This window comes from Microcaecilia unicolor, chromosome 11, assembly GCF_901765095.1.
Source record: "Microcaecilia unicolor chromosome 11, aMicUni1.1, whole genome shotgun sequence".
NCBI lineage: Eukaryota > Metazoa > Chordata > Amphibia > Gymnophiona > Siphonopidae > Microcaecilia > Microcaecilia unicolor.
The window spans coordinates 110,619,473-110,763,651 of record NC_044041.1 but is presented as its reverse complement, the minus strand read 5'-3'; the positions used below and the strand labels follow the sequence as shown (position 1 = coordinate 110,763,651).

General features: G+C 46.3%; 2 protein-coding genes and 1 pseudogene across 2 annotated transcripts; 2 read left to right on the top strand and 1 right to left on the bottom strand.

The window, feature by feature from the left end:
• Positions 1-28,708: 28,708 nt before the first annotated feature.
• On the top strand, positions 28,709-89,503 carry B3GAT3 (beta-1,3-glucuronyltransferase 3). The gene is given in 6 exon segments (XM_030217538.1): positions 28,709-29,087; positions 32,127-32,310; positions 74,924-75,089; positions 75,091-75,255; positions 88,441-88,731; positions 88,870-89,503. Coding segments are annotated over 6 exon segments (1,074 nt in total). The 5' UTR covers positions 28,709-28,918; the 3' UTR covers positions 88,969-89,503.
• On the top strand, positions 70,511-72,984 carry LOC115479565 (annotated as a pseudogene).
• Positions 89,504-89,616: 113 nt separating the features above from the next.
• LOC115479564 (transcriptional-regulating factor 1-like) lies at positions 89,617-112,003 on the bottom strand. Its single transcript, XM_030217537.1, has 11 exons — positions 111,870-112,003; positions 110,802-110,957; positions 110,266-110,488; positions 110,116-110,173; positions 109,649-109,791; positions 108,735-108,838; positions 107,714-107,789; positions 97,605-97,693; positions 97,160-97,273; positions 91,121-91,224; positions 89,617-90,337 (listed from the first exon to the last, which is right to left on the bottom strand). The coding sequence occupies exons 2-11, from the start codon at positions 110,904-110,906 to the stop codon at positions 90,064-90,066; spliced, it is 1,290 nt and encodes a 429-aa protein (XP_030073397.1). The 5' UTR covers positions 110,907-110,957; positions 111,870-112,003; the 3' UTR covers positions 89,617-90,063.
• Positions 112,004-144,179: the final 32,176 nt, after the last annotated feature.

The window sequence follows — 144,179 nt, the reverse complement described above, 5'->3', positions numbered from 1 at the left end:
CGCAAAATGGAGGAAGCGTTGATGCCCCGGACAAATCTGAATGTGTAGGTAGGCCTCTGTCAAAGCCAGAGCCGTCAAAAACTCTGCAGGTCTGACTGCTATGATCACGGAGCGAAGGGTTTCCATTTGAAAACTGGAGACTTTGAGTGTGCGATTGACCACCTTGAGGTCAAGAATCCGGTGAAATGAGCCTTCCTTCTTGGGAACCACGAAGTAAATGGAATAACGGCCTTGTCTGAGCTCTGACGGACGAACCGGAGAAATAGCCTAAAGCTGAAGAAGTCTTAATAGTGTCCCGAATCACACCTGCCTTGAGACGGGAGCGGCAGGGATTCTCTAGAAAGGCGTCGGAGAGAGGCCGAGCAAACTCTAAAGAATACCCATCTCGAATAACCTCCAATACCCACTGATCTTTGGTAATCTGGAGAATGGAAAGAAGAGCTGGGGTCTCTACCCCCTCGAAAGGACTGGTTCCTCTGAAAAAAATGAGACTTCTGCGTCTGGACGCCCCTGCACGATCGAAATAGGTGGAAAGCTCACCCTCGTCCCCGGCCAAGAACGGAAGCTCACAGAGGGAGTCTAGGACGGTCTTCTGGAAGACAAGGAACCTTAGTATCACCCAAACTACGGACCAACTTGTCCAACTCATCCCCAAACAAAAAAGAACCTCTAAAGAGAAATTTACTCAGACTTAGAAGCCACATCCGCTGACCAACCTCTCAACCAGAGAGAACGGCGAGCTGCCACACCATTCCACAAAACAAAAAGAGAAAGGTCCTATAAATCAGCTTTCTTTTTGGATCTAGGCAGAGGAAAAAAAGACTTTAAATGCTCCCAGGTTTCAACCTAATTCATGTACGAATACAACACATGCTAGGGTGTCCCTATAACCAGCCCCTGCTAATGACACACTGATTACGATTTATAGCAAATTATTACTCTACCTATGAAAAGTTATTCCTTTATTATACTTCCTCTGTGTACATCCGTATGCTGCACAAGCTGGAATGTTTGAAAATATATGTGAGATTAAATAAAAATGCTACCAACAATAAAGAATGACAACGTAGATGCAGCAGCTCACAGGTTTGTTTGCTTTGTTGTGAGTGTACACAGAATGACGGCTGCGCAGTGAAGGGGAAACAGAGAGTAACCATAAGTTTACAGTCTTAGTTTGTTTCCTCCCTTTTTGTTATTCAACAGTTTGAAGTCATGCTGTCTCCTCTTCTTCAATCAAACTTCCTTGGGCGAACCCAAGGAGGTTTCATAGACAGGAGATGAAGTGACATCAAAACGCTGGAACCAATTAGGTCAGTCTGAGTTTTCTCTTCCCCACGCAGCTGTCATCCTGTATACTCAAAACAAAGCAAGCAAACCTATGAGCTGCTGCATCTGCGTTGTTGTTTATTGTTGGTAGCATTTTTATTTAATCTCACTTGTATTTTCAAACATGCCAGCTTGTGCAGATGTACACAGAGGAAGTATAAAAACGGGATAACTTGTCATAAATCTTAATCAGTGGTCAGTTGGAGGGGCTGGTTACAGGGACACCCTAGCACGTGTTATATTCGTGCAGATATTTTTTTCTCCTGGTAATAGGCCATTAAAACAGACATCATGTTATGAGAATCAGGTGCTTAATGTTCAGAGTTTCTATTTATTTATGACATTCATATCACACATTTAACATGTAATAGGTTGAAACCGGGGAGCATTTGAAAGCTTTTTTTTTTTGTTACCTGTACCTAGATGGTTTGTGGGAACTTGCTCCTTCTGTTTTGAAGAATGTAGTGGTATATTATAAAAATGCACTTAATATTGTTTATTATCATTTATTTATTTACTGTACTGTTACTTATTGCATTGGCAAAGCACAACGGTTTACATTGTAAAAGTATACATTTAGAACACAACATACAAACTAAGAAATTCAGTAATTGACAGGAAAGCACAGCAAAACAGAAACATCCATACTAAAGAAGTGAGTGGACAAAATACAATACCATTCATACTAAAAACCAAGATTATAATGCTGCTCATTGAAATAGCACATCCATTATGTCTGTTTTTTCCCTTTATCATGCAATGTTTTCAAAACATACTCTGGAAAAAGTACGTTTTTAAGGCTTTACGGAAGCGGGTACATGATTCTTCTAATTACTTTTGGGAGGCAGTTCCAGAGTGTGGGGGATAAGAAAAAGAAAGCTGACGCTTGCGTAGATTCCCATCTAGCCCTCAAGGTTGACGGAATTACTAATCTTTTATCTGTAAGCGACTGGAGTGTACATGTCTGTGAGTACGGTATGGTGAGATTGGCTAAATATGATGGAGTTGATAAGTGTAACGCTTTATATGTCAGAATAAGGAACTTAAATTTTATTCTGACTTCAACCGGAAGCCAGTGAAGATGGTGTAAGAGGGGTGTAATCTTGTCATACTTTGAGGCCCAGCAGATAACACGGGCAGCCGTGTTTTGAATCATTTGTAAACGTTTTAAATTGACGTTAGTGAGGTCTGCATAAATGACATTGCAGTAGTCAAGACGTGTTATGATATAGGCATATGTTAGGGTACACAAGGAGTCTTTGCCTATCGAGTTTCTGATTGAACGCAATTTCCGTAAATGATAGAAAGATTTTTTTTACTACATCAGCTATTTGTTCGTTAAAGGATAATGCAGAGTCAATAATTACACCTAAGTATTTGAAAGATTGTACCGTAATTGTCTGCTTACCAAACAAAGTAGGTATTAAAGATGGTATTGATCCATGACCTGTTATCCAAGATGCTATTGTCTTATCCAGATTTAATACTAAATGGTGCTTTGTAAGTCAACTGGCCACCTCATCAAGGCAGTTTTGAATTGGTATCAAATCTATGTTCAACGGCTGCACGTAATGAATAAGAAGAAAGTCATCCGCATTTGAATACGAGCTAATACCCAGAGACTGGATAAGTAGTGAAAGCGGACATATAGATTAAACAATATTGGTGATAGAACTAATCCTTGTGGTACCCCACAGGAGATGGGGTGGAATTTTAAAATAGATTGATTTTGAACAATTTTGAATGAACGGTTACTGAGAAAAGATGAAAACCAATTATAGATTGTGCTAGAGATACCAATTTCTTTCAAACAATTGAGTAGTAGATCATGATCTATTAGATCAAACGCCGTGGACAGATCAAGTGAGATAATCAATGCGATGTAACCTTGTTCCAGTTTAGAATGTACTTCACTTAGAAGGGAAGTCAGAACCGTCTCTGTACTATGGCCTTTCCTAAAACCTGATTGTCTCGGATGTAATACGTTTTTCGATTCTACGTAAGATTGTAACTGTGTAAGCACAACCGTTTCCAATATTTTGGATAAGAATGGAAGATTTGAAACCGGACGATAGTTACTTGGGGAGTATGGATTGAGTGAGGATTTCTTAAGATTTGGCTTTACCAGGGACTCTTTAAGAGCTTTTGGGACTACTCCATCTGTAAGGCTTTTATTTATACTTGAGTGTAGATGGGTTAGCAGTCCTAAAGAGCAGAGGTGTAGCCAGGTTTTGATCTCAGGGGAGCAGACTTTTATAAAATAGGCACCATCTAGCCTAGTATCCTGTTTCCAACAGTGGCTAACCCAGGTCACAAGCACCTGGCAGGAAACCCAAATTGTGACAACATTCCATGCTACCAATCTAATACAGAATAGAGAGCAACAACAACAAAAATTGAAATAGAGACCCCCCTCCTCTCTGCCCAAGGAAGCCAGACTATATAAACAGTGCAATCCTGGTAAAAAAAGAAACAGAAATGCATTTTCTCCTGTACTTTGCAAAATAAAAATAGAAAAAAATGTACCTTTTACAAAGCAGGTACATCTCAGTCCTTACAAAGTATTAAATAAAAATAATTTTCTTCTACCTTTGTCTGGGAATTTGGCTGGTCCCAGTCTTTTTTTTTCCATGTTCCATGAGTCAGCCATACAAATTCTTTTCCAGGTTGGCCTTTCCATTTCTTCTTTCGCCTCTTGTCTTCTTCCTTTCCTTCTCTACATCTGTTGGCACTGTCCCCTTCTCTACATCGTTTTATGTCCCCACTATGAAATAGCTGTGCATAGAGCTGCCAAGTGATCGAGCTCCAGAAGGGAGATTTTTCAACCAGACCTAGTATGAACTGACATCCCAAATCCATGTGGGATTTGCAGTCCTTGATTCTACCCATCAAAATCTGTGCTGCAGTACATTCAAAATTACTTAAGAAAATGCACTCGGACCCCTGCAGGGCTGCTAATTTGAAGACATCGGAGATGTGCATTTTTAAATACTGTCATATTCCTAACATCAAATTCAAAATAAAATACCTTTTTTATACTTTTTGAACAATTTAGTTTCTAATTTGCTTTGGTCCCACTGTCTCTTTTCTGTTTTTCTCTGTTTCTTCTACCTTTACAGGGTCTCTTGCCCATCTGACATTTCTTCTGTCTCCAAGTGCACCATCCTTCTTTCCTCTGCACCACTATTTGTCCTGTCTAGTATCTCCCTTCTGTGTCCCTTGTCCCTATCCTACCCCAAAGTTCAGCATCTGCCCTTTCTGTGTCCCCACCTCCCCCCTTTTTCAGCACAAGCCTACCTGGTCTCCTCATCTCCCCCTTTTCTAATATCTGCCCTCCTGGTGTCTCCATCTCTCCCTTTTTCTAACATTGCCCTGTGTCCCCATCTTCTCCCTTTTTCTAACATTGCCCCGTGTCCCCATCTTCCCCCTTTTTCCAGCATTACCTCTTTCTCCCCATCTCACCCCTTTTTCACCCTTCTCCCCATATTCCCAGTCCCCTTTCCAGTGATGCCCTCTCCGTGTCCCTATCTCCTTACCCCCCCCCCTTTCTAGTAGTGCCCCTATCAGTGAACAGTGAAGAAAAATGATCTCAACCTATAGAGTTTATAACTGCGGTTTCTACCGGCTATAATAATTTTTGAAGCTGTTTTAGTGATATTCATTTCTTTTCTCCTCCAGCTTTTAAGGCACTGCCTATCCAACTGAAACTGCTTTAGCCTTGTTACAGATGGGCCAACAATAAAAAATTACAAGTTGTATGCAGTAGCACATAAGTTTGCTTGCTTTGTTTCGAGTGAACGGCAATGACAACTGCGCAGGGGAGTAGAAACAGATTAACCAAACTGGCTTCCTTGCTTACAATGGACTAGATATGCTGAGTTCCACTCCTGTCTATTAAACCTTCTTGGGCAGCTTTCTCCCTTCTTCAGCCCCCCCCCCCCCCCCCCCCCCCCCCGTTCCACAGCGAATGCTACATACCTGTAGAAGGTATTCTCCGAGGACAGCAGGCTGATTGTTCTCACTGATGGGTGACGTCCACGGCAGCCCCTCCAATCGGAACACTTTCTAGCAAAGTCCTTTGCTAGCCCTCGCGCGCCAATGCACACCGCACATGCGCGGCCGTCTTCCCGCCCGAACCGGCTCGTGCCGGCCAGTCTCATATGTAGCAAGACAAAGAGAAGGGAAGACACAACTCCAAAGGGGAGGCGGGCGGGTTTGTGAGAACAATCAGCCTGCTGTCCTCGGAGAATACCTTCTACAGGTATGTAGCATTCGCTTTCTCCGAGGACAAGCAGGCTGCTTGTTCTCACTGATGGGGTATCCCTAGCCCCCAGGCTCACTCAAAACAACAACCATGGTCAATTGGGCCTCGCAACGGCGAGGACATAACTGAGATTGACCTAAAAAATTTACCAACTAACTGAGAGTGCAGCCTGGAACAGAACAAACATGGGCCTAGGGGGGTGGAGTTGGATTCTAAACCCCGAACAGATTCTGAAGCACTGACTGCCCGAACCGACTGTCGCGTCGGGTATCCTGCTGCAGGCAGTAATGAGATGTGAATGTGTGGACAGATGACCACGTCGCAGCTTTGCAAATCTCTTCAATAGTGGCTGACTTCAAGTGGGCTACCGACGCTGCCATGGCTCTAACATTATGAGCCGTGACATGACCCTCAAGAGTCAGCCCAGCCTGGGCGTAAGTGAAGGAAATGCAATCTGCTAGCCAATTGGATATGGTGCGTTTTCCCACAGCCACTCCCCTCCTGTTGGATCAAAAGAAACAAACAATTGGGCGGACTGTCTGTTGGGCTGTGTCCGCTCCAGATAGAAGGCCAATGCTCTCTTGCAGTCCAATGTGTGCAGCTGACGTTCAGCAGGGCAGGAATGAGGACGGGGAAAGAATGTTGGCAAGACAATTGACTGGTTCAGATGGAACTCCGACACAACCTTTGGCAAGAACTTAGGGTGAGTGCGGAGGACTACTCTGTTATGATGAAATTTGGTGTAAGGGGCCTGGGCTACCAGGGCCTGAAGCTCACTGACTCTACGAGCTGAAGTGACTGCCACCAAGAAAATGACCTTCCAGGTCAAGTACTTCAGATGGCAGGAATTCAGTGGCTCAAAAGGAGGTTTCATCAGCTGGGTGAGAACGACATTGAGATCCCATGACACTGTAGGAGGTTTGACAGGGGGCTTTGACAAAAGCAAACCTCTCATGAAGCGAACAACTAAAGGCTGTCCTGAGATCGGCTTACCTTCCACACGGTAATGGTATGCACTGATTGCACTAAGGTGAACCCTTACAGAGTTGGTCTTGAGACCAGACTCAGACAAGTACAGAAGGTATTCAAGCAGGGTCTGTGTAGGACAAGAGCGAGGATCTAGGGCCTTGCTGTCACACCAGATGGCAAACCTCCTCCATAGAAAGAAGTAACTCCTCTTAGTGGAATCTTTCCTGGAAGCAAGCAAGATGCGGGAGACACCCTCTGACAGACCCAAAGAGGCAAAGTCTACGCTCTCAACATCCAGGCCGTGAGAGCCAGGGACCGGAGGTTGGGATGCAGAAGCGCCCCTTCGTCCTGTGTGATGAGGGTCGGAAAACACTCCAATCTCCACGATTCTTCGGAGGACAACTCCAGAAGAAGAGGGAACCAGATCTGACGCGGCCAAAAAGGAGCAATCAGAATCATGGTGCCTCGGTCTTGCTTGAGTTTCAACAAAGTCTTCCCCACCAGAGGTATGGGAGGATAAGCATACAGCAGACCCTCTCCCCAATCCAGGAGGAAGGCATCCGATGCCAGTCTGCCGTGGGGCTGAAGCCTGGAACAGAACTGAGGGACTTTGTGGTTGGCTCGAGACGCGAAGAGATCTACCAAGGGGGTGCCCCACACCTGGAAGATCTGTCGCGCTACATGGGAACTGAGCGACCACTCGTGAGGTTGCATAATCCTGCTCAACCTGTCGGCCAGACTGTTGTTTACGCCTGCCAGATATGTGGCCTGGAGCACCATGCCATGCCGGTGAGCCCAGAGCCACATGCTGACGGCTTCCTGACACAGGGGGCGAGATCCGGTGCCCCCCTGCTTGTTGATGTAATACATGGCAACCTGGTTGTCTGTCTGAATTTGGATAATTTGGTGGGACAGCCAATCTCTGAAAGCCTTCAGAGCGTTCCAGACCACTCGTAACTCCAGAAGATTGATCTGCAGATCGCGTTCCTGGAGGGACCAGCTTCCTTGGGTGTGAAGCCCATCGACATGAGCTCCCCACCCCAGGAGAGACGCATCCGTTGTCAGCACTTTTTGTGGCTGAGGAATTTGGAAAGGGCGTCCCAGAGTCAAATTGGACCAAATCGTCCACCAATACAGGGATTTGAGAAAACTCGTGGACAGGTGGATCACGTCTTCTAGATCCCCAGCAGCCTGAAACCACTGGGAAGCTAGGGTCCATTGAGCAGATCTCATGTGAAGGCGGGCCATGGGAGTCACATGAACTGTGGAGGCCATGTGGCCCAGCAATCTCAACATCTGCCGAGCTGTGATCTGCTGGGACGCTCGCACCCGCGAGACGAGGGACAACAAGTTGTTGGCTCTCGCCTCTGGGAGATAGGTGCGAGCCGTCCGAGAATCCAGCAGAGCTCCTATGAATTCGAGTTTCTGCACTGGGAGAAGGTGGGACTTTGGATAATTTATCACAAACCCCAGTAGCTCCAGGAGGCGAATAGTCATCTGCATGGACTGTAGAGCTCCTGCCTCGGATGTGTTCTTTACCAGCCAATCGTCAAGATATGGGAACATGTGCACCCCCAGTCTGCGAAGTGCCGCTGCTACTACAGCCAAGCACTTTGTGAACACTCTGGGCGCAGAGGCGAGCCCAAAGGGTAGCACACAGTACTGGAAGTGACGTGTGCCCAGCTGAAATCGCAGATACTGTCTGTGAGCTGGCAGTATCGGGATGTGCGTGTAGGCGTCCTTCAAGTCCAGAGAGCATAGCCAATCGTTTTCCTGAATCATGGGGAGAAGGGTGCCTAGGGAAAGCATCCTGAACTTTTCTTTGACCAGCTTCAGAGAGCATTTTCCATCTCACAGATAGGCTGCAGAGAATACCTTCTCCTGCTTTAGACTTAGCCTGGCCTCAGAATGACATCCTATAGTATATCTCCTATCAAACTGAGCTCTCTTTTTCATCAAGCACTGCCATTTCCTCCCCTCACCCTCCCCACTGACAGTTTGAACTTCGTGGGTGTGGCTTGGATCTCTTTCAGGGAGAGAAAACTAACAACTTATAGCAGCAGCTTCAGAGAGCTTTTTCCATCTCACAGATAGGCTGCAGAGAATACCTTCTCCTGCTTTAGACTTAGCCTGGCCTCAGAATGACATCCTATAGTATATCTCCTATCAAACTGAGCTCTCTTTTTCATCAAGCACTGCCATTTCCTCCCCTCACCCTCCCCACTGACAGTTTGAACTTCGTGGGTGTGGCTTGGATCTCTTTCAGGGAGAGAAAACTAACAACTTATAGCAGCAGCTTCAGAGAGCATTTTCCATCTCACAGATAGGCTGCAGAGAATACCTTCTCCTGCTTTAGACTTAGCCTGGCCTCAGAATGACATCCTATAGTATATCTCCTATCACCTTCTCCCACTACTCCAACCAGAGTTACACCTAATCACACTGACCACCCTTCAACATCTTCTGTCCTTCTGTGACTGTTCTCTTGTGCTTGACTGCTTAAATATTTTAAATTTAAATGCTTTACTTTTTGTCTATTAGATTGTAAGCTCTTTGAGCAGGGACTGTCTTTCTTCTGTGTTTGTACAGCGCTGCGTACACTTTGTAGCGCTCTAGAAATGTTAAATAGTAGTAGTAGTGAAACAGGTGGGAAATCAGGAGACGAAAGGCAAATTTTGGTTCCAAACAAGGCAACTTTATTGCTAGCAAGTGAACAGCACCGAGTAGCCTCGGGACACTGTGTGTCATAAATCATCTGACGCTTACATTTATACTTCCCTACTGGGCCTGCGCATTTGGCCCCTTACACGTCATACTTGTCATGCGCAGTAAACATTTGTAGTTCTTACAGTACAAAATTGTAGTCCCAGTACGTACACACGTCATAATACTGAAATGATACTGGCAAGAAAAACGAAACTTAGCAGCTTATTCTGTACACACACAATGCTCCTTTCTAGCACAGGAGATAAGGTGCGGCTCAGGAATGCAGGGGGGTGTCAGCACCCTCCAAGGTCGCCTATTCAGATGGCGTTGCTACGTGCAAGCTGGTCTTGTATAGGCCTTGCAAACTACTGTTACAAGCTATATATCTAATAGCCCTGCATTCTGTCTGTACATTAGTAAACAGCAAACTTGTCTTGTTAGTAAACAGTAAAACTGGATAAGGCACAAATGTCCAGTGCAGTAATAAGGTGTGGCCAAATAGCCAAAAGCAGAGGTAGAGTGCATAAGTAAAAGTCCATCAGTAGGCACAAAACATGAGGTTGTCCTGTTACTCAGTAGCATTCAGGTAGTACCGGCGTTCCACTCCTTCATTCCCCCCTTTTGATACTTGAACATCCATTCTGGTGGAGAGTATCACCTTCATGAACCCTGAAAAGGAAAGAAAGGACAAGGATAGTTAGCGAGGGAGGCAACAAGCGAGCCCTAAGCCCTTGCGCAGCCGTTGGTTGCTTCGCCGGGGTTGAGACGGAGGGCCCCTAGTGGAATCCCCCCCCCTTTGTAGCCGGTCTTTTGCTTGCACAAGGGTGATGGCCCATTGAGTGACTCAGGGGGTGCAAAGTGCATATCAGCCACAAGGTGCTTCATCGTCAGCTTCATCAGACTGGGGAATGGGGTAGTACATCTGGAGAGCCATAAGTTGGGCAGCAGCACGGCGGTCAGCGATGCTTTCCATGGTGGAGCGGAGACACCTGAAAACTAAGGGGAGAGACAAAGGTATTATGAGGCAAGACAGCAAGAACAGGCCACCCATGACGAGGAGGCCTTGCAGGCTCCCGGAGGTTGGGAGCCAGCTGGTGAGGGAGGAAGTCCAATCCCAGGCACTGTTCCAGGTCTGGACGGGGACGTGGGCTAGTTTGACCATCCGGTCAGTTATCTCCCTGATGACATGGCTCTGGTCATCAATCTGTAAGCAGCAATTACTGAGGTTAAACTTGCCACACACCCCACCCTCCTGGGCTAAGAGGTAGTCAAGAGCCAAGCGATTTTGGTAGACGGCGGTAATGAGCTTAGTGTTCTGTCGAGCTAGGATATTGAGGGCCAGGGCAGAATCGTTAGTGAGGATTTCGAGTACGGCCTGTAGGCGAATAATGCGATTCAGCATGTAGATAGGGGTGCGGTACCCGTATGTACCATCTTCAGCCCATGTGGCCGGTCCATAGTAGTGAATGATACGTTCAGGCGGCCACTCGTTGTCCTTCCAGTCTCCAATCTGTACTTTGGGCTTGATGATTGGGAAAGACCGTTTTCGTCGGGTAGGGTTATCAGGCCCCTTTTCCACGTATAGGGGGATTCCCAAAGTTTCGCCGACTTGTATGGGCAGAAGGAAAAAACTAGGTCGGACCGTGCCCAAGAGGCAGGTACCGTACCAGCGGGTCGGGAGTTGTTCATAGGCCCTGCGTCCGCAGATATAGTAGTAGCCCGCCGGGGCTACCCACTTGAGGGAGGCGTTCCCTCCGTATGTCCATGTCGTGTTCAAGGTGGGTTCTGTCCAGATAGGCTCCGGGGCGGGCAGGTTGTCCGTTTGCCACCAGGTCGTCCGGCTGCCATTATACTGAAGAACCCCCGTACAAGCAGAGTCTCCCACTGGTACAGAGTAACGCTTCGATGGCGCTCGACTAGCGCAGAGGGTACCTATGATATTTGTTCTCAGGGCCCATTCGTATGGCTTCGGCCGTTGGGGAAAGGTAATGTTAGTGGTGTTGAGTGCATCCCATGTGTGTTGTCGAATCTCTCTCGCTTCCCAGGGCCATTGTTCACCCATGTCGGTGCCTCCACAGACGAAACAGTTGGCAATTCCGAGGGAGAGGGCGATGTTTTCAGCCAAATTGAGGAACATATTTCGGGCTTCTGGGGAAATGGGGAATTTAGTTTCGGTCTGCTCAGCACGAGCAATTTCATCAAATACGTCTTGGTAGCCGACAACAGTAGTCTGGTAGTGCGTAGGAGGCTTCGTTTCGAGACTCTGATATATGGTAATATATGTCAACGGATCCATTCCTCCGCCGTCAATGCCGAGGCCCCACGTTCCTCTCCAGGGCATGTCGTGTCCTCGGATGGGCCAGTCTAGGGACACATAGTTACCAGAACCTCGACGAAATTCGCCCAGGCCGGCGCATCCGGCATATCCTCCTCCCGTATAAGCACATACTCGGTCCCAGCCCGAGGCTCGAGTATCGCCGGCGCATGGGAGTCACACCCACGGGGAGCAGCATCTCATGTCTGGACTAAAGGGGCAGACATACTTGTGGTCCTTAACGTATGCCTCTCGCCAACTCTGGCTACCACACTTGCGAGACCAAGGGTGCTTGTCCATGGCGGCACAGACGTCGAAGGTGAGGGTTGCTACAGTTTGGATGCCACCGACAAGGATACGAGTAGAATTAATGTAATACAGAATGCCATCTCCCTCGACTCCCGGAGGTCCGGCCACATACGCAGGGAGTCCTACGCTGAGGGTGACATTGTAGTATCTTGGTTTGGTAGGGCTGTGGCAGATAGTGAGATTTCCTTGGAGGCATCTGTGGAACTGTTGGAGGCCATTCGGAGTGATGAGGGCACAAGTCGGGAGAAACTGGCAATCGCCTTCCGGGGGCTGCGTCTGGTGAATGAGGGTAGTGACTAGGTGATATCCTCCCTCTATACGGTGGCGCACGAGGCGCAAACATTCAGTACAGTTCCTGCTCAAGGGGTAATAGTTCGGGACTGAGCAAAGGAGGAGTAGTAGGCTCAGCATCATATATGCGGTGGAAGGTATCCGAGCCTTTGCAGCAAGAAGATGATAAGGCCCACGATTATGGCTGCGATAAAGAGAGAGCCAAAAACGCAGTGGGTCCAGAAACTGAGTTCCTGTTGCTGGGCAGGCATGAATCTGGTGGTCACGTCTTTCTTAGAGTCAGCCGTAATGGAGCGTCAGGATGTTGGTGCGCAGTCCAACGCTTCAGGGAGCTGCTAGTGGGAGCAGCAGGCTTCAATCGGGTCCAATGTATCCACACTGGGCTTCCTGCAATTTTAACAGCGGTGGAGGTCGTTAGGAGAACAAGGGAGGGCCCCTTCCATTTTGGCTTTAGGCAGTCAGATTCATCCCACTCTTTTACCCAGACCCCTGGGCTTCCAGAGTCTTCAAGAGGTAGAGTGTAGCTTCAGCACATTCGGTGTACGTTTCACGGGCCACCAACAGGTCATCCACGTATTGGACGACCGGCCCATACTCGTCCTGATACGTCTTCAGGTCCTGGGCGAGTTGGTCGCCGAAGAGGGTAGGCGAGTTCTTGAACCCCTGGGGAAGACGGGTCCATGTATATTGCTGCTTGGTTCCCGTCTGCAAGTCTTCCCACGTGAAGGCAAACAACTTCTGGCTGTCGACAGCAAGAGGGATGGAAAAGAAGGCGTCCTTCAAATCAATGACACTGTACCACTTGGTCTGAGATGGCACTTGGGCTAGGATGGAGTATGGATTTGGTACGAGGGCAACTATGTCGGCTACCTGGTTGTTGACTTTCCTCAGGTCCTGGACGGGTCTGTACTCGGATGTTCCTGGTTTCTTAACGGGCAACAATGGGGTGTTCCATGCGGATCTGATTGGTTTAAGGACTCCCTGTTGAAGGAGTTTCTGTAGATGTGTATGCATACTATGCCGGGCTGCATAGGGGATGTGGTATTGTCCTTGGTTGACAACTTGAGCATTTGGTTTGAGCTCAATCCAGATGGGGATAGCGTTAACGGCCAGTCCGCCGGGGTTCAATTCTGCCCATACATCAGGCACTTCATCCATTATGGCTCGCCTCTGCTGGGCGAAAGGGGTGTTCTGGTCGTAACGGCAGTCGCCGGGTCCTACAGTTGGGGGAACGTGTAGTCTCCATTCTTCTCTTACTGGACAGATAAGTGTCACTGGCCGATCTTCAAAGCGAGCTTCCACTTCACCCGTAGTCTTGAACTTCAAGGTGGCCTGGAGCTTACAGAGTAGGTCTCGACCAATCAAGGGGACCGGGCATCCAGGGATGTGTATGAACTGATGGGACACCATCGTCCCTCCGATCTGGACTTGGCGCTCTTTGAGGAGGGGGGCCGCAAGGGATTTCCCGGAGGCTCCCACAATTGGTATAGTTTCTTTCGTGGCTGGGGCTATGGCAGTGGTGATAACAGATCGCTGGGCCCCCGTGTCTAGTAGGGCCTTCATAGATTCTGTCCCCACCCGAATTTCCACCAGAGGGTCAGTGGGGACTCTGCCCTCCCGGTTTCTTCATGCTGTGCTGTCTCGGGTAGCGTCCACAGCCATCTGCCATTCCCTCCGGTCATCCCGTCCTCTCTCTCTTCGGCCCCTTCCCCGGCCTCGCCTAGGGGCCCCCGTGCGGTCGCCGGTCTCCTCCTCTCTCTGCCGGTCCCATGATTCCTCTTCTCTCGGGTTGTCCCGTATCTCCTCTGGACAATCAGCCCACCAGTGTCCTTCTTGTCGGCAATTTGCACACTGGTTACGCCCTATGGGGGACCGCGTTCCTCTTGTTCTCCTGCCCCTCCCCTTTGGTCTAGACCTCATTCGTTCTTCCAACACCGTAGCCAATACATCTGCCTTCTCCCGCATCCGTCTGGTCGATTCCTTCCGGGCCTCCACCTTCTCCTCCTGGTCGCGATATCCGAACACGCGATCAGCTATAGCTTTCAGTTGGCTTAGGCTCATCCCTTCGAACCCCTCCGTTCTCTGTAGCTTTCTTCGTATATCCGGTGCTGACTGGCTAACAAAACTCATAACCACGGTTGGGAGGTTCTTAGGGTCCTCGGGATTTATCGGGCTGTGCCTCCTAAATGCTTCCATAAGTCGTTCAAGGAAGTCCCCTGGACTCTCGTCCTTTTGTTGGACTACACTGTGGATTTTTCCCATGTTGGTAACCTTCTGCTTCCCCTTCTTTAAGGCGGCCAGGTACGCCTGTTGGTATCGGCGGATAAAGGTTTGGCCTTCGGCGGTTCGGTAATCCCACGTGGGGGCAGCGATGGGTGCCTCCGTTTCTAGTAGGTTCTGTAAATTGGCATGGGCCGGATTCGCATCCCGGATGGCTTGCTCCATATTTTGTTGTAAAAGGCGGCGTTCTTCAGAGGTCAGGATGTGGGCGCTCAACTGCCTAAGGTCGGCCCAAGTTGGATTGTAGCTGTATATAATGCCTTCCACCAGCTCTATCAGCTGCTCGGGTTTCTGGTCGTAGGACGGCCCATGGAATTTCCAGTTATACAAATCGGCACTTGAGAAGGGAACGTGACTATAGACTGTTGATTCGATGGGCTGGCCCCCCCCCCTCTGCCGGGTTAGGGGTATAGGTGGTGGACTGTCGGACTGGGAATAAGTGAGAGGTTCCCCCTTTTCGGCTGGACGGAAGGGCCTGTTGCGGACTCGATTGGGGGAACCGAGTAATGTTCTTCACAACCCGTGTACTCTTCCGTGTGGTTGCGAGGCCAGGTGACTCAGGTGAGGCTGGGCGGGACGTCTCCCCGGCATCCGACTCTGACCCGGAAGTCTCGGCGTCAGCGGGGCCTTCTGCTAGGCCCGTGAGGTCAGGGTACATAGGAGCATAGGGCGGCGGCGCAATGTCGTCTTCGTATGCCTCCGCCGTAGCAAGTATCGGGGCTTTTGGAGGCTTCTTCTCGGCCGAACCCTGAACTTTCCCTGCGGTTTTCTTCGGGGGTTTTTTCCTAGAAAGTGTGTTGGTAGTACTGGGCGTAGTTCCTGCCTTGACTCTGGTAGCAGGGGGCGTGGTCTCAGTGGCTTCAGTGCTAGGGGCGGTAGGCCGTATGGGGGCGGTCCCTGCGGCCTTCGGGACGGCAGCGGTTGCCGAGCTTTGGAGTGCGAAGGCATGGGTCGGCAGGGTTCTAAGTTTGGTTTTCCGGCCTTTTCTCTGCTTTACCAACATAAGGGCGGCCTTTTCTACCTTCCGTTGGGCCCAAGCCGGCGGATCCCGGACTACATCCAACCACGCTTCTATGTATGGAATGTCCTCGGGACAGCCGGGGTTTCCCTCAATTATAACAATATTCATGACCGCCGCCACTTTTTCATACTCGAATGACCCTTCCGGGGGCCATCCAGCAATTCCTAGCCCTGGCCACATAAATTGACATCTCTGTATCATCCCGGCTCTGCTACATTTATCTAGGTCGAACACTTCGCTAAAGTGTTCCGTCATTAAATCTAACGGTGAAGACCCACCCCCGCCCATCCTAACCTGAGTGCCAAAGGACAGGTGACGGACAAAGGGGGAAAGGGGAGGTGGAGGAGTAAGGGGTCTCGTTCCACCAGACACAGAAGGGTCAACACTCGGCCTGACCAGGACGCGGTCGCCCGGCCTGGAACTGCAAGCCCACTCACACACTTTCATACGCCACAAGAAACCCCCCCGTTCGTTCGCCGCTCGGTTTCGTCGCCGGAGCCTAGTGAGTTTCGGGACCTAGTCGGATACCAATAGTCCGTATTAGTCACTGGCTAAAAGAGGGTGATCACGCCTCTTCTTCGGTCCTTACTGGGCCGGTCACTACGTAGAGTATACTCGCCTGTCCGCCGGGGTCGCAGGCTGCGCCGTCGTGCGCTTCTCCCTGAAATGGAAAAAGGTGCCTTGTCGGAACCACACAGCCCCCCTCTACAGTCAGGCGGAGTGGATCGGCCCTCCTCCGGGAGATGGACGCTGAAATCAGCGGTGGCCACTCACCACCTCCTCGGGTGGGAATCGATGACCCGATCCGACCGCAGTGGGGGAGGGGAAGAATATAATCCGATTCCCCTTTCTACTTCTGTCCCATCTGGGTCGCCAATGAAACAGGTGGGAAATCAGGAGACGAAAGGCAAATTTTGGTTCCAAACAAGGCAACTTTATTGCTAGCAAGTGAACAGCACCGAGTAGCCTCGGGACACTGTGTGTCATAAATCATCTGACGCTTACATTTATACTTCCCTACTGGGCCTGCGCATTTGGCCCCTTACACGTCATACTTGTCATGCGCAGTAAACATTTGTAGTTCTTACAGTACAAAATTGTAGTCCCAGTACGTACACACGTCATAATACTGAAATGATACTGGCAAGAAAAACGAAACTTAGCAGCTTATTCTGTACACACACAATGCTCCTTTCTAGCACAGGAGATAAGGTGCGGCTCAGGAATGCAGGGGGGTGTCAGCACCCTCCAAGGTCGCCTATTCAGATGGCGTTGCTACGTGCAAGCTGGTCTTGTATAGGCCTTGCAAACTACTGTTACAAGCTATATATCTAATAGCCCTGCATTCTGTCTGTACATTAGTAAACAGCAAACTTGTCTTGTTAGTAAACAGTAAAACTGGATAAGGCACAAATGTCCAGTGCAGTAATAAGGTGTGGCCAAATAGCCAAAAGCAGAGGTAGAGTGCATAAGTAAAAGTCCATCAGTAGGCACAAAACATGAGGTTGTCCTGTTACTCAGTAGCATTCAGGTAGTACCGGCGTTCCACTCCTTCAGTAGTAGTAGATATTTGTTCAGGGCCCTTAGGTCTAGGATGGGACGCATCCCCCCTGTTTTCTTTTCCACAAGGAAGTACCTGTAATAGAATCTCAGCCCTTCTTGCCCGGATGGCACGGGCTCGACCGCATTGGCGCTGAGAAGGGCGGAGAGTTCCTCTGCAAGTACCTGCTTGTGTTGGAAGCTGTAAGACTGAGCTCCCAGTGGACAATTTGGAGGTTTTGAGGCCAAATTGAGGGTGTATCCTTGCCGGACTATTTGGAGAACCCACTGATCGGAGGTTATGAGAGGCCACCTTTGGTGAAAAGCTTTCAACCTCCCTCCGACTGGCAGGTCGCCCGGCACTGACACTTGGATGTCGGCTATGCTCTGCTGGAGCTAGTCAAAAGCTCGTCCCTTGCTTTTGCTAGGGAGCCGAGGGGCCTTGCTGAGTCGCACGCTGCTGACGAGAGCGAGCGCAGTGGGGCTTAGCCTGGGCCGCAGGCTGTCGAGAAGGAGGATTGTATCTACGCTTGCCAGAAGAGTAGGGAACAGTCTTCCTTCCCCCAAAAAATCTTCTACCTGTGGAGGTAGAGGCTGAAGGCTGCCGGCGGGAGAACTTGTCGAAAGCGGTGTCCCGCTGGTGGAGCTGCTCTACCACCTGCTCGACTTTCTCTCCAAAAATATTATCCGCACGGCAAGGTGAGTCCGCAATTCGCTGCTGGATTCTATTCTCCAGGTCGGAGGCACGCAGCCATGAGAGTCTGCGCATCACCACACCTTGAGCAGCGGCCCTGGACGCAACATCAAAGGTGTCATACACCCCTCTGGCCGGGAATTTTCTGCACGCCTTCAGCTGCCTGACCACCTCCTGAAATGGCTTGGCTTGCTCAGGGGGGAGCTTATCCACCAAGCCCGCCAACTGTCGCACATTGTTCCGCATGTGTATGCTCGTGTAGAGCTAGTAGGACTGAATTTTGGCCACGAGCATAGAAGAATGGTAGGCCTTCCTCCCAAAGGAGTCCAAGGATCTAGAGTCCTTGCCTGGGGGCGCCGAAGCATGCTCCCTAGAACTCTTGGCCTTCTTTAGGGCCAAATCCACAACTCCAGAGTCGTGAGGCAACTGAGTGCGCTCTGGGTCCCCATGGATCCGGTACTGGGACTCGATCTTCTTGGGAATGTGGGGATTACTTAATGGCTTGGTCCAGTTCGCCAGCAATGTCTTTTTTAGGACATGATGCATGGGTACTGTGGACGCTTCCTTAGGTGGAGAAGGATAGTCCAGGAGCTCAAACATTTCAGCCCTGGGCTCGTCCTCCACAACCACCGGGAAGGGGATGGCCTTAGACATCTCCCGGACAAAGGAAGCGAAAGACAGACTCTCGGGAGGAGAAAGCTGCCTTTCAGGAGAGGGAGTGGGATCAGAAGGAAGACCCTCAGACTCCTCGTCAGAGAAATATCTGGGGTCTTCTTCCTCTTCCCACGAGGCCTCACCATCGGTGTCAGACACAAGTTCACGGACCTGTGTCTGCAGCCGTGCCCGGCTCGACTCCGTGGAACCACGGCCACGGTGGGAGCGTCGAGAGGTAGACTCCCTCGCCCGCACCGGCGAAGCTCCCTCCGCCGACGTAGTCAGGGAGCCTTCCTGGGAGGCTACCGCAGTCGGTATCGCAAGCGGCACCGATGTCGGAGACCTCACTCCGGGCAAGGGGCCAGCCGGCGCCTCGCTCGACGGTACCGGTGGCGCAAGCACCCCCGGTACCGGAGGGGTAGGGCGCAACAGCTCTCCCAGGATCTCTGGGAGAACGGCCCGGAGACTCTCGTGCAGAGCGGCTGTGGAAAAAGACATGGAAGCCGATGCAGGTGTCGATGTCAGAGGCTGTTCCGGGCTGTCCAAAGGGGAGCACACCGACACCTCTTGAACAGAGGGCGAGCGGTCCTCTCGGTGCCGATGCCTACTGGGTGCCGACTCCCTCGGCGACCCAGAGCTCTCGGTGCCGACACGGGAAGGGGACCGGTGACGATGCTTCTTCAATTTTTTGGAACGAAGCATGTCACCGGAGCTTCCCGGCACCGACGAGGAGGACGTAGAATCCAGCCGTCGCTTCCTCGGGGCCGAGGCCGAAGGAGGTCGGTCTCGGGGGGGCTGTACTGCAGGAGCCCTCAGGGTAGGGGGAGACCCACCTGAAGGCTCACCGCCACCAGCAGGGGAATGGACAGCCCTCACCTGCACTCCAGACGAAGCACCACCGTCCGACGACATCAGCAGACGAGGAGGTCTCAGTACCACCGACGCCGATGCAGCCCTCCGATGTCTCGGCCCCGATGCAGAGGGCCGATGCCTCAATGCACTCAATGCAATCGGGGGCGAGGATGAAGGTTCGGGCGCCGACGACGTCGAAGCAGTTGATACTCCCGGTGCCGATGCCGGCGAAGAGCCCGAGAACAAAACGTTCCACTGGGCCAATCTCGCTACCTGAGTCCACTTTTGCAAAAGGGAACACAGACTACAGGCCTGCGGGCGGTGCCCAGCCCCCAGACACTGAAGACACGACGCGTGCCTGTCAGTGAGCGAGATTACCCGGGCGCACTGGGTGCACTTCTTGAAGCCGCTGGAAGACTTCGATGTCATGGGCGGAAAAATCGCGCCGGCGAGATCAAAACTCGAAATGGCAAAAATGGCACCACAAAAAGAGGGAGAAGAAAAACTTCGAACCGAGGCCTAAATAAGGCCTACCCCGACGACGAAAGAAAACTTACCGGGGCAAAACTAGAAATACAGGAAGGGGAACAGACCGAAAAGGTCTCCTTCCGACACCTTTTTTTTTTTTTTTGTAAGCGAAGTCCAAAAACGACACGCAAGGTCAACTTTCGGGGTGCGAACGGCGAAACACGACCGTACCGAGCGCGGACAAAAGAAGACTGGCCGGCACGAGCCGGTTCGTGCGGGAAGACGGCCGTGCATGCGCGGTGCGCATCGGTGCGCGAGGGCTAGCAAAGGACTTTGCTAGAAAGTGTTCCGATTGGAGGGGCTGCCGTGGACGTCACCCATCAGTGAGAACAAGCAGCCTGCTTGTCCTCGGAGAATCCTGTCTATTAAACCTTCTTGGGCAGCTTTCTCCCTTCTCCAGCCCCCCCCCCCCCCCCCCGAGTCTTACAGGTTTCATATGTGGTGATTTTCACTGCCCTCCCGCGCAAGTCTTGCACCTACTCCGAGTCCTGTCTCTTCCGCCCGCTCTCTCCCATCCGCGTGGTCGCTCGTTTTTAAAGCCCTGAGGCGTTTTCCCTCCGACACTGGCGATTCACATAGCCAGCCTTCTGCCAGCATCGGGACCTCTCCCTCAGACGTGTCCCACCTCTGCAGAAGACAGGAAGTTGCATTAGAGGAGGCGGGACGCACCTAAGGAGAGGCCCCAACGCTGGCAGAAGGCTGGCTTTGTGATTCGCCGGTGTCGGAGGGAGAACGCCTCAGGGCTTTAAAAACGAGCGACCACGCGGCTGGGAGAGATCTGGCTGAAGAGACAGGACTCGGCGTAGGTGCAAGACTCACGCGGGAGGTGGGAGGAGGCAGAGAAAACTATTGGCACTGCAGGCATTTGGCGCTTAGGCACCACCTCTTCTAAAAATCTGCGCCCCCACCTAGCTACGCTTCTGCTAAAGAGGGAAACTTTAGCCAATTTGATGGTATCAGATCTAGTGAAGAGTAGGTGGGTGAAAGATTTGATATCATTTTTTGAAATTATGTTAGGGATGGAATCTCAAATAGGTGCCATAATCCTGACAAAGTTGGAGTGGACACCTCTTCCACATCTGTTATATTAGAAAAATGAGCTTTCAACTTATCAATTTTGGAAATAAAAAATGTTGCTAGAGTTTCAGACTCTATATGTGATGTCACTGCACTTATTCCTGGTTTTGTTGTTTGATGTTTCATAAAAAAAGAAACAACTGTTTAGATGAATTTGCAGCAGCCTGTATTTGTTTGGAAAAATAGGTGGTTTTTGCTATCCTTACCTGCGCTATAAAATACCGTTGGCACTGCTTACATTTATCTTTTAATTCTATTGTTTTTCCCTTACGCCATAATCGTTCAGCTCTACGTACCTGCTGTTTACATAATTTTAAGTCTGAGTGGTACCATCGTTTAATGTTTCGCCCTTAATTTAAGTGTTTTTATAGGAGCAATGTTGTCAAGAGCTGTTAAAAGGACCCGATTCCAAATAGTAGTCTGCTCCTCCAGCATCTGCTATTGATTGATATATATTCTCCCAATCTTCTCCTGTGGTAGAAAGAGCACAGTAGAAGAGAAGCATATCAAATATAGTGTTAACTGTATTTATTTTTAATAAAAGAAGTTCTGGATAAAGAAGACCGTGATCAGAGATTTCCTGAACTTTAAGAGCCCCCCCTCCTCGCTTACCAACCCATAACTCACTGAATAGCCTAAAGGTAAACACTGAAATAGATAAGACTCCTCTCCAGGAAGGAGCCAGGTCTCTGTTATAGCAAATAAATCTAGCTGATAAGTTTGTATGAGATCCATGATATGACTATACTTGCGTTTCAAGGATAGACAATTTACCAATGCTAATGAAAGGGAGAGAGGGGGATATCCCCTAAATCTGTCTTTATAGATGGCAGAAGTAATGTTAAAAAACAGGGCCTATCAAGAGTGGAGATTTTTCGATTTGGCCGCCAGCCCCACTGTATTGGAATACGTGAAGTTTCCGATATCAGAGGCAATGAAGTGTGAGGTGGCATGAGGAACTTGCTGTACAATACCAAAAAACAAAGAAGGGTGATAACTAGCCAGCCTGTGGATAATAACCAACTAGGTTTCCTTACCAGCAGTCTTGTGTTTCGGCTCGTTACTGGCAGTCTTGTGGTTTTCGTGTGCCTATTGGCAGAATAGTAATGAACTTCATTAAGATACACCCCTCGTCGCACACCTAAGAAGCAGGACCTGCACGCGCCACAGCGGCATGAGCACCGCTGATGCACAAGTTTAAATAGCAGTAGAAACTTGCTTTGATGTTGGAGAAGGCTGGTGCTTGGGTCACATGACCCCCGCCCAGAAACGGGACTTAGTGTATACTGAAGATTATCCAGGTAATCTGGGTTGAATATTAGCTGGTGTAACTCTCCGCATGCAATGCTTGGAAGTGATGAAGCTTAACTTTGGGCTCACCGTGACAGAGAAACATACCACAGCAACAAGGAGCTGCAGAGGGATAGGGACAGTTTCCAGGACAATGGTTTCCACTTGAAGGATTTCTAGTAGTAGCTGTAAATGTTCTGCAACAGAGACTGTTTAGAACAGAAGGCACAGTCGGTGTTTAGTGTGTACTCTGAGCTATTTACTACTGGTTGATATACAGTAGAAGTTAACCAAGTCAACTTCATGCTTTGTAGTATAATTTTTAATAGCATTTTTCTCAGTCATTACCCAAATATAAATAAAATTATGTTAATTACATGACCATGTCTGCCTCTTATGGTAGTTAGCAGAGCTGCCAAGGGGTCCCGATTTTTGAGAGGGAGATTTTAGTACATGCCCCAGCAACATCCACTCTGCCTCATGTCTTGAATTTATTTTGATGTAGGCATAGGAAAAAAAAAACAAAAAAAAAAGATTTTAAATGCTCCCAGGTTACAACCCAATTCATGTTTAATGTGGGATATAAATTATATAAATAAGTAAATAAATAAATAGAACTCTGAATGTTGAACACCTGATTCTCATAACATGATGTCTGTTTTAGAGGCCGTTTACCTTGAGAAAAAAAAGATCTCTGCACAAATATAGCAGTGCTAGGGTGTCCCTATTACCAGCCCCTCCAAATGATACACTGATTGCACTTTCTAACAAATTAATTAATTAAGTAATTTGTATCCCACATTTTCCCACCTTTTTGCAGGCTCAATGTGGTTTCCATAGTACCATTACTGGCGTTAGCCGGTTCTGGTACGAACAAATACAAGGTGACTACCTATGAAAAGTTATTTCCTTATTACACTTCCTCTGTGTACATCTGTATACTGCACAAGCCAGCAATGTTTAAAAATAAGTGAGATTTAAAAAATGATACCAACATTATAAGAATGACATGGATTCAGTAGCTCTGAGGTTACCATTTGCTTACTTTGTTGAAGGAGAAACAGAGACTAACCATTGGCTTCAACTTTTCATCCCGTCTCCCTTCATGATGCAGCCTCTGCAGCAACTGCGACAAAAAAAAAAAGCAAACGCTGGGCCGCAGCAGCCTTCAGGCATGCGCTGTCGGCTCTGCTGGTCCTCGGCCCCCGCTGATGTGAGCTTCGAGTTCCAGGGACAGAGGACCAGCAGAACTAACAGCGCATGACTGAAGGCAGTGCTGTGGCTCCGCATTTGCTTTTTTCTTTTCCTGCCGCTGCTGCATTGGGAGACGCAGCAGCAGCGGTAAGAAAAAGCAATTCCATCTCAGCATGAGACTTTCCCGCTTTGGTGGGAGATAGCCTGCCAAAGCAGGAGTCTCCCGCTGAATACGGGAGACTTGGCAGGTCTGAGTTAGGATAACCCCGAGGCAGTCTTTGGCAAGATATTGACAATGAATATTCATGAGAGAGATTTGCATACAGTGGAGGCAGTGCATGCAAATATCTCTCATGGATATTCATTGTGGATATCCTGAACACCTGACTGCCTGGGGTGCCTCCAGGTCCAGGTTTGGGAACCACTGGGCTAACACATTCATACAATAGTAGCCACTGTCCACAATTTGGTAATTGTCACATGTTCTTTGCTTGCAGTAAGGTATGCCCCCAAAGGTGACTGAAGGAGGGAGGGGGGGGGAGTCCGACCCTGGAACTGGGAGGTAGGGAGGGGGACCCTGGAACTAGGAGAGAGGGAGGAAGGCGACCCTGGAACTGGGATGGAGGGGGGAGGGGGACGACCCTGGGAGGGAGGGGGGGGAGAAAAACCCTGGAAGAAGGAGGGACGGGGGGATGACCCTGGAACTGGAAGGGAGGGGGGCCCCTGGCACACACTCATTCTCACACACACACTCTCTCTCTCACAGACACACTCGCACCCAGTCTCATTCTCTGTGTCACACTCACACATTCACTCTCTCTCTCATACACACTCTCTCTCATACACACTCTCTCAAACATACACACTCCGAGGAAAACCTTGCTAGCGCCCGTTTCATTTGTGTCAGAAACGGGCCTTTTTTCCTAGTAAAAAATAAGTTTTGGATGTTACTGAATTCTATTATTCTGTCTCACTGTATTTCCAGTTTTGGCACAGTATGAGCCATCACAAGAACAAAATATAAGAAAACCAAGGGGCTGCATTAGGGGCTTATAGCACATTTAGTTATGTTTCCACAAATGAGAGATCTGTTTGACAGAAAATATTTTTATTATTTTGACTTATAAACCACTTGTCCCTGAAACATACTCAACAACAAAATAATCCATTTGTGTATCTAAAAGGTAAAGTTCTACACAACAGATGAAGATGTGATTCCATATGCCGTAATGAAAGGAGTTTAATTCTACTTCCATTTAATTTCAATATATTCCATCATCTTTATAACACCATGCTTCCCAAGGCAGATTACAACCACTGCTTTTTAACATATTTATAAATGACCTAGAGATGGGAATAACTAGTGAGGTAATTAAATTAGCAGATGACACAAAGTTATTCAGGGTCATCAAGTCGCAGGAGGAGTGTGAAAGATTACAGGAGGACCTCGCGAGACTGGGGGATTGGGCGTCCAAGTGGAAGATTAAGTTCAATGTTGACAAGTGCAAAGTGATACATGTGGGTAAGAGGAACCCGAATTACAACTATGTCATGCAAGGTTCTGCGTTAGGAGTCACGGACCTAGAAAGGGATCTGGGAGTCATCGTTGATAAGACGTTAAAAACTTCTGCTCAGTGTGCTGCGGCGGCTAAGAAAGCACACAGACTGTTGAGTATTATTAGGAAAGGGATGGAAAACAAACACGAGGATGTTATAATGCTGTTGTATCACTCCAGTATTGTGTTCAATTCTGGTCGCTGCATCTCAAAAAAGATATAAAGGAATTAGAGAAGGTGCAGAGAAGGGCGACAAAAATGATAAAGGGAATGGAACGACTTCCCTATGAGGAAAGGCTGAGGTTAGGGCTCTTCAGCTTGGAGAAAAGGTGGCTGAGGGGTGATATGATACAAGTCTACAAGATAATGAGCAGATTAGAGCGGACAGATGTGAAGCTTTTGTTTACAATTTCAAACAACAACAAAACCAGGGGACACAAGATGAAGCTAGAATATGGTAGATTTAAAACAAATAGGAGAAAGTTTTTCTTTACTCAGCGTGTAGTTAGACTCTGGAACTTGTTGCTGGAGAATGTAGTGACAGCAGCTGGCCTTACGGAATTTAAAGGGGGTTTGGACAGATTCCTGAGGGAAAAGTCCATTGAACATTTTTTTTTTTTTTTGGGGGGGGGGGGGGGGGGGTTGCTGGATTCTTGAAGCCTGGATTGGTCGCTGTCAAAGACAGGATGCTAAGCTTGATGGACCCTTGGTCTTTTCCCAGTATGGCGGTACTCACTGTCGACACCATCTGACCCACTTGCCACTTCTGGTATGTACTAAACACCCCTACAAATTACCCATCCTTTTTCACTCTGTGCCATATTACAATTTCTCATTCATAATAGATTTTCTAAATGTTAAACATCCATAGCTATCCCAGTATGTTTATGATACTGTATTGTAAAATTGGATTCTTACAACAAATTACTTTCTTACGTATTACTAGTAAAAAAGGTCCATTTCTCGAAGAAAGGAAATGGGTGCAAGCAAGGTAATGTCCTTCTGCCATTAATGTTTGAAATGGAACTGTTTGGAGAAATGTGCTGTGAAGGTGAGGTGAAGGAAGCTATTAGGGCTAAAAGAAACGCCTTCAGAAAATGGAAGAAGGAACCGTCTGAAAATAACAAGAAGCAGCATAAGGAGTGAAAGCAAATGCAAGGCGCTGATAAAGAAGGCCAAGAGGGATTACGAAAAAAAGATAGCATTAGAGGCAAAAAAACATAGTAAAAATTTTTTTCAGTATATTAATTTATTTTATTGCATTTGTATCCCACATTTTCCCACCTATTTGCAGGCTCAATGTGGCTTACATAGTATTGTTAACATAGTTATTCCAGTATATTAGGTATAGTTAGTATTGTGTAGAGGTTAATTAGGGGAAGAAAGAAGAAGGAAGGGATTGATAAGGGTATTTATAGAAGGTGGGCTTTCATAACTGAAGCCGGCACAAGAATCGGTTGGGCCACTGGATGACCGAGGGGTAAAAGGGGCGCTCAAGGAAGACAAAGACGTAGCGGAGAGATTGAATGAATTCTTTGCTTTGGTCTTCACTGAGGAAGATTGGGTGGGACACCGGTGTCGGAAATGGTGTTTCAAGCGGACGAGTCAGAGAAACTTACTGACTTCACGGTAAACCTGGAGGACGTAATGGGGCAGTTTGGCAAACTGAAGAGTAGCAAATCTCCTGGACCGGATGGTATTCATCCTAGAGTACTGATAGAACTGAAAAATGAGCTTGCGGAGCTACTGTTAGTGATATGCAATTTATCCTTAAAAACAAGCGTGGTACCGGAAGATTGGAGGGTGGCCAATGTAACGCCGATTTTTTAAAAAATGTTCCAGGGGAGATCCGGGAAATTATAGACCGGTGAGTCTGACGTTGGTGCCGGGGAAAATGGTAGAGGCTATTATTAAAAACAAAATTACAGAGCACATCCAAGGACATGGATTACTGAGACCAAGTCAGCACGGCTTTTGTGTGGGGGAATCTTGCCTGACCAATTTACTTCAATTCTTTGAAGGAGTAAACAAACATGTGGACAAAGGGGAGCCAGTTGATATTGTGTATCTGGATTTTCAAAGGGCGTTTGACAAGGTACCTCATGAAAGGCTACAGAGGAAATTGGAGGGTCATGGGATAGGAGGAAATGTCCTATTGTGGATTAAAAACTGGTTGAAGGATAGGAAACAGAGAGTGGGGTTAAATGGGCAGTATTCACAATGGAGAAGGGTAGTTAGTGGGGTTCCTCAGGGGTCTGTGCTAGGACCGCTGCTTTTTAATATATTTATAAATGATTTAGAGATGGGAGTAACTAGCGAGGTAATTAAATTTGCTGATGACACAAAGTTATTCAAAGTCGTTAACCCGCGACATGATTGTGAAAAATTACAGGACCTTACAAGACTGGGAGACTGGGCGGCTAAATGGCAGATGACATTTAATGTGAGCAAGTGCAAGGTGATGCATGTGGGAAAAAAGAACCCGAATTATAGCTACGTCATGCAAGGTTCCACATTAGGAGTTACGGACCAAGAAAGGGATCTGGGTGTCATTGTCGATAATACACTGAAACCTTCTGCTCAGTGTGCTGCTGCGGCTAGGAAAGCGAATAGAATGTTGGGTATTATTAGGAAAGGTATGGAAAACAGGTGTGAGGATGTTATAATGCCGTTGTATCGCTCCATGGTGCGACCGCACCTTGAGTACTGTGTTCAATTCTGGTCGCCGCATCTCAAGAAAGATATAGTAGAATTGGAAAAGGTGCAGCGAAGGGTGACTAAAATGATAGCGGTTATGGGACAACTTCCCTTTGAAGAAAAACTAAGGAGGCTAGGGCTTTTCAGCTTGGAGAAGAGACGGCTGAGGGGAGACATGATAGAGGTATATAAAATAATGAGTGGAGTGGAACAGGTGGATGTGAAGTGTCTGTTCACGCTTTCCAAAAATACTAGGACTAGGGGGCATGCGATGAAAGTACAGTGTAGTAAATTTAAAACAAATCAGAGAAATTTTTTTTCACCCAACGCATAATTAAACTCTGGAATTTGTTGCCGGAGAACGTGGTGCAGACGGTTAGCTTGGCAGAGTTTAAAAAGGGGTTAGACAGTTTCCTAAAAGACAAGTCCATAAACCAGTACTAAATGGACTTGGGAAAAATCCACAATTCCAGGAATAACGTATAGAATGTTTGTATGTTTGGGAAGCTTGCCAGGTGCCCTTGGCCTGGATTGGCCACTGTTGGGGACATGATGCTGTTGGTCTTTTCCCAGTATGGCATTACTTATGTACTAAACAGGAAACAGGATATCCTCACTGAAATTTGGCCACCTGTATTGTATATAGTGTATTTATTTAGTTTTTAATGTTGAAAAATGAGCACAAAATACAGACTTTAAAATTGCTGTTTCTACCAGCTATAATAATTGTAAAGCTGTTTTAGTGATACTCAATTATTTCATGATATTTATATCTACATATGGGAAGCTTTCAAACAAATTAAAAAGCTATCCAATAAGTAAAAAAAAAAAAAAGAAAAAACTTTTGTCCTCCACCTTTTAAGGCACTGCCTATCCAACTGAAACAGCTTTAGACTTGTTACAGATGGACCAAGAATTAAAAAAAAAAAAAAAAAACCCGCCAACGTGATGCATTAGCTCATAGGTTTGCTTGCTTTGTTTTGAGAAAACGGGGATGACGGCTGTGCTGGGATGGGGAAACTCAGACTGTCCTAATTGGCTTCTTTGCTTACAATGGACTAGATAGGCTCACTTCCACTCCTGTCTATTAAACCTCCTTGGGCGAAACCCCATGTTAACGCGCTGTATAGCTAAGCTTTCCCTGCCGAGTCCCGACCCCACAGGAAGAGAAACGGCACGTCAGAGGGGTTGGACTCAGCACCCGGCAGGGAAAGCTTTTATCCAACCTCCTTGCTTGGCTTAGCTAGCACGTTAACGCGGGGGTTCATCCAAGCGGCAGCGGCGTCGTGGTGTAAACAGAACAGCACTCCGGTTAAAGGATCTGGTGGATCCGCCTTTTACCTCCTTCCATGGCTGAATGGAAAGAGAAAGGGCGGTAGGGAACTCAGAGAGCGTCCGCTGCAGACTTTCATCCTGTTTGCTAGGTCGGCGGCCGGCTGGACCGATGAAGATCAGGCTGAAGAACATCTTTGTTATTTATTTTATAGTGTCGGTCATCGGGTTGCTGTATGCGCTCATGCAGCTGGGTGAGTTTGAGGGACCAGGAAGGACGGCCTTCTGTTCTTTCCTACTCAGGGAATCATCTGAGGCGCATCTGCAGGGTCTGTCAGACAGGGGCGCACGCACGGGGCCTCGCGGTGGCGTGGCTAACCCCCGACATGGCACGTCGGCATCAGCATAATGATGCATCTCTCTCTCTGCCCTTCGGAATGTCAACGTAACTGGGTTGCTATATTTGCCCTGACGGGGAAAAAAAGAGGACACCAAAAAAGCCCCTTCCCCATCCTGCCACGCCCCTCCCCCCCACTCAGTCACCTTGAGTTGACCCTCCTCCCCCCAAAAGAAAGCCATCTCCTTCTATACATCCCCCACCCCCTCAGCCAGCAGGTGAAGAAACTGGCTGAGTGAGTTCAGAGAAGTGCAGCTGTGCTTTCGTGCGCCACTGGGAGCAATCCAGTCTTCCAGCTGCGCTCCAGGATCTCCGGGTCGGGCCACTAGATGCTGGGGATAGAAGCAGGGAGAGAGCTTTATTTTGATTTTCTAACAAGGATCTGGGTGGGTGTCAGGAAATGAAGCATCAAAGGTACACTGTATTGAAAAGGGTTTTGCGATCTCAGACACCCTGGTTCTTTTCTTTTTCTCCTCAGAAATGTCATGCAGACAGTTTCTCTTTCTGCATGCCAAACTGGTTTGTGAAGCTTCTTAACTATGAGGGGTCTGACTTAGAACTTCGGTGAAAGGAGCTCTTGCTAAACTCTAAAATACCTATTTGCCTTTTTATTTATGTATTTTTTTGCTCTGGTAGTGCCTTTGGCCTCTTACTGGGGTGTCTCCTTTCAGGAACAATATGTTTCTGAATAAAAGATTTCTTTTTCAGATTGTTTTCTTTTAGGATTGCTGAAGGATTCTTTTATTACTGGTCACATATAATAAATAAAATTGGAGTCCAGCGAACTAAAACTTCCACATTTCACTTCCTTCTGTTACCTGCAATATTCACTTATTACCTGAATTAATCACTCTTCCAAATACAGACACTAGGTGGAGCAGAGTGTGCTCTGTAGTATGATGTCTTAAGGTCCGAAACTTTATTATGGCATATTAAAGAATGAAGAAAGGCACAGGAAGGGAAAACTCATATTTAACTGTCGAGGTATAAAGTTTAAACAAAGATTGCTAGTCATTAACTTTTTTTTTAGTTGGATGTTTAACGTGATAGTGATGATCATTGCAGCAAAAGGTGGACTGGTGTAGAGCTGTTTAAAGAGAAGGCTACCTCTTGTATTCTGTCACCATGTTGAGTGATTTTATGGGATTAAACACTAGTCACATGAAGATATTTTTCTTTGACTTCATGTGAATGACAGTGCGCTCTTGATAAACATACCAGGGAAAGCTTACTACAGGTCAGATTTATTCAGTGAGTTTTTTTCTAGCGAAAAAGGTGCCGGTACTGAAATGGCAGGCCACCTTTCAGGGGTGGGGTGATTACTGAGAGACCCACCCCAGAATTGCCAGGCCCCCTGAAACCAGCCCCAGAATCTCTGCTAAGGCAGAATTGGGGTGTAGAGCCTGAGTTCTTTCATTAAAACTTGAGGACCATGGGTCAATTTTAGCAGACAATGGAAAAGGTGCCTGTACTCAGTACCCCCAAGTACCCCCTCAAAAAAGCCCTGGATTTATTCAGCTTGATTCGTGTAGACACAACAGGAAAATGTCTTAATCAGACCATAAAACTGACCAATTAAGCTTTTCCTGGGGACACATCTGTTCCTTGTGCAGTGACCAAATTTCCAGAGATGGTGAATGTTTTAGCAGTTCCTGGTTTGTGAACCTGCCTTGTGATGTTGCTTTTTTGAAATAAATAGGTGGACTGGCTGGCACTTTATTTACCCTGGTCTGTTATGTTTTCCCTTTTAACTTAGCACGATAGGTGCCACATTGAATGAGGTCAAAGCTGGTGCAAGGTTATCAAGTGTCCTGGATAAAGTTTTTGTTGTTTTGGTTGAAAATTCAATCCAAATTGAATCAGGCTGAAGTTTTCCTGTTTTGAGTTCGATCCCCAGTTTTCTACCCTTGCAGTGTGCTCTGAAAGTATTGCTCATGGGTGGGGTTAAGTGCATTGCTGTCCAAAGATCCTTGAGTTAAAACAATTACATGGAATAAGCTCGTTTTTTAGCTGTTTACAAAAATCATTTGGAAAACAACTTAATGCATAAGACTAACAAGTCCATCCAGTCTGCCTAGTTTATTCAGATGGTGTGTTTACAATTGGAGGTGCTACGTAGGTTTGCTTAGAAGCAAAGGAGGGAGAGACAATTGGTGCTGTATGCTCTGTCATCTCAATGCTGACTGCACACATTTTCTGGTTTCTGGATGTGCTAGCATAGTCTTTTTTTTTTTAATCAGTTTTCCCCTCCCAAACTCAGACAGCATTTCACATTGTTCAAATGCATAAAGAACATGATGAGTTGCCTTCCTGTTTCTAGAATTATTGGAATTAAAATAATGGTGACACTAATTTCTATTTGAATGAGAAGCTTTCATGTTAAAAGAAGGATAATTTTGGTGAAATTATGATTCCTGGCAGTAGTGATTCGAAGGTCTGAGAGAGCTTATTGTACTGCACTCAAAATGTCTCTAACTTAATCTAGAATACAAGTTTTTACATGTCCCAGGCCCCAAATTAAAAAACAAAACTATCTTATAAAAACAACAAAGTGCTTGGCCATGCTGTAAAAAGTTATGATTCAACAAAACTAAAATGGAACCTTTTGCCCTGAATCAGGAGTTGTGCTTTCTTGATACCCTAAATACCTGTTTTATAAATTTAATATATCTACAGATCAGTTTTGGTTGTTTTAACATGTTTTATGGAAAGGAGAACTCGCCAGAGGTAAATTAAAAAAAAATTGTCATTAAGGGTGGGGCTAGGCAAGGGGTCGGGTGGCCCCACCAGACTGGTCTGCACAGGGCCCTGCAACTGCTGACTGGCCCTGCATATCTGCCACCTTCTACAGCCTGACTCGCATTCTGCAGACTTCCTGTTATCCGCTTTCTTGCAGGTCAGCCCTGTGATTGCTCCCACCATCTCAAGTCAACCAGTGAACTGATCCATGCCAAGGACAAGAAAATCTCTCAGCTACAGAATGAACTGAAGAGGCTAGAAGCTGTAGGGAAGGCTGAAAGGCAGCATATCGCTACCGTAACTCTTCCTACTATATATGCGATTACACCCACCTACTCCAGGTAAGAGACCGGTCAATCTAGGGTTACCAACTGGCTCCAGATTTGACTAAAAGAGTTGATGAAATCTTAAGTGTATTTCAATAGAAGCAGGGGTTTGCGGTCTTTATTTGAAAAGAGAGAAACTTGGAGAATTGGAACTACAAGTTCCTGCATGCAGTTGAGTAAAACCATAGAAAGGCCGAATGCTATCTATAGGACTTATTCACCACATCCAATAATTCAAGTGTGTCTTATCTTCAACAAATATATATATTTGATCCAAAACAGCGGTGCAACTCGTCAGGGCCGTGCCAAGGGTCTCTGGTGCCCCTCTGCAGACTATCGGTGCCCCCCCCCTCGCTTCTTCATTAGATGTTTCTCCATTGCTACCTGTCTTTCCTTTAGACTGAAAACTACAGGCCCAGCCAGACCTGACAAAAGGGTCTACCACACCCTTCAATGTCAAGCATATACTAGAAAACTGTAAATTAGCTTACACAGGAAAGCAGTTTAAAAAAATATACACAATTCCTGCTGTTTCTTAACACTGCTCTCCAGAGAAAGCACTGCCTTTATAAAGAGGCTTTTCAGTGGGACTTAGAGGCAGATGCAGCAACCAAACGTAAAAAAATCTAAATCGTTAAAGTCCCTAACGATTTTAAAATAACGAAAAATGCACCAAAAAAAAAAGTCACACATGCTGAGATCGGTAGTGAAACGTACAATGTATCAAAGAATCACAATACACATCGGTCTGGACCTCTCGTTAGGACAGCTCCGTGGCAGGAAAAAGTGTTAAGTGAAAAAATAAACAAACTTTGAGCCAATCCCAGCGCATTAGCAGAGCTAAAAGCGCTGTGATTGGTCCAAAGGACCTCAGAAAACACATAAAAAAATAAAAATAAAAAAAGGATCGGGAGGGGGCAAGGGCGCTCATCAGGAGCGTCCTGTACGGACGGCCTTGCCCCCCCCCCGCTGCTCCCCACTTTCCGCTGCTCCCCCCACCCCGAAAAAGCAAACTTGTAGAAGCCCCTGCCCCCCTCCCTTCCTCACTACTCTCAGCTCCGCCTCCCGACATCCTCCGTCTGTGCCCCGCCCCCTTTGGGGATCGTCGCCGCCCTTCCCCTTCTCCCTCCGGCCCCCCCCCCCTCTTACCGGGCCCGTGCAGCGCCTCTGTCCGAAGGCGCTGCCGGGCAAGAAGAACGCTGAATCAGCTGATGCCTGCCTTCGCGATAGAGCGTCTTTCTCCTCCTGGGCCCGCCCCTGTCTGACGTCAGTAACCTACGTAGGTTACTGACGTCAGACAGGGGCGGGCCCAGGAGGAGAAAGACGCTCTATCGATGCCATCGCGAAGGCAGGCATCAGCTGATTCTGCGTTCTTCTTGCCCGTGCAGCGCCTTCGGACAGAGGAGAGAGGCGCTGCACGGGCCCGGTAAGAGGGAGGGGGGCCCGATGGAGAAGGGGAATGGCGGCGACGATCCCCAAAGGGGGCGGGGCACAGACGGAGGATGTCGGGAGGCGGAGCTGAGAGTAGTGAGGAAGGGAGGGGGGCAGGGGCTTCTACAAGTTTGCTTTTTCGGGGGTGGGGGGAGCAGCGGAAAGTGGGGGAGCAGCGGGGGGGGGGGCAAGGCCGTCCGTACAGGACGCTCCTGATGAGCGCCCTTGCCCCCTCCCGATCCTTTTTTTATTTTTATTTTTAATGTGTTTTCTGAGGTCCTTTGGACCAATCACAGCGCTTTTAGCTCTGCTAATGCGCTGGGATTGGCTCAAAGTTTGTTTATTTTTTCACTTAACACTTTTTCCTGCCACGGAGCTGTCCTAACGAGAGGTCCAGACCTCTCGTTAGTTTTCCTGCCTTTTCCTGCGTAAAGGCAATCGGAAAAGGTTAGTGCATGTCGTTTCAATGGGGTTTTCACACTAATTGCTCATCTCCATTCCGTTTTCGTTAGCTGCTACTACCGTCGAAAAATAGGCTTTAGTGCATGGAAAGGATCGGAAATTCTTCCCCGAGGGCTCATTTAACGATGAAAAACGTTTAGTGCATCTGCCTCTTAGCCTATTAAAAACTATTAGCATAATTAGGAATGGCCAGCCCTTGTAACTGCAGAGACCTAAGGTTTGATTATGCATGTTCCTGTCTTTGTTACAGTGGGGGGGGTGGGGGGGTCTCTTCATCTCATTACACAGTCTGACCCTCCCTGGGACCCAGTCTCTTGGAGACTGCTATACACTGCAAAATAAGATAGCAGATGTAAATTCTCAAAGTGGACATATTCCAAACACTAAAATGAAAATAAAACGATTTTTTTCTACCTTTGTTAGCTGGTGACTTTCTTTTTCTGATCATGCTGGCCCAGTATCTGATTCTGTTGCTGGTATCTGTCCTCTTAACTCTGTTTCCAGGGCTTCCTTTCCACTGTATGTATCCCTCATTGATAAGTCTCTGACTCTAAAGTTTAGCAATTTCATTAAAGCAAAATGTATTTTCAAATATCACAAACTCTCCCTATCCAAGCAGAATGTTTTATATAAAAACAAACACACAAAAAAAGCAATCAGATTTTTACTTACCAGCTATTCTACGTCAGCTAAACTTCCTCAGCCAATTAAATGGATTTTAGCTGTAGCTATGATAATTATGTACACATCATTGCAGTCATGCCCTCCTCTCAGTGTACATGCTCAAAAAACAAAAACTTTGAACCACTTACAGATAACAATTACACTATTTATTTTTTATTTCTCCCCAGTCTCACTTGCACACCTGCCTCCAAACCTGTTCTCTTTAATATGAATGTTGTTCCAGCTCACCCTGAATGAAAGTTGTTCACACACCAAAGCCATAAATAGCTGCTGGTTGTACTCTTTGAAGCAGCTTTAGCAGAGCAGCGTGTCTGTCTCAGCACTGCTGGGCTATCTTCACTTCCTGATGCGGGAAGGGCAGGGGAGAGAGGAGAATCACAACTTCAGGTAAAAGATTTTGCAAGTGAGTGGCGCCATCTAGAGTTCGGTGCCCCCCTGCATTGCTTACCTCGCTTACCGTGTCAGCACGGCCCTGCAACTCGTTAACCTACTTCAATGGTTGTGAGATTTACAGCACCTACCTCCTCATCAGTGTAAAGGATATAGAAAATTTGACCAACACTTCTTTCACCTTGGCCAGTAAGTGATTCTCACAAATACTTAGCTTTAAAAAATTTTAGCTTTTGTCAGACGAAGGGAACCTACATCTGACATGATCACGTTTTGTCTGACAAGGGCTGTCTCAAGGACCGTCCCCTGCAAATACATAAGAAAAACCCTTATGAGTTCGGTATCTTAAACCCCCACAAAGGTTCCCCACATTTTATTTTCTTACCTACAATACTGCTAATTCCAGCTCGGCTTAATGTATCAAGGATTTCTCCTGCCAAGATGGCGGCGGCGTGTTTCAGAAACTCTATATATCCCTCATTCTCACAATGTCATCAAGCTGTGCCCCCCCCCCTTTCAAACTCATATCAGGGATATCCATTCTAATTCTAGATTTAAACCTCCCGGTATCGCCAGTTTCAGCTGAAATATCATATGCTGTTCTCTGTAGTTCAATACTCCTATCAACGACCGGAACCACAGAGGATCACTTCAGACTTTATTATGTTGGTTATACAGAAGAACTATTTCTGGCATCAAGATCAATTTCTTCAGCAAGTTCGGGGAGTAGCCATGGGGGCGATGTTAGCCCCATCAGTGGCTACATTATTTATAGCCCATTTGGAGTCAGAAGTGATTTACCCTTCACCACAGTTTCAAAAAGTTTTATTTTGGAAATGCTTTCTTGATGATGTGTTTTTTTCTGTGGACTGATAGTGAGCAATCACTTAACATGTTTGTAGAATGACTTAATACTTTGGACATGAATATCCAATTCACCAAGTCAGCAAGTCAAACATCTATTGAATTTCTCGACCTGTGGATCACCAAGGAAAAGGGAGGTTTTCCACTTCTATTTACCTTAAGCCTGTGGAGCACAACATTCTATTGCGCTTTGGGCGCCATCATCCCTACCTACTGAAATATAATCTCCCTGTGAGCCAGTTCCTTCAGTTACAGATGCTTTGTTCTTCCCTGGAGGAATTTAAAGAGCAGGCTAGGGATTTAGAACTACGATTTTTGTCCAGGGGTTATCCTAGGGGAATTGGTTAGGAAAGCATATTTAAGAGCTAGATTTGCGCAACACCCTTTGCTTTTGCAAGGACAGAAACCACAAGTGGAGGAAGTATTGACATGTTCTTCCATTCACCAGGGTCAGTCAAGAAATTGTCCGTGTATTAAAAACGCATTGGCATGTGATGCAACTGTTTTCCATATTCTCAGCTTTTCCAGTTATTTCATATACCAGAGGGAGATCTGGGTGTGAATACTTGGGGAGGAATAGATATTATGAGCCTGGGATTAGGGAAGGTGCTCATCCACTATAGAGGGTTCCGAGTGGATTGATCCCCAAACTATGTATAAAGTAAGATCTAGAACTAATACGAGTTGTGTGACATGAAGAATGCTGTATATATAATCATGTGTTCCTGCAATTTAGTTTATGTGGGGAGGAGTAGATGCCCTGTGCGGGTGGTCTGACAACATAAATCTCGTATAGTTACTGAAAACTTTCAGGCTCCTTTGGTAGCCCATTGGAAGGAACATCAGCATACTGTAAAAGATATCAGATGGAGGATAGTAGATTCAGTAAGTGAGGGGAGGGAGGGTGGTACTATTGATAGAGTTTTGAACTACAGAGAACAGCTATGGATCCTGCCCTTATTCACATAGCAAGTCACATAGCAAGTTATTAAGGGATCCTGCCCTTAATAACACTAGAAGTCATGGATCCTGCCCTTATTAACACCAGAAGTCTACTACTACTACTTATCATTTCTAAAGCGCTACTAGACGTACGCAGCACTATACACTTGAACATGAAGAGACAGTCCCTGCTAGACAGAGCTTAAAATCTAATTAGGACAGACAAACAGGACAAACAAGAGATAAGGGAATATTAAAGTGAGGATGATAAAATAAGGGTTCTGAACAAGTGAATAAGGGTTAGGAGTTAAAAGCAGCATCAAAAAGGTGGGCTTTTAGCTTAGCTTTGAAGACGGCCAGAGATGGAGCTTGACGTACCGGCTCAGGAAGTCTATTCCAGGCATACGGTGCAGCAAGATAAAAGGAACGGAGTCTGGAGTTAGCAGTGGAGGAGAAGGGTGCAGATAAGAGAGATTTACCCAGTGAACGGAGTTCCCAGGGAGGAATGTAGGGAGAGATGAGAGTGGAGAGGTACTGAAGAGCTGCAGAGTGAATGCACTTATAGGTCAATAAGAGGAGTTTGAACTGTATGCGGAAACGGATAGGAAGCCAGTGAAGTGACTTGAGGAGACGGCTAATATGAGCATAATGACACTGGCGGAATATTAGTCGTGGTTCCTGCCCTTATTAACACCAGAAGTCATGGATTCTGCACTTAACACCAGAAGTCATGGATCATGGCCTTATTCACACCAGAAGTCATGGATCATGGCCTTATTCACACCAGAAGTCATGAGTCCTGCTCTTATTACTACTACTACTTAACACTTCTAAAGCGCTACAAGGGTTACGCAGCACTGTACAATTTAACAAAGAAGGACAGTCCCTGCTCAAGGGAGCAGAAGTCATGGATCCTGCATTTATTGATACCAGAAGTCATGGATCCTGCCCTTATCCTCACAGCAAATCATGCATCCTGTTCTTTATTCATACAGCAAGTCATGGATCCTGCTCTTTATTCATACAGTAAGTCATGGATCCTGCTCTTTATTCATACAGCAAGTCATGGATCCTGAACTTATTCACACCAGAAGTCATGGATCTTGCCCTTATTAACAGCAGAACTCTTGGGCCTTGACTTTATTAACACCAGAACTCATATGGATTGTGCCTTTACTCACACAGCAGAGGTCATGAATCCTGCCCTTATTAACAGCAGAACTCTTGGGCCTTGCTCTTATTTACACCAGAAGTCATGGATCCTGCCCTTATTCACATAGCAAATCATGGATCCTGCCCTTATTCGTGATTTCCCTTCACTGTTGAGGCACCATAGCAGAGGGACCACCTCTTTCCAACACATTCCACTGTATCCCCACCATACGATGCACACTTCATAAGATGAGATCCAAAGATGTTGCCCAATGGGCTACTCAATGGTTCTACGAGATGCTCATTGTATAAAAGAATGACCTACCATCCACACCACAAAGGTATTAGTTGAGGTACTTGCAACATAAGGATAGCTCTCCTTAAAACATCATTCAGCCTACCTGAGGTTCCCTTTGAAGGCACCACAGTTCCATACACCGAAGTGTGGTGTTTTATAGTAGGTGGAGGAAGAACAGTTAGCATTGAACGACCCCGAGGAAGATAGTTTGTTGATTTTGCACTCTTCTTCCTTCAATATAGACAAATTCTTTTGCTCAAGGGGTATTCACTCCTAAAAAAAGGTGGCCATACATATACCTAAAAGGAAACAGAAAAACCTCAGCCTTACATGCAGACTGTTCTGTATTCTGGACCTCAAAATCCATCAGATCAGCATGAGATATTCCTGGGACAACGGGAAACATACCATGTGCTGAATTTGCAGAAAATGAGTGATTCTTCTGTGCCCTTCCAGACTGCATAATTAACTTCTCTGATTCTGTCAGTTAGGTCTTTACCTGCGAACAGATGTAATAATCTTTTTTCCAAGAAAGTAAAAGGCAGCCCGCCATATCTTCCTTCCAACAATTTGTGGTGTTTGGCATGGATGTTCATGATGATCTCCTTTATTTTATACATGACAAACTTTCCACAGTACCTTTTGTAAACTATTATGTCCCCACCAAGGTGGTGGTGTGATGATATAGCATATCAATATTCTTCCGTGACATCAAAGGGTTGATAGAGCTGCAATATGGGTATATGTATACGAACGTCTAAATAAAGTCCTTCTCATTAACAGATTTCAAACCAATATGAAAGCAGATAAGAGAGAGAGAGAGAGATTAAAAGGAACACTATATATAGAGAGAGGGTCTTATATACATATTGTAAAGAAGCACCTCTCCGTGCTGTCTGCTCTCGACCTGCACCTCTCCGTGCTGTCTGTCTTCACCCACCCAAGAGACCTCCTCTGGAGACTGATGCCTTTTCCACTCAGCTTCACTTTGAGTTCTCTAGTCCCCCAGAACCCACCTGTAGTCAGTGGGCCTTTCTGCACACTTCCCTGGGGATACAATTATTGCCTGGGTCCCACCAACCCTCTGCTCTTCCCTTGGTTTCAACTTTCCGACACTTTTTGCCTTGGGGAACCAGCTTGAAACCAGACTTCTCTGTGACTGCATTGACTCCGGCCTCTAGGTTTGGTCCTCCCCTTTCCCTCAGGGTGACCTCTTCCTTACCCTGCAGTCCTGGCCCGGCCTCCCCGCTGTATCTCTTGGTAACCGACCCACCTTACCCGTTCTTCTGGTGGGGCCCCCAGGTCACCCTTCTCTGGAAGATAGCCCAGCTTCCTCTGCTTGCAAAAATATGCAAATTAGCTGGTTGCATGTAAATTCAGTTTATTAGCTAGGTTACAGTCTTTTGGAAACCTGGCTTTCCAACTCTTATTCTGACTGCGATTCATCCCCCCTGAGACCATTTACTGGGGAACATCTGGGTCTCAGGGTATAACAGCCACCTCCCCTGGATAGGACACACTTTATCCACCTTAACCTTACAGTCCTATCCTCCACCCCACGGCTGTTAGTTCTGTCTCAGTAGCAATTGTGCATAACAATCATATCCATTGCCTGGCCCCCCACCAGGTAAGTACCTCATTGGGTTTGGAGGGAACCTTCTCCTAACCTTTCTCTTGAGCTCTACTTCAGCAGGCCTCTTTCCTCAGTCTTCCTGCGAGTAATCCTCAGGTTCCCCCATCTTCTCTCCCCTCCCTAGGCTTAGAGGAGGCTTTTATAGGGTGCCCAATAATCCATCCCACCTCTCTTTAGGCCTCTCCCCCTGCTTCCAGAAAGGTCTGCACCCAGAACTCTCTCCACCTTTCCAGCTTCCACTCAGAGAGTCCCCCTGGTGGCCTCCCCAGGGAAGTACAAGTCCTATGCCACGAGCACCCCCTTGCTGTTCCTTCTGGTCACTACCATGGACTATACCCTTGGGCTCCCTCTAGTGGCCAGAATGGGCATTTTTAGGTTTTCCATGGGAGAGCGCCCTCTGGCGGCCTCCTCATGTAAGGGCAGACACTGTGGTTATCACAATATGTCTATTTATACAAATAGATAAGAACATGTCAACAATGATATTTGGATTGGTATCTCTGCCAATCACCTTGTATATGTGAGCAGTCATCTTTTTATATATACACAGCAATGTGTGTGTGTGTGTATATATATATATATATATATATATATAGACACAGTGCAATCCGCTTAAGTGCGAGGGTCTGGGACCAAAGAAATACATGCAGTTAACTGGAGTGTGCACTTAACCATTGTGACCCAAAGAAGCTTGACATCTGATAAACGTATGTACAGTACTGTTTATTATATGTACAGTATACAGTCTCCATTAACTGACGTTAGGCTTACTTGAAGTAATCAGTCATAGTCCTCTGTACACTCTTGTGTCTGTGAGTTCCATAGACTACGTCTGCCAGACGGTAAATACTTGGAATGCCCTCCCGCGGGAGGTGGTGGAGATGAAAACGGTAATGGAATTCAAACATGTGTGGGATAAACATAAAGGAATCCTGTTCAGACGGAATGGATCCTCAGAAGCTTAGCCGAGATTGGGTGGCAGAGCCGGTGGTGGGAGACTGGGCTAGTGCTGGGCAGACTTCTACGGTCTGTGCCCTGAAAATGGCAGATACAAATCAAGGTAAGGTATACACAAAAAGTAGCACATATGAGTTTATCTTGTTGGGCAGAATGGATGGACCGTGCAGGTCTTTTTCTGCCGTCATCTACTATGTTATATATGTCATAGCACTGACACCCAGTAGCCTCCAGATAGGCCCGCACGGTGTTGAGACTCTCCAGCGCTCTTTCAAAAGTGACAGGAGGTTGTTGAATTTCGTCAGCATGTGCCTCGCTTCTCATTTCATCATCTGTTTCATCATCAGCCATTGCCTGCGTGTAGGCGCATATCTGGACATCAGTGCTGTTGTCAGCTATTTGTAGATCGTAATCAACAGCTACGTAGTGATGAAACTCCTCTTCAGTTACACCGGCTGGGATGTCAATAGCTTGTTCATCTGACGCGTTTGCAACAGCTGCATCTGTTTCATCCCTCTCCACATCCCTAACAAAGCTTGCCCACTTGAAGCAGTTCACAATGGTTGCCTGTGTAACATGATTCCAGGCTTCTTTCTGCATATGTAGGGAATCCAACAGTGATAGATTACGAACCAGTTCAACAGCACGTTTATCCTTGCCAGTCTGGTCATCCATAACGCTCATCAGATGACGTAGCACAAGAGCCCAATAATGTTGTTTGAAATTGGCTATTATGCCCTGATCCATAGGTTGGATCAGAGAGGTAGTGTTTGGTGGCAGGAAGACCACCTTGACATTAACCTGACATCATCACTGTGTGCAGCACAATTACCACAAAGCTACAAAATCTGATGCTTTTGTGCTCGCATTCTAGTGTCTAACTTCTTTAGCCACTGCTTCCAAATTTCCCCAGTCATCCATAAATTTGCGCTAGCCTCGTATGACACAGGAAGTCGCTTAACATTCTTGAAGCAACGGGGCTGTTTGCTCTTCCCAATGACAAGTGGTTCCAACTTCTCACTCCCATCCATATTGCAGCAAAGGAGGATCGTCGGTCGGTCCTTCGACATTTTACTTCCTGTAGTTTCGGCTTGTTTGCAAGTGTTCCATCAGGAATCGCTCGCCAGTAGAGACCGTTTTCGTCAGCATTGAAAATGTCACGAGGTGCAAACTCGTTCAAGATGGTAGTGTGACCTCACTCTCAGTAGTTTAAACTCACCCTACTATACCTGATAAATTACCTCAGATGAGTTTAAGCCAAAACGGGTGAAAAGATACACAGTTAGTATACTAACCCCGTACTTCTATTTCTAAAATAGAGTAGGAAAAATTCTAAATTAACAGAAACATCAGTTGACTAATAAGAAAAATCTAAACTTTAATACATGTTTGTTTTAGATAGAATCACAGGCAAACTACTACTACCTTCAGATAAGTATTAACACTCAATACTAAAAAAAACATATGAATTCTTTTTCTAATCTCATAAAACTTCAGAATCTAACAAGTAGTTGATTCTTTACATTTATATTTTATTTCACAGAATTCCTTTGGAAAACTCACACCAAAGGAATTCAGGTAAGTTCTCCAGTTTATTTAGTATATTTTTTTCTTAGCTGAGGTTGAAATTTTTCTTTTCATCTCACGACCAGATTTGCAGCTTTACTTCTAGCGTGGGGCCGGCCCAAGGCTGATTTTTTTTTCTTCTTTGATGCTGGCGACGTCTCCTCAGGAATCTTGTTTCTTCTTCCTATAGCTCTCTTACTTAAAATAAATGAGGAAGGAAAACCCTGTCTTCCTGCCTGTTCATAAGTACTAAATAAGTGTCATTAATGGAACGCAATTCTGTGGCCCAACTCACTAATAAAAATAAAATTAACCATAGGTTTCTAAACTTCCAGGCCTATGCTTCAACTTTCACTTCCCTAACCTAAAGGGCACCTGAACAAGCACTACCATTTGCTTCCACTACAGTACTCAGACAGTAATGCAGTTATCATTCCAACATACAGACTCACAATCCATTCCAGCCTCTTAGCACTCACACTCTTTAAATGCTTTCTGATACTATATCAAAATTAACTGTTGATTTAATGTTATAAATAGTATCAGTTTGTTTTCGTTTCTATCACTATGTTTAGAATTCACAAATCCTTTTTTGAATGCACACAGCACTTTCACTAATCAGTGATACAGAAACTTTACCTATCCCTGCCTCCTAGGAGCTTTCATCCAATCACACTGCATACACAAACTTTTATTCTGTACACTCAGCCTGACTCACTTCCCAAAAGTTTACTGACTTCTTTGAAATTAGCTTTACTCAAGCTTCACTTTCCCAGGCAGTCATAGTGATCAAATCCACAAACATTCTTTTTTTTTCCCTTTACCTGAACTCATTCATGCCACCGTTCCCACTTAAAACAATCTTGCTTCTCTAATTAGTACACAAATCCCTTTCAGGATCTTTTCAAACCTATTTTTTTCTTTTACCACCTTCTGACCACTCTCACACTCAAAAATACATATTCTCTCTTCATCTGCTTCTGCCCAACTCTCAACTGACCAGCAAGCCGTTGCCAAGGCAACCAGGTCTCAGCTTGCTCAGCTGTTGTCCCATAGTGATGTCACTATAGTAACATAGTAACATAGTAGATGACGGCAGAAAAAGACCTGCATGGTCCATCCAGTCTGCCCAAGACAAACTCATATGTGTATACCTTACCTTGAATTTGTACCTGTCCTTTTCAGGGCACAGACCATATAAGTCTGCCCAGCAGTATTTCCCGCCTCCCAACCACCAGTCCCGCCTCCCATCAACCGGCTCTGGTACAGACCGTATAAGTCTGCCCTCCCCTATCCTCGCCTCCAACCACCACCCCCTCTTCCCCCCCAACTGCTCCGCCACCCAATTTCAAGCTAAGCTTCTGAGGATCCATTCCTTCTGCACAGGATTCCTCTATGCATATCCCACAAATGTTTGAACTCCGTTACCGTTTTCATCTCCACCACCTCCCGCGGGAGGGCATTCCAAGTCCTTCCACCACCCTCTCCGTGAAAAATACTTCCTGATATCTTTCCTGAGTCTGCCCCCCTTCAATTCATTTTCATGTCCTCTCGTTTCTACCGCCTTCCCATCTCCGGAAAAGATTCGTTTGCGGATTAATACCCTTTCAAATATTTGAACGTCTGTATCATATCACCCCTGTTCCTCCTTTCCTCCAGGGTGTACATGTTCAGGTCAGCAAGCCTCTCTTCATACGTCTTGGAACGTAAATCCCATACCATCCTCGTAGCTTTTCTTTGCACCGCTTCCATAGAACCCTTATTTTTTTTCCCTCTGGAGGAGCCCAGTTAAGATTATTTTAACCCCTTAGGTTTACAGTAGGAACAACTGAAACAACCCTCCATCTTTCCAACCATCCAACAGTGGCTTTGAATTCATTTAGTCCAAGACTTTCAGCTAGCTGATTAGCTTTCTCCATAAGCAGTGGACCACTGACAGGAAACTGTCTGCTCCTGACTTGAGAAACCACCGAAGAAGAGCATCTTACATAGTAACATAGTAGATTGAGGCAGAAAAAGACCTGCACGGTCCATCTAGTCTGCCACGATAAACCTCATATGTGTATACCTTACCTTGATTTGTACCTGTCTTTTTCAGGGCACAGACCGTATAAGTTTGTCCAGCAGTATTTCCCGCCTCCCAACCACCGGTCCCACCTCCCATCACCGGCTCTGGCACAGACCCTGAATAAGTCTGCCCTCCCCTATCCTAGCCTCTCAACCACCAACCCCTCTTCCCCCCGCCACCCAATTTCAGCTAAGCTTCTGTGGATCCATTCCTTCTGCACAGGATTCTTTTATGCCTATCCCACGCATGTTTGAATTCCGTTACCGTTTTCATGTCCACCACCTCCCGCGGGAGGGCATTCCAAGCGTTCACCACCCTCTCCGTGAAGAAATACTTCCTGACATCTTTCCTGAGTCTGCCCCCCTTCAATCTCATTTCATGTCCTCTCGTTCTACCGCCTTCCCATCTCCGGAAAAGATTCGTTTGCGGATTAATACCTTTCAAATATTTGAACGTCTGTATCATATCACCCCTGTTCCTCCTTTCCTCCAGAGTATACATGTTCAGGTCAGCAAGTCTCTCTTCATACGTCTTGGAACGCAACTCCCATACCATCCTTGTAGCTTTTCTTTGTACCGCTTCCATTTTTTTAACATCCTTCACAAGGTACGGCCTCCAAAACTGAACACAATACTTCAGGTGGGGCCTCACCAACGTCTTATACAGGGGCATTAAAACCTCCTTTCTTCTGCTGGTCACACCTCTCTCTATACAGCCTAGCAACCTTCACGCTACGGCCACTGCCTTGTCGCACTGTTTCATCGCCTTCAGGTCCTCAGATACTATCACCCCAAGATCCCTCTCCCCGTCCGTGTCTATCAGGCTCTCCCCACCTAACACATACGCCTCCCTTGGATTTCTACTCCCTAAGTGCATCACTTTGCATTTCTTCGCATTGAATTTTAATTGCCAAATGTTAGACCATTCTTCCAGCTTCTTCAGATCTTTTTTTCATGTTTTCCACTCCCTCCGGGGTGTCCACTCTGTTGCAAATCTTGGTGTCATCCGCAGAAAGGCAAACTTTACCTTGTAACCCTTCGGCAATGTCACTCACAAATATATTGAACAGAATGGGCCCCAGCACCGATCCCTGAGGCACTCCACTACTCACCTTTCCCTCCTCCGAGCGAACTCCATTTACCACCACCCTCTGGCGTCTGCCCGTCAACCAGTTCCTAATCCAGTTCACCACTTCGGGTCCTATCTTCAGCCCTTCTAGTTTATTCAAGAGCCTCCTGTGGGGAACCGTGTCAAAAGCCTTGCTGAAATCTAAGTAGATGACGTCCATAGCACGTCCTTGATTTAATTCTCCTGTCACCCAGTCAAAGAATTCAATGAGATTCGTTTGGCACGATTTCCCTTTGGTGAAACCATGTTGTCTCGGATCTTGCAACTTATTGGCTTCCAGGAAATTCACTATCCTTTCCTTCAGCATGGCTTCCATTACTTTTCCAATAACCGAAGTGAGGCTTACCAGCCTGTAGTTTCCAGCTTCTTCCCTATCACCACTTTTGTGAAGAGGGACCACCTCCGCCATTCTCCAATCCCTCGGAACCTCTCCCGTCTCCAAGGATTTATTAAACAAATCTTTAAGAGGACCCGCCAGAACCTCTCTGAGCTCCCTCAGTATTCTGGGGTGGATCCCGTCCGGCCCCATGGCTTTGTCCACCTTTAGCTTTCCAAGTTGTTCATATACACTCTCTTCCGTGAACGGTGCTCTATCCACTCCATTCTCATTTGTACTTTTGCCAGTCAATCGCGGTCCTTCCCCAGGATTTTCTTCAGTGAAAACAGAACAAAAGTATCTATTTAGCAAATTGGCTTTTTCTTCATCATTTTCTACATAGCGTTTTCCTGTATCTTTTAGTCTCACAATCCCCTTTTTAGTCTTTCTCCTTTCACTAATATACCTGAAGAAGTTTTTGTCTCCCCTCCGTACATTTCTAGCCATTTGTTCTTCCGCTTGCACCTTCGCCAGACGTACCTCTCTCTTGGCTTCTTTCAGTTTCATCTTCTACCTCCTCAGCTTTTCCCACCTGTTTTGTTTTGCCAGTCTTCCAGAAGCTGGTATTTCTGCTTCAAGATACGTGAAATTTGACAGGGATTGACACCATATTCTTTAGCAATAGATACTTGACTTTGTTTTCTAATTTTTTAAGAACTTCTATTTGTTCAGCCAGTGTTGAAGTCTTACGGTTGCACGACGACGACTCCAGTGTACACTCTAACAACATTCTTTCGCTTCTTCTGCCTGTGGCAGTTAACCAACGAGATTTCAAATTTACCACCCCTTTGTCGCGCGCCAATCGGCTTCCATATTCCGCGCATGCGCTTATGTGGAGTCTTTCCTGCAGAGGAGCGATCTTAAACCATGCATATAAGCGAATCTTGATCTTATTAGTAGTGCGCTAAACCGAAGTTTGTCCCCATAGATATTGATGGCGCCAAAAACAGGACCGAAGTACGGCATGCAGTTAAACAGAGCATGCGCTTATCCGACGTGCACTTAAATGGAGTGCACTGTGTGCGTGTATATATATATATATATATATATATATAAAGTAAAACCACATCAATTGATAGAGGTTCACACAAGTGTGTTTCTTTTTTTTTTTTATTTAATTTTCATAAATTTTTACATGATTAACATGTTTCTGTAACACATTGTATATCTTTGAATACATAATACTGAAGAAATCTTGACACACAAACTTTTCATATATCAAATTATACAATTCCTTAGACCACGACCAAAATTATACAAGAAGGGGGGAGTGATCAGGACAATAGGAGATCCATAAAGAAAGAAGAAAAAAAAAAAAAAGAAGCTATATGGCCTGACCTTAACATTCCCATTAATTCTGTAATAATCAGTGTGATAACATTCATATTATTCTTTAGGTTTAGTGGTTAGCTTTTTCATTTCTAAAAAAGCTTTAAGATGTTCTGGGTCATAGAATATATATTTTATACCCATATATTTAATCAGACATTTACATGGATATGCAAGCAAATATGTTGCCCCCAAAGCTTGGGTTTCCTCTCGAAAAGTCAAAAATTTTTTCCTCCGATCTTGAGTTGTTTTACAAACGTCAGGATATACCCAAATTCTTTGACCACAAAAGATTTTCAAAGAGTTCCTGAAATATAGCTTCAACACTGAATTTAAGTCCTGCTCGAAGACAAAAGATACTAAAAGAGTTCTACGCTGCTCTATTCAGAAAATGATGTTTCTAATATCAATGAAATATCCAAAGATGCTTGTATAACTTGCTGATCTAAAGGTAGTCTCCTCAAGTGATCTAATTTGTCATCACTATCCCCAGGTTCAGCTTGCACAGGCATTGGCAAATAATACGTTTTATTTAAAGGAGGTATAGCTGAAGCCGGAAACAACAAAATATCTTGTAAATACTTTTTAAACATTTCCGTAGAGCTCACCAGGGAAAATTTAACAGTCTCAGATTCAGTCGTCTATTAAAATTTTCAAATTGTTCTATCTTCCTATGTATAATAGTTTTGTCTGCAATCAAAGATTCAGTTGTTGTTTTTTTTAAAGTTTTAACTTCTTGTTGAATTTGTTCCATTTGAGACGCTGTCTCCTGCTTAGTCTTTTCAAAGGAACAAGTTAGAGAATCGATTTTACTCACGAGCTGGGAGGTTTCCCGAGCAGATTTCAGAACAGTCTGGTTCAATCCTTGTAATGCCTGCCAAATCACCTGAAGAGTAATCTCCGTGGGAGGATTTCCTTCCAAAGTTGTTCCCTCGGTGTTCTGGAAAGAGTCAACGCCATGAGAGGTTTGACCCTGAACGACTTCCGTACGGGTCTGAATCTCCTCACTCTGTTCTAGAGACGCTGGGCACGGAGGTCGATTATTTGGCAGCGATAGTGATGTTTCTAGGTCCGAGAGGACCGAGGCTCCTCCTTTGATCCTCAGCTTGGAATCGCACACCTTGGTAGTTGGAATGAGTGTGGTGAATCGTTCTATTGACTGCTGAGATGAAGAGGAGGTTCGGGCCACTGGCATTTGGCCTTTCACTAGCCTCTTTCTTTTTGTATGGGGCATTTTGGAACACGAAAAAGGTAAGGAATCACCAGCAGGTCCGACACGATCGACCAACACAAACGCTCAGGTCGCCATCTTGACACGCCCCCTCCTTCTCACGTGTTACCCCAAGTGTGTTTCTTAAAAGTATGTTTGAATCTCTTTTCACCTACCAACGAGCCTCACAGTGCATCTAGGCACTAATGACCTTATGAAGCTATATCATCATCTGTTGGTTAAACATTAATCATAGGCATAAACAGCCTCCCTCTGCCAATTATCAAAATTAAAATTGTTATACAGAGTCACTGGTTTTCATGTTTCTGAAAAACATTGACTCTTTATACAGTATTTAATTTGGATAATTGGCGGAGGGGGAGGTTTTTTCACGACTGTGATGAATGTATAACCAGCAGATGGAAATATAGCTTCATAAGGGCCTTACTCCCTAGCAGCATTTTGAGGCTTGTTACTTCACTGCCGGTATTATCTAGATTTTGGTTTTATCATTTGAGAACATAAATTGTTTGTAGGTAGTAGGTTTGGCTTTTGGTTCTTACCTCATGAAGGGGGTCTTTTACTAAAGATTAGCTCGAGTTATGTGCAGCAGGGCCCATAGGAATAAGATGGGCCCTGCTGCAGCTTATCTTTAGTAAAAAAAAAAACCCCTTAGTATGTAGTTGAGTATCTTTTCATACATATATGTATGAAAATATATGTGGACATATATTTGTTGAAGTTGATATACATATATGTGTGTGTGTGTGTGCATGTGTATATATATATTTATATAAATATATATTGAGAGAGTTATTCTTTATATATAGGCAGATAGAAATAGAGAGGTATGCACAGAATGAGTGGAGAAAAAACATATATGTGTATCTAATTTTTTCCACTATGTAGGGGGGTGTGTGTGTGTGTAATATATATATATATATATATATATATATATATACACACACACACACACATACACGGATGTATATCTGAGCCAATATCTCAATGTTGTGTGTGTGTGTGTATATATATATATAATTTCATTTGTATCCCACATTTTCCCACCATATGGCAGGTTCAATGTGGCTTACATATTGCTAAAAAGGCAGTTACAAAATTTAGTACATAATACAGAAGTACAATAAACGCTTAGGTTGATATATTTGCATATTGTGAGAGAGGTTAATATTATTGTTTTCCATTTCTGAACTTTTTGTGATGTATGGTGGTGTGGGATTAGGCAGATCCAGGGGGGAAAGTCTTCTTGAAAAGATGTGTTTTCAGTTTTTTTATGAGTTGTAGGTAGTTTTCTGTGAGTTTCATGTCTTTGGGTAGTGAGTCCCAAAGTTCTGTGCCTATAAACGAGAGGCTGGCAGCATATGAAGATTTGTATTTTATACTTTTGCAGTTGGAGTAGTGAAGGGTTAGGTATGTTCTTGCTGTTCTAGTCATGTTTGTTATTAGTAGATCGATTAGTTCCGTCATGTAATCTGGTGTGAGTCCATAGATGGTTCTGTGGACTATTGTGCATATTTTGAATGTTATGCGAGCGTTATTAGGAAGCCAATGTAAGCTTCTTAGGAGGTGTTTTGCACTTTCGAAACCTGTTTTTCCGAAGATGAGTCTGGCAGCCGTGTTTTCTACTGTCTGTAGTTTTCTTATGATTTGATCTTTGCAGCCTACGTAAATACTATTGCAGTAGTCTACATGGGTTAGCACCATGGTTTGGATCATGTTGCAGAAAAATCCATGGGAAAGTAAGGTTTTATATGTTTGAGCATTCAACATAGTGTGGAACATTTTCTTGGTCGTGTTCTTAGCTTGGCTTTCTAGCGTTAGGTTGCGGTCAGTTGTTATGCCTAAGATTTTCAAGTGGTCTGAGATTGGGAGGGATGAACCTTGTGCGTTAATTGCCGAGGGGGAAACATTATTGTATTGGGACGAGAGAATGAGACATTGGGTTTTATCTCTATTGAGTTTTAACTTGAATGCCGATGCCCAGGATTCCATGATGGTAATGCTGTTTATTATTTCCTTGGTGATTTCTGTGGGGTTCTGTTTGAAGGGAATATAGATAGTGATGTCATTTGCGTAGAGAAATGGATTGAGGCCTTGTTTGGATAGAGATTTAGCCAGTGGTGTCATCATTAGGTTGAATAATATAGGTGAGAGCGGTGATCCTTGTGGTACTCCACATTCCGCTTTCCAAGGTGGTGATATATCTGAGTTTGATTTGACTTGGTATATTCTGGATGTCAGAAATCCCTTGATCCAGGAGAGTACTTTTCCTGTAATTCCTATCTTGTCGAGGATTCTCAGTAGTATGTTGTGGTCGACCATATAGAATGCGCTTGATAGGTCAAATTGGAGTAGGAGGATGTTTATACCCCTTGCTATTTCCTGCTTGAATCTGGTCAGGAGTGTGGTTAGTATTGTTTGGTTTTTTTTTGTTACATTTGTACCCCGCACTTTCCCACTCATGGCAGTTTCTGTACTGTGGTGAGGTCTGAAGCCAGATTGAGATTCATGCATTATGTTGAAATCAGTGAGGTATTCTGCTAGTTGTTTGGCGACTATGCCTTCTGTTTAAATTGTACAGCGCTGCGTAACCCTAGTAGCGCTTTAGAAATGTCAGTTAGTAGTAGTAGTAGTAGTAATTTGGTTGTTAGGGGTATGGATGCTATCGGTCTGTAATTTGAGGTGTCTTTGAGATGGGAGTTAGTAGGATATTTCCTCTGTCCTCTGGGAATAGGCCTTTCCTTGTCATCAAGCAGATGAAGCCATTACGTATGGGTTGTGTCCATCAACCAGCAGGGGGAGATAAGAGAGCACTCAACTTTTCACAGTGCCTCATGGCCAGCCAGCTCCACTGCCTCTTCAGTATTCTCTATCTCCCCAAGCAGGGTGGCTGCAGCTTCTTCGAGCTCCATCAAAAATCTGCCTGGGGGGTGCTCCTGGCTTGCCAGTTGTTAGCCGGGGTGTTAGAGGCTATAGCAGCTTCACTTTGAAGGCACATAGGTTAGCCCTTTCCCTGCCTTACCCATGCCATGTGGACATATTAGCTTGCTTTTCCCTGTCCTTTCCCACTCAGTGGATCAGGCACATTGGTTCGTCTTTCCCTGCCTTTCCCACTCATCTGAGCCTCCGGCGTTCTTATTACCTCTGCTTTCCTCACAGCGTTAAAAAAAAAAATGGAACAGAGGTTTTCCTTTGATTCTTCTATGGGACCGGAGCTGTGATACTCGGTCCGGTGAGGTAAGAGTGTTTTCTAACTCCTTTGGGTGGGCCCTCGATCGGGGCATTTTTGGCGCGAAACCGCCATTTTGAATTTTCCCACCGTTTTCGGCGATGGCTGCAGAGAATGTAAACGCTGTTCCCAGTGTGGCAAGCGAAAATCAGCAGCGGGGCTCTGTAAATCGTGCTGTACAGGTGTAAGAGCCGGCCCCGGCATGGCGAGCGATGATTCTTCCCGCTCAGAGCTGGCAGCGGACGTCATTTTGAATTCTCCGCATGGCGCGGTCCTCCATAGAGACGGAGAGCCCTGAGCCCGGGGGGGGGGGGGGACCTCAAATTGAGGCTATCAGGGAGCGGCTAGCCCGGACGGGATCTGGGTGCCCAGGGCAAGTTTTCTCCCCTGATTTTGTGTTATTATTGCATAAAGCATACATGCTAAAAAGAGCTCTCCCTCAAGAGTCGTCTGAGGCCCCTTCTATTGTTCCCCCCGGTGGATTCTGGCCTGGGACTGCCCACTGAGGCTATTTTCCCTGATAATTGGCATAAAGAAAGCGTAGAAGGGGCTAATTCCCCTTCAGATTGTGGTGCACCTCCTTCCCCCCCCCCCCCCCCGTGGTCGGGCTGTGAGGATTCGGAGAGTTCTGGCAGGTCTTCGTGGTCTGAGGAGCCAGAGTCAGGAGCAGAATTACCACAGGATCTGGATGATCCCTCCGCGGTGAGGATTTTCCACCGTGATGAGCTGCCAGCGCTTATTTCAGATGCCCTACAGGTCCTTTCTATTGAAGAGCACGGCCTCCTCTGTGAATCCTAGGATGGCTAGTACCAAAAAGCCTGCTGCGAGCCTTTCCTTTGCATGACTCCATCCAAGACTTATTTCCCGCTCATGGGCTGACCCCAAGGGACCTTTGAAAGTTTCCAGGGCTATGGGGCAATTATACCCTCTGCGTGAGGAGCATTTGGCTCGCTTTGCAATGCCTAAAGTAGATGCCCTAGTCACTGCGGTGACAAAGAGAACTACCCTCTCTGTGGAAGGAGGAGTTGGCCTGAAGGATAAGACAACCGTAGCTGGAAGCAACACTTAAACGGCCCTTTGAAATTGCAGGTCTTACTGGTCGGGGGCGTCTGCATGCAGTTGTTAAGCTGCTGAGAGCCTCCTGGCGTGGTTGCAACAGGCAGTGGAACAGCCCGGAGATGGAGCGGAGCCCTTCTCAGATGTGGCTCCGCGGTTGGGAGTCGGCCTTGTCCTTTTTGCTGATGCCCTTATGATATGTCAGAGCTTCGGCTAAACAAATGGCAGTAGCAGTGGCGGCTCGCTGTCTTATTTGGCTACGACATTGGGCAGCGGACATGGCCTCTAAGCAAGTTGGTGAAGTTGCCCTTTCAAGGCCTTCTCCTATTTGGTGAGGAGGTTGGGAAAAAAAAATTGTTAAGGCCTGGAGATCCTAAACCCCAGCGCTTGCCGAAGATAGGCCGAGGCCTTCCTCCAAGGGCCAGGCAGTCCACTCCTCTTATAGACCTCGCTTCCGTGAAGCTAGAAGGTACCAGCCGGGGCGTTCTTGCTGGGTTCACTTCTCGTGCCCGTTTTTCAGCAGAGGAACTCCTTTCACTCGGACAAGCATTCCGCAGCCACCGGCTCTAGGCCTGGAGTTCAGGGGCAACCCTCTCAATGATGGTGCGCCGGCCCCCTCCTCGCTTCCTGTCATCGGAGGACGTCTTTCCCTCTTTGCCGAGGAGTGGGCCAATATTTCCTCAGATCAGTGGGTTCTGGACCTGATCAGAGATGGCTACAGAATAGAATTCAACGCCCCAGTAAGAGACGTGTTTGTGGAGTCCCGATGCGGTTCTGCCGCCAAACGGGTGGCGGTAGAGGAGACTTTGCAAGGTCTGATTCAGTTAGGGGCCGTGTCCCTGGTACCCTCCCACCGACATGGCTACTGCTGATACTCCATCTACTTTGTGGTTGCCACGAAAAGGTGGGTCTTTTCGCCCTATTCTGGACTTAAAAGATTAAAACAAGTCCCTGAGAGTGCGGCATTTCCACATGGAAACCCCTGCGCATCCGTCATTGCTGCGGTACAGCCAGGAGAAGGTTTCTCACATCTCTGGACCTGAAAGAGCTTACTTGCACATACCAATTTGGCCCCCGCACTAGAAATTTCTGAGGTTTGCGGTGTTGGGAAAACGTTTCCAGTTCCGGGCCTTGCCTTTGGCCTCGCCACTGCTCCCAGAACCTTTTCGAAGGTAATGGTGGTAGTAGCGTGCTTTACTCAGGCGAGAAGGTATCAGGGTTCACTCGTACCTAGATGACTGGCTCATCAGAGCAGACTCTGTAACAGAGAGCTATCAAGCTACAGCCAGAGTGGTCTCAGTACTTCAATCTCTAGGCTGGGTCGTCAATATGGCCAAAAGTCACCTGACCCCCTCGCAATCTCTAGAATATTTGGGGGCCAGGTTCGACACAGACTCGGGCTATGGTACCTACCCGAGCTAAGGCAGTGCAAGCTTCAGAATCAGGTCCGTCTGCTCCTGAGGATGCCCCGCCCACCGAGCTTGGGACATTGTCCAGCTGCTGGATCGATGTCAGCCACATTGGAAGTGGTGCCTGGGGCGAGAGCGCACCCTGAGACCTCTACAGTATTCCCTACTTCAAAGATGGTCTCCCAGTTTCTCAGGATTATCAATGCAGACTTTCTTGGCTCCTGCGGCCCGACTCAGCATGGCGTGGTGGCTCTCAGACAGCATGCTGCGGCAAGGATGCCGCTGGCACTCCCCGATTGGTGTCTCAGTATGACCGATGCCAGCCTGAAGGGCTGGGGCGCACTTGCAAGGGGAAGCATGCCAGGGTCTATGGACACCCGAGGAGTCGGATGGTCCATCAACCGCCTGGGAGTTGAAAGCGGTGTTTTCAGGCGCTTCTGGCCTTTCAAGTGACCCTGGAAGGATTGGCTGTCAGAGTGATGTCGGACAACACGACAGCAGGTGGCCTACATAAATCGACAAGGCGCACTCAGTGCAGAGCACTGGCCGCGCAGGCCAAACAGATTTGCCACTGGGCCGAGCTGCATCTTCAGTTTCTGTCGGCAGCTCAGATTGCAGGTCAGAGCACGTGCAAAGCCGATTATGTAAGCAGGCATCAGATCGATCCAGCAGAATGGAACTAGCAGACGAAGTATTCCTGCAGATATATGCCAAATGGGCAAGCCCGTGATGGATCTTATGGCGACAAGTTTCAAATGTCAAAGTCCCGTGCTTCTTTCAGCAGACGGAGAGATCCTCGCTCGGCAGGGTTGGATGCCTTGACTCAGCCCGGCCTCCGGGCCTACTATACGTGTTCCCTCCGTGGCCCTTGATAGAGCGCGTGCTCCTGCGGATTCGGCTGCACCCAGGAGAAGTGGTCCTCATCGTCCTGGATTGGCCCAGGAGGCCTTGGTATGCGGACCTCCGACAGATGCTAGTGGAGGCTCCCCTTCCTTTACCTCTGGTACCGAACCTGTTGTCACTGGGCCCGGTAGCCATGGAGGACGCCTGCCGCTTTGGTCTTATGGCATGGCGATTGAGAGGGCGTAATTGAGGGACAAAGGCTATTCAAACACAGTCATTTCTACTCTCCTGCAGGCCCGCAAGCGTTCCACTTCCGTGGCTTATGCCAGGATTTGGCGCCAGTTTGAGTCTTGGTGTGCTTCAAAAGCGATCACACCCATGCGGGCTCCTGTCTCGCCGATTCTGGACTTTTTGCAGGATGGTGTACAAATAGGCTTGGCCTATAATTCCCTGCGGGTGCAAGTGGTAGCGTTGGCCTCCCTTCGTGGTAAGGTTGAAGACATGTCTTTAGCTGCTCATCCAGATGTGGCACGGTTTCTTAGTGGGGTGCTTCGGCTCCTGCCTTCCGTGCGAGCACCCTGTCCAGCTTGGAAGCTGGGGCTAGTTTTGAAGGCCCTGCAGGCTTCTCCTTTTGAGCCGCTTCGGCGAGCATCGGAGAAAGATTTGACACTAAAGGCCGTTTTTCTTGTGGCCATTACTTCGGCGAGACGGGTGTCAGAGCTCCAGGCGCTGTCCTGTAGAGACCCATTTCACCAATTCTCAGAGTCCGGGGTCACGGTTCGGACCGTGTCTTCCTTCATGCCTAAGGTGGTTTCAGCGTTTCACCTAAACCAGCCTATTTTCTTGCCCTCCTTTGATAAGGAGGAGTTTCCAGAATCTTTTGGCAGTTGCACCTGTTGGATGTGCGCAGGACTCTGCTGCAGCATCTGCGAGTTACTATCTCTTTCAGGATCTATGATTATCTGTTTGTTTTGCTATCAGGTCCTCGCAGAGGGTCTCCAGCGTCTAAAGCCACTATTGCCCGCTGGCTCAAAGAAACTATCTTTTCAGCTTATCTGCTGGCCGGCAGGGTTCCGCCTGTAGCCTTTAAGGCGCATTCTACCAGAGCGATTTCTTCCTTTTGGGCTGAAACTGGAGCACTCTCTCGTCAAGAGATATGCAGTGCAGCAACATGGGCTTCTAAGCTCTCTTTTGCCCGACATTACATGCTGGATGTGGCTGCTAGGAGGGATGCGCGTTTTGGAGCACAAGTGCTAGCGCATGGTGTGATCTGTTCCCACCCTATATAGGGATTGCTTTGATACATCCCATACGTAATGGCTTCATCTGCTTGATGACAAGGAAGGGAAAATTAGGTTCTTACCTTGGTAATTTTCTGTCACTGGATAGTTTGTATGTTAATAGATCCAGTGCATGGCCCTTTATGTGTGTGGGGTTGACTTGTGGCCAGTGGAAGTCCCAAATTTGTAAGCACTCTTTGCATTCTAGTGTGTCATTTTGAGGTTGTGTCCTCTAGGTGAAGGCTTATATCTCCTATTATTACGTTAGGATTTGTGAGGCATGTGTTTGATATAAAGTCCATGAGAGTTGGTTGGGCATCTTTCCAATTTCCTGGTGGTCGATATAATATGATGCAAGTCAGGTGAGCTGGGAGGGATTTGTTTTGTAACCTGATTGCGTCAATTTCAAGTTGTGTATTAATGGATTCCGCAGTGGGTTCTGAAATGAATTCATCTTTGTAGATTAGGGCTATGCCTACTCCTCTTTTACTTGTTCTTGTCCAATGGTTGATTTTGTATCCTGGAGGACAGATGTCAAGGATTATGGGGTCATTTTGGTTATGAATTCACATTTCACTGATGAATATTAAGCCTAGGTTGTCCTGAGTAATCCATTCTGTTAATGTTTCCATTTTATTACTGATCTAGCATTTATATATCCTATTTGGATCTGTTTAACGGTTTTTTGTCCTAAGGCAGGTATTATAGAATATTTTATTAGTTGACATGTGATTGATGTGAATGGTTCTTTCTCCTGTTTTTGTTTGTGTGATGATATTTTCTATGGTTAGTCTGGTTTTGATCTGATGACAGTTTAATCGGTTCGTTCAAGTGTACAGCTAGTACGTCTAGTAGCGCTATAGAAATGATAAGTAGTAGGAGTATTTGGGAGTGTATTGAGATGACTAGTAAAAGAGGCCCGGTTTCTGAAAGAAATGAAACGGGCGCTAGCAAGGTTCCACGCCCCCCTCCCTACCTCTCTCTTCTTAGAGTTCCAGCCCCCCTACCCTCCCAGTTTCCATGCACCACTCCCTCCCTCCTTCGAGTTCCAGTTCCCCCTCCCTCCCTCCCCTTTGAGTTCCAGGACGCGCCTCCCTCCCTCTTCCCTCTGAGTGCAAGAACGACCTGTTCTCCGGCAGCCCTTCGCCTTCCTGCGTGCCAGCTGTAATTTAAAAATTCTTACCTCGGGGCAGTGGCGTTCCTAGGGGGCTGGCACCCGGGGCGGATCGCCGATTGCCCCCCCCCCCCCGGCGAAAGGACACCCCCACGAAGGACCCCCACCCCCCCGGTCCTCTCCGTTGTTCCATGCTCCTTCTCTGCCCAGAACAGGAAGTAACCTGTTCCGGGGCAGAGAAGAAGCATGGAACAACGGAGGGCAGGCGTGCACCTGGGGCGGACCGCCCCCCCCCCCCCTAGGAACGCCACTGCCTCGGGGTCCGGCGTCTGCAGTGAAGGCGAGCGGCGCTTCAGACTGCCTTCCCATGTGTCTCAGCTCTGCCTCTGGTCCTGCTCTCATTTCTTGTTTCCGGAACGGCAGGACCAGAGGCAGAGCTGAGACACATGGGAAGGCAGTCTGAAGCGCCGCTCGCCTTCACTGCAGACGCCGGACCCTGAGGTAAGAATTTTTAAATTACAGCCGGCATGCAGGAAGGCGAGGGCTACAGGAGAACAGGTCGTGCTTGCACTCAGAGGGGAGAGGGAGGGATGTCCTGCAACTCGAAGGGGAGGGGGGGAGGGACGTCCTGCAACTCGAAGGGAGGGGGGCAGGGAGGTGGAGGGGCATAGAACTCGGAGGGGAGGGGGGCTGGAACTCGGAGGAGAGGGGGGTGATTCTCTACTCACCTCCGCTGGCTGGTGCTGGCTTCCCTTGTCTCTCACTGATACCGCCCTCTGACGTCATCGCCAGGGTGGACCAATGGGAAGTGTGTTACGAATCCAGCCATCCAGATGGAGGTGCAAATTATTATGTAGGATATTCTGTTCTTGGGATAGGGCATCTATTGTATGTACTAGGGCCAGGATGTGTAATCTTAGGATTAGTTTTGTATGGTTCATTCTTTTTTTTTTTTTTTAATTAATTCTGATTTATGGCCAGTTCGAGTCTTATGACACTGAGGTTGGGGAGAGGTAGGATAATCTCCGGCTCCTTTTTTGTTTGCAGTACTGTTTAAGTTTTAGAGATTGCCTTGTTTGCTTGCAGCACTTTTTCATTGCCTTTTGTTTGTGGCACTGTTTAGCTTAAAGATTAGATCTGTTTCTCTGGCTGCAATGTTTTGCCTACTTTGTTTTCCTGCTGCCTTCTGTGTTGTTGGTAGTGCCGAATTTGGGGTGATGGTTTCTGGTTGTCCGTATACACGCAGTGGTTTCTATATTTCCAGTTAGCTCCTACCTGTTTGTTTGTTGTATGTTCTGCAGATGCTTGATTGTTGGTCTGCGTTGATGCTGGGGTACAGAGAGCTGGTTTTCCTTGTCGGCAGCCTGGAGGGGTCGGTTGCTGTTTGTTCTGTGGTGCTGCGAGAGTGAGGTCAGCTGGTCCTCGTTAACGGCTTCTGCTGCTGTTCACTCCGAGCGTGGCCCGCTGCTCTCCCTCAATCCAGTAAAGGAGAAGTGTGGAAAAGTGGTGTGAGGATGGTTTGAGCGCCTTCGATAGTCGTCTCTGTGGTCGCATGGCCCATGTTCGCTCAGGAGTTCTTCTCATGTGGAGTCTCACTGTGCTCCCTGGGGTACTCAGCTCAGTATGAGCTGGAGGCCATGTCTGGTAGGCCCGCGGACCCGATCCAGCAGTTCCCTAAGGTCTGTGAGAGGTGTGGATTGTGGTCCCGTAGTGTCGCTACTCGGAGCTCCCAGTTTGATATAAGTTGAGGGGCGCGGTCCAGCAGATCCAAAACCGTGATCTGGTGGTTCCCAGTGTCTAGTTTAGATAGGCCGCTTTCTCCTGTCTTGAGTGCTGGAAACTGCTCTCCCAATGTACAAAAGATCAGACAGAAGACTTGGAGCAGGTGAACTCGGGAGGCAGCAGCTCTGCGAGGTTCCCGTGGTGATGGAAGCAGTTCCTGCGGGGTTCCCGTGGAAGTCTAAGCCACATCTGCGCTGGCCTCTCACCTACCAAGTTCTTTGATTGATACCATCTGCTCCTCTTTGCTTAACAGCGCAGATGTAGAAAGTCTTCCATTAACCCTCTCTGCTTCTGACACAGGCACAAGCACCTGACCTCTTGATGCATGCATGTGGCGACCTCTTAGCACACAGTGCCAGCAAATCAGAAATGAGCCTTACATGTGTGCAGCAGAATGTTCCAACTTTAAATTTCCATTTCTTCCTTGCTTGCAGGCTGTGGCGTGAACCCAGAGACTGAGAGAGCTAACCATAATTTTTTTTTTTTTTAAGAGGATGTGTGGGGACAGGTAAAATTCCAGTAGGGATGGGTTAGATTTCTGTCTCCGTGGGGATGTAGGTGGGAGGGGCCCGACTGGATGAACTCATGGCCCACCTGTAATGGGAAGTCTGGCTACACCCATGATATTCACAATATGATTTAGCCATGTATTAATGTACTCTATTTAAAAGTATAGAAAATGGATTTCAAAAATACAGAGTTTGAAACTTGTTCCAACAATCTACAATAAGATTTTTCTGTCCTTGGGATTTCTATTTTTAATAAATGATACAGTATATATGTACATATCAGAATCATCCAAATAAATTATAAGAAGCTGAAAAAAAAATAAAAACAAAGGCAGTCATAGGCTCTTGCTACTGTTTAAATGTAGAAATATCTTTATTGTCATCATAAGTTAAACATAAGGTATACAGCATTCCACTGAAATGCACACTCCAGCAATGAAGTTCAGGATCACAGAACTAAAACATTTTGTATATAACCATTCCCCTACCTTCACAGTCCCCGTAAAACTATAACAACTACCCCCACCCTCCCCTCCTAAATGAAAAAAATGCAAAACCAAGGAGGTTGAGTAAAACAAAAACATCACAAGTCTGGTATTGTTTTCAGTAGCATCTATGAATTTTTGTGGTCAATCGATACATCTTCAAACACTGCCCCACACTGCCCAGTGGCCCAAGCCCCAAAACACTGTAAGTAAAGTTCCTATTCCATCTCCATTCATAAATATCTTCATGTTGCCGTAAATAGTAGTAGCTGTGAGGTGAATAACAAAGTATTACAGCCCATTGTGAAAAATGAATGGGAGGAAGAAGGAGTGATGTTGCAATACCCTTATAAGACCAAACAATAGAACGTAAGCAGTACACTGGAGCAAAAAAGTAACCTAATACAAAACTAAAGTTCCAGTAACAATTTGCGTGCTCATTAAAAAATGAAGAAAAAGCCCTCAGAAACCGTGGGTAAAATACCCAGGGTTTAGTGTGCGGTTATATGAACTTTTATAACACACACCGCGATTCGATCATTGGGCTGAAAAAACTTCATTCTATAGTAAGCTTGCAATTTTATAGCTTTTTTATACTATAATTGTTATTATTATTTTTAATTGTTTTCTAATGCATTCTTATTCTTTCCCACGTTGGAGTAATCAATTCAAATATCCAATCACCAATATATGGCAGCAAGGCATAGAGTATTGCGCTACTTAGCTTTAGGATCGGGCAGTCTTCATTGTCCGTTCTACGGGAACCCGTTTCGCCTAGAAACGTGGCTTCTTCAGGAACGGAGTGCTTTAGAAGTACTGAAACATAAGACATTAGATGAAATTATTGTCGTGGAAAAAGAATCTAAAATAAAGTTAGCACATAATATATCAACCTGAGATCAGACATACTTTAGGGAAGCACAAAAACGATTCAAAATATGGCGCCTCAGCGTTCACGTACGTCCTGTTGTCTAAAATACTGGTGCTTACGTTACGTGATGACGTCAATAAAAGTTGTGCCAATCTATGGAGCTGTTGAGTCCATTCGGCTCCAAGGTGTCAAACTCAAAAATCCATTTGGTTTCCCTTCTCAGTAAATTGAGTTTGCAGTTTCCTCCTCTGTGATGAACCTCCACATGATCCAATACAAAACATTCAAGCTCTTCAAACTTGTGCTGATGGGAAATGCAGTGTTCAACTATCGGCTCCTTGATAGCAGATCTACGAATATTGGATCTATGTTCCAAAATTCTCACTCGCAGTGATCTTGTTGTCATGCCTATATAAAATTTCTGACAGGGGCAGCACAAAGCATATATCACATGATCAGAAGAGCAGTTCGTGAAGTGTAACAATTTGTGAGAACTCAAGCTAAGTAGCGCAATACTCTATGCCTTGCTGCCATATATTGGTGATTGGATATTTGAATTGATTACTCCAACGTGGGAAAGAATAAGAATGCATTAGAAAACAATTAAAAAAATAATAATAACAATTATAGTATAAAAAGCTATAAAATTGCAAGCTTACTATATATAGAATGAAGTTTTTTCAGCCCAATGATCGAATCGTGGTGTGTGTTATAAAAGTTCATATAACCGCACACTAAACCCTGGGTATTTTACCCACAGTTTCTGAGGGCTTTTTCTTCATTTTTAATGAGCACGCAAATTGTTACTGGAATTTTAGTTTTGTATTATGTTGCAATACCCTCTATGATGCATGTGTCAAGGGTATCAATAGAGGATTTCTTTACAACACCTGTTACTCAGAGCTGATGAAAATGCATGTCATCCATGAGCCACAATACCTCGTCACTATGGGCCCTCACCCTACCATAACATATTTCAACGTAATTGATAGGGTGGACACTTATGTAAGAGTTAGTGAACCCCTTATTGGCATTCCATAGAAACTTAAACCAGAACATGCATTAAACAAAACAACAGAGTCATAGAAGATCAGAAAAAGGTATGTGCCAGATAGAATTTACAGACCAATTTGTACTCAAACACAGAAAAAAAACTTGAGAAAAGAAAAAGGACTGTAACAAATTGCTCCCTCCCCCCAAAGAAAAAAAAACAGTTCTAAATGTATGTTAGCACAGAACTGTAACTCAATAAACAAATATTGTATGACACAAGGTACAGAGTTCACAGACATCTGTTTATAAAGGCAGTGTAGATTATCTTAGACTAGTAAAAAAGGCCCGTTTCTGAGAGCAATGAAACGGCCCTAGCAAGGTTTTCATGGAAGTGTGTATGTTTGACAGTGAGTGTGTGAGAGACAGAGTGAATTTGCGACTGTGTGTGTGAGAGTGTGTGTTCGAGACAGAGAGTGTGCCGCAGGGATCCCCCCCTGCATGTGTTGGCATCCTTCCCGCTCCCCCCGTGTTTCCTTTCCCATATCCTTCTCGTCCCCCTCCCAGCCTCAGGGTCGTGGCCCCCCCCCCCCCCGCCGGCCTGCAGGATCGTGGGCCCTGTGGAGGCCGTTTTTCTGTATCGTAGTGTGTATGTTTGTGAGAGAGAGTGAATGTGTGTGTGTGACAGAGTGAGAGTGTGTGTGGCGTGTTTGTGCGAGAATGTGAGTGTGTGTGTGAGAGGGAATCCCAGCTTCAGGGTGTTGGCCCACCTCCCTTGGGCTTTCAGGATGGTGGTCCCTCCGTCTGCCGGCGTTTTTCCCCCTCCCCCCTTCCTGCCCTCCCCCTTCCCTCCTCGCAGGTTGAGGTTCGAGTGCCCCCCCTTCCAGTGCCTTTCAGGGTCGTGGCGCTCCCTCCGACTGAAGCTGTCTCCCTTCCTGGCACGTTCAGGCAGGCAGGCAGGCTGGCTCCCTGCGTCGCTCCCTCCGTGTCTCCGAGTTTGTGCGGGGCAATGGGAGTCCTGCGAAGTTGGGAAATGGCTGCCGAGTGGCAAGGGGAGTGAGATCGCGTGTCGCCGATGCTTGCGTCCCCGTCTGCCTCTCTCCGACGTTGTGCGGGCGATGTTAGTCCTCCGGAGGTGGGAAATGTCCGCCGAGGGTCAGGGAGATGGCGTTTGGCCGATTGTCATAGCGCCGCCCTCAACGTTATGACGCAAGGGCAGGCCAGACACTCAGGGCAAACCGGATATCTCTGGTGCCATCAATTTCCGGCTTGAGGCTTCAGAACGTTGGAGGTGCCTTTTATTATATAGAGATGAGTAAATGTTAGCTATACAAAATGTATGACATTAAAATGGTTGGGAGTTGGTGGTAACCCACTGGCAAGATGAGAATTGGATACTGGCCATTGTAACAACTATTAGGTCACTATAAAACCCTGAAGTCCAAATAATTATTACAAAGAGCCATCAATAATACATAAGCTGGATATCCTACAGCAATGGCCAAACACAAGCCAATATTTATGTTTCAACTTTTTTATTGATGGTATAGCAAAATAACTCATCAACACGTTCCAAATTCAACTAAGTGCCAAATCACAATATTTGAGTAAGAACAGCATAATAGTCATATCCTCAGCCTTTTAACATTGTGCTTCCTAACCTGTCTCTTACCAGAACCCACCCTCTCCCAAGATTGTAATCAACAAATCTACGTATTAAAATAACGGTGCATAAAGCATATGCAATCACCTTTCAAGGCAATCTTATAAACAAGAGACACATAAATCGCAGTTCAGTGTCACCCTCCTTGTCATACAGTATTTGGCAGTCCAGCTAAGAGACCAGGCCGGAGGCTTTGTTTCTTATAGCCACCCATCTCCCAACTAGACCGTTTTATATATTTCAACATTTTATTGAAGGTTCAGCGTATCAATCGTAATCGTCTATTGAATTGCATAACAAAATTGAGTTGTCGCCTGTACCCAATAAAATAAATCAACCCCCTACTTCCACCATGCAAACCCCCCAAAATTGAACCCGAATCCCACTACCCCCTCCTACTCCACCCCTCAAACGCTACAACCCCACCCCCCCTTTCAGAAGCTATCAAGACGCAGCACACCACCTTCCTGAAGCAAGAGAGACATACCATCACTTATCTCATGCTATTAAGCAGGAGACTACGCCCCCAGGGACTCAAAATTTGGAGGCAAGGGTTCCAAATCGCCAAGTAGGACTTGCACCTTTTGGGTGACCGTCTTGCGTCTTTCACGTCCCAATGCCAAATAAGTGAATCTGATTTCACCAATGCCAATAAGCCGGCGTATCTGCTACTGTCCAATATTGCAAAATAACTTTTTTGCTACAAGAGTAAATTTACAACATAGGAGCACATCAAATCTATTCATATTAATGAAGGCCTCAGGAGCATCTAGAAGCAGCTGTTCCACTGAGCCACCTATGTCTCGAGCCAAAAGCTGACTCAAAAATCTTTTAATTTGCTCCCAAAAGAATTTGACTTGCAGGCATCCTCAAAAAAGCATGTGCGAGAGTATGAGCAGACTGTATACATTTAGAACATTTATATGCTCCCCGTGCCCCAGCCATATATGCCCTAAGCACTACTCTATACCCACACTCCCTTAGTTTTGCATCTTTAGTCAACGCAGGAATACTCCTGATGGTGGCAGCCACATCCCAGGTCCCTACAGCCACACCTAGTTCCTCTGCCCATTTAGTTTTCAAGGAAGAGAAGTCCCTCTCTGGTCCCCCCTTTAGCGAGGCCTTATGTAAATTTGATACTGAAAATCCTAAATCTGAAACTCCTTGAAAAAAAATCCCGAATTCAAGAAACCAAGGGGACCCATAGGCCCGACTGGTCTAGGGCGGCCATATGTCTAATTTGTGCAAATGCAAATCGATTACCCCACGCAGCTCCCACTCTTTCCCGGAGCTGCAGGAAGCTTATCACTTGTCCCTCTTTCAATAAGAGGTGGTTCCAGCCTAACTATGCCCTTTTGTTCCCATAATTGGAAGGTAGGGTTATCCATTCCCGGTTGAAAACTGTATTGCTCCTCAATGACAGCTGGTCCGAGACCCCTGCGCTGCCCCCTAATTTATTTACCAACACCCTCCAAACATCTTGCATAGAGTGCAACAATACACTGTCCTTCAGAAGCTTCGGAGTTTGGGCTCTCCCTAGATGCAGCAATGAATAAAAGTCATAAGGAGCATAGAGTGCTGTTTCCATTTCTATCGGTGTGTGCACTTGCGTATGTCCAAACCAATCACCCAAGTGTCTCAATAAACAGGCCCAGTTGTATTGTCGTAGATCTGGAAGCCCGCCCCCCCCCCCCCCCCCCCCCCCCCCCCCGCCTTGGCTCCAAGGACCACGTAACCTATCCACTCTAAGTTTCGGCTTTTTACCAGCCCAGCAGAATATGTTAAATAATCTGTACACTTTCTCAGATCTTTTCAATAATCTCAATGGTAGACTATGGAGGACATATAACCATCTGGGGAATATAACCATTTGCAGTAACCCCACTCTTCCCAGCAAGGACACTGAAAGGTCTCTCCAACTATTTAGTTGCTTCCTGGTATCTTCCAATAGTGCCATTATATTTAATCTATATAGGACTCTGACCTCCATGGACAAATAGATCCCTAGGTACTTAAAAGAGCCAGAGGCCCACCGTAATGGAAACTCTGAGCCCTATAAGGCTTTTACTTGTGGCGACGACAGCAAGGCCTTTGATTTGTCCAAATTAAGCCGGAATCCCACAAAACCCCCATACTCCTTAAAAGAGTCCAGCGAGGCATGTAAAGAGGTCTGCGGACTTCTTAAATGGACCAGCAGATCGTTGGCAAAAGCTGCCACTTTAAAACAGTGAGGGCCTATCTGAACACTCCGAATATCGGGATTCTCCATTATATCTCTTATCAAAGGATCCAAGGATAATACAAAGAAGAGCGGAGAGAGAGGGCAGCTCTGTCGTGTTCCCCAAAGCACTCTAAAAGGCTCAGATTCCTGCCCATTAATCAAGACCCTCGCCTGAGGATTAGCATATAAAGCCTTAATAACTGACACAAATCGCCCTGCGAATCCATAAGCCTTCAAAGAGGCAAACAGAAACTCCCAGTGTACTCGATCAAAGGCTTTCTCAGCGTCAAAGCTGATAAGCAATGACTGGAAGTCTTCTCGACCCCTATACTCAAGTTGACAAATGGTGCGCAAGTTCTTAGCTACTGTTCGACCTCCACAAAGCCCACTTGTGCCTCATGTATCAGATTAGGCAGAACCCAAGCCAGGTGGTTCGCCATTATTTTAGCAAAGAGCTTAGCTTCATAGTTCAGAAGCGATATAGGTCGATAAGATTCCGGCTTAGTAGGGTCTCTGCCCGGCTTAGGTAATGCAACAATCTGAGCCATGGCCAAAGAGGGGGGCAGCAATTCCCCATCCACACATTTATTAGAGAGATTAGTAAGTGGGGGAACAATCTCGATGCCATCAGTTTATAAAATTCTGCCCGGAAACCATCCACTCCAGGTGCTTTCAGTAAAGGGATCTGGTTTATCGTCACACGCCACTTCATTTTCTGAAATTAGAGCGTTCAAACCTTCCCCCTCCTTCTGACTGAGGGTAAACTGATGTTACTTAAGTACAAGTCTCCTGTGAGGCCTTCATCTACAGGTTTCCTATAAAGGTTACCATAGTTCTTATAAAAGGCCTCACAAATATCCTTATCTGTATGTACTACTTCCCTTTACTATTCCGAATGGAGGTAATGTTCTGCATTCCTTTTCGTGGGCCTACCAGCCGTGACAGCAACTGGCCTGCTTTATTACCATGTCTATATAGCTGATATCGGTAATATGTTTGTGATTTAACTGCTCTCTGGTGTAAAAGCAAATTCATTGCTGTTTGTATTTCTATCAGTCTTTGCCGGTCCGCTCCTCCATGAAATTGCCCGTACCGCTGCCGGGCCTTCCATAATAGTGCCCCCAGTCAAGTATTTCATTATTCCGAGACTTTCTCACATGGTGGGAGTAGCTTATAATTTCCTCCCGGAGTACTGCCTTAGCTGCTTCCCAGTAGAGCACTGGGTCATTTATGTGTTCAGCATTTGTTAACTTATAGCTTTCCCATTTAATCAGCAATCGCTCTTTAAAAGTGGGGTCTTTACATAACTCTAATGGAAACCTCCATCTATTAATGCGACTTTATAGCACTGTTAACACCCCGTGTCCCACCCCCTCCCCCCCCACCGTCCATAAATCAAGTCCACATCCAGCCCCATCATTCGATCTGTCCCTAGACGTGGTCCAGTGAGTGTAAAAAGAAACGAAAAGAACAACTAGAGCACCAGACATAGACTAGTGATTTCACTCCCAGTACTACTACGTTACCACAGGTCTCTGCCACCTTGATGGGCGAACACAAAAAAATCCAACATAGTTAGTAGTTCCATAAGGGGGAGAGGAGGGGCGAGATATTAACTGCTTCCATCCCCCCTCCTCTGCAAGGCATAAAATCTTCCTCCTGGTTGGGGCGAAACATCAGTTTCCTATTAACTCAAGTGTCCCCCGTCTGTGCTAGCGCAATCTCCAAACGCTAAAGGAAAGCACGAGCCTCATCTACTGCGGTGTATGACTGGACTGCTGCATTGTGAGTGATCTTGAGAATTGCCGGATACATTAGGGCAAACTTATTTTGAGAGCGAAGAGGGTTAGAGGCAAATAGGGTGAAAAAGCTTATGATGAGTCGCAACTCCCGCTGAATAGTCTTGGAAAACACATAATCTTCTGATTATCATATTGTAGCGTTTTCCTCCTCTCGTGCTTGTACAATGGCTTGCTTATGGACATATTCAAGATCCGCATTATACCACTCTCAATTTAGATTGTGCCGCTTGGCTCTGTCCCAGTCTGTGCACATCGCTCCACTCTCAGCGGGCCGCTGCCCGCCAGCAACTGCACCTCCTTTGCCAGCCACCGCGCCAGAAAACTCACCAAGTTTTTATCAGGTAAGGATTCTGGAAGGCCCAACAGACGCAGATTATTCCTGCGGGATCTATTTCAAGATCCTCCACCTTGTCCTCCAGCACAGCTATCTTCTTTGCATGGGTGCTCTGTATTTCCTCCACCACTGGACTCTGTCCTCCACCTCGGCCGTTCTCAGCTGAAATGCCCTGCTTCCTTGGAAAGCTCCTCCAGCTGGGCCTGCATGCATCCCAGTTTTGAATCGATTGGGGACAAACGCGTTTCCAAAAGGGTCCTCCAGTAGCACCGGCATTTCGGAGGTAATCTCCGTTACCCACGCCGAGGAGACAGAGGGTCCCGCTGGGCTCGATACGTGCCACCATTTTATCTTCCACGGCCTTCCCTCGCATCTTCTCTTTGTGAGCTGCTCTCGCCGCCATGCTCAAAAATTTGTCCCCCGAATCACAGCGGGTATATTCCAACACTCCGGGGGAATGTAATTTTAGTGTTCAAGTGATGTTCGTCCGTTGTTAAAACCACGGGGAATAGCCAGGGGGCTCAGAGGAACTTAGCTCAGCCGTCGTCCCCTCGAGCATCACGTCACGTGACCTCCCCACAAGCCAGTATTTAAAAAGGACGTGCAGTGCAATACAGGCTTGTCTAATTTTTCAAACTAGCACCCAGAGCCAGGATTGTGAGTTAGGCAATCCATAACCTGTGTAGGATTTTGAGTACATATTATCCCCACTAAATATCCTATAATGCAGCAGAATAAGTTTTTGCATTAATCCTGGACTTGCCTCACAGCTCCCTTCTGAAATGGAAAAAAAATAGAAGCTCCACAACTGGCCAAGAATTGCAAGTGTTGTGTTGTGCTGTGCATCACTTATCCACACTGGCTTTCAGGAAATAGTGATGTCCTGATTGGATCACGATCTTAAACCCACATGACACGAGGCCAACAACAGTTTGTTTTTTTTTCAACAAATTCCAAAACTCCATGGTACAAAACACAAACTTGCAATTTGAGTACTACAGGAGACATGGACAACTAGCCATGGGCTCTGTGATTACAGGACACAGTAAAACACCAAGAACAATCTTGCAAAAAATGTTCTGCATTAGCAAATAGAAAGGGAGAAGAAAGAGAGAAAATGGGTGTTGCATGGGCGTCTGAGACTATAACACAGTTCATGAGCCCAAAAGATACAAAAGGGTGACCTTCATATACCTCTATGAGCAGCTGCAGGAAGATTGGGATCACAGTTCTTGGATGGGACATGTCATGCAAGAAGTGCTGTCAAGGTGACCACAGCCCTGGCTTTCATGGAGACTGTATCTGTTCATTCACCTGTGGGAGATGAGGCTATCATCACCCAACCAGCAGCATCATGATTTTCCTGGGCAGTTTTCTGAGGAGGAACACACTGTACACAGTATACTGCCCCACGCCAAGGCAGAACAACAGAGTACCACACCACATTCTATGAGATAGAAGGATCCCTTATCATTCATGGGATGCCTTAATGTACTGAGTGTCCTTCTGTAAAAGAAAAAAAAAAAAAAACAACTGTACAATGCAACCTCAGTTACATCACTGTCCTAACATCTGCAGTAGCTCACACATGGCCTTGGAAAGGTCCCTATGAACAGGAACACCAGGCAAGTGGTCAACTCGACATGCACTGCAGGCCAAGTACCAGGCAGCATAAGTTCATGCAGCTGCTCACAGAGGTAGACGGTGGTCTCGCTAACGCATGCTGAGTTTCACTAAAATGAGTAATGCATGGTGCAAACTGAGAAGAGGAGGGTAGCCAATGCGGCGCGAGACCAGCGTGGGACAAACGCTTCAGCTGGTGGCAGTTGGGGGCCCAGGCCCCCCGTAGCTATGTCACCGCTCAGTGGAAGTTAAATCCAGATAGGTGCTTCCGGATCCACTGTGTGAGCCAGAAGATGTGCACAAGTGTAATGTGAGTCAACTCAAAAATAATGCCATCTTGCTGGCTCTGAAGCAGATATCTATTCACAAAACTAAGTAAACACTGAAGGGATCAATGCAACCACCAGAAACCAAAACCATAATGTACAGCATCACATTAAGGACAGTATAGCAAGGTGGTACTGTATGGATGAAACTTCTAACTCAGGGACTGTTACCCTGAGGCGATGCTGAGTGTACTCAAAACCCTAGCTCTAGATGTGGAGTTCTATTAACTGCCAAAGATAATGATTACTAGAACAGATAGGAATAAACCTTCATACATATTTTCTGTTTATTTGATACACTTACTGGAAGGGGGTCTGTGTTCCCACGTCCCCTACTCCAACAATGTGAGTCAGGAGATGAAAAAAAAAAAAAAACATTAAAAAAGAGGGTAAAAATATCAGAGTCAGTTTAACATAAAACAAGCATGATCAAATCAAAAGATTGTGGACAGAAAATTAAAAAGTTCAAAGAAACCGTCAACATTGGCAGTCAAAGGGAGACAGCAGGGGTCACAAGAAGACAGGACAGCGGACTAGCAGGTGATGCTCCTTGACAATTCAGAAAGGGGACTTGAAAATGCCCCCAGGACTATGGATACACTCAGAGCCAGAGGAGGGAAAAGACTTGCAGTAATTCACTGGTTTACAATCCATCGTTAGCTCACACAGCTCTAAAATGTAGAGGGGCTGAAAACTAAGTTTGAAGCAAACTGTCATACATATGTTTGCTCCTTCCTTTGAGACTGACCATTTGTATTTTAGTTTGCAAGGATCTGGTATCATGGCAAAGGATGATGGATTAATTTAAGCCAATGGAGAAATCAAGGTTTTTATTGAACAAATCTTAGTCCTGGAAAAGGGGTTGGCGTCACTAGTAGCTATTCACCCTTCTACAATAAATACACTTGGAAAATAGCTCCTGCCAAACCCCTTTGGACAGTCCAATGTCAACATTACACCACAACCCCAGAGGCTGTCGGTACCAAATACTATCCTGGTAGGAATCCTCACACACCTAACACACATTTTGCATCACAGAACCAGGCTGTAGACCCCATGCCTTGGTCTGCTGGGGAGCGAGATAAAAAGGGTGAAAAAATGGCAAGGGCTTAAGACATTTCTCTATGAAGGTGAGTGAGAAGGTTCAGAGTAAAGGAACCATGTCCTACAATGAAGTGGCAGATGAGCTGGTGTTCAGTACAACAGCCAACCATAGTCTACCAATTGAATCTACTTATGACCAGAGGAATATTAGTGTCTATGATGCCTTAAATATACTTATGGCCATAAACATAATTTCTAAAGAGAAGAAAGAACTTTAGTTGACTGGTCTACCTACTAATTCTGCTCAGGACTGCCAAAATTTAAAGGTGGAAAAAACAAAGCAGGCTTGAAAGAATAAAAGCAAACAGTCTAAGCTACAAGAGCTTATTTTACAACAAATTGCCTTTAAGAATCTGTTTCAGAGGAACTGTTAGGCAAAGCAGCCGACAAATCAACCAACTCCTTCCAATTCTGTCATTCACCTAACATGTATCATTATCAACACCAGCAAGAAGTGTGATTGACGGCAGTATTTCAAATGACAAATTTGAATACCTTTTTAATTTTGACAACACTTTGAAATCCATGGTGTCAGAGGTATTGAAATGAATGGGAATGGCTTGTAGATTGGAATCTGGAAGCTGTTCTGCAGAGGAACTGAAAACAGCACGAAACTTGGTACCTAAAGCTGTAGAACCATAAGTGACAGAAATGACTCAGGGATCAATCTGTGTTTGGGTTTTCTGTGTTTGCTTTTGTTTTTTTACTTTTGCACTTGTGAAAACAAGTTCATTTAGCTCCTTGTTATTGCTGAGTTTGCTAAAGAAGATGGATTTAATCCACATTCATGAAACATAAACTGCTTTCCTTCTATGGAAAAATAAGAACGCTGAATGGACATTTATTTGGAGTTTGGGGTCTTTTTTGTCCAGAATGGCAGGTATTGAGGGATAACAAGATAACTTAGCAGTAGATTTTGTTAAATCATGCAGTCCAAAGATATTTAGGAATGAGATGTTTTACCTTTTTTTTACACATTAAATATCAGACATTCCATTACATTTCTTTTCCCATAAGTTATATCTAACATTGTGGTTTTTGGAGAATTTTTTTTTCTCATCACTGTGTAAGATTTATTGCTTATAGTAAGATGTGCATGATTGCTTACAGGCAAGACTTCAGAAACTTTTTATTACAGTCATCTATAGTCTTTATAAGTCTATCATTTAAAGGCGTATTGAAACAAATGTTTTATTTGTTTCATAAGCATTTTCCTGTTATCTGTTATAAAGTTGAAATTATAGAGAATGTTTTCATGATAAAAATAAATAAATAAATGTACAGGTGTTCAAGGATGAAAGATCCTGGCTGTTCCAAAATTGCATGGAGATGGGGATCCAAGGCAACCAGACCAGAAAAATACCTTGATTGCTAAAAACATATTAGGCCATGAAACACTATACTGCAATACAAACACCCCTATATATACACACAACAGCATACATTTAATGCAATCCTCCTGCACCATCTAAGCCAGTGTTTCCTCCGGTCCTGGAATACCTCTTGCCAGTCAGGTTTTCAGAATATCCACAATGAATATGCATGAAAGAGATTTGCATACACTGCCTCCATTAAATGCAGATCACTTTCATGCGTATTCATTGTGGATATTCTGAAAACCTGACTGGCAAGGGGTACTCCAGGACCGGACTTGGGAAACACTGATGTAAGCAGTAGAACAAAGATGGCTTACGCTGAAAAAATATCATTTCATGTAAAGAACTACTGAGAGCAGCAGAACTTTTAAGGCAATTTGCAAATAAATTACACCTTTATGCAAGATTTCACAGTATCAATATAAACATAGCGCCCACAAATTAAGATAGCTAAACATGAGCCTAGAAATCAGCGGTAACTTGAGGGGAATGTTTTGCACATGCAAAAAGGAACTGCAATATTTAAAGAAGTTTTATTTTGATTTCTGTAAGTCACCAAAGGCAAGGAAAACAAAAATTCAGGCTGTCAGTGCAATGCATATACTTATTTATATAACGCCTAGTACCCGCTCAAATTTTAAAACAGTTCTAGTGCATCCATATCTGAGACAGAGAAGCAACATGCAGTGTGGTGTGCTCGGCAGCGCTGCATATGGGAGATTGTTGCATGCTGTGTGGGAAAACAGCTTTTTACATGCTTCAAGGCAGTAGTGGGGAAGAGGTGCCCCTGAAGGGTCGGTGGGTAATCTGCATTGTGCATGCATGCATGCTGCTGCTGCGGTTACTGTATCTGGTTTTAAAAAAAGGTTTGGACAAATTCCTAGAGGAAAAGTCCATAGTCTTGCTATTGAGACAGACATGAGAAGCAACTGCTTGCCCTGGGATTTGTAGTATGGAGTGTTGCCACGATTTGGATTTCTGCCAGGTACTTGTGACCTGGCTTGGCCACTGTTTGGAAAACAGGATACTGGGCTAGATGGAACCATTGGTCTGATCCAGTATGGCTACTCCTATGTTCTTATGCTCCCTTAACTAACAGCAGTTAACCCATGCATTAATCAGAATACCACAGTAGCTTTTGACGGGCGAGAAAAGGAAGCTGGATCTGGGAAGATGTGGCTCAGAGGCGCCAGAAATAAGCCACATCATCCCAGTGTTAACTTTTAGATCTTGCCCTCTTGTCAAGCACTAGGAGATCACGGCCTCCCCTTACCTAGATTCAAGGCAAAAAAGGACATAAGAAAGTTGCAGGTTGAACTAGTTTCCTGTTTTTTCCAACATTTTTTGGATAAAGACGACATTTTAGGGAGTTAAGAAAAGATGTTCTGTGGCAGCAGATTCAGCCTGAAAACTGGGATCATAGCTTCTTTTCACCTTGATGCATCTCTATTTTTAAGCTAAACAGCCCTAAACATTTGGTCAATTTAGTTTTTCTTTTGTTTGGAACAGAAAATAATTTCATCAGGTCCCCTTTGGCAAGAAATAGAAGTTGCATCTAGATGAATCTTCTGACACAGCACATATTTCCTATCGCCCCCCCCCCCCCACCCCCCCCCCCCCCCAAAAAAAAAAAAAAAAAAGAAATTCTGTAATCAAGAAATGTCCCAGAAACATTAAATTAATTTGATCGGCAACTTTATTTGGTCTTTTTGCAAGGAAAAATAAGTTGCCTCAAAGTGAGGGAAGTCCTAGAGTTTTAAAGATTAACAAACAAATATCTGTTATTTCCTCTACTAATCACCCCGGAGGAAATTTCCATTAGGATTTCAATAAAATAGCTCTAATTCCCTCTCCTAGTCCCTCTGGAGGAAATGCAGTGCTTTTATTTTTGTGTTATATTGCTCAGCTGTTTAGTGCATGGAGCACCACGCTGAGCTGTCAAATGTTTTTAAGGGTCATGCTGTTTAGATCCGCAGGGTCCATGTTTTACTCGAACCCCTCCTTCACCCCTGGCTCTGTTGAAACAACACATCCTTTGACTAGATGTTGTGCTTCTGAGGTGACAGCATAGTTGCTGATAATTCTTTCCTTACTCTACAGGCTAGTGCAGAAGGCCGAGTTGCTACGGCTGTCACAAACTTTTCTTCATGTAAAGAATTTTCACTGGATTGTGGTGGAGGACTCTGCAACAACGACCAGGCTGGTTGCAGACCTCTTGACACAGAGTGGACTGAAATTCACACACCTCAACATGGAGACCCCCCAGTGATTATAAGCTAAAACAGAACGATCCAAACTGGTTGAAGCCACGAGGCGTAGAGCAGCGCAACCTAGGGCTACAATGGTTGCGGGAGAACCGTGAGCTTAGTGAGGAAGGTGTGGTTTACTTTGCTGATGATGACAATACCTACAGCCTGCAGGTGTTTGAGGAGGTATGTACGATACTACACAGCCAGGGCTTGTGTATAGTGAAACATATACTTCATAAAGTTAGGAAGCATGAGCGAGGAAAACATGCACTCCACTAGGGCATGGAGCAGGCAGAAAGAAATACAATGAGCCTTCAATGGAGACTCTTTTATTAAGTAACCAGACATGGACCAGCAATTCTACGCTTTTGGCAGGGATCAATAGGAGTCAATTCTGTCAACAAAACAAACCTGTCAACTGTACTTTCAGACACCAAAAGTGAGATATAACTAGTGTGAGTGCTACAATAGTCTGCTCAAATTGCAGGGAATCAATAAACAAGGCCAGTGTCGGGTCTGTTTTAATAAAAGATTCTCGATTTGTTCTATGCCTGAAGACCCATTTGTGCTTCTTCTTTGTGTTGTTTCTGCCTGTGTGCTTTTGGATCCTCTCTTCTGCTACCTGTCAGGCAGGAAGAAAGAACACAATTTGCTCAGCCAGGAAGTGGGGGGGGGGGGGGGGGGGGGAGGGAACAAGCCAAACTTCCTTAAGTCTGAAAGAGATCTTGGACAAGGAAGTAAGTACATGACAGCAGTATGGAACAGAGGTGTAGCCAGACACCCAATTTTGGGGCAGGCCTGACCCCAAAGTTGGCTCGCACAACAACCTCACTGCCTGGCATCACTCCCTCCTCCACCCTCAGGGTAATTGAGGGTGGAGGGGAGATAATTTGGCTTCACTCTTACCTCCTCCCGTACCTTTAAGTCTTTGCTGGCAGTGAGCAGTAACTTATTCCCTTGTGTATGGTGGCCCTAGTTCCTGCCTGGAAGTTGTATCAGAGGAAAGAAGAGCCAGTTCAAACAGTGGAAATGTGTTGCTGGTGCAAAAGCGAATGATACATACCTGTAGCAGGTGTTCTCTGAGGACAGCAGGCTGATTGTTCTCACGACTGGGTTGACGTGCACGGCAGCCCCCGAAACCGGAAGAAAAATCTTGCGGGAGGTCCCGCACTCGGGGTACGCCCACCGCGCATCCGCGGCTGTCCTTCCCGCCGCGTGCGCTCCCGCTCCGTTAAATGACAAAGAAATGAGGAAAAAAACGCAACTCCAAAGGGGAGGAGGGAGGGAAGGTGAGAACAATCAGCCTGCTGTCTTCGGAGAACACCTGCTACAGGTATGTATCATTCGCTTTCTTCAAGCAGGCTGCTTGTTCTCACGACTGGGGTATCCCTAGCTCCCAGGCTCACTGAAAACAACAAACAGGGTCAATTGGGCTTCACAACGGCGAGGACATAACAGAAATTGACCTACGAAGAACAACTAACTGGGGAGTGCAGCCTGAACAGAATAAAACCGTGCCCAGGAGGGTGGAGTTGGATTCAAACCCCAAACAGATTCTGCAGCACCGACTGCCCGAACCGACTGTCGCGTCGGGTATCCTGCTGGAGGCAGTAATGTGATGTGAATGTGTGGACAGATGATCACGTCGCAGCCTTGCAAATCTCTTCAATAGTGGCTGACTTCAAGTGGGCCACTGACGCTGCCATGGCTCGAACACTATGACCTGACCCTCAATAGTCAGCCCAGCCTGGGCATAAGTGAAGGAAATGCAATCTGGTAGCCAATTGGAAAATGGTGCGTTTCCTGACAGCGACCCCCTTCCTATTGGGGTCGAAACAAACAATTGGGCGGACTGTCTGTGGGCTGTGTGCGCTCCAGGTAGAAGGCCAATGCTCTCTTGCAGTCCAATGTGTGCAACTGACGTTCAGCAGGGTGGGTATGAGGCCTGGGAAAGAATGTTGGCAAGACAATTGACTGGTTAAGATGGAACTCCGACACCACCTTTGGCAGGAACTTGAGGTGAGTGCGGAGGACTACTCTGTTATGATGAAATTAGTAGCTCACTGACTCTACGAGCTGAAGTAACTGCCACCAAGAAAATGACCTTCCAGGTCAAGTACTTCAGATGGCAGGAGTTCAGAGGCTTAAAAGGAGGTTTCATCAGCTGGGTGAGGACGACGTTGAGTTCCCATGACACTGCAGGAGGCTTTGACAAAAGCAAACCTCTCATGAATCGAACGACTAAAGGCTCTCCAGAGATGGCTTTACCCTCTACACGATGATGGTAAGCACTAATTGCACTAAGGTGATTCCTTACTGAGTTGGTCTTGAGACCCGACTCTGACAAGTGTAGAAGGGTCTGTGCAGGACAAGAGCGAGGTTCTAGGGCCTTGCTCTCACACCAAACGACAAACCTCCTCCACTTAAAAAAGTAACTCTTCTTAGTGGAATCCTTCCTAGAGGCAAGCAAGACACGGGAGACCCCCCTCAGACAGACCCAATGTAGCAAAATCTACGCCCTCAACATCCAGGCCGTGAGAGCCAGAGACTGAAGGTTGGGGTGCAGAAGCGCTCCGTGGTTCTGTGAAATGAGGTTTGGAAAACACTCCAATCTCCACGGTTCTTCGGAGGACAACTCCAGAAGAAGAGGGAACCAGATCTGACGGGGCCAAAAGGGCGCGATCAGAATCATGGTGCCACGGTCTTGCTTGAGCTTCAGTAAGGTCTTCCCCACCAAAGGTATGGGAGGATATGCATACAGGAGGCCCTTCCCCCAATGGAGGAGAAAGACATCCGACGCTAGGTCTGCCGCGTGCCTGAAGTCTGGAACAGAACTGAGGTAGCTTGTGATTGGTCTGGGAGGGCGAAAAAGTCCACTGAGGGAGTACCCCACTCTCGGAGGAGCTTGCCTACCACTCTGGAATGGAAGCGACCACTCGTGCGGTTGCATGAGTCTGCTCAGCCTGTCGGCCAGACTGTTGTTTACGCCTGCCAGGTACGTGGCTTGGAGAAGCATGCCGTGCTGGCAATGCCCAGCGCCACATCCCGATGGCCTCCTGACACAGGGGGCGAGATCCGGTGCCCCCCTGCTGTTGATGTAGTACATTGCAACCTGATTGTTTGTCCGAATTTGGATAATTTGGCGGGACAGCCGATCTGTGAAAGCCTTCAGCGCGTTCCAGACCGCTTGGAGCTCCAGGAGATTGATCTGAAGACCTGCTTCCTGGAGGGACCCACACCCCTTGGGTGTGTAGCCCATCGACATGAGCTCCCCACCCCAGGAGAGATGCATCCGTCGTCAGCACTTTTTGCAGCTGAGGAATTTGGAATGGCGTCCCAAGGTCAAATTGGTCCGAATCGTCCACCAGCGCAGCGAATTGCAACAACTGATGGGCAGGCGGATAGCATCTTCTAGATTGCCCGTGGCCTGGCACCACTGGGAAGCTAGGGTCCATTGAACAGGTCTCATGTGAAGACGAGCCATGGGAGTCACATGGACTGTAGAGGCCATATGGCCCAGGAGTCTCAACATCTGCCGAGCTGTGATCTGCTGGGACGTTCTGGCTGGAAGGCGAGGGACAGAAGGTTCTGAGCCCTCGCCTCGGGAAGGTAGGCATGAGCCGTCTGTGAATTCAGCAGAGCTCCTATGAATTCAAGAGATTGGACTGGCTGGAGATGGGACTTTGGGTAATTTATTACAAACCTCAGCAGCTCCAGGAGTTGAATAGTGCACTGCATGGACCGAAGAGCTCCCAGCTCTGAGGTGCTCTTCACCAGCCAATCGTTGAGATACGGGAACACGTGCACCCCCAGCTTGCGAAGGTACGCCGCAACCACTACGAGGCACTTCGTGAATACCCGTGGTGCAGAGGCGAGCCCAAAGGGCAGCACACAATACTGGAAGTGACGTGTCCCCAGATGGAATCGCAGATACTGTCTGTGAGTTGGCAGTATCGGGATGTGAGTATAAGCATCCTTAAATCCATGGAACATAGCCAATAGTCTTTCTGAATCATGGGGAGAAGGGTGCCCAAGGAAAGCATCCTGAACTTTTCTCGCACCAGATATTTGTTCAGGCCTCTCAGGTCTAGGATGGGGCACATCCCCCCTGTTTTCTTTTCCACACGGAAGTACCTGGAATAGAACCCCTGCCCTTCCTGCCCGGGCTCGACCGCATTGGCGCTGAGAAGGGCGGAGAGTTCCTCTGCAAGTACCTGCCTGTGGTGGGAGCTGAAGGATTGAACTCCCAGTGGGCAATTTGGTGGGGTGGAGATCAAATTCAGGGTGTATCCGCACCACACTATTTGGAGAACCCACTGGTCGGAGGTTATGAGAGGCCACCTTTGGTGAAAAACTTTCAACCTCCCCCGACCAGCAGGGCTACGTTTATGGCGGCTATGTTCCCATGGATCCAGCCAAAAGCCCGTCCCCTGCTTTTGCTGTGGAGCTGCAGGGGCCTGCTTAGGTGCACGCTGTGGATGGGAACGAATGCACTGGGACTGTCCCTGTGCCTGAGGAGGCCTTCGGGCTGTCTGGTTGTACCTACGCTTGCTGTAAGCGTAGGGTGCAGTCTGCCGGGCCTGGGAAAAACATCCACCTCTGGAGGTGGATGCTGAAGGCGCTCAGTGGGAGAGCTTGTCAAGAGCAGTTTCCCGCTGGTGCAGTTGGTCCACCAACTGCTCGACTTTCTCGCTGAAAATATTATCCCCCCGGCAAGGGCCATCCGCCAGCCGTTGTTGAGTCCGGTTATCCAGGTCAGAGGCACGCAGCCATGAGAGCCTGCGCATCACTATACCCTGGTCCGCGGCTCTGGATGCCACATCACAGGTGTCATAAATACCCCTGGATAGGAACTTTCTGCACGCCTTCAGCTGCCTGACCACCTCCTGAAAAGGCCTGGACTGCTCAAGCGGGAGCCTGTCAACCAGGTACGCCAGTTGCTGCACATTGTTCCGCATGTGGATGCTCGTGTAGAGCTGGTATGACTACGATTCTGGTCACGAGCATGGAAGAATGGTAGGCCTTCCTCCCAAACAAGTCCAGAGTGCGAGACTCCCGCTCTGGGGGCGCTGAGGCAGTATCCCTCGAACTCCTGGCCCTTTTGAGAGCAGAGTCCATGACCGCTGAGTCATGTGACAGGTGAGACCGCGTCAACTCTGGGTCTGTGTGGACTCTGTATTCGGAATCTGCTTTCTTAGGGATGGTGGGATTAGATAAGGGCGTAACCAGTTCCGAAGCAGTGTCTCCTTGAGGACATTGTGCAACGGTACCGTGGAAGATTCTCTAGGTGGTGATGGATAGTTGAGGACTTCGAGCATCTCAGCCCTCGGCTCAGCCACGGTAACCACTGGGAAGGGAATGTCCCGGACAAAGGAGGCAAAGGAGAGGCTCTCTGGGGGCGAGAGCTTCCTCTCCGGTGAAGGCGTGGGGTCGGAGGGAAGAGCCGCAGACTCCTCGGAGGAGAAATATCGTGGATCCTCCTCCTCCCCCCACGAGGCCTCCTCCTCGGTGTTGGACATGAGCTCTCTGAGCTCAGGACCGCAACCGGGCCCGCCTCGACCCCGAGGAACCGCGTCCTCGATGATGGTGCCGAGAGGTGGACTCCCGCGCCGGCGGGGACGAAGCTCCCTCCCTCGACGTCGACGGGGATTCCACCTGAGTGGCGATCGAGGACCAGCGCTGCAAGTGGCACTGGCGTCGAAGACCGCATCACGGAGCCAGAGCCAGCCTGCGCTTCCATCAATGGCACCGCGAGCGCAAGCACCCCCGGTGCCGCAGGGCCTGGCGCATCAGCCCCTCCAGGATACCTGGGAGGATGGCTCGGAGGCACTCGTCTAGGGCCGCTGTCGGGAGAGGCTGGGGAGCCGGTGCGGGCATCGGTGCTCGAAGCTGCCCAGGTCCAGAAGACGGTACCGTGGGGTACCACGACGACCTGCGCATCGACACCTTCTTCAATAGAGGGGGAGCGCTCCTCTCGGCGTGGGCGCTTCTTAGGGATCAAATCGTCTCTCGACGTCCCTGAGCTGCCTGTGCCATGCGCCGTGGGCGATCGATGACGGTGCTTCTTCGCAACCTTCTTCCGATGCCCATCATCGGCACTCCGCGGCATGGACGAGGAGGAGGTGGAGTATCCGCGTCCTCTGGGGGTCCAGATCCGACAGGGTTCAGTCCCGATGGCCCTGGGCGGCGGGACCAGCCGAGGCGGACTGCCCACTCGGTCGTTCACCGCCGCATCGCTGGCAGGTCGTCGGGCCAAGGGAACCTGTACTCCTGGGGTCGATGCTGCTCGGCGTCGAAGTCGTTGACATCGGTATCGATACCAAAGTCTCAGCCGCCGACGTCGAAGGGCTGATGCAAGTTCCAAAAGACGGTCCCAAAGAACTTGCCTCGCCACCTGCGTCCGCTTTTTCAAGCCGAGACACAAGGTGTACGCCTTGGAATTATGCTCCGGGCCAAGACACTGGAGACACCAAGCGTGAGGATCGGTCTGCGAGATCTGCCGGCCCGCACCGACCACACTTTTTGAATCCGCTCGGGACCTTCGAGGACATAGACGGAAAAAATCGCACCGGCGAAGTCAAAACCGTCGATGGTGGCGGTAAAAGTAACTCCACAAAAAGAAGAAATCGGACGCGCGGCCTGACGAAGCGAAATAAAAGAAAAACTCAACGATAAGGATTTTTTTTAACAAAAAGAAAAGGGGCGCGCGAAGTAGGGTAAAAGGAAATTCTCCGAGGACAAGCAGGATGCTTGTTCTCACTGATGGGTTGACGTCCTCGGCAGCCCCCTCCATCGGAAAGTTTACTAGCAAAGGCCTTTGCTAGTCCTCGCGCGCCCATGCGCACCGCGCATGCGCGGCGTCTTCCGCCCGAAACCGGCTCGAGCCGGCCAGTCTTCTTTCGTCCGCGCTCGGTACGGTAGTGTTACGCCGTTCGTGCCCCAGAGAGTCGACCTCGCGAGTCCTTTTCGATGTGTTTTTTGCTGTTTTTTTCCTTGAAAAAGTTCGGGAAGCGCTCGGTAGTGTTCCGGAAGAACCCTTTCGGGTTTCTGCCCTTCCCGTATTTCTCAGTTTTTGCCCCGTAAGTTTTCTTTCGTTGTCGGGGTCGGCCTCTTTTGGCCTCGGTCGAGATTTTTCTCCCTCTAATTTTGGTGCTTCAATTTTCGCCATTTCGGCTTTTGATTTTCGCCGGCGTGATTTTTCCGCCATGACATCGAAGCCTTCCAGCGGCTTTCTAAGAAGTGCACCCAGTGCGCCCGGGTAATCTCGCTCACTGATAGGCATCTGCGTGTCTTCAGTATCTAGGGGCCAGCACGCCCTCAGAACTGCAGGTCTGTGTTCCCTGTTACAAAGGCGGACTCAGGTAGCGAGATTAGCCACAGTGGAAACGTTTTGTTCTCGGGCTCTTCGTCGGCACTCGGCAACGGATGGCATCGAGTGCATCGACGTCGTCAGCGTACCGGACCATCTTCTGGCTGCCGCTCCATCGACTGCATCGAGGCATCGGACCTCTGCATCGGCGCCGAGGCATCGGGCGGACTGCATCGCCGTCGGTGGTACCGAGACTTCGTCTGCTGATGTCGCCGGACGGAGGTGCATGTCAGGAGTGCAGGTTGAGGCTGTCCATTCCCCTGCTGGTGGCGGTGAGCCTTCGGGTGGGTCTCCTCCTACCCTGAGGGCTCCTGCGGTACAGCCCCCCAGGGATCGACCCTCTTCGGTCTCGGCCCCGAGGAAGCGACGGATGGATTCTACGTCCTCCTCGTCGGTGCGGGGAGCTCCGGGTGAAATGCTTCGGACGAAGTCGAAGACGCATCGACACCGGTCTCCTCCCCCTGTCGGCACCAATCAGGCATCGGCACCGAGAGGACCGCTCACCCTCTGTTCAGGAGGTGTCGATGCGCTCCACTCTGGACAGCCCGGAACAGCCTCTCGCCCGGAACAGGTTCTGACGTCGACGCCTGCATCGACCTCTCAGCCTTTCTCTGCAGCCGCTCTAAACGAGAGCCTACGGGCCGTTCTCCCAGAAATTCTGGGAGAGCTGTTGCGCCCTACCCCTCCGGTACCGGCGGTGCTTGCGCCTCCGGTACCGTCGAGCGTGGCGCCGGCTGGCCCATCGCCCAGGTTGAGGTCCCCGACGTCGGTACCGCGTGCGGTTGCGACAGCGGCCACCTCCCAGGAAGGCTCCCGACTACGTCGGCGGAGGGAGCTTCGCCGATGCGGGCGAGGGAGTCTACCTCTCGACGCCCCCACCGTGGACGGGGGTTCCACCGAGTCGAGTAGGGCGAGGTTGCAGACGCAGGTTAATGACTTGTGTCTGACACCGAGGGTGAGGCCTCGTGGCGAGGAAGAGGAGGACCCCAGATATTTCTCTGACGAGGAGTCTGAGGTTCTTCCTTCTGATCCCACTCCCTCTCCTGAGAGACAGCTTTCTCCTCCCGAGAGTCTGTCTTTTGCTTCCTTTGCTCCGGGAGATGTCTACGGCCATCCCCTTCCCGGTCGGTTGTGGAGGACGAGCCCAGGGCTGAAATGTTTGAGCTCCTGGACTATCCTTCTCCACTAAGGAAGCGTCCACTGTTCCCTTGCACCATGTCCTAAAAAGACATTGCTTGCGAACTGGCCAAGCCACTAAGTAATCCCAACATTCCCAAGAAGATTGAGTCCCAGTACCGGATCCATGGGGACCCAGAGCTGATGCGCACTCAGTTGCCTCATGACTCTGGAGTTGTGGATCTGGCCCTAAAGAAGGCTAAGAGTTCTAGGGAGCATGCTTCGCCGGGCAAAGACCCTCGAACCTTAGACTCCTTTGGGAGGAAGGCCTACCATTCTTCTATGCTCGTGGCCAAGATCCAGTCTTACCAGCTCTACACGAGCATACACATGCGGAACAATGTGCGGCAGTGGCGGGCTTGGTGATGCTCTTCCCCCCTGAGCAAGCCAAGCCTTTTCAGGAGGTGGTCAGGCAGCTGAAGGCGTGCAGAAAATCCTGGCCAGAGGAGTTTGACACTTTTGATGTTGCGTCCAGGGCCGCTGCTCAGGTGTGGTGATGCGCAGGCTATCATGGCTGCGTGCCGCCGACTGGAGAATAGACTCCAGCAGCGGATTTGCGGACTCGCCTTGCCGTGCGGACAACATTTTTGGAGAAAAAGTCGAGCAGGTGGTAGAGTCTCTCCACCAGCGCGGACACCGCATTCGACAAGTTCTCCCGCCGGCAGCCTTCAGCCTTACCTCTACAGGTAGACGATTTTTCGGGGGAAGGAAGACTGGTCCCTATGCTTCTGGTAAGCGTAGGTACAATCCTCCTTCCCGACAGCCTGCGGCCCAGGCTAAGCCCCAGCGCGCTCGCTCTCGTCAGCAGCGTGCGCCTCAGCAAGGCCCCGCGGCTCCCCAGCAAAAGCAAGGGGCGAGCTTTTGACTGGCTCCAGCAGAGCATAGCCGACATCCAAGTGTCAGTGCCGGGCGAACCTGCCGGTCGGGGGGAGGTTGAAAGCTTTTCACCAAAGGTGGCCTCTCATAAACTCCGATCAGTGGGTTCTCACAATAGTCCGGCAGGGATACACCCTCAATTTGGCCTCAAAAACCTCCAAATTGTCCACCGGGAGCTCAGTCTTACAGCTTCCAGCACAAGCAGGTACTTGCAGAGGAACTCTCGCCCTTCTCAGCGCCATGCGGTCGAGCCAGTGCCATCCGGGCAAGAAGGGCTGGGATTCTATTCCAGGTACTTCCTTGTGGAAAAGAAAACAGGGGGATGCGTCCCATCCTAGACTAAGGGCCCTGAACAAATATCTCGTAAAAGAAAAGTTCAGGATGCTTTCCCTGGGCACCCTTCTCCCCATGACTTCAGCAAACGATTGGCTATGCTCTCTGGACTTGAAGGCTGCCTACACACACATCCCGATTACTGCCAGCTCACAGACAGTATCTGCGATTTCAGTTGGGCACACGCCACTTCCAGTACTGTGTGCTACCCTTTGGGCTCGCCTCTGCGCCCAGGGTGTTCACAAAGTGCCTAGCTGTGGTAGCAGCAGCACTTCGCAGGCTGGGGGTGCACGTGTTCCCATATCTCGACGATTGGCTGGTGAAGAACACATCCGAGGCAGGAGACCTGCAGTCCATGCAGATGACTATTCGCCTCCTGGAGCTACTGGGGTTTGTTGATAAATTACCCAAAGTCCCATCTTCTCCCAGTGCAGAAACTCGAATTCATAGGAGCCCTGCTGGATTCTCGGGACAGCTCGCGCCTATCTTCCAGAGGCGAGAGCCAACAACTTGTTGTCCCTCGTCTCGCGGGGTGCGTGCGTCCCAGCAGATCACAGCTCAGCAGATGTTGAGATTGCTGGGCCACATGGCCTCCACAGTTCATGTGACTCCCATACCCCGCCTACACATGAGATCTGCTCAATGGACCCTAGCCTCCCAGTGGTATCAGGCGCTGGGGGTCTAGAGGACGTGATCCACTTGTCCACGAGTTTCTCAAATACCTGTATTGGTGGAACCCAATTTGATCCAATTTGACTCTGGACGGCCCTTCAAATCCTCAGCCACAAAAGTGCTGTACCACCGGATGCGTCTCTCCTGGGCTGGGAGCCTCCATGTCGATGGGCTTCACACCAAGGAAGTTGGTCCCTCAAGAACCACGATCTACAGATCAATCTCTGGAGTTGCGAGCGATCATGAACGCTCTGAAGGCTTTCCGACCGATCGGCTGTCCCCACCAAATTATCCAATTCAGACAGACCAACCAGGGTTGCCCAGGTACTATTGTCACACCGCAGGGGGGCACCGGATCTCGCCCCGTGTCAGGAAGCCCGTCAGCATGTGGCTCTGGCCCCCCGTACTCGGTCATGGTGCTCCAAGCCACATATCTGGCAGGCCGTAAAAAACGTCTGGCAGATCAGACTGAGCCGGATTATGCAACATCACGACGTGGTTCGCTCAACTACAGAGTGGTGCGCCAGATCTTTCCAAGCGTGGGGGCACCCCCTTGGTGGATCTCTTCGCATCTCGAGTGAACCACAAAGTCCCTCAGTTCTGTTCCAGGCTTCAGGCCCCCGGCAGACTAGCATCGGATGCCTTCCTCCTGGATTGGGGGGAGGGCATGCTGTATGCTTATCCTCCCATCCCTCTGGTGGGGAGGACTTTGTTGAAACTCAAGCAAGACCGAGGCACCATGATTCTGATTGCTCCTTTTTGGCCGCGGTCAGATCTGGTTTCCCCCTTCTTCTGGAGTTATCCTCCGAAGAACCGTGGAGATTGGAGTGTTTTCGACCCTCATCACACAGGACGAGGGGCGCTTCTGCATCCCAACCTCCAGTCTCTGGCTCTCACGGCCTGGATGTTGAGGGCGTTAGACTTTGCCTCTTTGGGTCTGTCAGAGGGTGTCTCCGCATCTTGCTTGCTTCCAGGAAAGACTCCACTAAGAGAAGTTACTTCTTCCATTGGAGGAGGTTTGCGTTGGTGTGACAGCAAGGCCCTAGATCCTCGCTCTTGTCCTACACAGACCCTGCTTGAATACCTTCTGCACTTGTCTGAGTCTGGTCTCAAGACCAACTCTGTAAGGTTCACCTTAGTGCAATCAGTGCATACCATTGCAGTGTGGAAGGTAAGCCGATCTCAGGACAGCCTTTAGTTGTTCGCTCATGAGAGGTTTGCTTTTGTCAAAGACCCCTGTCAAGCCTCCTACAGTGTCATGGGATCTCAATGTCGTTTCTCACCCAGCTGATGAAACCTCCTTTTGAGCCTACTGAATTCCTGCCATCTGAAGTACTTGACCTGGAAGGTCATTTTCTTGGTGGCAGTACTTCAGCTCGTAGAGTCAGTGAGCTTCAGGCCCTGGTAGCCCAGGCCCCGTACACCAAATTTCATCATAACAGAGTAGTCCTCCGCACTCACCCTAAGTTCCTGCCGAAGGTTGTGTCGGAGTTCCATCTGAACCAGTCAATTGTCTTGCCAACATTTTTTCCCCGTCCTCATTCCTGCCCTGCTGAACGTCAGCTGCACACATTGGACTGCAAGAGAGCATTGGCCTTCTACCTGGAGCGGACACAGCCCACCAGACAGTCCGCCCAATTGTTTGTTTCTTTTGACCCCAATAGGAGGGGAGTGGATGTAGGGAAACGCACCATATCCAATTGGCTAGCAGATTGCATTTCCTTCACTTACGCCCAGGCGGGGCTGGCTCTTGAGGGTCATGTCACGGCTCATAATGTTAGAGCCATGGCCTGCGTCGGTAGCCCACTTGAAGTCAGCCTCATTGAAGAATTTGCAAAGCTGCGGACGTGTCATCTGTCCACACATTCACATCTCATTACTGCCTGCAGCAGGATACCCGACGCGACAGCGGTTCGGGCAGTCAGTTCTCAGAACCTGTTTGGGCTTTAGGATCCCAACTCCACCCCCCGAGGGCCCTGTTTGTTCTGTTCCAGGCTGCACTCGCAGTTAGTTGGTAAATTTTTTAGGTCAATCTCAGTATGTCATCGCCGTTGCGAGGCCCAATTGACCATGGTTGTTGTTTTGAGTGAGCCTGGGGGCTAGGGATACCCATCAGTGAGAACAAGCAGCCTGCTTGTCCTCGGAGAAAGCGAATGCTACATACCTGTAGAAGGTATTCTCCGAGGACAGCAGGCTGATTGTTCTCACAAACCCGCCCGCCTCCCCTTTGGAGTTGAGTCTTCCCTTGAAGTGTATTGTCTTGCTACATACTGGACTGGCCGGCTCGAGCCGGTTTCGGGCGGGAAGACGGCCGCGCATGCGCGGTGCGCATGGGCGCGCAAGGACTAGCAAAGGCCTTTGCTAGTAAACTTTCCGATGGAGAGGGCTGCCGAGGACGGCAACCCATCAGTGAGAACAATCAGCCTGCTGTCCTCGGAGAATACCGTCTACAGGTATGTAGCATTCGCTTCGCGGACTAGGGCCGCAAAACGGTTTTCTGAGGCTGACACGGAGAGGGATGAAACTGTGTCTCTCTCCAGCGCGGAAATCGAAAAACAGCGGGAGCGGTCGCGCACAGGCGGGAAGACGGCCGCGCATGCGCGGTGGGCGTACCCCGCATGCGGGACCTCCCGCGAGGATTTTTCTTCCGGTTTCGAGGGGCTGCCGTGGATGTCAACCCAGTCGTGAGAACAAGCAGCCCTGCTTGTCCTCGGAGACCCTTAAAAACCATTTAAAGATACTAGGGGGGGGGGGGGGGTCAGGGGAATAGAGTTAAGTAACTCCCTAATCTCTTAGAGAGAGATGTACCAGGAGTATTCAGCTGGCAGGGCTTGGGGAATCCATGTGAGCCACATTGCTGCTGTGTGGGCTTAACTCACTCATGGCTACACCACATGCATGTAACCATAAAAGTACCTCTTTTCTTTTGCTTTTTCCTGTAGATGCGATTCACCCAGCGGGTCTCCGTTTGGCCTGTAGGACTAGTGGGTGGCCTGCGTTTTGAGCGCCCCTTGGTGGAGAAGGGTAAGGTGGTTGGATTTTACACAGCTTGGAAACCAAACCGGCCCTTCCCTATGGACATGGCTGGCTTTGCAGTGGCCCTGCAGCTGCTTCTGGCAAATCGAGAAGCAAAGTTTGATCTGCTGGTAGAGCGTGGTTATCTGGAGAGCAGCTTGCTACAGTCCCTAGTGTCTATTGAAGAACTGGAACCGAAAGCAGACAACTGCACTAAGGTGAGCGAAACCTCCTCCGGTTCATACATAAGGTTGTACCAAGTTGTGCCTGTGCTGAGCAACCCTTCCATACTTTTTTTGACATTACGCTTTCCTCAATGCTGAACCATGATTCCATTAGTGTTGTATCTGTTTCAGGTCTTGGTGTGGCACACACGCACTGAGAAACCCAAGATGAAACAGGAAGAACTGCTGCAGAAACAGGGCCTGGGATCTGACATAAACATCGACGTGTAGCACCCAGCCTGCGAGAACCAAGTCAATGCTGCTACTTGAGCCCTGGTCTCAGGAGGCTATTGAGACTAAGTACCTCATCTCCCTCTCCTGTATCTGCATAGCAGCCTGGCGGGGAGACAGGTGGCCAAAAACTGAGTTACTGTAGAAAAGCACTAGCTGCTCTAGAAAAGGGGGGGGGGGGGGTGGGGGGGGGGGAGAAGAAGGGTCAGCTCCTAGTTATGATCATGGTGATGATGGATGAACCTGAGTGCATGCCCACAGCTCTTAGTTATAGTCCACAGCTTCCCACACTCCTAGGCAACCATGTTTTCAGGTAGCCACAAGATATATTTGCATATACTTGGTCACCTCTGTATGCAAATCTACCTCATGCATATCTATTAGGGCCTGAAAAGCTGACTGTCTGCAGGAAGCTGTACTGTAGTCTGACTGCATGTTTCCTAGTGGTATCTGAGCCTTTAAGTATGTCCTGTATTACTCCTAATTTATCCTACAAGCACCCATCTTCATGGCAGATTAAAGATTGTCTGCACAACCATGCTGTTCTTTCTATATCATAAGATCAGAAACTGTATATAGCTGTTGCTTACTAAAACTTTCAAAGTGAGGATCAAATATGAAGAAACCATGAGGCTACTAGCCTATGCTTAAACTGTTACAGATTCCAGACTCTGGAAAATAATATTTATTTCTTTCAGGATCCACTATTGAATCAGAGCCAGCTCTCATGCAAATCTTTAACAGAACACAATTTATAAAAATACAATATAATATATATTCAAGAATAGGATACAAGGAAGTAACAGAGTTTCATCAGATCCTCTGCCCAGCCAGGAGAATGAAGATGGATCATACATGAGATTTCCCACAGCCAGTAAGGTGTTCAGGATATCCGCTGTCAACATGCATGCGAATTCTGCATAGAGTAGGTCTCATGCATATTCATTAGGTATCCTGTAAACTTGGCTAGCTATATAGTCACCAGGCCAGGTTTGAGAAGTACTTTCTCCAAAAAAATAATAAAATTAAAAAAAAAAAAAAGAATGCAGAGCACAGGGTAGAGTCTGCTCATGACCCTGCCATGACTCCTAAAACTTACACAAAGAATTTGTCTTTACTGTAGTCCATGTAAAGGGGAACCAAACCCGGGCATGATAAGGCATCTGCAATGGGGTCATACTGTTGGGGTTCCTCCTCTCTGCTGCTCCAGGTGCTGTACACAGCAGTGTGTGGCTTTTCCAGTGCATGCTCCAAGGTATAGGATGAAAACAGAATGGGTGGTGGTAAGGAAGGTGCTGATGGTACCATGATTTCATGAGGTCGATGGATCTTCATGTGGGCATTTCGGCTTTTGATCTTGTAAAAGACTCTGAAAAAGTTTTTTGAAAAAACACTGAGTGCATCTTAGCAGGGATTCTCAAGCCAGTCAGGGGTGTTCAGGATATCCACAATGAATATGCATGAGATTTGCATACAGTAGAGCCACTGCATGCAAATCTCTCATGCGTATTCGCTGTGGATATCGCAAAGACTGGGTTGAGAACCCCTGTACTAGTGTAGAACACAGATACATGCATATGACTTGCTTACAGCAGTGTTTCTCAAGCTGGTCTTGTCGAGTTTTCAAGATATCCACAATGAATTCACTGCCTCCATTATATGCAAATCTTTCAAGCACAATTTCATGCATATTTATTGTGGACATCCTGAAAACCTGACTGGCAAGGGGGTACTTCAGGCCCGACTTGGGAAACACCGTCTTGGTCACTGAAGCCACTTCACAACTTGTGTTTCAAGAAAGCAAGCAAAAAAAAAAGGGGGGAAGGGGCACAGCAGCAGATAACAGTGAAGGGAAGGCTCTAGCCCAGAGGTGGGCAACCTCAGTCCTCAAGGGCAGCACCCCAGTCAGGTTTTTAGGATTTCCTCAATGAATATGCAAGAGAGCTATTTGCATGTACTCCCTCCATTGTGTGCAAACAGATGTCATGCATATTCATTGGGGAAATCCAGGAAAACAGACTGGCTTGAGGACTGAGGTTGCCCACCCCTGCTCTAGCCTTAATCATGAGTGGGTAGTCACTTTATTGTGATGAGTCACAGGTGGGGGCTTAGTTGGGAAGGATCAAGGTACAGGGGCCACAGCTGCACTTACTTGCCACACTGCTTGCAAGGAAAGCTCCTGGAGACTGGGGAGGTACATGCTGCACCGAGTCGTTCTCCAAGCCGAGAGTCTGATGGTTGTGAGCAGAGGAGCTTCTAGAGCCAAAGGACACAAGCGTAAGGAAATGCAGTACACGGCAAGAAAGGTAAAATTATGTATCATACCTGATAATTTTCTTTCCATTAATCATAGCTGATCAATCCATAGACTGGTGGGTTGTGTCCATCTACCAGCAGGTGGAGATAGAGAGCAACTTTTGCCTCCCTATATGTGGTCATGTGCTGCCGGAAACTCCTCAGTATGTTCGATATCAAAGCTCCATCCGCAGGACTCAGCACTTAGAGAATTACACCCACAAAGGGACACTCTGCCCAGCTCACCACCGCCGAAACGGGGGAGGGGAATTAACCCAGCTCATCCCCACACAAGTGGGGGAGGGGAATCCGTCCAGCTCATCCCCGCGGAGCGGGGGAGGGACACCACCCCGCCGATGCGGGGGGATCTGGCTTATCCAACCGCGGGAGGAGCTGACTGACCCTAACACCGCCGAAGGGGAGGGGTACAAAGCTGCCCTACAGCCGCACGAAGCGGGAGGGAGTGCCGGCAGAATTTAAGTCTCAATCCAGCCCCGTAAAACGGAGGGGAGAGGAATGCAGCAGCTCACTGTAACACAAACTCGTCTCAACTCTTGAAGAATCCAAGTGAAAAACTTGAACACGAAGTCCTCCTGAAGTAACTGAAGACTAAACTTGAACCTAAAATTCAACCAGAATATAAACAGTACAGATATCTGGGAGGGGCTATGGATTGATCAGCTATGATTAATGGAAAGAAAATTATCAGGTATGATACATAATTTTACCTTCCATATCATCATGCTGATCAATCCATAGACTGGTGGGATGTACCGAAGCAGTACTCACCCAGGGCGGGACATTGAAATCCCTGACCTCAACACTGAAGCTCCAAACCGGGCCTCCGCCCGAGCAGCCACAGTCAAGCGGTAATGCTTGGAGAATGTATGGGCCGATGCCCAAGTTGCCGCCTTGCATATCTCTGCCAAGGAGACGGACCCGGCCTCTGCCATCGAGGCCGCCTGAGCTCTAGTGGAGTGAGCCTTCAGCTGGATAGGCGGCACCTTCCCCGCGGCCACATAAGCCGCTGCAATGGCTTCCTTGACCCATCTTGCCACTGTAGGCTTAGCAGCCTGCAGACCCTTACGAGGACCTGCAAACAGGACAAACAGATGATCCGATTTCCGGAAATCATTGGTCACTTCCAAGTATCTGATGATCACTCGTCTCACATCCAGATATTTGAGAGCAGAGAATTCCTCTGGGTAGTCCTCCCTACGAAAGGAAGGGAGACAGAGCTGCTGATTCACATGGAAGCGAGAAACAATCTTGGGCAGGAAGGAAGGCACTGTGCGAATAGTCACTCCTGTCTCAGTGAACTGCAAAAAAGGCTCTCGACATGACAGCGCCTGGAGCTCGGAAACTCTTCTGGCTGAAGTGATAGCCACCAAAAAGACTGCTTTCAACGTCAGGTCTTTCAGAGATGCCCTCGACAAGGGTTCAAAAGGCGGCTTCTGCAAGGCTCTTAGCACCAGGTTGAGATTCCACGCAAGCACCACTGAGTGCAGAGGAGGGCGCAGGTGATTAACTCCCTTGAGAAAGCGCACCACATCTGGCTGCGAAGCCAGGGAAGCACCCTTCAGGCGGCCCCTGAAGCAAGCCAGAGCCGCTACCTGGACTTTAAGGGAACTGAGCGACAGGCCTTTCTCCAGACCTTCTTGCAGGAACGCCAACACTGAAGAAATTGGAGCAGTGAAGGGAGAAAGTGAGCCCGCTTCACACCACGCTGCAAAGGTACGCCAAACCCTGGCGTAAGCCGTAGAAGTAGAGCGCTTCCTCGCTCTCAGCATAGTGGTGATGACCTTGTCTGAGAAGCCCTTCTTTCTCAGACGCTGCCGCTCAATAGCCAGGCCGTAAGACCAAAGGGGGAGGGATCCTCCATCACCACGGGACCCTGATGTAACAGGCCCTGCTCCACTGGCAGCCGCAGAGGATCGTCGACTGAGAGCCTGATCAAGTCCGCATACCAGGGATGTCTGGGCCAATCCGGACCCACCAGGATTATCCGGCCTGGATGCTTTGCCACCCGGTCTAGCACCCTGCCCAACATGGGCCAGGGCGGGGAACACATAGAGAAGCTCTTGTGTCGGCCACTGTTGGAGAAGAGCATCTACTCCCAGGGATCGAGGGTCCCGTCCTCTGCTGAAAAAGCGCGGCACTTGGCAATTGGCCGATGACGCCATCAGATCTAGGCTCGGCTGGCCCCAGTGCTTCGTGATGTCCAAGAACGCCTGAGCAGATAGCTGCCACTCTCCGGGCTCCAAGGTATGGCGACTGAGAAAGTCCGCCTTGACATTCATGACTCCGGCAATGTGGGCCGCTGACAGCTGTTCCAGGTTCGCTTCCGCCCACTGGCATAAATTCATGGCCTCCTTGGCTAGAGGGGCGCTCTTGGTACCTCCCTGGCGGTTGACATAGGCCACAGCCGTGGCATTGTCCGACAGGACCCGTACTGGCTTCAACGCCAGTACCGGGATGAACTCCAAAAGCGCCAACCGAATGGCTCTGAGTTCCAGGAGGTTGATAGACCACTTTGCCTCTGCAGGAGACCAGAGCCCCTGCGCTGTCCTTCCCAAGCAGTGGGCTCCCCAGCCCGACAAAGAGGCGTCCGTCGTGACGACAATCCACTCCGAGGTCACCAGAGGCATTCCTGCAGACAACTTGTCCGTCTGCGTCCACCAGCTCAGCGCCTTGCGCACTGCTGGGTCCAATGGAAGGCGCACAGCATAATCCTCCGACATCGGAGTCCAGCGCTGCAGCACAGAGTGTTGTAGTGGTCTCATATGAGCCCTGGCCCAGGGCACTACTTCCATCGTGGCCGTCATAGAGCCCAACAGCTGCACATAGTCCCAAGCCCGAAGAGGAGAGGCTACTAGGAACTGGTCCACCTGAGCCTGAAGCTTGACAATCCGATTGTCTGGCAGGAACACTCTGCCCACTTGGGTGTCGAATCGAACTCCCAGATACTCCAGGGACTGAGTTGGGCGCAGCTGGCTTTTCTCCCAGTTGATGATCCACCCCAGGGAGCTCAAAAGAGCAACCACCCGGTTCACAGCTTTGCCACACTCTGCATAAGAGGGGGCTCGGATCAAACAGTCGTCCAGATAAGGATGGACTTGTACTCCTCCTTCCTCAGGAAGGCCGCGATGACCACCATTACTTTGGAGAAGGTCTGCGGAGCAGTAGCCAACCCGACGGGAGGGCTCTGAACTGGAAGTGTCGGCCCAGGATCTGCAAAACGCAGAAAGCGTTGATGAGGAGGCCAGATGGGAATATGCAAGTACGCTTCCTTGATGTCCAAGGATGCCAGGTACTCCCCTGCCTTCACTGCACGCTATAACAGAGCGGAGAGTCTCCATGCGAAAGTGCCTCACTTTCAGGCCGATTGGACCCCTTTGAGGTCGAGGATAGGCCGGACAGAACCTCCTTTCTTTGGAACCACAAAGTAAATGGCATAACGTCCCTTGCCAATCTGAATTTTTGGCACCGGAACGACCGCCCCAGGCGGATCAGGTTGTCCAAGGTCTGCTGCACTACCACAGCTTGACCGGAGACTTGCAGGGAGAGAGTACAAACCCGTCTCTTAAGGGTTGGCAGAACTCTAGCTTGTAGCCGTCTCTGATGACTTCCAGCACCCACGCGTCTAAGTTATAGTGGTCCACTCGCCCAGAAACGAGGACAGCCGTCCTCCAATCTGCACTGGGGCGTGGACCAAGGCCCCGTCATTGGGTACGAGACCCTGGGGAGGACCGGAGGGAGCACCTCCGGGACGGCGGTCTCTGCGAAAGGAATGCTGCTTGGGGGAGAAATTCCTCTTGAAGGAAGAGGGGGCAGAGGAACCCGACTTGCCCGGGCGGTACCGATGGGCTTCCTGCAACCGTCCTCTGGAGGTATCGGGACGAGTACTAACCCGAGCCCTGACCTCTGGTAATTTCTTGCCCTTAGACGTGCCGAGATCGGTCACGATTTGTCCAACTCGACCCCAAAGAGCAGCTTGCCTTTAAAAGGCAATCTAGCCAGGCGGGATTTAGAGGCGTGGTCAGCAGACCAATGTTTCAGCCAAAGCCACCGCCGCGCAGAGACTGTCTGAGCCATGCCTTTAGCTGAGGCTCTCCAGACATCATACAGCAAGTCTGCCAAATAGGCTAAGCCCGATTCCAGGGCCGGCCAATCAGCCCTCAAGGAATGATCCGAGGGGGAAGCCCGCTGCACCATAGTCCGGCACGCCCTGGCACATAGGAGCCGCAAACTGAGGCCTGCAAACTTAAAGCAGCTGCCTCAAAGGACGACCTTAAGGCCGCCTCCAATCTTCTGTCTTGGGCGTCCTTTAGGGCCGTGCCACCTTCCAACGGCAACGCCGTTTTCTTAGTCACCTTAGTGATTTAAAGAATCCACGGTAGGCCACAGATAGGCCTCACGTTCACTCACAGCCAAAGGATAGAGGCGGGACATAGCCCTAGCCACCTTTAAGGCTCGTTTCCGGGACATCCCATTGAGCCGCAATTAAGGTGTGCATGGCATCATGCACGTGGAAGGTTCTAGGCGGGCGCTTCGTCCCCAGCATAATGGCAGAGCCAACAGGGGCTGAGGGAGAGACGTCCTCCGGAGAGGAAATCTTCAAAGTGTCCATGGCCTGTAACAACAGGTGGGCAATCCTCTGGGCTAAAAAGCGCGCTGCAGAGGGGTCATCCGCTCCATCCGAGCGGGGATCTATCTCCTCCAAGGAATCCGCAAAGGATCGTTGGGAGACCTCAGACACGCTGCCCTCATCTACATCGGAGGAGACAAAAGTCCTCCAAGGCCTGGAAATCAACCCGAGGGCGTTTACCTCTGGGAACCTCAACCTCTTTATCAGAAGACGGAGCAGGGGCAGCGTTTGCATGAGGAAAGGCCTGATGCAGCAGCAAAACAAACTCGGGGGAGAAACCCCCCAGACTGTGCACTTCCGCAGCCTGGGCGACAGCCCTAGACGCACTCTCAACCGGCGCTCGCAATAGCGGGGGAGAGACATGCTGCGCATCCAAAATGGCGTCCGGCGCGAAACTCCGTGAAGGAGCCGCGCGGGAAGAACGGCGCTTAACTTTAGCCGCTTTTGTGCCGTCGCCCAAATTAAGGGCGTTCATGGCATTAATGTCTCCAATCTCAAGGGCGGCCCCGAAGAAGCCGTCCGAAGCCGCGTGGCCGGCCAAGATGGCGGAGGCGAGGAGCGGGGGATGGGCGTTTATGGCGGGAAAAAACCGCCACGCCGGAGGAACGACCGGGACAGTCATCGGTCACTAAACTATCACCCATCAAGGGCGAATCAGGTTGTAAAACCCCCGCATCCCCTCTAGAAGCGCTCCAGCGATCCGGGGAGCGACCCTTTGCGCCCTCGCCCTCCGACGCCATTGCCACGAGGAGAAGAATCGGGGAACCCCCTGCCCGCTATAAAAAGGTAAAATTACCTGCTTGCCGCTCCGAGCTGTAACGAACTGGTGTCCCAGTGAGTAGCTGCAATGAACGTTTAAAGAAACGTCGAATTAAACGCCTTTAAAGACGTTTAAAAATATATATATATATATATTTTTTTTTTTAAACGGAGCCAGCGGGAGGGGGGAGAAAAGGAGGGACCTGGCACCACCAGGTTTGCACTTGCTCAAAAGAGCCCTCAACCCCAGGCCTCAACAAAACCTAAGGATTAGGCTTGGAGGCCTAGCCAGAGCTGCTGCTGTGTGTGACCACCACCTGCTGAGATAGAGAACATACTGAGGAGTTTCCGGCAGCACATGACCACATATAGGGAGGCAAAAGTTTGCTCTCTATCTCCACCTGCTGGTAGATGGACACAACCCACCAGTCTATGGATTGATCAGCTTGATGATATGGAAGAGCCCTATTTAAGTATCCCATTACTCACCTTATCCTGACTAAGCCTTTCTTTGTACCAGCCATTGTATTTCTTGTCAAATTTCAGCCCTTTCTTGTAGAGATAATAATACTCCACACATTGTTGCAGTTTCTTAGTCTGTACCTGAAACAGAAGCAAAGAACTGTAACATTAATAACAATGCACGGGGGAGGCACAGATAGCAGCTTCTGCACAGCCAGTCCTTGCATGGTTCTTCCAGTAGGAGATGCTGTGAGGAGACTGGGACTGCAGGAGCTGTGCATTCCCTTCTGCCCACAACTGGTAGTACTCCACCATTACCTCCTGCTAGGATAGGCTGGACCTGCACCCCCACTTGTAACATTCCCTATAATACTGCTTTCTGGAAGGAGCTGGTGAGAGTTGCTTCCCTCCCATTACGGGCAGCACTCCTGCATCAGTCCCCACAGTATTAAGGATGTCTCTGCTCTCTCACCATCTGCTGGATCTTGTAGAAGTCTTTCTTGTACATGGAGAAAGCCTTGTTAAAGAGATGATGCTCCTGGGGTAGCCAGAGATCACTGCCTGTGAAAAGAGAGCAATACAATTCCCGTCACATACTCTCAACAAGCGAAGAATTATTTAAAAAAAAAAAAACTCCCATACAAACTCCCTGGACCCTGGCAGTGGTTAAAATTCTTTGGCCAAGGGTGATTTCATCCACCAGCTCCCATTGGAAGCTGAAGTCAGAATTAATTGAGAATGAGTTGAGGTTATACCAACATGTCTCACTTTGCTTTGTTTATAATTAATTTATTTATTTCTTGCATACATTTGATATACTGCCAAAGGCCTGCACATAGGCATCTAAGCAGTGTACAAAATAGAACAGAAAACAATGACAGCACAAAAGAGAAAAACAAGAATTTAAACATAAGAGTAGCCATACTGGGTCAGACCAATGGTCCATCTAGCCCAGTATCCTGTTTTCCAAACAGTGGCCAAGCCAGGTCACAAGTACCTGGCAGAAACCCAAACAGTAGCAACTTTCCATGTTACCAATCCCAGGGCAAGCAGTGGCCTCCCCCATGTCTATGGGTGTTGATCCCCAAGGTGGACCCTAGCATCAGGAAACTATGATTTGAATTATTCTTCCCAATGTGCATCACTTTGCATTTTTTTTTGTTACATTTGTACCCCGCGCTTTCCCACTTACGGCAGGCTCAATGCAGCTTACATGGGGCAATGGAGGTTTAAGTGACTTGCCCAGAGTCACAAGGAGCTGCCTGTGCCTGAAGTGGGAATCAAACTCAGTTCCTCAGGACCAAAGTCCACCACCCTAACCACTAGGCTGCCACTCCACATTAAATTTCATCTACCATTTGGATACCCAGTCTTCCAGTTCCTAAGGTCTTTCTGTAATTTTTCACAGTCTGCATGTGTTTTAACAACCTTGAATAGTTTGTGTCATCTGCAAATTTAATCGCCTCACTTGTTCTGATTTCCAGATCGTTTATAAATATATTAAATATCATCGGTCCCAGTGCAAACCCCTGTGGCACTCCGTTATTCACCCTCCTCCATTGAGAGAAATGGCAATTTAACCCTACCCTCTTGTTTCTGTTCAATAACCAATTCCTAATTCACAACAGAACATTTGCCTCCTATCCCATGACTCTAATTTTCTAAGGAGTCTCATAAGGACTTTTGTCAAAAGCTTTCTGAAATCTAGATACACTACATCAACCGGTTCACCTTTATCCACATCTTTATTCACGCCTTCAAAGAAATGAAGCCAATTGGCGAGGCAAGACTTCCCTTGGCTGAAACCATGCTGACTCTGTTCCATTAAACCATGTTTATGTGTTCTTTAATTTTATTCTTTATAATAGTTTCCACTATTTAACCCGGCACTGTAATTTCCCAAATCACCCCGGAACTCTTTTTTTTTTTTTCTTTAATTGGTGTTACTTGGCTACTTGTTTTCAAGGCAAAAAGTGAGGGCTGATTCTTAATGTGCACTGGTAACACATTCCACTATTTAGGGCAAATATATATATAAAGCATCACGAGAGGTAGAGAGGCAAAGTTGAGAGGGAGAGGTTGTTATCTGCAGACTGGAGACAATGGAGGGGAGCATAGGGAATAAGAAGGTTGTTAAAGTAGGCTGGGGCAGAGGGAGATATGAATTTGTAAACAAGAGAAAGTTTGGATAGAAGTGGGGGGGGGGGGGGGGGGGGTTGACATGATAAAAACTGTGAGCATCGTAGAGGAGTTAGAGTGCAGTAGACTGGACTAGTTGAAGGCGTTTCAGGGAGCAGAGAGGAAGACCAGAGTAGAGGGAGTTGCAGTAGTCAAGATGAGAGATAAAAAGATTAAGAAGTAGAGTGGCAGGAAGAAAGGGACAGACCAAGCAAACATGGTGAAGGGCGAAGAATGAGGAGCAATGAACAGAATCAATTTGAGGCCTGAAAGGAGGAAAGGATCAAAGGTGACACCAAGGATCTTTAGAGTCTCTGAAAGGAAGTGGGAAACAGTCAAGTGAAGGCGCAGGAAGGCAGATGTTACAGGAAGAAGGAAGAGAGGATGGATTTGCATTTGGAGGCGTTGAGAGAAAGGAATTACTTTTGAGCCAGGAAGATACATGAGATAAGCATGTGTTGTGGCCAAACAGGTTGATGATGACAAATGCCAGAGGGATGCTTGAGTACATAAAGAATGACCAGCAGGAAGGAGGGAGGCCTATGTGAGTATACTTTTTTTATTTTGATTTTAAAGTTTATGCCTTTTTAATTGTAGCTCAAAGTGAGTTACATTCAAGTGCACTAGGTATTTCCCTGTCTCTGCAAGGTTCACAATCTAATTTTATACCTGAGGCAATGGAGAGTTACATTATTTGCTCAAAATTACAATCAGCCTCAGTGGGATTGGAACTCTGCTGACCGGCAAACTACTTCTCCACTCGAAATCTGGCTACTGCTTGTGACCCAGACTGGCCACTGTCAGAGACAGTATGCTGAGCCTGATGAACTTTGGTCCAACTCGGCATGGCTTTTCTTTTGTTCTTAAATTTTTAGTGTATAAGTATTTCACTTGAAAAAACACATTTCCTGAATTATGTTCTCTGACTTTCAAAGGGCTACTGAACACACTTATACAAGGGGTGCAAGTTTGTGTTACTGGGATGTTCACAGGGTAGAAAACAATTCTATGGCTAGGTGTTGCTACGAATTTCCTTGTAAAGTTTGGAAGCCCTTAAAGCTGGGAGTTTGCATTATTGACCTTTTAAGCATGAAAAAGAAGGCCTGAAACAATATCAGTGGCAGAGTTTGGACACATGGGAAGGGCAGTGTCTGGAGGAAGGGATGAGAAACTAGATAGAAGAGAGCTAGAGTTGGTCTGTAGTTCGGCATTTGTATGCTTATCAGACTTCAGAAAGCCAGAGGAGGAATCTTAAACTAGACTGACTGGATTAAACTGCTGCCATGTGTTCTAACCAAGCTAACAGAGATTGGAAACAATTACAAAGAAAATACAAATACATGATCAGACAAACTAAAAGGAACTATTACAAAACCAAAATAGGACCGAACTATAAGGATACACACAAACTCTTCACACTTGTAAACAATCTTCTAAGTACTACCAAAGTCACCTCAAACAACGCAGATACCCCATCAGCAACCGACCTTGCAAAATACTTCAAGGAAAAAATCTCAAATCTCCGACTCAAGATTCCCACTAACACAACGGACTACACAAATATCCTTGAATGTCTAGACCCAAAGCCCAGCGAATACCCAGCAGATCGATCATGGACCGACTTTGACATGCTCTCACCAAAAGAAATCTCATACTGGTTAGGAAAATATGCCAAATCGCAATGCAAATTAGACATATGCCCTAACAGTCTAATAAGATCTGCACCCAAACAATTCAAAACAGACCTCACGAACCACATAAATTACAGACTCCAAAATGGACTCTTAAACACAATGGACCTAACCAACTATCGACCTGTAGCATCTATCCCATTCATGACCAAGCTCGAAGGCATAGTGACGAAACAATTGACTGAATACCTACATAGACACTCAATTTTGCACGAGTCCCAATCAGGATTTCGGACGAATCACAGCACCGAAACTGTACTAGTGTCCGCAATGAACGCATTCAAACAAGCAATTGCGATTGGTAACAACATCCTCCTCCTGCAATTCTACATGTCCAGTGCCTTTGACATGGTTAACCATGATATACTAATACAAATACTAGAATACTTCGGAGTAGGAGGCACTGTTCTCAAATGGTTCAAAGGATTCCTAACCACAAGATCATACCAAGTAACAATGAACGAGGACAGATCACTACCATGGACACCTGAATGTGGAGTCCCCCAGGGATCCCCTCTCTCACCAACATTATTCAACCTAATGATGACACCTCTAGCCAAGCTACTAGCCAATCAAAAACTCAACCCCTACATTAATGCAGATGATGTCACAATTTACATTCCATTCAAACATGATCTAAATGAAATCACCAACGTGATCACCCAAAGCCTCCAAATAATGCACACCTGAGCAGACGCATTCCAACTAAAACTTAACGCAGAAAAAACACAATGCCTTGTGCTCACCTCACAACATAACACAAAAAGCTTCAACACCATAACCACGCCATACTGTTCCCTTCCGGTCTCACAAAGTCTGAAAATTCTTGGAGTCACCATTGATCGAAACCTCACTCTCGACACCCTCGTGAAAAACATGACCAAAAAGATGTTCTTCACCATGTGGAAACTTAAAAGAGTAAAACCTTTCTTCCCTCTTCCGTACCCAGGTACAGTCAATGGTAATAAGTCATCTGGATTACTACAATGCACTATACGCCGGGTGCAAAGAACAGACAATCAAAAACTCCAAACTGCCCAGAATACAGCCGCCAGACTCATATTTGGAAAACCTAAATATGAAAGTGCAAAACCACTAAGAGAGAAACTTCACTGGCTTCCACTTAAGGAACGCATTGCATTCAAGATCTGCACAATTGTACACAAAATCATTCTTGCAGATGCCCCAATCTACATGTTAAACCTCGTGGACCTACCGCCCAGAAACGCCACAAGATCATCTCGCAAATTTCTCAACCTGCACTACCCCAGCTGCAAAGGACTGAAGTACAAACAGATGCATGCCACTACCTTCTTGTACATGAGCACGCAGTTATGGAATGCACTACCCACAGACTTGAAAGCAATCAACAAAACAACTATCTTTCAAAAATTACTGAAAACATTCCTCTTCAACAAGGCCTACAATGAGCACCCACAACCTCATTAACTCACCTCATCAACCCTCTCAACTATGAAAGCTTACCTTATACAGCTATCCAATTCACTTCCTCCCTTCTTCCCTTCTTGATCGCTACACACTACTAACTATATCTGATATCCTGATATGACAATGTCAACAAATCTATGTAAGCCACATTGAGCCTGCAAATAGGTGGGGGAATGTGGGATACAAATGCAATAAATAATAATAATAATTACTGAATGTAAGATTTATTAACCACTTTTTTTTTACCATTTCTTTTATTGTTTTTAAGTATAAACATCACAGCAGATAAAACATTTCTAATACACCAAGAATACTATCCAATAACCTGCCATAACACTTCTATACCTACATGTCTCATCTATCCTTTTCACCCCTTCCCCCTCTGACATTTTTGTCCCCAATATGTTATATAGTGCTAGCCAGAGGTGGCTGTGAGGACAATCATTGTTCATAAGAATTCCAGATTTTCTGGTGCTGCACCAAACGACCAGTTCGCAAAGCCGTAAGTTTTGACATCAAGCAAATATAGTCCAATTTGTACAGGACTCTACGGAGGCCAGGTAGCGACGGTTGCTTCCAGGCCGCTGCTAGTACCAACTTGCTTGCCATAAACACTTGACCCGCAAATTGGTGTATGGGGTTCTGGACTCCCTTAGGTTTGAAATGTAGCAAACAATGAGTGGAACAGGTGGATGTGAAGCGTCTGTTCACGCTTTCCAAAAATACTAGGACTAGGGGGCATGCGATGAAACTACAGTGTAGTAAATTTAAAACAAATCGGAGAAAATGTTTCTTCACCCAACGTGTAATTAAACTCTGGAATTCGTTGCCGGAGAAAGTGGTGAAGGCGGTTAGCTTAGCAGAGTTTAAAAAGGGGTTGGACGGTTTCCTAAAGGACAAGTCCATAAACCGCTACTAAACTGACTTGGAAAAATCCAAAATTCCAGGAATAACATGTATAGAATGTTTGTACGTTTGGGAAGCTTGCCAGGTGCCCTTGGCCTGGATTGGCCGCTGTCGTGGACAGGATGCTGGGCTCGATGGACCCTTGGTCTTTTCCCAGTATGGCATTACTTATGTACTTATGTATGTATCTATCTTTATTGGGTAAGTCACCCCCGTGACCGCAGTTAGAAATTTCAGTATCTCTGTCCAATAAGTCTGAGCATGTTTACAGGTCCACCAGATATGAAACATATCTCCTATTGCATCGCATTGTCACCAGCATTTAGCCAACCTTGACCGAAACATCTTCACCATGCGATGCGTAGTACCAGCAATATTTATTTATTTATAACATTTATATCCCACAGTATTCCCACCCAAGGGCAGGCTCGATGTAACGTACAATAGTTAATATGCAAACAATAGTACAAAATACAAGGTCACAAGAGGGAGAAAGAAATAGCTGAGGAAGAAAGGAAGAGAGGGGAAGTGAGAAATTATCACAGAGAGAGCCGTAGGTTAAAAGGGCGTGGCAACAGAAGGGTATCTTGTGTCCACTCTCAATCATGGCACTAGAGATCGAAACTTTAAGCAGAGATCTAAATGCCAGTTTCCACTGTGGGAACGTATATGTCACCCCCAAGGCCTCTCCCCATTTAGTCAAGTAATGTTCTATCGGGTTGGTATACAACAGTAATGCCCCATAGAGTCTCGATATACTACCCTTCCCCCCTCCCCCTCACCAATCCACTTTCTAACTTAGTTTCAGGTAAGCTAAGCTCTCCCTTTGCCCTGCGATTTATAAAATCTCTCACTTGATAATATTGGAAAGCTTGCAGGGGGGATAACCCATGTTCCCTGCATAACTCCTCAAAAGATATTGCTTTACCCTCTTCCCACATTTGTCCTAATTCGCATAATCCCATGTCCTCCCAATTGCGGTAAGCGGTGTCTTGCAAGCCTGGCCCAAATTGGGGAGCAAACCGGAGGAACATGTCGAAAATATCTTCGCCCCGGGAAGAACTGTGCTCTGATTTTGCTCCAGGTAAGCAAGGGCCACCGCATTAACGGCGGACATTTCTTAATAAGCTCTTCCAACTCCTGTTTAGTCAGCCAAGGTATAGCCCTAAGCGGAAAGGGTCCCATCCAGCCTTGCTCTATCCTTGGCCCTAGTTTCTCCGCATCTGTGAACCATGCTGCTATTATTCTGAGATGAGATGCCTGGAAATACGACGCGAAGAAAGGGACCCCCATCCCTCCCCGCTCTCTAGGTTGATACATGACTTCTTTTCTTACCCGCGGGGGTCTTTTTTTCCAAATGAATGAGAAAACTTTTCTCTGAAGGCCTTGCAAAAAGCCATCTGGGATTGAGATCGGTAGTGCCATGAAGAGGTACAGAATCCTTGGAAGCACCACCATTTTAACTGCGTTAATCCTCCCAATCCAGGATAATGTCAAACCCTCCCACCTCTGTAAGTCTTGAAGGAGTCGGTGAACTGTTTTCTCCCCGTACTGCCTTCACTCCCGGATAAACAAAACGTGAGAAAGCCACCTTCTCCGTCTCCGCTTGCATCCGATTTCCACTCCTCCCCAGCACATACCTCCGCGCTGTATTGCCAACAACTCCGCTCTGCAGATCGGGCTTATCGCTTTATCCCCGCGGGTCGCTCGGAGCTACGCTTTCAGGCAACCATGCCACTCGGCGACATCACTTCCTCCTATTAACCACTTTTATGAAGAGATTCACCTAAGGCTGTTCAGCTTGGTGCTGGTTCATGGTTAGCAGCTTCAAATCTCATGAGCCCCAATCAGAAAATAAACTCTGCCAGTGCTGGTACAGCTTGGAAAGCTGTTCGGCTTCAAAACCTAGGCCCCAATTCCATATTTTATTACAAAGTCCTATATTAAAATTCCACAGCTGTCAACCTTAGTGTGGCTCTTGTCCAAACTATCCAGCCTGCTCACATGTGTATACTCAGGTCTTAATCACTACTACTGTGTGAGGTTTGCCTTGGTATGAATATTTGGGGTCTATCCAAAGCTCTGTACCACCTGGTACCCTGCTGCCCCTCTGTCATTCTGTGTAGATGAGCATCTAAGAACCGATGCTTATTCCTAGACTGAAACCCCTCCCCCTCCTACCAAGCTTTATTAGATGCAAACAGCTAAAAAAAGCTGACTTCCTAGGTACCCAAGGAGACAATGGACAGTATATTGTCACCACCAACTGGGTTGGTTTCTGGAGCTTTAGCCTACTGGCTCGGTGGCTTGTAATACCACTAGATTTTGCTTCCTTTGTTTGGTCCCTATCATCTCGAGGAAGTGAGGGCTTTTTTGACAATACTGCAACCTCTCAACCTATTCTTACCACTCCTAGAATATGGCTGCCTCTGCTCTGCCCCAGTTCCATCCATGGTGTACTGTCATAGACCCTATATCTCGGCTCTTCTCTCACCATTTTGCCATTAGGGATCCTCTTGAAGTTCAAAAAAAGCAGTGGACAATCATTACCAGTTTTGTCTCCCCTGTCCTTTCCATGAAAATAAATAAATAACTATTTTCTATGTTTGCCTTCTATGTTTGCCCTGGAGCCTCATACTGTGAGCTCTTGTTCTAAGTTAGAGGACTGCACAGACAAGTCAGATTTTCAGGATAGCCACACTAAATATGAATGAGAAATTTACATACAGTCCAGACAGCACATGCAAATCTCTCCTGTGTATTCAATGTGGATATTCTGTAATGCTGACTGGCCATGTGGTCCCCAAGGGATGCACTGAGAACACTGCTCTACATCCTTTTCTTCTGAAAAAGGCTTCCTCATTTAACTCTGATGTATCAGAATGTCTATCATTATTATTATTACTACTACATTTATATCCCGCGCTTTCCCACTCATGTCAGCCACCTCTCTTGTTATATTTATTTAGATTATTACTGTCAAATCTCATATGGCTTTTAGTGCAGACCCTGAGATTGACAGTAAGAATCTCTCTATATAAAAGGCAAAACCAACGTTCTATGAAGCCTCCAGCCGGAAGTGTGAAGGGGGCGAGATATCCGGTTTCCCTATGAGTGTCTGCCCCGCCCTCTCTGTAACACAGTCAGTGAAGGAAAACAGCAGAGCACGAAATCAAATCGCTGGCTCTGTAACAGTGAAGGACTCAGAGGGGGGAGGGGAGAGAGGCCAGAGGGCAGGGACACACACACTCCCACATGCACACAGAAGAAAACATTGCTAGCCCCCGTTTCATTTGCATCAGAAACGGGGCTTTTTTACTAGTATGTTTATAAAATTACTAGTAAAAAAGCCCCGTTTCTGATGCAAATGAAACGGGGGCTAGCAAGGTTTTCTTCAGAGTGTGCATGTGGGAGTGTGTGTCCCTGCCCTCTGCCCTCTCTCCCTCCCCCCCCCCCCCCTTCGAGTCCAGTCCTTCAGTGTTAAGTTTCCTGCTGTTCTGTGTTTGTGTTACAGAGAGAGTGAGGGCATCTCTCTCCCCTCCCCCTCTGAGTCCTTCACTGTTACAGAGAGAGGGATTTCGTGCTGTGCTGTTTTCCTTCACTCATGGGGAAACCGGATATCTCTGGCGCTTCACACTTCCGGCTGGAGGCTTCATAGAACGTTGGTGGTGCCTTTTATATATATAGATGAGTGAGGTGGAAGGGTTGTTCAATCTTTCAAACAAAATCAAGAGGACACTCCACAAAACTAATACCCAGCAGGCTGAAGATAAATCGGAGAATGTTTTTTTTCACTTAGCTCATGATTAAGAAATAGAATCTGTTGCCAAAGGATTTTGTCAAGTCAACTAGCATGTGGGGTTCAAAAGAGAATGTCAAGTTATTAGCCAGGTAGACTTGGGTAAGCTGTTGCTCATCCCTCAAAATGAGCTATGAAAAGCAGATCTACCTTTTGAGATCTGCCAGTTATTTGTGACTTGCAATACCTACTATCAGGCAAGACACTGGGCTTAATGGACCTCGGTCTGACACATGGCTTTTCTCCTGGTCTGTCTCTGGCCCACCTCCTTTTAGAATGGCTTCCAGAACAGCACAGGAAATCTTTCCCCTTGCTGCTCCACCCTGGCACAGAACACAGCTGAGATACTGCAGTCTGATAAATACATTGTACTTCTTAAGGACAAGAGAATAACCAGCAAGGCAGGGGCGGAGTGGATTTACTGTTCAGCAAAACAAAAAGAGTCTAATGTAAACCATGGTTAGAACGGGAATAGAGCCCACAGGGAAGAGCAAATACCTTAATGACATGCCAAAGACACACACACTTCTGCTAATGCTACCCCTGCTCCATCCTTACCTGTATAGTGATAACCTGCTAAGGGGTGAGACAGGGGCCTCCGTGGTGTCTTCAGAAGCAGTAGCTCCAATGCAGCCTGGACAGGGAAAGGAGGACACATGAGGGGCGTAAGAGCTAGATTTATCCTAAGGCATATTCCCTTGTATGACCGATAGGCTTGATCAAACACTTATAGCTGCTTCTGTCACTAGACCAGGGGTTCTCAACCCAAACCTACAGACACACACCAAGCCAGTCTGATTTTCAAGATATCCACAATGAATATGCATGAGATAAATTTGCATTCAGTGGAGGTAGTACATGGAAATTTATCTCATGTATATTGTGGGTATCCTGAAAAGCTGACTGGCTTGGTGTCTAGAGCACTGGGTTGAGAACCTCTGCTCCAGACTGATGGCTCTCTAGTAACCCAAGATACTTAGCAGCTTCTGATATAGAGACTTGCTCCAGTCCTGCTAGTGCAACCTTGGAGAGTGTTTTCAGTCAGACTCACAAAGTAATGAAGGCAGCCCATCACTTCTCCTACCCTAGAATGATTATACAGCTCCAGGAGAACTTATACTGTCAAACCCTGCCTCCTTTCTCAAATTCCAGAGCCTTCTCTCTCATAGCCTACAGGTTTTCTTGCCCAATATTTTCAGATCCCTAGATCTTGTACGCAGCACTCCTTCTGATCCCACATGATACCTAACATAAAGCTCTCTAAATCTTGCACCCAGAATCCTTTTTTCTTCCTCCTAGCCAGCCAATCTTCTATCTACAGATTCCTTGACTCCCAGAAGCACAACCTGCCATGCCACCTGTTATGGAGTGCTAAGCAGCTATTCCTTAGCATCCTCCAGACTAGTCCAGAAGTGTGGGTTTACACAGTCCTACCAGCTAGCAGAAGTGCTTAAACCCATGTGTCTGGATTAGTCTGGAGGGACTAAAGGAAAGAAAATTAGCAGGTTAAGGTCTAAATTCTCCTTCATGCAGTGGCATTAACATTGCTCCCTGGCTCTCCGGAGTATTGTGACATTACCAGTGTATCCCCGTTGGCCTCGAACAGACAGTGCAATGCAAGCTCCTGGTTGGTGCCACCTCCGGGGAAGGCACTGGAACACGCCATATTCAACAGACATTCCACTAGGACATAAGAGTAGTAGATTAGCATGGAGTTTCATCAGAATGCTGTTGGCACCTCTAAATAGGCAGTGCTCTGCCTGGCCCTCACTAGGAGTACAGACAAGATCAAGATTTTCCTGTATGGTGTTTTAAAAATAGCTGAACACTTGTTTTCTACCTGCAGACTAATAGGGGGCTTTGCCTAACTTTAATTTGCTCCTAGGTCAACTCTGAGGCCTGGGTTTGATTACATACTTGTATGTGAACCTGGACCCTATAATATTTTCCTACAAAACTTTCTCTTTGAGGTTTTATAATTGCCAGCATGTCTTTTATAAAATTCACTACATTCTTTCAGGTACAACAGAGGAACAGTAGAGAAAAAGAAACAGCACTTAATGTAAAAAAAAATACTATGGTTAAACTATGAAAATGCAGAGACTATGGGAGAGTTGACACACTATTGGTGTAAATGGAAGAGCTGTTTCCCCCTCTCCCAAACAGCTCTTCCATTTACACCAATAGTGTGTCAACCTTCCAATACAGATGGAGGAACACATATGTTTGGCAAAGTAAAACGGTAATGAAGGGGGAGGTGCTGCTGAAGGAAGATTGATCTACTGAATACTGATAATGATAGTGGCTGATCAGCTTGTGGCTTGTGCTGCACTGTAAAATCACCGAGGCAGTAAGCACTTTAACAAGATATACTATCACCACACACACCTTCTAGTTATGTACAAGCAGTGTGAACCAACTCTTGTAACCCTCCACATTCACAGCCCTGTTTTCACCCAGAATACTCCACTCACAACTGTAGATGGCTCTCACCTTTACTTTGGGTTCCAGGGTCTTGCTGTAGCTCCTCTGATGGTTTCCATGCCAGCTGTGCCCAGGCAGGGTCTGCCTGTGCCAGGGATCGGTCCTGTAGCTCTGGCAATGACGCCTGGAACTCTTCACCCAAGTTTATCTGCCTGGCACAAGGATGGTGACAAGTCACAAAGCAGGGTTTGATCAGGCCTGGCACAGCTACACACACAGCTGGTGCTATGCTCCCATGTCTCTCCCTCATCAGTCAAGCCTGAAAAAGAGGTTAACACTCAGGGAGAGGCCAGTGGCACACATTGCCAGTGTGGCACAGATAGAGAAATGCTCTAGGACCTCTGGTGCTGCATCCCACCAGCCCCACACTTCCAGCATCAGCCCAAGCCAGGAGCCAAATCCTTCTCTGGGGCAGCACCAACCCTGGACAGTTCTCTGCTGCTCAAGTCCACTTCTCTGTATAAATTGAGACTTACGGTATTAGTACTGCCAGTGGGTCGAAGGAATCCTGGTCCTGGATGTGGTTGGTGGCATCTAAGAAAGATTAACCAAATGAAAGTTTGATATAAAATGATGTGTAAGAAACCTAGGTCTAGTCATCCAGTAGAAGGGTGGGTTGGGCTCACCTTTCACATGACGTATTGGCTGTGGAGTACCAGTTGTGTTACAGCACCTCGAGTCATGCTGTAGGGCAGAGAACAATCCAGTGCCCTTCCGGAGAGGGTTCAGCATGGGGCATGGGGTATAACGACGTGTCAAGTCTAGGCTTTCTTCCCAAAACTGGGGACTCCGTAAACAACTCCGGAAGGGTACTCCATTGTAATATGCAGTGAAGGGTTTCAGAATGGCCTGCAGGGAGTAAGATCAGGGTCATGTCTGTTCTAGTTCCAGGTCATGGATGGTCAATCAGCTGCAATGTACCTACCTTAATCCCTATCTGCAGGACTCTCTCCCTCAAGAAAGGAGCACAAAGATCAAATCATACATTATTTTAACGCAAGACAGGCTAGCCCCACTCTGTCCTGTCCCTTCCCTGTTAACACAGAATATGAGAGTAGATAAGGAAGGTAAAGGCTATCTAGTTTGTCAGATTTACTCCCCTATTCCACCCTATCTGGTCTCCTCCTCTGGACCCCATTCCCCTGTTACTTTGGCCCTTTACCTGGAACTCTGCCACACCGGCCACGGGCAATGGCTTTTGTTCAAGTCCCAGATCTGTGTTGTTATTGTCCATCGTGGACCCCTCATGACAAGTGCCTGTAGTCATTGAGATATCCAGTGACCAGATGTTTGGAATCCTATAATGCTTCTCTGTATCCTGTCAAGGGGAAACACAGTACGGTAGTTAAATAACTAAATAAAAACGTATTAGTTCCTTCAGCCAGTGCTACACAAGAGTAACACCGGAGGTCTGTGCACCACAGTGGTGTAGCCACAGGTGGGCCGGGGCCCACCCACTTAGGACTCAGGCCCACCTAACAGCAGCACTCATTTAGTGGTAGCTGGTGGGGATCCCAAGCTCTGCCAGTTGAAAACCTCCCCCTGATGGTGCTGAAAACATTGCTCTCCACTTCAGCAATCTGAGCTTCCTAAGCTGGCACCTGCGCATGCTCAGTTTTCGGCACATGCCTGCTGCAGGCTGCCAAGGTGGAGAGCAGTGTTTTTCCGCCAGCTGAGATATATTTTTAAGTTGGTGGGGGAGGGGGTGGAACACTTGGTGCCCACCCACTTCTTGTCTAGGCCCACCCAAAATCTGCTGTCTAGCTACGCCCCTGCGCAACTGCTTGACAACGTTTTCCATACACCTGCCTCTCACTACAGCTAGCACTGACCCCTAAAGCTCCATTCCTTACCCCTTTCATCTAGCTAGGGCTAACCGTGTCCAGCTGGTACCGATCCCTAATATTCCATCCTCGCACAGCATTCCACAGTCAGCATTGAACCCTAACGCTCCCTCACCATCCCTAATGCGCCCTCCCCTCCCCCTTCCATCCAGCTGACACTAACCCTTATGCTCTCTCTCTCCCCCACCCATTTCATCTAGCTGTTACTGAACCCTAATGGTCCCTCTTCATCGTTCCCGTTCCGGCTATTTCTGCCCCGCACAACCCCTCCATAGCTCTCCCCGCAGACATTGTCGTCCAACACTCCGTCCTCCACTCTCTCTCATCTAGCCGACTAACGTTACTAAGCATGCCCGCCTATTCCTAAACCAAAACGTAAAACACACCTTCGCCTGCAAATGAGCCCCGACTGTTCCTACTACCAAGCTCCCGTCGGTGTCGCCCAACAACAGCGTCCACCACCGCCATTTGCAGGTCAACGCGCATGCGCAAGTCGCCGCAGCGCTGCTTGGGAGGAGTAGTCCTGCAGGCGCTCAGCTCAAATGGGGAAGCAGCAGCTGCTCGCTCGCCGGAAGTGTGTCTGTGTGCGCAGAGTTATGGGGACGTAAGTCCTAGAAACCCGAGAACAAGGGTTCTGGGATTCCTTAGGACCCTGCTGGTGGGAAGACGCAGTTGCAGTAGGATATCTGGTTGCAGCTCGCTCGCAACCAGGGAAACAGGGATACGCTTTGTTCTTGGACTGTGCTAGGTTAGGTAATGTAACTAACAATTATTTGAGTTTCAGTGAAGAGGACATGATTCATGATTTTTTTTTAACTTCCAAAGTCTGGAGTGGAAAGAAAGGAGCCAAGCCAGAGAGGTCTTAAAGAACTGGCTCTGCCTTAAAGTTGCCGCTCAAGCATTGGCTGCATTTTTTAAGGCTGCTCTGGAGACCCACTTGAGAGTGCAGCCTTAATTATTGTTGCCCTTGCCTCTCTCGGTGTGTTAAGTGGCAAGGTTCTTAAACCCTACAGAGTGAGACGGTGGGTGATACTGGAGGAGACGCACCTGGAACCAGAGATATTTCTGAGAGATGTCCATAATGGCTGAGGTTCCATCTTCTTGCGCTTTGCTGGTGTCCAGGAGCTCTGCATTTGGCTCCTGAGTCTCAGTCTTGATTAATTGTGGCCCCATGCATGCAGAGGAATAGCATGGTATCTCAGCAGAAAAATGGAACTGCTGGGCATCTGAAAGACCGAAAAACAAGCAGTATCACTTCATGGGCCCTTGCCTGCTCGGTCACTGCACTAGACACTTCATCACACAGTATTGAACACTGCCCAGTGTGAGAATTTATACAAGAGGAGGCGATAGATTTCAAGGCACACAATCACGTTAAAATATAATAATTGTATTTTAAAGCATCACTGACAGAGTAATCCTTTCTTAAACATAGTAGGTATTTTATTTGGATTTTACTCACACCTTTTTCTGCCCACCAGTAAAGACCACTTGTTCCACCTGTTCTTACTATTTGTCCCTGCTCGATCCTAAGGCATTACACAGCAATCTGATCCTATCATTAATGCAATGCTATTCTAAAATATACTTTCATCTGACTCCAGACCATCATTAATAGAGGTGCAATTCAACAGAGGAGCGAAGAATGAAGGGAGTTGGATAACAAACGCAAGCTGCAGCAGTACAGTCATTGAAAAAAGCACGGCTGGCTCAAGGCACTGTGGCACCCCGAGCCAACTTTTGGTTTGGTGCCCTCCTATTGGCGTGCCCCCCATTGGCACGTCCCCTCCCCCGGCCTACCCTTAAAGACATTTCCTGAATACCGACAGTGTTTCACCTAAGGCTACCTGCATCAGCCCCTGCATCTTCCCACTGCCGTGCCCCGCCCCCTCCTGTGACATAGTTTCTTGTTTCCACAGGGGTGTGGCAGAAGGAAGATGCCAGAGCACTGATGTGGGTAGTGTTAAGTGAAACTCTGTCTGTATTTGGGAGGGGGAAACTGCCTTTAAAGGGAAAGGTGGCCTGAGATAGAAAGAGGAAGGGGGTTACCGGCTGTTTATTTTTTCCCTGCACACGAATGCCACCAGGTAAGCTCTGGGCCAACTTAACTTATAGGGCCAGTGACATCACAGGTTCATGCATTTGGTGCCCTTTATCTCCGGCACCCTGGGCCAGAGCCTCACCTAGTCCATAGGTTAAACCAGCCCTGATTAAAGACAGCCTGCATGGCCATATTTCGGCATCAGAGGCATACACATGTCCAGAATTCTTGGGTATCAAAGTAGGACAGGTGTCAATTGTATAGTGAATATCACTCCTTTGGCACATAGCAGAGTAGATCAGATGTGAAGGACAATGCTAGTCCCGATTTGAACAGTTAGCTAAACTGATATTCAGATCAGAACTAGCATAATCCTTCCCATCTGATCTACTCTGCTATTTGCCAAAGGAGTGATAGTCACTATACAATTGACTGTTTTGTGACTGAGACCTCTCCTTCTTGGCACCCAACAATTCTGGACATCAGTGTATGCCTCTGATGCAGGTGGAAGCTGAAACGTCACTGTGCTGGGCTTACTTTTAATAAAGTGACCATTATCAAACTGCTCCTAATTGTATTTGTTATCTAATTCCCTTTGCTCTTCATTCCCAGACTATCATTTGTACAATATTTCAGTTGTAAATTATCATATAATAAACCCACCCTAAAGCATCACAGTCTCATCATTTAGACAGTAATCTCATCCTAAAATATTGTATACATGTGTTGGAACTTACCCAGTCTCTTGTACATATTCTTCCCTGCTGGGACTCTCAGGGTAGATCCCTGAAGCAGGGGACTGTAGTGTGTTGCTGTTCCTGTGAGATTATTTGGCATGTGGAGACCCTGGCTCTGTATAGTGCACATGTTCCTGTTTTGTGCATATTCCTGCAACTCCTGCTTAGGTGTTACTATGTTACAGTAATGCTCTGGCTGGTACCGGGGCTCCTGTATAGATGTCAGTACGTTGTTGTAATGCACTGGCTGATATTGAGTCTCCTGTTGCTCTTGCATAGGTGTTAGTGCACCGCAGTAATGTGCTTGCTGGAACGGGGAGTCCTGCTGCTTGGGATGTGAGGGCTCACCATGTGGCTCTTGCTTCTGCATGAAATACTGCATAGGTGGGCTGTTTGGTGATGGATTTGTTAGGCTCAGGGCTTTCAAAGATAAATCTTCCTCAGTCACTGGATGTTGTTGTTCTAGGCAGCAAGTCAGGGAGTAGTCATATTGTAGGGTCTGCTGCAGCCCTGTGGTGGGCACTGCACTGTATGTGAAATGCTGTTGAGATGTCACATTGCTTTGCACAGTGCACTGCCGTTGAGGCAGCCTCTGTCTTAGCATACAGCTTGGTCCTTCAGAGCTTGGCCCTGTACTATGTGATGTTTGCATTACAAACTGCCGACTAGGAAATGCTTCTGAGAAAGAATCCAGTTTACATGGGATGGAAGGGTCTCGCACAATCTGGTCACTCTCTTTCCGCAATGGAGGAAAGTAAGAGCTCAAAGTGCTTTCACTCTGCCCATCATTGGATGCTAAAATCTCAGGATTTGGCTTGCCCTGAAGCTCTGTCTCCTGGTGACACCAGCTCAGAGCTTCTGCTGGTTCCACAGGATTATAAAATTCTTTGGGGCTCATGGTGACATTTGCCCTGGCTGTTTGCCAGTCTCTGCAGGGAGAAGACAAGTATGTGAAGTCTGCAGAACCAGAGTCCTGGAGAGAGGACGTTGCACTGGGAGAGGCCCCAAGGCAGGAGGAATGGTGCAGAGCTCCAGCAGGGCTTTCAGGTCCAGGTAAGGTGGCAGGCTGCTTTTCCTCCATCACTAGGACATTTTCTGCCTGTCTCTGTCGTTCTTGAGCGCACTCATCGGGTTGGGAGCTGGAAGAGAATCAGAAACAGGAATAAGGAGAGACTAAAAGATTGCCTGGTTTTCCCCACTACATGTCGAGCTCTATTTCACACAGAACGTAGAGACTAGAACTGAGTCCTCCAGGCAGGAAAGTGCTCAATTCTGGTGGTATTTTACAAAGAATCTGCCAGTGCAGAGCATTTCTAAAATTTTTACCATATGTGCTGGTACATGCAGCCATTTTGCAAAGATACACATTGAAAAAATGAATGGCACAAACCCAGCAGCTTCCACATGGAGGTGCCAATTTCACAACTTCCATATGTAAATTAAACACTTCTACATGTAACATTCACAAACCTACACATGCAATGACCAATTAAGTCACAAGGCTGCAATTTTAACTTGGTTTCATTTTGGAGGTTAACGTGAACTACATGGGAATAAGGATAATGACTCCCCTACCCTCCTGTTTACTAAGCCGCGCGGCAGTGCCGACACAACCCATTCAACGTGAATGGGCTGTGTCTGCATTAGCGCATGGCAGCCACTAGCGTGGCTTAGTAAACACGGGGCTTAATCCCTTATGTAAAGCCCTCACTGAAATGAGCATGTTTAAAAATCTATACATTCCTTTGAGTAGGTGTAAATCCCAATGCGGGAATTTTTCTCCATTCACGCGTATTCCCTTTCTTTAATGGGAAATATGTAGATTTTAGTCCTGTGCAAACCATGCCCCCTTGAAATTTGTACATGATGTGGCTATCCACATTTAAATAGTGGCTTTGTGAAATTAGTATTTGCACGTATATATGATCCACATGTATAAATGCTACTATTTCCACATGGATATATTTCTAAACTAATAACCATAATAAATCTGAACATAATGATACAGTGGTCTTCATATGCAAATGCTTTCTGTCTTAATGATGAGTCACATCTGAAGAAGTGGTCTTGAAAGCTTATAAGTACATATTTGAATTAGTCTTACGTTGGCCCAAGAAACAGTGTCACAACCTATTAAGAATCCAGCTTCTCCCAGAAACAGCATTGCCAGTACAGTTCCTAATGGTCTTCCATTTTTTTATGTTCTATTTTGAGATGATGAATGAAAGAAGCGGGCCTACGTATAATTTCTTTTCTACCCTCATCTAGTTTATCTTGGATCATTGATAACAGTGAAAAGTGTAATAGGAAACTCAAAATGAAAGGTGATGGGAAGTGGTGTTATTATCACCAGGCTGCCCTTAGGCATATGAATAGCCAACTGGCCCATGCACCTCATGTGCCTTTTATCCCTGTGGTGGTGATGGTCCTGCAGAGTACAGTCAGAACAAAACAGCTAGAAGATGTTGTAGTGTAATGGGGTCAGTAAGGAAGTATCACAGTTAAAGTGGTGGGTGCTGCATCTGATGATGTAAAAAAAGTGATTTGCATATGCATGGTGGCTGCTCATAGGCAACTGCTTATTGCTTGTTAGTAAATCCGCAATGATCATCATTTTATTGGGGGAACATTTTATTCCTACTTGGAATATATATATGTTTGTTTAATTATATAAGCTTCGATTGTACATTTAGAAGATGTAAACCAGAGCTTCCCAAATTGTGGGTTGAGACCCAAATGGGGGTCACAAAACCCACATTTAGGATCACGACCTGGGTGCGCTGTCCATAGGTACTTCATTATTCTGCACCTCCTGGAGGTCACACAATTTTATTTGGCCACTAGCAGAGGGTCACAGCCACAAAAGATTGTCAAGCACCAATGTAAACTAAACAGTAACAAATTGCCAGGACCAGATGATACTCACCCCAGAGTTCTGAAAGGGCTTAAACATGGAAGTTAGATTACAGGGACTTTTGATTTGTCTATTCCAATGGTAGTAACTTAGTCTGTTTTTCTTCTTTTGTAAACTATGGGGCCCTTCTACTAAAACATGTAGCCCATTGAGAAGTGGGAGGAGGGCAAGATTCCCTAGCCCCAGCCTCCAAGGGAGACCCGGTGCTGGCAACCCTCTCCCCACTTCAGCAGCAGTGATCGAGAGAGAAGGGAGGCTTCTGGTGGTAGGCAGAAGGTGGTTTGGTCTCCTGCTCCTGTGCCAGCTTATCATGTTAATGCTGTTCTGCCGGCCATGGGTCCTTCTTCCTGCTGCATCCCACCTCCTGTTTCAGCATAGGTGGGACGCACAGGAAGAAGGACCCATGGCTGGCAGAGCAGAGTCAACATAACAACCTGGCACAGGAGCAGGAGACCGAGCCAGCCTTCTGCCACTGGAAGCCTCCCTTCACACCTGGGGAAGCAGCAGGAGGCCAGGCATAGGACAGGATCAAAAATAGGGCAGCGGGGGGCCCTTAAGATCATTTGCCCTGGGCCCGATTTTGTCTCTTGGCGGCCCTGATGCACTATAATGCAGAATTTTAACATGTGGCAAGCCCAAAACTAACCCAGCATCAAGAAGGAACATTCTCACTATTGTTTTATTGCAGGTTGTACGTTAACATTCAGATTAATGCACAGTACCTGCTTCTGGTTAAAGACTTACCATTTAGGCCTGGTTTTGGGTGGCCTAAAGAATGGCGCATGAGCATCAAACATATAAATGGTAAGTGACCGACTCACTTGCAAATGCGCAGTAGAGACTTCCCTCTCTGTCCCGCCCCCGCGTCAAGACGTGATGACGGAACGTAGAGGGAAACCGCGGAAGGGGAGGGAGGGAACCGCTGAGGTCACTACCCCTCCCCCCCCGGAGTCGCCACCGCCCCCCTCCACTCGGGCCGGGCCCTCTCTTCTCCACTGAACTTACATCGCCAAAACCGCAGCAGGCAGATCAGCTCCCGTCGGCCTTCCTTCCCTCTCTTCGCTATTGAACTTACAGCGCAGAAACCGCAGCAGGCAGATCAGCTCCCGTCGGCCTTCCTTCCCTGCCTGTGTCCCGCCCTCGCCGACGTTACGTCATACGAGGGCTGGACACAGGCAGGGAAGGAAGGCCGACGGGAGCTGATCTGCCTGCTGCGGTTTCTGCGCTGTAAGTTCAATAGCGAAGAGAGGGCCCGGCCCGGGTGGAAGGGGAGGGGCGGCAGGAAGGTCTCGGAGGGGGGCCTAGGAGCTGGCTGGGGGGAGGGACAGAGGGGGGCCTTCGAGCTGGCTGGGAGGGACGGAGGGGGCCCTTGCACCTGGGAGGGAATGGGGTCTTGGAACTGGGAGGGCAGGGGGCCTTGGAGCTGGGAGGGGGCCCTTACAGCTGAGAGGGAATGGGGCCTTGGAGCTGGGAGGGAGGGACGGAGGGGGGCCTTGGAACTGGCAGGGAAGGAGGAAGGGCAGGGGTCCTTCCAAAAAAACCATACCAATACTCGCCCGTTTTAACCGGGTTAACGGCTAGTATTCTATAAACTGTGCATAAATTAGGTGTAGTTTATAAAATCACGCTAAGCATGTTGTTTTTCGGTGATGACTTTTAAGGTGCTATTTATAGAATTTGGCCCTTAGGGGGAGATTCTATATATAGCACCTGAAAAATCCACGCAGCATAAAATTATGCCTAGGTGTATTCTCTAAAGTACATCTAAATTTTACAGAATAGGCATACATTTCTGCGCAGTATGTAGAATATGCCAAGCACTTTTCCACGTTACGTCAAGTAAAACCTGGTGTAAATGCCAGTGCCTAAATTATGCACAGAGCAGGTATCGTCTATAACCATGTGTGTAGTTTTTCAGAACGCCCACAACACACCCATTTCCCTGCCCATAGCCATGCCTCTTTTTGGATGTGAGCAGTAAGTTACAGAATATGCTTAGCGACTTATGTGCATAAATTCTAATTATTGCCAATTACTGCTCATAATTGCTTGTTAAGCATTGTTATCAGCGCTGATTGGCTTGTTATGTCAATTAAGTTACACGCATTCGTATAGAATATACTTGGATTTCAGAGCGGAACTCTGGGCGCACTATATAGAAGCCGGGGGTTAGTGTCTCCTATTTAGGAGGTCGTAGGTAGTCCAGTTAGCGCATGGTAAGTGTGACAAAACAGTGGGTTTTAAGCCTGTAACACTATTAATTATTTCTTGAAGTGTATTTCTCTAGTCTGGCCAGCAGGTGATGCATGTTTATGTTTAAAGCTGTTACCGAGAAATGACTGTTCCTTCTTTAGTTAACACAGATAAGAGGTAACCTGCAGTGATGTGGCCAGCTATTTTTAAAACTTGTTGTTCTGGGCTCTGATTGGCCTAGGAAATACTGGATTTTTCTGCAGTCTCAGCTTGGAAGTAAAGAGAGAAAGACCTCTTTACTGAGACCCTGTGAGCAGCTACATTTCCTGTACTTCCCAGGCACTATTCAGGTAGTGAACAAATGTTTAGATAGTTTTATAATTGATCTATATTCAGTTACCTGTTATTATGTGTTGTTTTGTTCCATCTGTTTTTATGGTTCACTGTTCAATATTTTTATGACAATAAACATTTTTAGTTTATTGCCTCTGCTTGTCTGGACTGACTAAGGATTCTGGTGGTTTGTGTGTTGGCTCTGTGAGTGCTTTCCAGAAACTGTGGGACCGCTGGGGTGTGGCCCCAGTAACCTAGAAATCACTAGGGAATACTTTGAGAGCAGGAGACTCGCCCAGAGGTGGTTGGGACCCAGTTGGTGGGAGGAGGGTGCTAATGTAAAGCACAAGCAGCAGGTTCAGGTGGACCTGAGCTGTGCTGGGGATAGACCCTCTAAGTGACCGCAGGGTAGTCCCAGGCGGGTGGCTAGGCGTTTTGTGACAGTAAGTATAATCTCCCGGATTCTACATACCTTACCCTACGTTCTGTGAAAAAATTCAAGCATATTCTGTAAGAATGCGTGTAACTTAATTGGCTTAACAAGCCAATCAGCATTGATAACAATGCTTAACAAGCAATTATGAGCAGTAATTGGCAATAATTAGAATTTACGCACATAACTCGCTAAGTGTATTCTGTAACTTCGCCTAAATTCTAACACGCACATCCAAAAAGGGGCGTAACCCTATATACTTGCAACATATAAAATGCTGCTGAATATACAAATTTGTCCACATTATTCCTTCGATATTGGGCTCACGGTATTTGGATTTTCAGAAAGGATTTGACAAAATCCTTCATGAGAAACTTCTTAGAAAACTAAAAAAGTCATAGGATAGAAAGACATTCTCTTTTTTGGATTGGAGACTTGCTAAAAGACAGGAAATAGAGAATAGGACTAAGCCAGTTATCCACGGGGAAAAGGTCAGTAGCGGAGGGCCTCAAGGGTCTGATGTGGGACCTGTTCTAACTAACATATTCGTAAATGATCTCAAGATGGAGGATGCAGTGGAGGAGTGGCCTAGTTGTTAGGGTGGTGGACTTTGGTCCTGGGGAACTGAGGAACTGAGTTCGATTCCCACTTCAGGCACAGGCAGCTCCTTGTGACTCTGGGCAAGTCACTTAACCCTCCATTGCCCCATGTAAGCCACATTGAGCCTGCCATGAGTGGGAAAGCGCGGGGTACAAATGTAACAAAAAAAAAAAGATAGGCGAGGCAAGTGAGGCAATCAAATCTGAGGATGACACAAAATTATTCAGTCATTAAAATGGCATAGAATTGCGAGGATTTGCAGAATGATCCTATGAGACTGGGCATCCAAATGGGAGAAGACATTTAGGACTAAATTCTATATATGGTGCCTAAAAAATCAGCACTGACAAAAACCCTGCTCAGTACTAGTCTATAAACCGCTCTTAAAATTAGGCGCGGTTCATAGAATAGTGCTTACACCCGGGAACCACAACTACATTTAGGTGTGGCCATTTTCACCAATACATTGTACATTGTAAGTGAGCATCCACACTACATCTCATGCATTTGGAGTACTTTTTTTGCATCTCCGATACCTTTGGTGATCACATAGCACATTAATTCCTATATGCACAGTCTTTTTAAAGATCCTTTTGCTTTTTTCACCTGGCATTATCAGCTGACACTAATTACCCATTTAATTAATAATATACCTTAGGTTTCTTACTTCTACATTAAATATATACAAATACTAAAACAGTTGTTTCATATATTTGTTGAGTGTATATAAAATTATTAAGTGTGTATAAATGTGCTCAGTCCATTCCCATTAGGTTTGGGCTTGGGTAGTTTATAGTAAGTAGGTTTGGACTTGGGTAGTTTATAGTAATTATTCTTCCATTTTATTTATTGATTTGTGACTAATTACCCATTGCCAGACTCCTGAGGCAGGCACACTATATGCCGAAACACGGTGCCGTGTCGAGTCTAGAGCATTGATTTTACATGTATTGTGAAATGCCAATTTTTAAGTACTGATATTATTTTACCGTTTATTGTTTTACATACATTGGATTTTATGTAATGAATTTATGTTTATTCTATTTATATATACACCAGAGCAATAAATATTTGATTTGATTTTATTAATCCTGAGGTTTGTCTAGCCTTCCTAAGTTGTATACATTTACACCAATAGAAACATGGTGCAAATGCTCACGCCTAAAGTGCATATCCTACCTTATTTTATAATTAAGCACATAACTGAAAGGAACGCCCCCCAATCCACCCATGACCCTCTAATTTCCGTACCCCCTATTTTGACTGACATGTAAAATTTAGGCGCGGATTCCGTACATAAATTTACACATGTACATTTTAATTCTAATTAGTACTAATAATTGCTTGTTAAAATGCTAATTATCTGGGCTAATTAGCTCATTCAATTAAATTGCACCCACAAATTTGTAGTGCGTTTTATGGAATTTGGTGGTTAATGGAGACATATGCAAAGTGCTGCAAATAGGGGTCCTTTTAAAAAGGCGCGCTGAAAAATGGCCTGCAGTTGTGTAGGCGCAGGTTTTGGGCGTACGCGGAGTCATTTTTCAGTGCACCTGTAAAAAAATGCCTTTTTTGCCGAAAATGGACAAGCGGCAAAATCAAAATTGCTGCGCATCCATTTTGGGTCTGAGACCTAACCACCAGCCATAGATCTAGCGGTAAAGAATTTGGGCGGTAATGACCTGCGCGCGTCTGCTGTGTGCCAAAAAATAAAAAAATGTTTTTCAGACGCGCATAGCAGATGTGCGCCAAAATTGAAATTACCGCAAAGGCCACATGGTAACCGGGTGGTAACTCCAATTTGGCGCGTGTAGGCACCTGCGCAGCTTTGTAAAAGGGGCCCTTAGTGAAACACAATCCCAGCTATAGGTACAAAGTGCCAGGTTCTGCATTAGGAGTTACCACCCAGGAGTCATTGTGGACAATACTTTGAAGTTTTCAGTCCAGTGTGCTGTGGCTTTAAAAAAAAATAGGTAAATAGAATGTTAGGGATTATTCAGAAAGAACTGGTAATAAATGGAAATAAATAAAAAAACATAGCAAAGAAAGTAAGATGATTCCTTTTTATTGGACTAAATACATTTTGTGATTAGTTTTCAAAGGTAACCCCTTCTTCAGATCAGAAATAAGCAAATGTTGACAAATATCAGAATATAAAAGTGAAACACAAAAGCATTCCAATGATAGTCTCACAGGAAGAGGGTCGTGTGGGTTAGGTGAGAGACGGAGAGCTGGGTGGGTGAGAGACAGGGAGAGCTGGGTGAGTGAGAGACAGGGAGAGCTGAAAGGGTGAGAGACAGGGAGAGCTGGGTGGGTGAGAAACAGGATGAGATGGATTATAGATAAGAGGTTGACAAAGCAGTAGAATTGTATGGTTTATAGTGGGATAGAAAGCCCAGATCTTTGTTAAGTCCTCCTGTCTAGTGGGTATCAAACTATTTCATCATTTTGACTTTAAAGGTCTTACGTTCCTGAATTGTTTTTTGAATGCTTTTGTTTTTCATTTATATATTCTGATATTTGTCAATATTTGTTTATTTCTGATCTGAAGAAGGGTTACCTTCGAAAGCTAATCAAAACTGTATTGTCCAATAAAAAAGGTATCATCTTATTTTCTTTTCTCTGTTTTATTTCCATTTATTACCTTTAAAAGTGAACCAAAAGAAAAAAAAAAGCAGATCAAAAAAGACAAAAAAATAGAACAAGAGGGTAACAGAAGAAGTGGTTTATTATAAGGTTACCCGACGTGGCCACGTTATCAACAAAACAATTATTAGCACAAAATATATATCAACAGAACTACATCCGGACAGATAGGTGGAGATATACAACACCAAAATAACTGAATGACCATACATGCTAAATATCACCTACCTGTTCAGTTATTTTGGTGTTGTATATCTCCACCTATCTGTCTGGATGTAGTTCTGTTGATACATATTTTGTGTTAATAACTTTTTTGTTGATAACTTATGTCTTGTATTAAAATTATTATTTTATTACATGCATATTTAATTTGAATGTTTTAACTGATATTGATTTGATATTATATTTTATTGTATTATGTTTTTATCCTATATGATTTTATTGTTTTTAGATATGTTTTATTATAAAATATATGATGTGATGTTTATGTTTTATTTATTATGTATTTTTATTTTATAGTTTTTTTGTACGCAGCCTGGGGGCGAAATGTGGCCACATCGGGTAACCTTGAAATAAACCACTTCTTCTGTTACCCTCTTGTTCTATTTTTTTGTCTTTTTTGATCTGCTTTTTTTCTTTTGGTTTGTTATTTCTGTGGCAGATCTTTGCCTTTTTTTTTTGTTTTTGTCTGTTACCTTTAAAAGTGGACTAATACGGTTATCACATCACTTTACTCAGAAAGAACTGGAAAGCAAAACTGAGAATATCGTTATGCTTCTCTGCAGGTCTCTGATGTGTCCGCACGTTGAGTACTGTGAGCTGTTCTGGTCACCCCATCTCAAAAAGAATACAGTGCAACTAGAAAAGATACAGGGAAGAATGACGAAAAGGGGATAGAACACTGAAGGCAAGTGAAACGGGTTAGGGCTTTTCATCTTGGAGAAATGATGACTGAAAGGATCCGATAGAGGTTTATAAAATCATGAGTGGGATGGAACGGTTAAATAGGGAATAGTTGTTTAACATTTTTACAACACCAAAATAAGAAAGTACTCAAAATAACAATCAGCAGACTGAAACCAAATCAGAGAAAGTATTTTTTTTTTTGTGCAGTGCATAATGAAACTGTGGAATCTGTTGTCAGAGGATGTGATTAAGGGGACTAAAACAGTGGAGTTGAAAAGGGGGTTGGACAAGTTCCTGGAGAAAAAGTTCGTAAAAATTATTAGTAGGGTAGACTTGGGAGAGACATCAGTTTTCCCTGAAATAAGCTATGAAAATAAGATCTCTGCTTTGGATTTTGCTGGGTACATGTGAATCAGACTGGATATTGGGTTCAATAGGCCTTGGTCTGACTCAGCATGGCTTATCTTATTATGGGGCTATGCCATGGTAGCAGTAGCACGTGGCTACCACACAGGGCCGCCGAGAGACAGCCAGGCCTGAGGCAGGGCCGTCACCGGGTCCCTCCTACTCTGGATGCAGCTGCCAGGCCTCCCCCTACTTGGGACACAGCCGCCAGGCCCAACCCGGAACGCAGCCGCTGCTGCTGCCCCCCCCCCCCCCACTTACTCTTGGACTGCCACGAGATATGCTGGGCCCCCATTTGAGGCCAGGAAGGAGCTGATGCACTGACGTGAGGGGCCCTCGCCCCCTACATCAGTGCATCTGTTCCTCCCTGGCCTCCAAGGGGGGGACTCAGCGCTGCGGTCTGTCTCTCACCTGCTCTAGTGTGCCAGGACCGGTTCCCGATAGGAGCAGGAGAGAGACAGACCCCAGGGCCCAGTACTGGGCCCCCCTTGGAGGCTGGGCCCAGGGAATTTTGTCTCCCCCTTGGCGGCCCTGCTACCACATGCTAAAAAGCACTACTGTGGGATGCGCTGAGGTGGTGTTAAGGGCTCCTGTGATAATGGCCACACGCTAATTGGGATATCAGTGGAATACAATTGTGCAATTGTATGCCTGTGATCTGTGTACTTCATTGTCTAACAATGGATTTCTTTTCCATTTTCAGAATATAATTGTATTGTTAATCTGCCTAGACTTGTGCTGCAAAATAGGTGGTATATAAAATTCTAAATCATGAATGACTAGTTTTTGGCTTGAGTAGTTAATGTCACTCCATCAAGACCTGGTTTACTGCAGAAAACAATTGATCAAGCAGCCAGACTTAACACCACATTAACTAATGGGGATTGGGACTAGATATACCACCTTTCTGTGGTTACAAAGTGATTTACATATTACATGCAGGTACTTATTTTGTACTTGGGGCAATGGAGGATTAAGTAACTTGCCCAAAGTCACAGGGAGCTGCAGTGGGAATTGAACCCAGTTCCCCAGGTTCTCAGGCTGCTTGCACTATCCACTACTCCTCCACTTCTAATAACACTCCACTAATAACCAAAAGAGTGTTTTTTCCTTCGAAAGTGAGACCGAAGTAATATTCTGAAAAATTACAGGCCAATATCTTATCTACCCACAATCTGTAAGCTATTCACCTCACCTCAATAGATTCGGACAGATTATATCAATTTACATCAAAATATAAATACAAAAAAAGGTAAGGAATAAAAAGCAAATCAAATTAAAACAAATCATATTGATTTCAATAACAGAAGGACAATAAGAGGAGAGCATATGGAACCGAAGGCCATTTAATGCTAAATAAAGCCATCATGGCCAGTGGTACGAAAAGCAGATATCTCAGTATAGTATGGATTGAGTTTAAGAAAGTCCTTGTTTGCATCTCACATTCCTACATCATAGATTGTATTAAAATGTACTAAACAAATCCTGAACTGAGCAAGTACATCAAGTTCACCATGAAAATATTGCAAACCTCATGCCATCTGACATACGAAAATGGACAGTTTGTCATTCCTAACCTCAAGATCCCGAAAGGAATACGTAAGGGAGATCCCCTGTTTTGTATGGCATGTAATCTCCATAGGTAATAGATTGGCTTTAATTCTAAACAAGTTAATGATCCACAGGTAACATCGCACTTGCTGTTTGTAGATGACTTAAAGCCCTATAATGCCAGTGATCGACACATAGTGAAACAACTTTTTGTAATAAAAAAGCTTTTCATATGACTTCAGGATTACTTTTGGCCTGGAAAAATGTGCCGAGGTAACCTTCCTTAGAGAAAAATTGAACAAAACTGAAAACATCTCTCTGACTGATAACTGTGACATAAAGGAACTTGAACAGGAAGGTGTACATAAATATTATGAGTAAATTTCTCAGAGAAAAGATTACTAAAGAAAATTACAAGGATCAAAACATACTGAAAAGTGCTTTAACATGATGGAATAAGATACCATGCAATTCCTGTTCGTTCTTACAGCTTTAGAATTTGTAGTCTAGCTTCATTAAGATCTTGAAAAAATTTGGACAAACATACAAGAAATCTCTTCCAAGTCCATAAGGTACTCTACAAGTATCAATATATGCCAAGTCTGTGCATCCCTATAGCCGATGGAGGAATGGACTGTATATAAATAGATTATACATACAAATGCACTGTTATAGGTCTCCTTAACACCATCATCTGACCCAAAAACGCAAATTGAAGTATGAAGATAAAGATACAGAATTGATCTCCATGGAAAAGCAATCCAACAAATAGATGGAATGAGTGAAAATCCACCACTTCAGGTAAGGATGGAAACATAAGAGTTTGAAAAATAAGGGGGGGGGGGGGACTCTTTAAAGAATTAGGTCAGTAAACAAGGAAAAATAAGTAGCAAATCTACAAATACAGCAGGAAATACAGAGTGTTATTCAAGAAATCATATGAAAATACAAAGTATTACTTCAGAAACAATGTATCGATCAGAACCTGACACATGAATGGATAAGGAGAAATGAACTGAAGGGCAGTGGATTACAGATAAGATGATTTGCAGAAGAATAGAAAAAAAAACGTGATAAAACACAAATATAGATGTTGTAAGGAAAAGCTGGAAGCGATAACTCAGAGCTAGTTGTGAAGTCCTGATGGGAGAAAACTTCTGTACAGAAAGACAATATGGTTTTGTATCTCAACCATTGGAAACTTTGTAAACACTATCACATCACTGTACCAGAAAAGCATTGAGATTATGAGCCTATGAGAACTGTGGAGAATGACGAGGTTGTGATCACCTGGGATGTTCTTATTCCAATCGATAAGATGCTCAGTGCAAGAAAACCAGACATAGTGGTAAAGGACTGAAATATGAGAGTGATGTCACTAATAGAAGTATTAGTGCCCAGTGATTACTGGTGCATCATGTGACGAGAAAAGGTTCTCAGGTTTCACGAAATTGTGGCAGAAAGATACAGAAATATTTCCCATCGTAGTAGGTGCCACAGGTCTTATTAAAAGGTTTTTCCAAGCACATCTTGGTAAGTTGACTATACATACTGTACAGGCGTTGGAAAACAAACAAGGCAAGGAATACGCCAAATCCAACGTGGAAGATATAAAACCAGGAGGCAGATAATATAAAAAGGTAGTTTTTAATGAAGAGAAAATGCTCCTGGGTCAATAAACATCTGTGTCCGACATGGCCATGTTTCGCCAACAAATACTGTCTGTGTCAGGGGCAGTATGAACCAGCTGGACTGAACTGCACACTTCACCTAGTTTGGTCCAGCACAAAGGTAAAATAATCAAGTTTCTTGAACTTGGAGGCTTGTAGTTCAGATGTTTATTGACCCGGGAGCATTTTCACGTCATTAAAAACTACCTTTTTATATGATCTGGCTCCTTGTTTTATATTTTATACATACTGTACTACAGTCACCAGTCACCAACAGTCATCCTGCTGTCATCTGAAAATACCCAGTGTACCTGAATGTAACTCACCTTGAGCTACTACTGAAAAAGGTGTGAGCAACAGGGTCAGTCTTAGCAATTGCGGGGCCCTGTTCAGGCCAGTTCAGTGGAGCCTCCCTGGCCCCTAGTCCAACTCCACCCCATCCCTCGATGACAAGAAATTAAAAAACATTTTTTTTAAATTTAAGATTTATGTTCACACATTCAAAACACAGACAGAGCCTCATTAAATATGAAATAAGGGACCACAGATCAGTCATAGAGATATGAAGGTAAAAAACTGTAAACCTCAGGTCAGACTTGCATATACAGCAACACTAGAGAAACAAAAACTAAAATACAAGATATCAGAGATACTGATTTCCGAAAGCTGACATGGTCCAATTAACACATTCAAAATAAAATACTTTTTTCTACCTTTGTAGTCTCAGCATTTTCCCATTCTATTTGATCCGTGCCTCTTCAACTTTTCTGTTCTTTTGTATTTCCAAGTATGTATTTTGTATTTCCACATATGTTTAGCATCTGACATCTTAGGGTCCCCTTTCCTCAACTTATATTTAGCATCACCTCTCTTTCTCCCTATCCTACCCTTTTCCATCATTGCTCCTCTATATCCCTGTCCCTATGCTTACTCTATGCCCAGCTTCTGTGCCCTGTCTATCCCTTTTCTCTTCCCTTCCTCTTGCACCCCACCCCAGCATTTCTCCCCTTCTCTCTCTCTCCTATTCCCCCCCCCCCCCCGCCACAGTCCAGCATATCTCCCTCTTTCCCTCCATGGGTCTTGTGTCTCTCCTCCTGTAGTTTCTCCCCTCCTGTTCCCCCTCCAGTCCGGCATGTCTCTGTCTCTCTTTCATCCCCGTCTTCCTAGCAGGTCTAGCACATCTCCATCTCCCAATGCCCCCCCCCCCACCAATGGCCAGCACACATCCATCTCTCAACTTCCCCTCCCAATGGCCAGCATTCGTCCATCTCCCAACTTCCCCCTCCCAATGGCCAGCACACCTCAATCTCCCAACTTCCCCTCCCCCCACCAATGGCCAGCGCGTGTCCATCTTCCAACTTACCCCCTAGTCCCAATGGCCAGTGCACACCTCTCTCTCCCTAACCACTCCTCCCCCCGAGTTCAGCATTTTTCTCCCCTGAACCCTTCCCAGTGAGTCCACTCTATCTGTCACTTCCCCAGGTTCTCCCACCTGGCTTCATCACTGGCAGAGCCGCAGCTGTGATTTTGTCAGACTGCCTTTGGGGTTTTCCCTCTAGGGTGTCCTGCCTGCACGGAAACAGGAAGTCACATCATAGGAGGCGAGGCATCGCACAGGGAAAACTCTGACGGTGGCCACAGCACTGGCAGAGGCAGTCTCTGCCAGTGGTCAAGGCAGGTGGGAGGATCCAGGGAAGTAACAAATGGGCTGGACTTGCCAGGATGGGGGGGGGGGGGGGCTGTGGGAGCGAAGTAGAGAGAAGTGCCGCTGGACTCAGGCGAAAAGATGAGAGGGAAAAAGAGTTGGGAGGCTGCTGAGTGAGAGATAACTGTGAAAGCAGGAGTCTCCCGCTGAATGAGAGAGATGGTCTGATGTCTGGAAGAACGAGGCCCTATGCAGCCACTCTGGTTACCCCTGCCTAAGACCGGCCCTGAGCAAAATTCAAATAAATACATGCATACATACATCTTAATGAACTCGAGAAGGAAGCGTTCTTTGGCATTATGTACGTACTACAGTGAACTTTAGCAGTTAATTTGAGAGCTTGAGATCATACTCCACATACTTGGCTTAAGAGTAAGGCTCATAATGGTCATGGTGTGCACAAAATTATCCCATTTGGAGACTTTGAACATCAGGAAATATTAATAAATGCACATAAAATTTGAAGAATGGAGAATCTGTTTTAAATTGTAAGACTACCTTACTGTAAGAGATGCAACCGACAACTGATATGATAATAACCAGCATGCTGGAAAGAAAGCTACTGATTCTTTAGATGTTTTCTGGTTTGGTTTTATAACAAATATTTTGTTGAAATTAAATAAACTCAATCCCCTAATACAGTGTGGCACTGTAAATACATAACAAATGTTGGATGCATAATTTGGGAACAAAAACAACAGAGGAATAATGGCAACAAATGTAGTGATTGATGCAAAATTCTGGCTAGCTATGTTTATGTTTATTGAGTATTCAATAGACTGCCTTTCACAAATAATTAAAGCAGTTTACCATTACTACTACTACTACTATAATCATTTCTATAGCAATGAAATTCAGTGTTAACAAAGGAAAAGAACTAGAAATCAAATAGGAAAGAATAGGGAGTACGTAAAGTATAAAATTGATTAAACGCTGCTGCTCAGCCAGGCACCACAGTGCCTGAAAGGTCTGAGAGAAAAGGTGAGTCTTAAGAGCAGTTGCAAATCTAGGGTAAGAAGATTCAGCACAGACTGAGGCAAGGACGGAGTTCCAGACAAAGGGGGTAGTGCAGTTCTTGGCATTCTTTTAATGATTCTGAGACTATCACCCCAGATTCAAGGGGTTGATTTGATCTTGTGACACATTTGGAAACTGTCCATCTTGATAGACCCTGACAGAAACATTGACAATATCAGGTCTGTTCGATAAAACTTTGAGTTGACGCCCCCACTCTTGAAGGCTCCTTCCCCTGGATTCTATATAGTGCACCTAGAGATCCGCAACAAAATTGGCGTGGATTCTATAACAATGCGTGTAATTTAATTGACGTAACAAGTTAATCAGCATTGATAATAGCTCTTAACAAGCAATAATGAGCACTAATTGGCACTGATTAGAATTTACACACACAACTTGCTAAGCGTACTCTGTAATAAAGTGCGCCGAACTTCTAATGCACGCAGGCAAACAGGGGCGTGGTTATGTGCATTTTGTAGGCATTCTGAAATTTGTGCAGGTAGTTATAGAATGTGGCCCAATGTGCGTAAATCTACATGCTGGGATTTATGCCACGTTTTTGTTGGTGTAAATAGTTGCACGTAGTTTAGGCGCTGAGGTATCAGCTAAGTGTATTCTATAATCCTTTATCTTGCTGCATCTCATGCTGGAATAGACTTCCCAGCCTTTACGTCTAGCCCCATCTTTGGCCGTTTTCAAATCAGGCTAAAAGCCCACCTCTTTAACACTGCTTTTGACTCCTAACCACTACTCACTTGCCCTGTACCCCTTTTACCCCACCTCCTTAATTCCCTTACCTCTTAGTTGTTCTGTCTGTTTGCCTGTCCTATTTAGATTGTGAGATCTTTGAGCAGGGACTTTCTTTTCATGTATGGTATACAGCGCTGCGTATGCCTTGTAGCGCTATAGAAGTGATAAGTAGTAGTAGTAGTATAATCGGCACCTAAATCTAGTCACCGATTATAGAGTACATTTAGTCGGCACTGATTTCAGAGCCAATTTTTTAGGTGTCGTATATAGAATCTCCTCCCTGTGCTTTTGTTTCTGCTCTTGTGTGTGTGTGTACTTTGGATTCCCTCTCCTGCGTCTCTACAAAATACAGACAGCAGGGAAGCGTGTGGGAGGGGTGATAAGGGGTCACCTGGGAGTGCAAGTCGGGAGGTACTACTACTACTACTTAACATTTCTAGAGCGCTACTAGGGTTACGCAGCGCTGTACAGTTTAACAAAGAAGGACAGTCCCTGCTCAAAGGTACGTCAGTGTGAAGAACCTTGTGAGTCAGTGTCAAGATTTTGTGTTGGATTCGAAATGAACTGGGAGCCAATGGTGCTGATATAGCATAGGAGAAACTTTTTCATATCCTGACAGCAGTATTCTGAACTGACTGGAGCCGTTTTAAGAGGAAAGAGGAAAGGCCTTCAGTAGTCCAATTGCAATGCCACAAGGACATTCAATAAAGTGGCAGAAGCTGAATCATCCAGATAATTATCGCACACTGATCTAATGTAATGGAGAGCCAAGAAGCTGGATTTAATAACCAAAGCTATCTAAGTATCAAATGAAAGTTGGGACTCTAAGAAGATCTCCAAGTACTTAAAAGAATTGTATGCCACTGAGCCTTTGGAAAATGAGAATTGGGAAGAGAGTGCAAAGAAAAGATCTTGCACATATTTTTAACTTTTGCTGAACAACACATTTGAGGAAGATCATATGATATAATACGCAAAACACAGTACATACTTCATTACCAAATAGGCCCAGATTAATGATTCTTGCCAAGGTCTTCAGTGATGGTAAATAGGGCTTCCTGGAAGGAACTAACTCTAACTGGTACATTCACAATATTAAATTACAGGAAGTTAAATGTTTCTGTCTTTTCACAACAGATTTCATTAAAATATGGCGAGTTCTGGAAATAGTTATTCAGATTGAATGTAGGAAGTGCTATGCTGGATCAGACCAATGGCCCATTGAACCCAGCATCTTGTCTTGGAAGTCCATATCATGTCATTCATTCCCAGTTGTAAGAGGTGGAGATACCCAAGTCTCTGTAGCTAGTAATAAGTTACAGACCTCGCTACCAGGGAGACTTAAATCCAAATGTTTTTTCAAGTTTGTTTTATTTGACATACCTTCTGATTAGTAGACCATCTAGGCAGTTCACAATGAAAATAAAAAAAAAACGGCAGTATACACAAAAAAATAACACAATAACAAAGCCATTTTAAAAAGGAAATACAATCGATAGGACAGGATAGGCAGAAAATTCAATCTTTTGAAAGCTGTAAGTCTAGGCCATGGACGTCCCCTTGCCCACCAGACAGTCAGCTTGCCAACAAAGTCTAAGACTCATAGGCCCTACCAAAATAAAAGTCTATAAACCTAACTTTTTAATTTCTGATAAGTTCTGAGCTCAAAAACTTGGTTAAAAACCAGTTATACCTCTAACTTTGACCATATTCTCTGTCAACAAATTTCTTAGAGCTTAATTTTGTATTAGTTGACAAAATACTTACTATACTTAGAGGCATATTTTCAAAGCACTTAGCCTTCCAAAGTTCCATAGAAACCTATGGAACTTTGGAAGGCTAAGTGCTTTGAAAATATGCCTCTTAGTTTCATACATTGAAAGGTAAATATTTGCAAGGCAATTTGACAAAGGTTATTTGTAAATCTTTAAAAATCTAACTCTACATACAATGGCCATATCTTATATAATATTTTGTCAATCTGCTTCCCTGGATGGCTGGCTGGGTTCGTAACCATATGTAAATGAGCTACCACCACCACACACTGCTCCAGGGAAGCAGAGGCACACTCCAACCTGTTGTACATCACACACTATCTACTGCAATACACCTTAACTACTATCCATCATGATCTGCCAAATTTAAAATAGTGTCTTTGTTGGTTCTGAAGTGCAGAACTGATTCCACGTGTTTTCGTCTAACGCAGACCTCCCATTTACATTGCGTCAAAAGCAGTTTCCTGTAAAATTGGCTTTGGAATGACAATTAACAAATCACAAGGGCAGACTTTGGAAAAAGTTGGCATTTTTTTGCCAGAACCAGTATTTAGACATGGACAACTGTATGTGGTATTTTCCTGAGTTCAAAAGTCTTCGGATGCAATTATAAAAGTCATAAATGGTCCTGAGCAAGGAAAGTTTTTCCCTCATTGTGGCAGTTTTCAACAAAAATGTTGTATGTAAAGAAATTTTCCATATGTAAAGAAAGATTGTATTTTTCTAAAATCTTTCTGCGTTATTTTGTATTGTTTTACTTTTATCAAATTGCATAAAGCTAAAACACAAGAAAAGAAAAAAAACCCCAAAACACTTGAGGCAGCATGAGGAAGGGGGTCCACGTCCCCTGCCCTGGGAGGATATTCCTGCATTGTAAAGCCTTCTCAGTTATTGCTTATCATAGGATATTCCTGCTAACGCTTCCGTTAAAAACAATGGCCATTAGACGATAACTTTGCTAGGGCCTGTTTTATTTTTTCGTGAAACTGGCTTTTTTGCTGTAGTCAAAGAATTAAATGGCAAAAGCAAGACACATTTTTGAATGAAACCCACTGCTGAGTCCAACATGTTCATTGGTTTTATCAAACATCATAATACTTTTGCTAGGAGGAGACCCCTGCTTTGCTCCAAACTTTGCATTTGGGACCTGAAAGTGAAATCCATCTTTTGTTAAATAGGGAAATTATCCACAAGAGTCAAGGATCAGAGCCTGTGACTCTATAAGTCTCTCTTCCCTTAGCTACCTTTGTTTTCAACAGACCTGCATTGCCTTTGAGGAACCACTGATAAGTGAATGCAGGCGACTGCAGAGATGGTAAGGCCCTGTCGCCCAGGCTTGGCAGAGCTGGTAGCGCTCTTTGCATCATAGTGATAGTGCGATAGCAGGATTCAGATAAACGGTAAGGCATTGTCTATGATAAGATCATAACTGGTTCATCTTTTTTAAATTCTGGTTGTCAGTATGTATCAGAGACAAGCTTCGTATGAAGAGGAGATGGCACGCTGGATAAAGAAATCTGTTTACCTAGTTAGAAAAACCTCAACCTTTTATAATACAGTGAAAATTCCACTCCCCAAGACTCCCATTAGATAATTGTTCCCTCTCTTATGAGTCCATTCAGCAGTGTAGCATCTGCTTCTAGTATTTCTTGCTTCTGGTTTCTAAGTGTTGTTCAGTTTACAGCTAGCCAGACAGTACATTAATCAAATCCGTCCTACATGGCATTGCTCCCCATGGATCTGGGACTGTTTTTCTTCTGTTTCTCTTTTCCCCAGAGCATCAAGAAAAGCCTCAGACTCACTTCATTCTCTTGCAGCCAATAGTGACTTAGGCTTCATCATTCAGAAGGAAGAGGTAGCGCTAGAGATTGTAAAACTGAAGTATACAAGTGGCCAGTTTACAGCAGACCCTTAAAAATCTTTTTGCATCTTTCTGTATGAGGACTGAGAACTGAGGATGTGATAACATTGGTTGTACTGCTTAGGGAGAGAGGTAGAGTATTATGGTGTACATTGCTTAGGTATATTGGGACACTGGAGAGCATGGAGTGGAGGAGTGGCCTAGTGGTTAGAGCACTGGCCAGTTCAAATCCCACTGCTGCTCCCTGTGATCTTGGGCAAGTCATTTAACCCTCCATTGCCTCAGGTACAAACTTAGATTGTGAGCCCTCCTGGGACAGAGAAATATCCAGTGTACCTGAATGTAACTCACCTTGAGCTACTACTGAAAAAGGTGTGAGCAAAATCCAAGTAAATAATAAGGTGGTGCTGGCAGAAAGGAGGCAGCCAGCTGGAGATTAATAGAGCGATGCAGTGTTCTGCAGTCCTGTGTATGGCCTTAATACATTTCTTACAAACCCAGATTAAGGCTTCTGGTCTGTCAATCTTTGAAAGCAAAGAGGGACATATTGTTCATCTTAGATTCTACTGATTTAGGGGGGTTTTGTTAGGAAAATCTACCTCTGTTAATTAAGGAGGGGGATGAGAAGGGAAGGATAAGAGGGAACATTTTAACTGGCACTATTGTATTGCCGGTGGGGAAAATAACCCCCAAACGATATACATGCATGAACATAGACAATAGACACAAACACAATACACATTTTGAAGCATATGTACACTGTACCTTTGCCCTCTTCGCAGCGTTGGAGTTCTCTGACGGCTGGTAGCATTTTCTCTCTGAGCTCTTTTTGAGTCAAATGCACCCCCCACAACACACACACCCTCACCCCTGCCACACCCCCTGTTTCCTGCCTCCATGTATGTTTAGCAGTTTAGCTGTTGCCTGGCTCCCTGCTTCACTAACGGAAGACAGGTGGCCTGCCCCTTTCAGGCAACTTCCTAGTGAGGAAGAAATAGCTAGGGTAGTGTCATTGTCCTACTGCTCCAAATAAACAAACGCACACACAATTCCTCTTCTCCCAGCGCAGACAAAATCACTCTTCATACATCCACACACAAATCGACCCTACCATGCATTTTGAAAGAGAAGAATCAAAGGCAAGAGATGATCACTTTGAAAAGGACGATGAGCCAGAAGATACCATAGAATGTATTGACACTGCATACCCTGGACTGGGGTTCTTACACCATCAACATATCACTTTAGATGTTATGATTTAATTTATTTGCTATAATCATGGCTTTTTTGAGGGGGGGAACTGAGTACCGGCACCTTTTCCCTTGTCTGCTATAATTGACCCATGATCCTAGGGGGGGCGGTGGGTGCGGTCCGCCCCAGGTGCACGCCGCTGGGGGGGGTGCCCACGCGCCTGTCAGCTCCGCTCGTTCCGTGTTCCCTCTGCCCCGGAACAGGTACTTTCTGTTCTGGGGCAGAGCGAGCATGGAACGAGTGAAGCTGACAGGCACGCGGCACCCCCCAGCAGGTAAAAATGCACCCAGGGGGGTGTCATTTCGCCGGGGGGGGGGGGGCGCATCGGCGATCCGCCCCGGGTGTCTGCCACCCTAGGAATGCCATTGAATGAAAGAGCTCAGGCTCTGCACATCAATTCTGCCTTGTCATAGATTCTGTGACTTGTTGCAGGGGAGCTGGCTATTGTGGGGTGGGACACTCAGTTATCACCCCACCCCTGAAGGGTGGTCTGGCATTTGAGTACTGGCACCTTTTCGCTAGAAAAAAACACACTGGCTATAATAATATAAAATTACCTAAGTGGTGTTACAATAAAAGACACTATATACAGTTATGTGGTGAATATAACAAGGGCAGGATACAGAAGGAGGCCTAGGACTAGGTTATAACAAATTAAGGGACCCTTTTAATAAGCGCCCAACGCTCGTGAATTCCGAGTTACCGCCCAGCTACCACGTGGCCCGGGCAGTAAATTTCATTTTTTACGCATGTCAGAAAATATTTTTATTTTCTGGTGCGCGGGCGGTAATCGTCATTTGAACGTGCATTGACCATTACCACTTGGTTAACGCATGAGACCTTACCACTAAGTCAATGGCTGTCAGTAAGGTTTCAGACCCAAAATGGACATGCAGCAATTTTCATTTTGCCGCCCGTCCATTTTCAGCCTCCCCCTCCCAAAAAGGCATTTTTTTACAGGTGCGCTGAAAAATGATTCAGCGTGTGGCCAAAACACACCCCTACACTACCACAGGCCATTTTTTAGTGCACCTTAGTAAAAGGACCCATAAAACTTAATTGAGATGTCATTACCATAAGACACAGTAGGAGGCAAGGGAGTGTGAGAAGAATGAATAAAGTGGATGCTACGACTAGAGTGCTAGCACACGTGGCAAAAAGCAAGGATGAGAGATGAGAAACTAGAAGTGAAAGGCCAAGGTAAAGTAATATGTTTTCAATGCTTTCTTAAATTTAGTATAAGAGGTTTCAGCATGACTATGAAGTGGAAGACCATTCCATAAGGTGGGGGCTACTAGGCTGAAGCAACTGCAGCATGCTTTATCCAAATGACATGGAGATGGGATGGGATAACCAAGAGATTTTGTTGAGAAGAGCAAAGAGAAAAAGATAGATTGTAAGGCATCAAAAATCTGAAGAGAAAGGACTGGGCAGTCAGAATAGAAAGACTTATGGGCTAATGTGAGGATTGTAAGGGAAGATGATAAGCAAAGGGGGACCAGTGTACATCAGTAAGAAGAGGAGTTACTCTTTCAAAGTTTCGGTATCATGGAGTAGCTTTACGAATGTGTTCTGGGCAAGCTGAAATCTCCTAGTTTGAACATAAGAATAGCCATATTGGGTCAGACCAATGGTCCATCTAGCCCAGTATCCTGGTTCCAATAGTGGCTAATCTAGGTCACAAGTACCTGGCAGAAACCCAAATAGTAGCAACATTCCATGCTACCAATCCCAGGGCAAGCAGTGGCTTCCCCTATGTCCATCTCAATAACAGACAATGAACTTTTCCTCTAGGAATTTATTCAAACCTTTTTTAAACCCAGATATGCAAACTGCTGTTACCGCATCCTCCAGCAATGAGTTCCAGAGTGTAACTATTCTTTGAGTGAAAAAATATTTCCTCCTATTTGTTTGGGTATGGGATAAACCTCGATATAAGGAATTAAAGTAATTGAGACATGATATAACCAAGGAGGGGATCAGAAGGTGAAGGGTGCACAGTGTTTAAGGGTTAAAATAGATTTTTTTAAATTACATTTTTATCCCACATTAACCCAAGAAGAGCTCAGGTTCAATGTGGCTTACATTATTAACATCAGTAGAATGGTACACATTTTGAAAAGTATCAATTCTTATAATACATCATATAATACTAGGTTGAAATTTAAAATGAGCTATTTCAATGTAGGTAACAATAATCCTGAAATACACAATTATATATTGAGAATTGATAGAATAATAAAAGCAACTAAGTTGACAATTTAAATATAAGGAGACATCTTTATAAAACTGGTGATTTGTGTGGTAGGTGAGGCGATTGTCAAGGGTAACACCTAGGACTTAGAGTCTTTAAGGAAAATAGGACTTTCTTGGATGGTAGGAGTAAATGCTGTTTGCTGAGGTGTGCACCAGGAGAGGATCCCTTCTGTTATTAAGGGTTTAATTTTCATCTTTTGGAGTTTGCATATTGGGTTTAATAGTTGGCAATGATGTTAAGTTTTGCAGAAAGTGAGGTAAAACAATTCTGGTGAGATTGAGTTGACAGTAACCAGTATTTGGATGTCACTGACATATATTTAAAGGAGAATCTTAACAACTGTATGAGGAGAGCAAGTGGAGCAAGGAAGCTATAAAACAGCATTGGCCGAAGAACAGAGCCCTGAGGGACCCCACAAGAAAGAGAGTGAGAAGAGGAGAAAGTGCTACACCAGTGAACTTAAAAAGAAAAAAATAATAATCTACGTGCTAGATATGAACAGAGCCAGCAAGGGCTTTACCAGTTCTGCATTATCTTTGAATGCTTGGTGGTCTGGAGCTTGCCTTGTGCGAAAGTATGAAGAAGTTGCTGCTGTCGAATGATGCTGTGTTCCAAAATTCTGGACAGTTTGGGCTCTGTTTGTTGTTTTTTGTTCACTGGATTCTGTATTCAGTAATGGGCTCTCAATTTGTGGAGTTATGCTCTGTGGGTTCTATATTGTGCGGTGGGAAGGGGTGACTTCTTTGTTACTAAAACTTTAATAAATAAATACTCCTATGAGCAAGGATGGAGTAGTTTGCCATGGAAAGAATGAGATCAACAATACTTCGTACAAGCAGAATTTAAAAGGGCAAATAAAGTTTGGTCAACTAGTGAACTTGAAACCCAGCCTGCTTTGTATACAGGACATTAATGCCCTCGAGAAATTGGATTAGCTAAGAAGCTACAGGTTTCCCTGCTATTTTTTGAAATGAATGATAGGTTTGATATTGGCCGGTAATTGGTGACATTTTTGAGGTAAAACTTAAGGTAAATTATGGGTGGATGAAATATGGCCTGCTCCCATTCAACTGGAAAGATACCAGTGGAAAAATATTCAATGAGTATTGATTGTAAGGTAAGGAAGGAAAGGATCTAGGATATGCTTAAATAGTTCAGTTGGCAGAGCATTTGTGACAGAAGAGATTAGAGCAGAGATGGTTTTTGATATCTCAATAAAAGTGGGGGAAGAAAATATAATTTTAGCCACCAAAAGGTGGCTATCAGAAGGTATTAGCAAAGTATCAGAGAAATATTTCTTCATGAATTCAGTAGCTGATATATAGGATATTATAGGTAAATTTATCATTCTCAAGTTATTTTCCCTTAATTGGTTCTCCAGAAATTCCAGTTTTTACAAGAAGGATAACTATTCTTCATTACCAAATTATCTGATTTTAATAGAGAAGCCATTTCCTTAATCAAAGTCTCTATTTTTTTTATGTTGGACTTCCACTTTGTTAGATAAGTATTAATATAAATTCTTTAACTCACATAGTGAAAAATTTTAAACATCTGAAGAAGAGTTATTCACATTCTGCTGCAGTTCCTATAGTACGTCCATTATGACATTATTGGCTTCACCAAGTCCAATTTCTCCACAGAAACCGCTCCAGATATCTTCGGGGGGAAGAGCTCACTCTCCAATCCCCCAGTTGGTTTATTATCCGAGTCGATGCTGCGCCAGGACCTCCTCGGGTCACATGAAAATCCTAACCCACTTCGGGCATTTCCATTATTGACCTCCATACCGAAGCATTACTATTTCCGGGTCTTGGAGGGGTCGTGCCAACAGGGGGACTCAAAGTCACTCCCTCCACTGAGATTCGGCAATAAAGCCTTGCTGTTCCCCGAAGCAAGAACCGATATCCACGATGTTATGACCCCGAATCTCTCCAAAATAGACTGAGAAGTGGTGGGAACCCCAGCCGTGTTTGAGGAGGACAGCACCACGGCTTTGCCTTTTGTCTTTCCCATTCTCTGGGGAGCGCGCCCTCTTCTTCAGGCATTCTGGTGTAAAACGGGAACTCAGCTAGCGTACGTCCTCCCTCAACACCATCTTGGATCCTCCAGGTTGGGACACTCTTTGTCTGGTTTCTCTTCAGAGGCCTGTCTGATATGGGTATCCCTATAGCACAGCCCTCTGAGTCATTGAAACACGGAAGCCCCTCCACCACTTACAAGGTGGTGTCCCTTTAAAATCTTCTTTATCAGAGAAAAGAGATGCAAGTTTAACTGACATTTTGGAAAATTCAGAAGTTATAGATAGAGTTATTATTAGTAACTTTCGTCTTTGATTTAGATAGGAACAATGTTTTGAAATTGTATTTTCGATACATGGTTGATATTTTTTTGGGTTCAAAGATGCATATATTTCCTGACACATCAAGGGAATCGCAGACTGGGAGGTGTGAGGTCTTGGTTTTTAAGCCAGGAATCATTGCCCTAGGTGGGACCTTCCTAGCGCGATTCCCTTGTAAGTGTTTTATTTCCTTATTACTTATTTGTTTGAACCTAAGAAATTATAAGAGTTTGTGGAAACAGATGAAGAATCCTCTGCAGCAACTTCCTTCATTTACCACTGTACCGGCTGCAATAACCGATTAATCTTCCTCCCTCAGAAAATGTGAAGTGTAGGATTAACCATTTTGAGTTTTTCATATTTTCTTTAAGATTGTTTTCCTGATCTTGGATCTTCCAATTGTGGACAATTATGTAAATATATATTGTTGAGAGAAAATGTTTTCCTTTTTATATTAATTTCTGTATTTCCTTACATTTATGTGATAAATGTGAATGTAATTAAGTAAAATGATAAATAAAATAAAATAAAAAAAGTGGGGGAAGAGAAGCTGCTAAGGCAGCTGAAACTCATTTTGGGACTGGATGGACTAGTAGGAGAGAAAGCTAGAGAAGCAATCCCCAGTTCATCTGCTTCTTCTCAGTCAAGGGAAGCAGATGCACAAGCTATATATTATCACAAATGTATATATTTAATTGCGTCATACCGTGTGTATTGTATATCTGTGTATGGGTTTGTTTTGTGGCTGTCATCCATACATGGATGCTCGCACGCCAATGACTGCAGCACAGTTCAGAAACTGAAGATGCTAGAGACTGCAGCAGAATTCAGAACAAAGAGCTGAAGATACCAAGAATCACAGCAGAATTCAGTATATAGGGCTGAAGCGACTGAGAACTGCAGCATAATTCAATACACAGGACTGATGATACTGAAAACCTTGGCAGCATTCAGAGCATACAGCTGAAGATAACCAGAACGGGAGAATTTAAAAAGAAGGGCCACAGATTGCAGTAGAATTCAGAACATAGGGCTGAAGATACCAAGACCTAGAAGGAACAGAATTCAAAAAACAGGGCTGAAGATACCAAGAACTGTAACAGTATTCAGAACACATGGCTGAAAAAAACTGAGAATCACAGCAGAATTCAAGTCCAAAGATATTGAGAAATATGTAGTACACAGGGCCAAAGATTTTGAGGACTGTAACAAAATTCAGAACACGGGGCTGAAGATATTGAGAACTGTAAGAGAATTCAGAACATGGGTCTGCAGCAGAATTCAGAACACAGGGTTGAAGATACTGAGAATCACAGCAGAATTCAAGGCTGAAGACACCAAGAACTGCAGCGGAATTCAGAACACGGGGCTGAAGGCACTGGACACAGCAGCTTGCTCAGCATCATGCTTTATTGAGGTGATGGCTGGGGACTGGAACCCTGGTCTCCAGAATTCTCAACTCTGTGTGACCTGGTCCTTAACCAGCTTTCAAACACGTGCAAGGCACTCTCAATAAAGTACTTTGATAAATTCAAGGTATATAAGTGATAGGCTATGGAGGTTAGTGGGCTGCCCACAGTTGCATAAGGTGAGTACAGTATGAAAGTGATAGATCGGAAGCATGAGTCACTGTCAGGCCCAACAAAATGTAGGCAGCCTTAGCAGCAGCAGCAGCAGGACATGACATGAGATACTTAAAGAAAGAAAAATCCTTCATACATGAGAACCACATAACTTCTATGCTCATCTCTGCCTTCTGATTTACCACATTCCAGTGGCTACACTGTACAATTGGATATTGCTGATTTTTTAAATTCCTGTTTAGTTAAAGTAAATTGCTTATTCTGTTTGATAGGGGAAATGAGCTCGCCTCCCTTTTGAAGCTTAGATTGGCTTTAGCACTGCACAGCCTCTGGCTTTGTGAATGAAGGAGGAAGAAACAGTTTGCTGTGTAAAAGAGACCTTGGGACTGCTGGAAATCAGCCAGACCTAATCATTACCATCTGTCTGCACCATACTCAAGTCTGTGGGTTTCCATGCCTGGCTGTTGGAGCAAGAGATCTCTGGCTGAGAGCCAGACCACACACATTCAGAGTTCTGGGGACTGGCAGGATCCCTGCTAAGTGTCCAAGCCCTGATTCTGTTGAATTCCCTCTCCCTTAGGGGCCCTTTTACTAAGCTGCATAAGCGTCTACATGCGCCCAACATGTTCCAAAATGGAGTTACCGCCCAGCTACCACGTGGCTCTTGCAGTAATTTCATTTTTGGTGTGTGTCCGATAACGCATGTCTGAAAAATAATTTTTATTTTCTGATGCACGTATCAGACGCGCGTAGATCATTTTCGCCTGATTACTGCATGAGACTTTACCGCTAGGTCAATGGCTGGCGGTAAGGTCTCAGACCCAAAATGGACGCGTGTCAATTTTCATTTTGCCACACGTCCATTTTCGGCAAAAATTTTAAAAAGGCCTTTTTTGCAGGTGGGCTGAAAAATGACCCTGTGCGTGCCCAAAACATGCGCCTACACTACCACAGGCCATTTTTCATCACACCTTAGTAAAAGGACCCCTTAGAGACTATTGCCTCTCTCCAGACTCAGGACCAGAGTAGCCCTGGCAAATCACAAACAGCAAATTATTAATGTCAACTTGGATTCAGGGCATCACTAAATCTGTGAGTGCAGATAGATAACTCTTGGACTGATTGAATTGAACTGAATTGAATTTATTTATTTTGGTTCTTATATCCCACATAATCTGAATACCAATTATTCAGCTTACAACAGTTAATTAAAAGCAGATACAAATAATGATCAATCCGTTAAAGCAACATAGCTAGAGTTCATAGGCTTTTACAGAAATACTAGAATTTGATGGATAACATAAGTAGAAGTTGCTTTAAGTAGAAGTTTTTCAAAGAGCAGAATTTTTCAAAGAGCAAAGTTTTCAGAAATATTCAGAATATGAAATAGTTAGAAATTCATTTAATTTCAACTGGTAAATCATTCCAACATTTAGTGCCTATGTGAGAGAAATCTTGCATAGTATAGACTTGAAATTGATGTTTTTATAGTTAGGAAAATTAAGTGTAAGGTATTTTCTGGATTTTACAGATGCATTTTGAGCTGGCAAATCGATTAAATCCAACATGTATTATTCAGGTGCCAAACCATGTATTATTTTGTAAATGAATGTGCAGATTTTGAAAATTATTCTAGCTTTGATTGGAAGCCAGTGTAGTTTGAAAAGTAAGAGAGAAGCTCTGTAGAATTTTGAAGCCTCTCAGCACAAGTTTTGCGGGCAATAAAG

Coding starts and splice junctions, on each gene's coding strand:
- LOC115479564 (XM_030217537.1), bottom strand. CDS start 110,906: ATGACTACAGGCACTTGTCATGAGGGGTCCACGATGGACAATAACAAC. Junction 110,489..110,801: donor CCGGTGTGGCAGAGTTCCAG/GTAAAGGGCCAA, acceptor TACTCCCTGCAG/GCCATTCTGAAACCCTTCAC. Junction 107,790..108,734: donor AGGCCAACGGGGATACACTG/GTAATGTCACAA, acceptor TTCCCTGTCCAG/GCTGCATTGGAGCTACTGCT.